Here is a 127012-nt window from a genome sequence, read left to right as displayed (position 1 = left end):
CTGGCAACATGTCCAGGAGCCCTGATTTACTGCATATCCCAGGATCTGTTTTGGGCATCAGATTGAGAGGCGAGGCCTCTCATGGAGCCGTTTTAAGCACCGGGACGATGTTAAACGGTTCTTTTTCAGACATGTTTTATCATCATCATTACTGTTGGCCCACTCTTTGTTTTGTATACATTGGTAATTATGATATTGTTCTCATCTCCTACTTCTTTGTAAACATCATCATTTTATGAAATACACTCTATGGATACAAACTGTTACATTTACAAACTGTATATAATTAATAATGGCAAACCACTGCATAATTATTACAAACATACAATACGGTTTGTACCAATAAGAAGCACAATTGGTTTGTTGTTGTACTATAGTGTGTATCTAATTTCTCTACATAGTTCTCAGTTTATTTTTAAAATATTCCCTAAGAAAAATGTGTGCAGGAGTTGTTCATTTGCTTGTCAATCTTTAGAATTATCTCCTTGGTTTTTAAATAATGATTAGAAATCTTCTTTTTAAAAGTTGATCATGTTGCTGAGCACTTTATCTGTCTATACATTCTGACATTACAGGAGTTCCAATAGCACTTTTGTGTGTGAAGCCTACTTAACCTACAGTCCAAATAATTAGCTTTGGGATACATTATACATACAACATGTATGATATGCCAGAATGTATATTTCAAACACTCAGATTGTGTAGAGGTTACAGTGTTGACGTTATGACCAAGGTGCTCATGTATTTAGTTGTGGAGATATCTCCTGAAATTAGCCTGCTAACTGACCTGTCTTTAATTCCACTTCTTCCTCGAGAGGCGATCCTTGTAGCACCAAGTAACCAAAATACCTTTCCAACGTTTGACTGCTCTCTTAGAGTGTTGTGCTTGGCCCTTCACAATAATAATATGAATACATTAGATACAAATTAAAGCAGGGAAAGGCAGTGAACCGGCCCACTTATCTTACTCCGTCATTCTAAGCCTTTAGCAGCATAACTAGGGCTGGTCCAAGGTCAGCTTGAGCCAGCCTTAAGTAAAACCTTTATCTGACACTTCAAAAGAAGACTCTAAAAACATTGGATAAAAAGTCAAATTCATGTCATCATAACTTAATATTTGTCATGGTCTGTGAAATGTTTGATGGTCAACCAAACATGCTGTCAGAATCTGGAGAGGTGGTTTTGACCTGTTAATAGGCTGTACTGTGCTAACAAACTTGAATCTGCGTATGTCCCTATGTGTGTGCCAATGTGTCTGTGATTATGAGCTTTAGTTGGATTTGTGTGCTGTGTTTCTTTTAGTCCGATCAACCAGCCAGGGAGTGCAGTTGAAAATTAGCTTGTATAGCTTTTTTACTTAAGAATTGATGGTGGCCTTCATAGGTCGCATAAACACACACCTCCCTCTCTAAGCCCATTAGGTCACTTTGTATTTGTCTCATACAGAGAGATGACATTCCCACCAGGCTCAAATGAACTTTGTGTTAGTGCTATTCAGTAATGGTCCTGTTCACATGTGAAGCTATGACGGATTAGCATTAGTTCAAACTACTGCTGTTTCTAAGTACACTAACATGAGCAAAGTGATACTCACTAATTGTAAACAGCTCTGTTGATACCATCATCACAACATCATAGTCATACATCAGGGTTATACATCAAGTTCTGACTTGAATTCAATCAAAACTAAATGTACTTTTGGAATGAGTAACAGCGTGTGGATGATAAGAGTGCTTAACACAGAAATGGAGCCTTTTTGTGGAAGGTCAACTCACCTGCCCAAGAAGAGGCCATCCCAAGCACCTTTACATGCCATCTTAAAGAGATGGCATTAATGTCTGTTATAACTAAAGTCAATATAATGTTTGCATTTCCACCATGAAATAATTATACTGCATGCAATAAATAAAGATCCTGTTTTGGGCTTTGATTTTCATTGAAAGTGATTCTGTCAATGTTCAAGTGTTTCAGGGAATCATCATTATTCACAATAATCACTAGTTACCAGGATGACCCAAAACAAATATTACACATGTGATAACGGTACAAGGTAGCGTGTGCAGCTGTGAGGGAAATAGCTCTAAATTAATTCCTCGACAGTCAGACAGGAAATGTTACATCCTGTTATAATCTGTTCCTATTGCTCTATCTGTTTGTATCCATCCATTGGCACAACATAGATTCAGAGTTTTTCCAGAGGGTCACATTACATGATGCCTTAAAGCTCTCTTTCATAAAAAGTCAGTATAGAGCAAATGTAGGTAAATTATACCGTTATCGTGATGTGTTCAACTGTTGGTGTATTGAAAACATACAGTTTGAAGCCCCAGACTGGTGCTGCGTCATGACATCACCGTTTACGTCCCTGTTTTTTCTCCCCAACGCCGCTCACATCAACAACACTGGGGGACGCGTCAGGTCTATGATCGTGTTGCTTTTAATCATACAAAGCCAGATTAGATTATTTATTAATGTGGTTCAGCGGATGCAGTGCTGCTCGTTCACCGGTTTTTAGTCTACCGTTAACTCGTGGCAGAGTTTATTCTCCCGTTGACTCACAGCAGCGGCTGCTGGAGACCCCTGCGAAACGTAACCATGGTATTCCATTGCCAACCATGGTAATACCATGGTTGACCACAAGATACCATGATGGTCACAGTACCATGGGGAAGAAACCATGGTCTACCATGGTCTACCATGGTCAGCCTGGTCACAATGTCAACTCCAGAAACCATGGTCAGCCATTTGAATATTTGAACCATGGTCTCAAGAAACCATGGTCTACAGAAACCATGGTCGACAATCATTCTAATGAGGCTCATGCAGGCACCGTCATCTGATGGATGTATATAAAATAGTCTTTACATTTTCACCAACTGTTTAATGAGCATTTAATGAGTGTGTGTGCAACTATAGAGTGACAGTGTACTGTAGATGAAATTAAGTGCAATTAACATGATCTATACAAATATTTTAAAATTAAATGCTTGAAACTATTGAAAAGCTTCTATTAATTTATATTATTTCCAGTCTGGTGGACCATGGTTTATGTCCATGGTACTGGTGGACCATGGTTTATGTCCATGGTTTATTGTGACCATGGTAGACCATGGTTTATATCAGTGCTCTACCATGGTTGACTATGGTGCCATATCCCAACCATGGTCTACCATGGTCAACCATGGTTATACCATGGTTAAATGAACCATGGTCTACCATGGTCTACAATGGTTCATTTCGCAGGCGCAGTATTCACTGTCTGACTGTCACACAAGCAGCTGATAAATATCCCCAGTTCCCCATAAGTGAATGTGTGTCAGTCTGAATTGACGCTGTTTGGCATCACAACGCTGCTATGAAAGTTTCTCTGGTATGAAATGGGTGATGTTAGCTTAGCAACCAAAGCTAATCTGACTATCTTGACTACTTGTTGCTATCCTATTGTGCATAAGCCGTTTTTTACAAGCATTTTCTACTGGCGTATTTTTCATTATGATTCTACTTGTGATAGTCTGATATGGCAACCTGTGCAGCCCATGTATTGATTCCACCTGATAGCTGCTATAATACATTATGGTCACTAAAAGTAAGGTAAAATTAAACAGCATCACACTTTGTCTGTTTAGTGTTACCTCACTTTATATTAGTGTGTTTTTTATTAGTATGTAGTTGCATTCTAGTCACTTTGCTCAGCGCTACTGTTTGTAGCTCAGGTTAATCTCGCCCCAGCCTCAGACATAAACCTTACATGCGAAGGTGCACCATAGAGAGCATCCTGACCTTCTACAGGTGCTCCATAGAGAGGATCCTGACCTTCTACAGGTGCTCCATAGAGAGCATCCTGACCTTCTACAGGTGCTCCATAGAGAGCATCCTGACCTTCTACAGGTGCTCCATAGAGAGGATCCTGACCTTCTACAGGTGCTCCATAGAGAGCATCCTGACCTTCTACAGGTGCACCATAGAGAGCATCCTGACCTTCTACAGGTGCACCATAGAGAGGATCCTGACCTTCTACAGGTGCTCCATAGAGAGGATCCTGACCTTCTACAGGTGCACCGTAGAGAGCATCCTGACCTTCTACAGGTGCTCCATAGAGAGGATCCTGACCTTCTACAGGTGCTCCATAGAGAGGATCCTGACCTTCTACAGGTGCTCCATAGAGAGCATCCTGACCCTCTACAGGTGCTCCATAGAGAGGATCCTGACCTTCTACAGGTGCTCCATAGAGCATCCTGACCTTCTACAGGTGCTCCATAGAGAGGATCCTGACCGTCTACAGGTGCTCCATAGAGAGGATCCTGACCTTCTACTGGTGCTCCATAGAGAGGATCCTGACCTTCTACAGGTGCTCCATAGAGAGGATCCTGACCTTCTACTGGTGCTCCATAGAGAGCATCCTGACCTTCTACAGGTGCTCCATAGAGAGCATCCTGACCTTCTACAGGTGCTCCATAGAGAGGATCCTGACCTTCTACAGGTGCTCCATAGCATCCTGACCTTCTACTGGTGCTCCATAGAGAGGATCCTGACCTTCTACATGTGCTCCATAGAGCATCCTGACCTTCTACAGGTGCTCCATAGAGAGGATCCTGACCTTCTACAGGTGCTCCATAGAGAGGATCCTGACCTTCTGCAGGTGCTCCATAGAGAGCATCCTGACCTTCTACAGGTGCTCCATAGAGAGCATCCTGACCTTCTACAGGTGCTCCATAGAGAGCATCCTGACCTTCTACAGGTGCACCATAGAGAGGATCCTGACCTTCTACAGGTGCTCCATAGAGAGGATCCTGACCTTCTACAGGTGCTCCATAGAGAGCATCCTGACCTTCTACAGGTGCTCCATAGAGAGGATCCTGACCTTCTACAGGTGCTCCATAGAGAGGATCCTGACTGATGTAATCAGAATACAAAAATCAAGTAACTGTATACAGCTCGCGTTACATTTGAAAAACGAGTAATCTGATTACAGTTACTTACTTTCGTAAACCTGAAGTGAATACATTTTGGATTACTTATTGGAATAATTGGAGGAAAGATTTCCTCACAACATTTAATATTCTTTACTAAAGGTACAGCCGAATCATCACAGCCCACAAAACCTATTACCGCCGCAGATGGACCAAAAAATATGGAAGCAAACAAGAGACGAAGTATTTGAATTGTATCAGACACCGAATTTCTAGCATTGAAAATAATTACTTTGAAAATCATGTATCTGAATTTTTTTGTGAACTAAACATTTTCAAATTCAGATCCCAAAAATTCAAGTGAAAAAAATTCGACGTCAAATATTTCACTGTTTAAAATTCTATGTCAAAAAATTCGGTGTATAAAATTCGATGTCAACAATTGTGATGCAGCATCATCCGGGCTACTCAGACAGAATAAGCAATCGAGCCCGAATGCAATCAAACCGACTTCTGGGGGACAGAGTGCGGTGAAGCCCAATGCTGCAAACTAGAGATGTCCCGATCCGATCACGTGATCGGGGATCGGAGCCCTTCACGTGATTTTTAAAAGATCGGAATCGGGAGAAAAATATCGGGGATCGGGAATCCTTAAAAAAATTATTTTATTTAATGTTACAAAACTAAAATGACCATGTTCACGTCTTAAAGTAATCCTGAGGCCTTAGTTTAGGTTTAAAATTACACAACATCATGTATGTGTTGCTTCTTTTGGGCTGGTGTTCATAGACCTGGGGGGTATACTGCGAAGCAGGATTTTCGCTTAGCCGGCTAAATTCAGGGAAAACTCCGGCTTTCCGGTCATCCGAAGCTGGTTCTCTTTTTAGCAGGCTAGATCTCCATGGTAATATATGCTAAGCAGCTAACCTGGTCGGGACCAGGTTAGGTTGCAGGCTAAGAGCTCAACTCAGTGAAAGCACCGCCTGCTGACCAATCAGAGCTCAGTGTGCAGAGTTTAAAGCGATCAAGTCATATTACAGGAGAAAGGAAATACAGAAAAACTGCCGTCGCAGGAAAGACGGCCGGCAAAAATCACCGACTGTGTGAACGTGAACATGAATAGAATATCACCTCCATCTTCAGAGCAATCTGAGTATTATAACATTAGCGTTAAGAAAGCTTACTTAAATATCGGCCACAACATAAGTAACTGGATCAAAGTACATTAAGTACAGTCCGCGGCATATCACTTCATAATGTATATCTCCTTATCTGAGTCAGCTGAGCCGTATCTGGCCGTGCAACACTCACAGTGTCACATACTGTATGCAGAAGTATTATTTTAAGCAACACATAAGTTGACGAAACACTCGAGACAAATGTAAGTCAGATCGTGTTTTAGACGGGGCAGTGATATCATAAACCTGTTAATGTACGCATTCAAACACTTTTTCTTTTTCCAGCTGTATTCACCTTGCAGGTGCAGCTATGTGGCTTTGATCCTGGATAAAGTGTTTAAGTCATGGATGTTTAAAGTTTAACTTCTTCATTTTTGACTAATATTATAGTTCAGTTTTCATTCAGGAAGTATGACGCGCGCTGTCAGTGCGCTTCTCCATGTTTGTGATTGGTCGAATGCTCCAAATACCACCCCTTTCATGTGAACGCGCACCTAACTAGATAGGACACGGCTGGCTTGAGCGATCCACTTGATAACCAGCGTCGTAGTACAGTTTAGCGAGAGCGCGTATGTTTTGGATTAGGCCAACCGGCTAACTTAAACATATCCAGGTTAGGTTGAACCAGGTTCGTAGTATAGGCCCCTGGTTGCTTATTTCTCTGAAATCTGGCAACAGAGTGGGCAGGGCGCAGTGTCTAATAGTAGCAGTAAGCTAACGAGAGGCTACGTTTAGCTGGTGACTCGGGACAGAGCAAATGTCAGCAGTTTGGAAGTATTATAAAATTGAAAGCGAAGGCAGTGTAACAGCCAGATGCAATGTTTGCAAGAAGGAGGTTCCGCGTGGTGGAAAGAACAGAGCTACGTTCAACACAACCAATCTAATACGAATGTTTGTTTTTTCATTTTTTTCCCAGTTCTTCCGTTTTTTTTTCAAATTGAATTTATTGAAATCTCCAATATCAACGTAAGAGCTGGTGCCTCTTTGGGGGGTGCTAACACTTAACCATAAACATTATCGTTTACTTTATCGGTCTTTATATGTAGATACTTTATTACTTTTCTCCCGTTAATCTCCGTCACGTTGTTTCCAAAGCAACAACAACTTCCTGTCAACAGCACTACCTCTCCTTCAAAATAAAAGCATGTCCACAAATAGGAAGCCAAGCCAAATTACACTTAAGACATATACAACTTCAACGAAAGTAACAAACACAATGCGATATCCTTTTCAATTTCAAAGAACACAAATTGGGTTACATTAACAAATAACTATAAAACAACAATACTGTAGAATAACAAAATGAATGCCGTGAATACACCGAAATACACGTGTTGAAGTGGTTCGCTGCTGATTACTATTGAATTGTGTTACTCCAGTAAGATGGAAATATAATGCTTTGTTTATTCATGTTATGTTAAGCTGCTGTTGTTCATTGCATTATTACTAGACTATGGCTCTTAAAGAGCCTGTGACACCATCCCAACAACTGTTGTGCAATGAAATATTGGGCTACTAGTAATCTCGAACCGTCAGTTTAAAAAAGAAAAAGCGATACCGTTTCGTTAAATATCAATAATTTCGAACATCGCGGGGAAATTCCTTGACTCATTTTGAAGTTTTGGGGAAGCCGGAAGTGACGTCAATGCGGGAACGCTTCGAGAGCCAAACACGGACAAAGTGTGTTGTGTCATGCGTAGAAATTGTGAATTACTGAGTTTAGGCACGTTAATAACGTTTTAATGAAGTTGACTACAGTATATTCATATGTGTCAGTGCTTTCATGTCAATCCGGCAACATAAACATAGATGATCGTGGTGAAGATGATGATTACATTAGGATTAAAATTGGGAGTGAGAGCTGCTGAATTTCCTCCCGTCGGATGTGATATAAAAACAAATCGATTATTTTGTGGTTATAAACTCAAGTGGATGAAACTACATTTACTAGTGCTTTCATGTCAATTCGGCGAACATATGATACATGAAATGATGAGTGAGGATGATGATTAAAAATCGTTTGTTTGACCCGGTCTGCATTTACTGATGAGAAAACAAACCGATGCTTTTTGTAGTTGTAGTACACCAACGTGGATTAAACGTGTGGTTTTTTTACCACAATGTTGGGGAAATTAATGGATAAAATGCACGGATTATTATTATTCCCACTCCAATCGGGACACTAGGTCCACCGTTTCCCCGCAGCGAGGCTCCCCCCGTTGACAGTTTACGTGGGCTGGGTGCAGTGGCGGACTGGCCATCGGGACGAATCCCGATGGGCCGGTACCGAAGTGGGCCGGTCGGATAAGTAACTAGCACATCCCCCATAGGCGGCGCGTGAGGCTCAGGTTTGAGAAGGCTAAATAACTTATTTTACCTGACGCTGCCCGTCTCCGGCGTCTATAGAACAGAGATCAACTCAGTGTGCGGAGTTTAAATCTCTCAAGTCATATTACAGGATAAAGAAAATACAGTTTAAACTGCCGTATGCAGAGAAGATGCCGACGTGTCGCACTTATCATTCATATTACATCATCAATCAGATCATCGATCATATAATATCATAATATATCATATATTTCCTTATCTGAGTCAGCTTCTCCAGCCTCATCTGGCCGTGCAACACTCACAGTGTCACAGACTGGATGCAGAAGTATTATTTAACACATTATGTTGACGAAACACTCGAGACAAATGTAATTAAAGTCAGATCCACTCGTGTCTTAGACGTGAACGCGCTCTCAGCTGGAGAGAGAAACCCTGGCTTGATTTACCGAGTTGATAACCAGCGTCGTAGGACCGCTTAGCGAGATCTCGTTTGTTAGTTTGTTGTTGTTAGTTTGTTTGTTACTCAAACATATCCAGGGTCTGTTGAACTGGCTTCGTAGTACAGGGCACAGGTGGCTAGCAGCGCTAATGTCAAAGACACAGACATTATACATTATATTTGTATTTTACATCCCCCGCTCCCCCCCGTTGACAATTTACTAGCGGTACCGAAGTGGGCCGGTCGAGAGTCCCGGGATGATTTTTAGTCCCATTCCACCACTGGCTACATGACCATATGATCGCCCATATTGACGCACCTCATTCCTAAACTTCTAACAGATACAACATAAACCGATCCTTCAGCCTCATATGAGCTCTCAGACACGTTCAACATTAACCTGTCATCGCTGTCTGAGCTTGCTGCTGTGTGCGCCGTCGTGCGTTTACATCTGACTGTATATATATAAAGGTTTACATGCAGATGCTGGGATCCTGGACGGTGCAGCTGGAGCGCTGTGCCCGCAATGACGTCACCCATCATTTGGCGGGACTTGAAGAATCCGCGAGAAGATCCAGAAAATTGTCAACATTGAAGGCAGATTAATGGTTATCAAAGTACAAATATCCAAAATCAGTTCAGTAACGGTTTTCAAGGGGACAATATGTACTCAAATTGATGGGTTTGGATGATGGGGGAAAACTGTGTCACAGGCTCTTTAAGGCTAGAATTCTGCACTAAGCCACATTTTTATTTTATTTTTATTTGTGACTGAATGTGAACTTGTGAAGCTAATATAATAATTCCTTACATTTATTATAGCGCTTTTTCCAGTGCTCAAAGCGCTTTACAAATACACATCACACACATATTTTACATACAATGGTCACTGTGGACAATACCCACAGGAGCAAGTTCGGGTGAAGAAATTCCCGTAGACCCTATGTTAAAATGTCTAACTTAACATCAGAAAATGAACATGTTTCTAGCCTGGATCCACAAAACATATTCTGTATATAGTTAGATTCCCCCTTCATGACAACAGGACTGCTCCTCCTACCTCCTCTCTGCTAGCTCCGTTAGCTCCATCGGCTCCATGATGCTACAGCGGCTCAGCTCATGAGGAGAACACTACTTGAACTCGGCCGTGTTTGTTGTGTTGGCTCCTGGTGGACTATTCGTCATGCAAATATAGGATTTATCTGCGGTTAAAACAGACCGTCCATGAATGCAGTTTCGTCCGTAAGTCAACCATGCGTACTTTATGTTATGTTACTGGTGTTTTTATTAAGCTAATGTTAATGCATGTTTAGAGTTGGGTTAGCATTTGAGCAATCGGTAACTCCATCTGTGCTAACGATGCTATGCGTAGCATCCAAGAGTGTAAAACATTAAGTGGGATGCTACTGTATACCAAAAGGCTTCTGTGCGAGGTTGCTAAAATAAGGTCATCCTTGTACGTTAGATAGTTAGTTTGCTAGTTAGGTTACTGTATGCATTGTTAAGGTTCGTTTAAATTCGCTATGCTCTACTATAGCATAAAATAGACTAGCTAACGTCAACGTATTGTTGAAGAGAGGCTTAGTGTATATGAATTCAACCTCACAATGAAATGTGTGTATCTTTAAAATATGAACGTCACATTTCAAGATGGTCCAGAAATAACGCTCCCTTAGATATTGTAATATGGTTTTTTGAACTGGAGTTATTTATTGCAGCTAACCGCCTATCCGACAAACGACCCACACATTGTTGTTTTTAATATTATTACCAATGCTTCTTTTAATTGTATTATCCTCACACTTGAGAAACAGCCTCATCGTGGCTGTAGAACGGAACATGTAACTTAATGCCTGCATTTAAGGACGATGAATAGCGTAGTCAATGCTTTAGTGACAAGGAAATTATTTGTTTAAATATTAGATATGACGTTATCTGTGACTTCAGAAGCTTACCCATTGCATTGCATTTGTTAAATAGGTTTGTGTCTTACCCTTACGTGTGTGATACATATGAATATGGCATATGAAAACAAATTAATTTGACTGACTCATGAAAAACTCATCCAAAGTAACAGTAAAATAAAAAGGACCTACACAATAATACTCAATCAAACTGATACAGTATAAGGACTGTCATATCCAGCAATTTCTTAAGTATAACAATAAGATTATGACCTGTTTTTAAAAGAAGATAAAAAGTTGTTTGCATGTAAAGAAGTCTGTAACCCATGCATGTAACTTTACAGCTGTTTGTTCAAAATGTCCTTGAGGTGATCCAGACAGGCTGGACCAGAGGAGGAGAGACGGATCTGGACTCCTAACAGCAGGTAACTTCAGCACGGATTCCAAGGTACACCTTTTTCATAATTTACAAAGAATGCATAAAGTTATTGGTTTTAAAAAATAAAGTAATGACTACCCTGCTGAAAAAACCAGCTTAGATCAGCTTAAGATGGTAGCTGGTTTTAGCTGGTTTTAGCTGGTGTTAGGCTGGTTTAGTTGGTTTACCAGGCTGGACAAGCTGGCCAGGCTGGTCTTGCTGGTTTGTTAGTATAGTTGGCCAGCTTGGTATGGCTGGTCAATCGGGCCAGGTAAGCTGGTGTTAGGCTGGTTTAGTTGGTTTACTAGGCTGGACAAGCTGGCCAGGCTGGTCTTGCTGGTTTGTTAGTATAGTTGGCCAGCTTGGTATGGCTGGTCAACCGGGCCAGGTAAGCTGGTCAAGCTGATTGTCCTGCAGGCTGGCTGGCTGGCTGGACTGACCAGCAAGCCCGTCTGGTAAGCTGGTCAAGGTGGTTAGGATGGTTTGATTTTTTACATTATGGATTTCTCACCACATACTATTAACTAAGTTAATTCAGTCACATTCAAACAGTGACTGGCAGATCTGTCTCACATATCAGATTTTTTGCTGGTGAAATGTTCCGCTCATAGCCACACTATCGTTCACGTCACGCACACAGCGTTAGCTGCAGCATATAGACAGTGTAGCCACACATAGTGATTCGACTACAACAATTGAGAATGTACCTCAATCACAGTATGCTGACTTTCATGTGCAGTCTGATCTCCCACTTGTGACACTTCATCTGAAGAGACCTCGTGTTCCTTTTGAAAAAAAATCGTTAGTATATTAGACTGGTCAGCTTACTTTCATAAAGTATAAACCGTGATAAGGCGGAAGTAATATATGGACACAGAGTTGACAGTGTTGTAGGGCTGCAACTATCATTTTCATTATCGAATAATCTGTTGATCATTGTCTTGATAAAGTGAATAGTTGTTTGGTCCATAAAATGTCAGAAAGTGTGAAAAATGTTGAGCACTGTTTCCGAAAATCCAAGATGACGTCCTCAAATGTCTTATCTTCTCCTGACTAAGAGACCTCATCCCAAATATATTGAGTTTACTGTCATAGAGTACTAAAGAAACCAGAAGATATTCACATTTGTGAAGCTGGAATCAGAGTATTTGGTTTTTGAATTTTTTACAGAAATTATTCAAAATTATAAATCAATTATCAAAATAGTTTTCTATGAATGTAATAGTTGGCAACTGGACAACTGCAGCCCTATTATTCTGTTTGTATACCATGTTTAATTTGCAAAAGTTATAAATAATATAATTCATATATTTGTATTAAATATTTTGGACTCTAGTAGCTAGTTAAATTGCAAGACTTTAAATTAAAGTGCAGACTGTCTGGGCAGTGCTCAACATGCTCAAACATGCTCAGTCTGAAATGTTGCATTAAGTCAATTAACTGCATTACATTTGCACCAAATATACATAATACACACCCTCCAGCCAACTAAAAAGTATTTTTCTAGTCAGAAAATACAGGTAATTCAACTATTATTTACTTCAGCTGCAGGCCACCTTCTCTCATGTCCACTTTCTTCTCTTGACTGTAATGAATCATCTGAGTCGGCATCATCCTTATCAAGAGATGAAATACACGTAAAGAAAAGCAATGTGTAACACATACAAGACAACTTCCACTAATTGCACTGAATAACCATGCAAAACCATGGTGGTAGTACTTTGAGAGTACTTCGATCCCAAGTTGCAGACTCTCATTTTCTGAAGAGACCTGATTCTTTTAGAGAAATTTGATATACGTTTAAAGTATTCAAGTTCAGATACACTTTAAGTACAGGAAAAATGTATTCAAAAATATTTACCTCAATCACATGCTGCCATCTCTCATTGTCACTTTCGTCACTATCATGCATCAAATGATCTGCTGGCGTCTCATCCTAGTTATAAGACATGACAAACCATGGCATCACATACTGTATATCACTCATTAAAGAGCATATATCTTACCAATATATTCATTGGTAAATATAACAACTCAAGAAAGACATTAGATGGAGGATCAGGATAAAATGAAAAACAATTATGCCATATGTACACTGAGGATACATACCTCAGTTATTGTCTTGTGTTGACAAATTCTTCTGAGTGTAGATCTTGGTATTTCTGAGCTACTGCAAGGCTCCAGGTAATCTTTGTATATTCGTGTTGACATCTAAAGTAAAATAATGTTGCATGAACATCATCTTCAAATCTTCAAAATCCTTCTACATTTCGCCTTCTAATCTAACATGTACGATATCATGTGTAAAGGAACATTCAAATTGTGGTGTCTCTTATCATCTGGATCATGAAGTGCTCACTGATTGGATGGCAGTGATAACACCATCTGATCTGATTGACAAAAATCCCACAAAATGATGTTTGAAGACAGAAATCAGGAAGCAACATGGTAAGATTACAGCACCAGTCAGGTATGTATTGTCAGTGCAGTAAATGTTATAACGTTAGGTTTGTATGTTTGCCTCTTAATATTGTTTATTTATTTAACCAATTGTACTCTCCATAAATCCATAACTTATAGACCTTTAAAAAAAACATCAACATTAATGCATTAACAGCAGTATGTCCACTATTCATATGTACACACCTTTGGGATGAAGCCCATATAAGTGTATTTAGCAACGTAACGATAACAAATCAAAGGCCGGGGTTCATTGGTCAAACAAAAGACCAATCAAAAAGCAGTTGGTTTTTCTTTTTTTTCTTTTCTGAGACAGCAGCGCGAAAACAAGATTAGACATTAGAGATGTTTGCGTATGTTAAATACACTGACGGCTACAAAGCAGTTGTCCCAATTTCTTTCATAAAACATTTTGATTTAAAAACCTACCAAAGATATTCTTTATCAAATTATTTGGGAAAACGAATACTTCAACGGTCAGGTTCTCCTAGTGAAAGGTAAGTGACATAATAACTATTTATTTTCTGAACAAGCTAACGTTGGCTTAATGAAATGACTAGCCAGTACTTGTATGCTAATAAGATTTTGGCGCGTTTATTCCGCTGCAGCGGGTAGCTCGCTTTAAGCGTGTCGAGCCGTGCGGGGCCCGTTTTTGGTTGCGTTTCCACTTCTTGGCCTAGTACCGGCTAGCGGGTTCTAATTCACAGTTTTTCTGGCCCCATAAAATCGTGATTCCAGGGCCAGGAACAACCAGGCTGAGCATGCTAAACTAGAGAGAGAATCGCTGGCAAGTGGGCTGCAAATACAACAAGATGAACATATTTGACCGTGATTTATTTGTAATACACGTTTCAAAATGATGCCGAAGTAACAACATACTGAAACCGGTTAGTAAAAACCATGAATTAATGCTTTGACAATTCTGCAGACAGACGGCAGAGAAAACCTTTTAACATGCGTGTTTTCTAAATGTAGCTTGGCTAAGCTAACGTTATATATGCTCCGACCGTCCACACTCACACCAACGGCCTATACAGACATAACTAAACCAGCGACTGTATTCTCCATGACACAGGCAGTCTGTGGTTTGTACTTGTTTAACTTTTGTCTAGTTTCTGAACAGATATGAGGAGCTGTGAGCTCTGAGTGCTAAGAGCTAACGGCTGTGTTGTTTTTTGGGGCGCTCATTGAAGATGACGTCACGGCTCTGCCTACACTGCGTTATTAAAGTAACTACCCCAGTTCCTAAACTGTAATGGAAGCGCAGTCAAATGGCCGAGCGAGGCCTGCAGTGGAAACGCGCCATAAGATAGCTATCAAGTTAACACAGACGCTTAACATTTACTACATTTTCACTCACCTTTTAACAGAAACCCGAGAAGAGATTGAGGAGTCAACTGTGAATCCTCAAAAAAGGATAAGAGTCCCCAAGATCCATCACGAAGAAGGCGTAATGGAGGAGAACAATGAAGGGACATCCGCCGAAAAAGATGGCTTAAAAAAGAAGACGGTATGTATGTGATGTGTCCGTCGCGAAGAAAAGAGCCGGCTCTTTTAAGTGAACGACGGGCGTTTTTTTTTGCGGAGGGATCTAGATCAGCTTGAAGGCACATTATGCAATGTGCACATTATCCCGCTTATTACATGGCCACATTCTCAACAAAGTAACGACATGACTCCCAATATTAATTGAAATGCTTTTATGGATTTAGAAAATGATTTTATTGATTTAAAACATAGTTGTATGTATTGATTTAAATTGACATGCATCCGCTAAGAAAAGTAGTCCGTTGTTACTGTTTGAACTAACGTTGTAACGGCAGGAACTGCTTCGATAGTGTTTTTGAGGAGCTTTTTGATTACAGATTTGAAAACGTCGTTGCTTGCTTTAAAAGTAGCACAATTCATTATGTCAAACCTTGGAAAGTATCTAGATACCCCTGCCCTAATGCCCTAATGCCAAAGTAACTGGCAACTGAATATTTGTCGCCGTTTGATGTCTAAGTTTGTTTTTAATTAGTTATTTAACGGGGTTTGATGTTATAAACCAAAGTAGTCAACCGAGGGGAAACACTGCTTTGAAAAATTATCATTAGCACTTTAAGCATTTACTTAATGTATTATTACGTATGTATTTAATGGTCTAAAAAGTGCAAAACCAATGCTATTTTTATTTGTACACAAAAGAAAGGGTCATATTTCTGACATTGACGTTAAAGTTGAATACATCAATGTTACTCAATGCTTTGTATCATTTTATCTTGTAATTTACCTTTTATTTTATTCCAGTATCAGTTTGGGCTCTCACTTGTTTCTTGTTTTTTTTTATAGAAAGCCATTAAGGCAGCAGAGGTAGGTGAGAAAAGGAAAAGCCTCATGCAAATCCTGAATGAGAAGAAATCCCTGAAAAACAAAAATCCACTCTACACCATCGAGAAAAAGAGAAAGAGGGAGGAGACACTGCCAGACAGCTTCTCTGACAGTGATAATGATGATGGAGGTGTTGTGCCCCAAAAGATTCATGATGAAATGAAAATGAAATACCACAAACTGCAAAGAAAGCATCAGGCTCTAACACAAGACCTGGACCAATGCAAGCAAAAGTAAGAAATTGTGAAAAAAGTACAAAAGAAAAGATGATTATATTTATAGCACTATTTATATTATTTATTCATAACACGTTTCACAGTCTTGCATCTGAGATAATATTGGTGGCATATTGGGTTTAATGACATACAATTATGTTCTTTTAATACAGTTCTTTAAAAGTTGTGAACATTTTTGTGAACATGTACCTATGTGTTTTTTAAATATCAGTTTTAGGGTAACACTAAACTTCAGATAGAATTGGTAGGATGCTAAAAGGTTATTACTGCTAATTTTCATTTTTTTTTCATTTTATAATAAAGATCCACAGAATTGGAGAATAGTAAGAGTGAGCTGGAACAGGAGGTGGTCACATACAGAGAGGCAAACCTGACTTTGCAAAACAATATTGATAAACTCCTGAAAGAGGTCTTTTCTCAAAGTGAGTACAATTGTTTTGACTAATTGCAGACAAATTATTTAAGCATAATGGTACTTTTTGTTCAATTTAGCTTTTCTAACTGTTTATTTTTATTAGAATACTCATCAGCTACTTCAAAAAAAGACACAAACAGACAAGATCTGCAGTCTACTGAAATGTGTTGCTGTAAACAATTAGCTCATCAGGATGGGCCCACATATAAACTCCCCCCCATAGAAATTCCCTTACTGTTAATTTCACTAAGGGAGGGGAGCAACACTCACTTATGGACTGTCTCTCCATTTGTCATTCATCCACTATTTTATTCTGGTGTGTAATAAGTGTTACAGTCTCACAGGGCTGCTATCATTGCAACACTTTTTACTTGTGTTAATCATACTGCATGTATCCAGTGTAATATTAATTAATACTATTTTTAAACCTTTTCTGCTACCCCGTCATTTTGTTACCATCAACATTCTGTGGAGAAGGATCTGTGACCTCTCGAACCCGTGAGCCAGCCATTCCACCACTGACACCACCAGGGCAAACACTTCAGAGAGGGAGCCCGATCAGCCGATCCATTGCCCAAGGCATATGGAAAAAAAGGATGGGAAGGTACACCTTTTTTTCCATAGGTTCTTGTTCTGCTCGATCCCAAATTGGTGTCTAAATCAGTAGTATGCATGTCAACACTTGTGTGTTAGTCCTTAGGCATGGCATACATTTGTGACCATTTTGGCAAGTTATTGGACTAACAGACAAGTTATAAACTGAGCTCTATGGGGGTCTTTAAAACTAACGTGTGTCGCGCAGCACGCTCACAGACATAGATTGCGCACCATGGAGGTGCAGTGCAGGCATATTGTCATTCAAGAGATGCATAGTTCTTTTGGAAAACATGTTTTTCTTTTAGCCTATTTACCTCGTTAACGTAAATAATACTCATTACATTGACACATGTATTATTTGTGATTAAAATAATGGTTGTTGGTAGGTCTAATTTATTAGCGACCCCCACAGATCTATGATTTCACTATGTCCTTATGGGAGCTCAGCTCCCATGGCTCCCACATAACTCGAACCCTGTCTGCACCAGGGGCGGACTGGCCATCGGGACGTTCGGGAAAATCCAGATGGGCGGTACTGAAGTGGGCCGGTGGTACCGAAATGGGCCGGTAGTCCCAGTCCGCCCCTGTCTACACCCCTATGCACTGCCATTTCCCCACGTAAACATAACAGTCTGCAATGAAACGGTTGTGTCCTGTGTGCTACACTTCCTACTTGGCGAACCGTTGACTTGATCGTGCACACGAGATACTTTTTGATGACCCGGCCTTTAGAGGCTTGTCATACAGCTAGTGTTAGTATTATTAGATCTCAGTGCTGCGTTTGACACTGTTGACCACAGCATATTACTAGACCGACTGGAAAACTGGGTGGGACTTTCGAAACAGTTCTAAATTGGTTTAAATCCTACTTAAAGGATAGAAACAACTTTGTTTCTATAGGTAAATACACATCTGAGTTGACAAATATGACATGTGGGGTTCCTCAAGGCTCCATCTTGGGGCCTCTTCTCTTTAACATCTACATGCTACCACTGGCTCAGATAATGAAGAACAACAAATAAGTTACCATAGCTATGCAGATGACACACACATTTACGTAACAATTTCACCAGGAGACTATGCTCCAATTCAAACACTGAGTAAGTGCATTGAACAAATCAATGACTGGATGTCAGAACTTTCTCCAATTAAACAAAGATAAAACTGAGGTAATGGTTTTTGGAGCCACGGCAGAACGTTTAAAAGTTAGCGCTGAGCTTCAGTCTGCAATGTTCAAACCAACAGATAAAGCCAGAAATCTAGGTGTAGTCATGGACTCTGACCTGAGTTTCAACAGTCACATTAAAACAGTTACTAAATCAGCCTACTATCACCTAAAGAACATATCTAGGATTAAACTAATGTCACAGCAGGATTTGGAAAAACTTGTCCATGCCTTTATCTTCAGTAGACTCGACTACTGCAATGGTGTCTTCACAGGTCTCACTAAAAAATCTATTAGAAAGCTGCAGCTGATTCAGAACGCCGCTGCTCGAGTCCTCACTAACACTAAGAAAGTGGATCACATCACTCCTGTTCTGAAGTCTTCACTGGCTTCCTGTGTGTCAAAGAATAGATTTCAAAATATTGCTGCTGGTTTATAACACTGAATGGTTTAGGCCCAAAATACATTCTGACCTCCTGCTAAACTATGAACCATCCAGATCTCTCAGGTCTTCAGGGACTGGTCAGCTTTCTGTCCCCAGAGTCAGAACTAAACATGGAGAAGCAGTGTTCAGTTATTATGCTCCAAATATCTGGAACAAACTCCCAGAAACCTGCAGGTCCGCTGCAACTCTTACTACTTTTAAATCCAGGCTGAAGACTTTTCTTTTTGTCGCTGCTTTTAATTGAACTATTCATATCTTAAACTGCACTGTAACTTTTATCCATGTACTTTTTCTTGTAATTTTTTTTTTTTGTAACTTTTTGTATTTTTTTATTGTTTATTTTATTAGCTTTTCTTTTTTAATGCTTAATGTCTTTCATTTTTTTTTTTTAAAGCACTTTGAATTGCCTTGCGTTGAAAAGTGCTATATAAATAAACTTGCCTTGCCTTGCTAGAGGCAATAACATAACATTGGCTTGACTGATGCAATTACTAAATAAGTTGCAAAATTGTTTGCAATATATAATGTGTAAATATATTGCTTTTTTCAGATCCACATTGGAACAGACATTTGGCTGCGAGAAGAGGTGTGGAGAAAAATTGATTCCACAACAAAGGACTCGCTCTTTGTGAAGGAGTTGGCTGTAGCCATCTGGGGTACAGCAGAGTTAATGGGAAGAAGTGTGTCTGGAAAGGAATGCCCGAGCAAAACGACCGAAGCAAAGCCTCCCTTAACCCCATGCAAGCTTGGGACCGTAAAAGGTATGTGGCACATCTCCGTACACTGAATGTCATCTTAAACTAACAAATTAAATACTACAAACATTCAAGACAGACAGGTGATGAAGACTTTTGCAATGGAATTGAACGCTCCGCTCGCCCGTTAGAGCCTGTCATCTTCCAAAAGTCAAGCAGCTTATTACAACCCACAGACACGTTTTAAAGTTTTCAAAAGTGGTCGAGTAAGTTATAACAATCTGCTGTCTCAGGCGATCATAAGCTATGGGATTAGTTTTGTTTCATAAAGATAAAGCAACACTTTCCTCCATTGATTTTCATATCAAATTAGCGTTTGTTAAAATAAAATAAGCTGTCATGGCTTATACTTGCATATCTAAACAGAATCATGAAAGCATGTTGGTAGAGTCAGGCACACGAGTCCATTTGAGTGTGTGTGCCGGTGTCTGAACTCTGAACGCTCACTCACTGCTAGCTATGTAGCTAACTGTCCCTGCTATGAGGCTACTAGCTTGCATTGTTTTGGATCTAAAGTTAGCAAAAGCTAACTTTCATAACACAGCTTTTCTTTACTTCTCACTTAACTAAAACAATAAAGAAACAGACCGTATAGTACAGCACAAACAACACAAATGATCAATACTTACATATATTTTCACTTGTAGTATTATAATAATTGAAATGCTGGTTCTTCTGGGGGTCTTCTGTCCACGCTCAGCTACCGCACCACAGCTGCCTGCATTGTACAATCACTGGAGGACTGGGCTGTTACTCAAAAACTGAGTAGCCAATGGGGACGCACCCCTGAAAGTTCCGCCTACTTGGGACGTTTTTGTGTCAGAATAGAGAGGCGAAGTCACGCCCATCTACTTCCGGTCCCTGGGACCTTATTTCGGAAAAAGTATGTATTGAAGTTAATGGAGAGAGAAAGATTATTTTTCGATCCCGTTTGAATTGTGCCACGAATTACACATATGATGTTTGTCAATCTTACAAAAATAATTTCCGTGTCAAAAAAGTCACAGTTTGTCGTAAAATATAAGACTGAAAAATACGCAACTCCAAAAATGCAACATATATAATAAAATACAAATGTGTGCAAAAAGTTTATATCCATGTAATATAATAGAATATGATATTTACAAGAACAGAATATGAAATTAAATAATGTAAATTAAGAAGAAGAAAAAATACGGTGTATTGTGTGGATAATAGACCCAATCACAGTGAATGTTCAAAACTAAATTTGATACATTTTTCTTTTTCATCTCAGAGTGCACATATTTAAGTAATCATAACACAAAGCTAAAAGTTTCCTTTCTCTTTTCAAGAGTGCTTCAGAGGATGGCTGATCAAGCAAAACGTGGAGAAGACCGAGAGGGAGAAGTTGGCCAGGTACTTCATTTCTCAAAAAATACAGGACCTCGTGAAAAAGGGGAAGAGTTGAAATAAAAATCTGAAGGAATGGGTGTTTGATGTTTTCCAATTTGTATTAATGTTCATGTTGTGTGTTATAAATGATGTTCCTGCTTCTAATCATTTGATGTATGAGTATTTATTTACAGACAATACATTCTATACATTCTGGTATACCTTTCTGGTAAGGTAGATGTTCATTGAGCTACTGCAATTGGGTGAGAGTGTTTCATCATCATATATGACCAGTTTAACCATCAAGTAATCACAGTTAAAGTTCTACTCAAGATCATACCAGTCTGACCAGCTAATGGTGACCAGCTAGACCACTGTGACCACCAGCTATCCCGACCAGCTAATGGTGACCAGCTAGACCACTGTGACCACCAGCTATCCCGACCAGCTAATGGTGACCAGCTAGACCACTGTGACCACCAGCTATCCCGACCAGCTAATGGTGACCAGCTAGACCACTGTGACCACCAGCTATCCCGACCAGCTAATGGTGACCAGCTAGACCACTGTGACCACCAGCTATCCCGACCAGCTAATGGTGACCAGCTAGACCACTGTGACCACCAGCTATCCCGACCAGCTACTAGACCACTGTGACCACCAGCTTTTACCAGCTAAACCAGCTATCTCGACCAGCTAATGGTAACCAGCTAAACCACTGTGACCAAACCAGCTAATGGTGACCAGCTACAGTGTGTCTTGCCTGGATTGCTGTGTAAGTAGGACGCATCCTTTCCCGGGCTTTTCGCGCAGCATTCATCGCCCTCACCGTGTAGACCACTGTGACCACCAGCTAAACCAGCTGTCCCGACCAGCTAATGGTGACCAGCTAGACCACTGTGACCAAACCAGCTATCCTGACCAGCTAAAGTGTCCAAAACCCCTCTAACCAGCTAACTAATCCAGCCTAATATTGTCTGGCTGGTCAGGCTGGTAAACCAGCCAGACCAGCCTTGTTGGTCTCAGCTGGTTTTTTCAGCAGGGGTGGTGCAGGAATTACTCCTATACCCTGAGATGAGTTAGCATCTTAGCACTTCCGTAGTACCTTGTCTCAAGTCAATAAATATGTTTAATTAGCTTTTGGCTAGATGCCTGAAATAAGGCCTATGGTTAACGCTTAAAAGATTTTCACGTTCAACTAATGTGAGTAAATACTCCACTGGTGAATGTCTGAATCTTTAACTTGTCCTAAAAAAGGGTTTTGCTCTTAGTGTTTAAATGAGAAAACTACGTCATCACTCCCAACATTAGCCGCCTTTAGCTTAACGGTGTACGTTTGTTTGTAGTCCAACGTTAGTTATTTTCTTCTGGCGATTACATTTACGCTTCAACTATTAAAAAGTGGTTTTAATATGTGGAAATTATCTTAACAAAACGTGTAAGTATCATTAAGTTAGTTTTCTGCACATTTCTAAAATCAAAAGAAAATCTGACTGCTTTTTGTATAGGGTCCCCTTATGATGCTAACTGTTGGGTTGGCCTAAAAAAATACATCATCACTGCTTGAGTCTATTTATTTGATATGTTTAAGTCTGGACAAAGTAATGGATCAAACAACAGAGTGTAATCGCCGTCTTAGAGTACACTTCAGATATTTACAAGTTTTCTATCTCCATTGTTGTTTGTGACTAGTGTAAATCTCAAAAATATTATTTGTTTCTATATTTCTTCTGCTTTGCAATTTACATGTGGAAATTTGGGCTTTGACTTGTTTTCCATTCTGTTTAATAATGACAACATTTAAACTTGCCGCACCCCTGATTCATTGAACTAATGCCTAAAGGTATAGACTGTAGGCCCTTTTAAGAGGAAGTTTAAGGCTGTCATTATGTTCACATAGAGGGCAATTGTGCCATTATTTAACAAGTCAAGAGCAAGTCAGCGGACTCTTGCCCTTTTGACCTAATTTTACATTTGTTTTGAAATGTCAATAGCAACAGAGCATACTATGTAGTAGCAGAATAGCAATACAAGTTTTTACATTATTGTTTGCGTAGATTATTTAATATTTATTACTAGTATTACTATTTACTTGGTAGGGGGTATATTCTTTTATATGAAAGCAACAACATTGTCTTCAACTGAATATTTAACAATAGATGGGCATGTAACCCTTTTAAAATAGAGAGAACAATTATCGAGCACTCTAGTTGACTCCGGGCAAACTAATTTTTTATTGTCATATAACCATTATTAAACATGTTTCCATACAATAAGGCTATACCAACAACACACTGTCATTCAAAATTGCTCTTCTTTTTAACATACTAAATAATATACAATCATTGTCAAATTCAATGCTAATTACCTTCAAATGGTCCTACAAAAGTAAACCAGTTCTACTTTACAGCTGCCCCCCACCAAGGTTCCTCTATTTTTTTCTTGGCTAATTTAAAGGACTTTCACACATTGGAGAAAGCAACAGAGAAAGTGAAATAGGTGAGCAGTAAATCCCTTCATCGAGTAACCATGCTGCCCTCTGGTGGTTACAGCAAAAAGATCACTTTACATTATGACATTACAAAGATATAGTTTTAGCATGTCTCAAAGCTGCTGTGCAGTGAATTGAAAGTTAAGCAACACAAAACATCCAGACTTGTGTTTTTCTTCCCTTTCCCGTTATAAAATACAAACAGTAAAAGGAGAGATGTTTGGCTACAGGCCGTCCAAAGCTAGGACTATCAATTGTTAAACAGGGAAAAACGTCATCACGGTTATATTATAATGATGCTAGACTAAGGGCAATCGTTGTGGTGTAAAATCCTCATTTCTCTCATCATCTGAGAGGTCAAAATCTTAATCTGGTACATAAAATGTCTGCTTCAGTTCCATCTCCTGCAATAATATTGAGTCATTAAGTCCATGAAGATAGTCCTGACGTCCACTAGAATGGACATTTATAAAAGAGCTGTTATTTGAAAACTTGAATTATTGAATTGCTTTCAGAAACTAATTATATAGTTCCTCACATGTTAATAAACAAGAACATATGATTTTTCATGGTAAAAATTACAATTATTCAACAATATTTGACTTCTCCTCCTGCTTCTATACAATTTTGTGTTTTTGTATGCCAGCCATTTTGGATGAAAAGAAAGAGAAACTTCCCAGCATGCAATTTTAACCAATGACATATCACTGGAAAGACCAGGATGTCCTCTGTACAGCACATTAGGTATTGATAGAGTAGCTGAAAAGAGTAAAAGGAGATGCATCATGCATGTTAACAAAATGTTCCACTACAGTGGACATTTTCAATGGGCGGGTCCCAGGAGGAATATGCCGATCATATATCTGCAATGACATTGTGTAAATGTCTGCCTGACTGACTGTCATATTTAAGCTCTATAGGGTGAATTGCCCTAATGTGGGACATTTTTTGCATTTCAGACTTCTGGAATATATTGCGATATGAAGCCAATAGAATAAATCAACACCCAGTACCATTCTGAAATCCCCAGGTGTCCTAATCACACCAAAAGGAGAAAATGCAGATATTACACTCCTAAAATAAATGGTAGACATATCAGTACTCTCTTAGTGCCAAGTTGTCTCAGACAATCTGCTTTTCCTAATGTGGGAGAGTTCTGTGCAAAATGACATTTTGAAAAGCCTCAGTCACCTTAATTCATGAATAAAACATCTCAGGTCAGTAACACTCAAAGCTAATTGTGCAATACGATGTTCAGCTATTTTTCTATTTATAATGTTATTGTTGTTACAACATTTAGGCTTATAGGTGTGGATGTTACATGGAGAATCAAACATCATCAAACAATAGATTCTAATAATTTTCAAAAATCATTGAATTGTATTTCACAGGGAACCATACAACTGCAGGTGTATTTGAAGGCACATATCAAACATTGAGGCAACACATAAAACCTAAACCTGCGTAAAACAATTGCTTATATAACATGCTGCTGTTAATTACAAGTTAAAATGTTATTCAAATCTAAAATCATTACAATTTATTTCACAGGGAACACATACACCTTTAACATATAATATTTTGAAGGCAACACAACACACACAAACATGAACCTGCCTAAAACAATTGCTTACAACATTACATGTCTGGAAACCAGCAGTCCTTGCATGTCAAGGAGCCATCATCGTCCATAACCCCATTATCCTCTGAACAGCTTTCATGGAACCACTGGACACAGACTGCACACGAAACGTGGGGTTCTTTCTGTCCCAATAGAATGCTGGCAGATTACATGCTTCTTGGATCACTTGTGCAGTTTTTTTCTCCTTAGTTTTTTGCTTTTCTCCTTTTCTTTCCCCCTTTCTCTTTGATGAAAGAAAAATGGCTGTCGCTAGTCAAACTATAGGAAGGAGGTTTGGCCCTCTGGCGGCTGGCGGTTGGGCGTTCTCTTACTGCAAGTGTAATCAGAGATTTGAAGGAGACCTCTGGCTGTGTCACTACTTCAACCTCCTCTGCCAGGTGGGGTTACAATGGGGGACAATGGTGGAGAGCACTGAGGAGGGGAGATTGCTGGCTGAACAGCATCATGCAGAGGGTGGCATGGGGTCTGCTCCAGAAGTTCCCACATGTGGATGGCAGGAATCATCATCATCATCATCATCATCATCATCATCATCATCATCATGTGGAGGATGACACAGGGTTGCTGGTGCAGGAAAGAGCATCTCATCTGGGGCCACTGGAGTCTCTCGAATGCATCTCTCAGATGTTTGAGATGACATGAACAGATTCTCATTGATCTTGGCAGGGTTGAATGGGTATATCCCTGGCCATTCAGTGGTGTAGCAGCTTTCATCCAGCCTTTGAAAACAGTGGCCCTGTCAAGCGTTTCCCTCCACTCTGCCTGTGTGTGTGTGTGTGTGTGTGTGTGTGTGTGTGTGTGTGTGTGTGTGTGTGTGTGTGTGTGGTGTGTGTGTGTGTGTGTGTGTGTGTGTGTGTTGTGTGTGTGTGTGTTGTGTGTGTGTGTGTGTGTGGGTGTGTGTGCGCACGCGCGTGTGTGTGTGTGCGTGCTTGAAGGAGGCTTCCTGAGTTGTCTAGTACTTAGCAAGCGTAAACAGCAGTTTGTCATCATCACACACTCACACAAAGACTTCACACAAACTTATTTCATCCCTGAATGTTAATTGATTTTTAATTGTTCTCATCAGATAATAAAGTACATACTTAATCTTTGCTGCCCTCTACTGAAGTGTAATTGTGTCTGCTCAGTGAATATTGATCATAGATCTCATGGGTATAGTGCCATGTGATTCAATTTGTAATGTTTCACTCAAAAATATATGAACTCACCAATTCAGTGTCAATGGGCCATTTCCCAAAAAATGAATGAATTCAGCGTTTGATATCAAATCTAGATCCTCATAGAGTTGTACCTGATATTTTCTTCATAACAGACAGCAAAATATTGTATTTTGTAAATAAAAGGGTTGAAGGATAGGCTACCTAAATACTTTACCTAACTAAAAGTAGCAACACTACAGTACAATATACATAGTGACTAGAAAAAGTCCTTAATTAAAAATACAAAAGTATATAAGTATCAAAATATACTTAAACTACTCATTATGTATGGGACATTTCAGAATCATATCTAATGATTGCATTATAACCATTGATGTATTCGTGTGTTAATCACGTCAATGTTCCTCTTAAGGTATGGTTTATTTTGTATAATCAAAATCTAAAAAGTAGCTTGTCCAAATTGCTAATACATTTAGAGGGGTTGAAGAGTACAACATTGACGACACAAACTGACTCTCCGTTTATGTGCGTTCGTCTAGTTTTCTTATTTCCGACATCACCCAAACGCACCACGACTGTAACCATTCATTACGACGGAGGGAGTGAATGTATCAGCTAACTAGCATTTTTGCTCTGAACGACAGCCAAGTTACATAACTTACACGCAGTGAGCAAGGTAATGTTTAAGATTTATGGTTTGACAATATTTCCGTCCATTTCGGGTCCTTCCTCGTGGTGAAAGCCGCGGCCTATCTCCAACATTAGTAGTTAATTAAGGTTAAAGCGACACCTGCTGTCGCAGTTAGCATAGCTGATGCTAATTCAGGCACTGCCAATAAATGTTACCGAACGTTACTCAACGGTTAGCTGCTAGCTATGATGTGATTTAAAAGGTATTCCGAGCTTGGTGAGAGATTATAACCGAAGTTAATGCGATGATAAAGATCTCCATGTCTCTTGTAATGCCTATACTACATTTATTTTTAGTGTAATATTGACTTGGTTAATAACTTACTATACTTTTTATATTCAGGATCAACTAACATATGACGTAATATGATGTAAGATTAGTTGCAACAAGTCAAAATGTGCTTCATTTTCTAAAGATGCATTTAAGAATATAAAAAAAAGTCCTGTTATTTTACTACTATTCTTTGTGTGCACTGAATTGTAAATATGGAACATACCTTGACAGAAACTTATTTGTATTGTCTCATGCTTGAATGGCAGCACTCATACTGTTAGATTTTATCTTTCTCAGAGACAGTTTCTTTAAGGAGCCATATGGATTCTCCTCGGCAACCGAAGAACCAGAATCGAGAGCCAAAGCGCACCCAGAATCACTCGAGCACTCCTCCACAGAAAGATGCCTACGCCAGGCTTCTCGGCCAGCACAGCAGCAGCAAGTTCAGCCAGTATCTAGAGCAATGTGCAAAGGACACAGTCTTTCAAAGGGAAGGAAATGGGCAGAGCACACAGTTCAAAGCCCAGAGTGACCGACAGAACATACCCCAGCGGAAAAGGGACCAAGTGCCCAACGATTTCTCCGATTCAAGTGACTTCTCCCCCTCTTCCATGAAAAGTAAAGGTGAAGAGAGTTCACTGTCTTTGTACATGGAAAAACTAAGCACCCGCAGTGCTCAGCAGGACTCTGAGAGGAAGCAGGGTGTGTCTGACAGACAGCGGTGGGGACAGAGAAGAGACACCGCCACCAGCCAAGATGGGGACGTTGAGTCTGGGGAGGAACTTGGTTCTTTACAACCCAATGACATGAAGAAAAACCAGAAGCAGCAGAAGAAAAACAAGGACTCTCACAGAGACGTCACCTCCAAAGAGACTGAGTCGTCTGTTGCATGTCCCCAGTCCCCAAATAAAGCCAGTACAGGTGAACTTGAGCTAGAGAAGACGAAGAAGGCAAAGAAAAAAACCAATACAAGGCACCCAGAAGAGGAGAAAAGCGCAGAGGGGGCATTAACGTCTGGGGTTGACAGTCAAGTGACCACGCCCAAGTCTCCTCATGGTAGAGACAAAAAAGTGCAGCAAGGTAAATTATAGGTTAGATTTTTCATCTCAATAATAGTGAATTTTGATACATTGGTTCATCATGGAATCAATTATTTTTCAGGGACAGGTGCCAATTCTCCTGCTGACAGGAGTAAGAACAGGGGAGGCAGAGGATCAAGGAAACAGGTCTTTGAATCCTACATGACATTTGAAGAGGTTTCCCATGGCCTTAAAAGAGAGGAACTCCTTCAGGTACAAACCCAGAGTTACAGTACTATTCCTAATACTTTGAAAACCTTCATTGAGTATGGATGACTTTTACTCAATGGTCAAACTACTCACAGTAATCTGGTGGATTTATTCCTAAATTCTCCATGTTTTCTCTGCAGGGGCCGATAAGAATCAACCCAAAGAAGTTCCACGAAGCTTTCATCCCATCTCCTGTAAGTTCATCCCAGATTGAATTCGACACATAATGTTTTGCTACCTCAACTAAAAGTACCTATACAAGCACTGTATAGTTTTACTACTGTCTAAATCACAAAATGGCAGGAGACGAGTAATCACCTTTTTTTTTTTTTTTGTGGCAGGATGAGAAACGGGATATATTCCTGGATGGGATCGTATCTCGCAACAGAGCTCTGAATGGAGACGTGGTGGTGGTGCAACTCCTTCCTCGGGAGCAGTGGAAGGTAGACTACACTTACCCGTCTATGGATACTTTTGGTGTGAAGGTGCCATGTCTTAAATATTGGCATTTTAAAAGTTTGATTATTATTTTAGGCTCTATGTTAACTCGGCAGGACATCAAAATAAATGTTTCCTTACAACTTTTCCTTGACCCCATTAGAAAACCTAACAATGTTAAAGCCCCTGTCACACTGTCCCGAAATTGACACCAGATGGACACACGATAAAGGAAATGTTCAAATTCGGCTCTGATCGTAACAACATCGGGCCATTCGTGAGGGCATCTTAAGCCATCGTATGACCGCCAGTGGAGTTTCTCAGGCTCCGGCAAAATCTTTGGCATGACAAGAAATTGCCGAAGGATCTTGCGAAGGTTCATTTTCGTGTTGAATTCGTATGTCCGTTTTGCCCTTCGTAAGGCACTCGTGAGGGCATCTTGTCAAATCGTGTCATCTTCGTCTTTACTTCGTGTGACCATCGGTGCCATCGGGCATTTTCCGCCTCACGAAGACAATATGAAGGAAACAAGAAGCTGCCCGATTGTCTTAGGAAGGCAACACGACTACGTGAAGCCCTCGCAATGCCGTCGTGTCGCCATCGTATTATAGTATGATGACATCGAGATTGCATTTATTGCACAACAAAATCACATATTATGTAAATAACCCAATTTGTGTTCTGTGAAACTGAAAAGGATATTACATTGTTTTTGTTACTTTCGTTGCAGTTGTACGTCTTAAATGTAATTTAGGTTAACTTCCTGTTTTATTTAGATGCTTTTATTTTGAAGGCGAGTTTACGCTGTTGACAGGAAGTTGTTGTTGCTATGGAAACAAAATTACGGAGATAAGTAATATCTTCTAATCGACATATAAAGACGGAGAAAGTAAAGAATAAAGTGTATGTTTAAATTAGGGTTGGGAACCGAAACTCGGTTCCAGGTGAGAACCGATAAGAAAATTCCGGGTACCGGGTACCCATACAAAATACACAATTTCAGTTCTGCTTAACGGTTCCTAAACACGGTAGACCCTGTATTCTACCGGGTCCGTCTGTGCTGCGGCGCCCCGGTGTAATACAGGGTAAGGGCGGTCTGGCCATCTGCGTGTTCTGGAGAATCACAAAACGGCCGGTTGACAGCGGGCTGTTGACAGCCGGCTCGGTTCGCTGACGGCCGGCACCGCCCTTAACATTTTTAAACGGCATCATGTAAGTTGCGCTGTCAGGCGACAGAGGTCCACAGTTTCCCCGCAGCAAGGCTCCCCCGCCCTCCAGTAGTAGTTTACGAGCTCAGTCACTTCATAACACCAAAGATGGATCGCGGTAAACTCTCTAAAGTGAGGCTCCACTACACTAAAAAAGAAAAAGACAAGGCACAGTGTAATGCCTGTTAATAGCTTGCCACAGGCATAGCTCAGATAAAATAAAGCACAGCTATGCAATACATTTGTATTGCATGTATATTTTTTATTTGTAAAAATGTCAGTTAAAGCTTAAAAGAATAAAGACATTTTTTTTATCTAAACGTTTGACCTCTTTCTTTTACAATTTTGGAATCGAAACAGGGAATCGATAAGAACCGGAATCGATAAGCAGAACCGGAATCGGAATCGATACATTTCAAACGATACCCATCCCTAGTTTAAATGTTAGCACCCCCCGAAGAGGCACAAGCCCTTACGTTGAGTCTGGATACATTCTAAATCATCAGTAAAGTCTACGACTACGACCATATTTTCGTGTGTGGTTCGGGTGCCATCGTGTGGTCTGTAGGCAATGGCATCGTACTTGCTTCGGCTGTTGCTTGGCTGTTGACCAAGTTCGGGGCCATCTTTGTGCGAAATTCACAATTCCATATTCGTGTGTCCATCTGGTGTCAATTTCGGGACAGTGTGACAGGGGCTTAACTAATGTGTGAAGGAGAATTTATAAGAATAGAATCCCACTGCTCTTTCACTATGCTACCAACATTGTTTTAAGCAACTTTATAACAAATTGAAAATATTACAGTGACATACTCAATGGGTTTAAATCCAAGTAGAGATACACACTAAAATTAAGATTTTTTCACATTATCCATGATAAACAATTAGACTGCGACAATATTTGTTATTTCTGTTAATACGTTGTGTTGCCCTCAATTCTGCTGCTGCAGAGAATTGTAGGACAGCATCCTCTCCTTTCCTTTGTCATAGGATGTTGTAATGTACCCTATGTCAAAGGAAATACTGTAGGGCTAACTTTCCATAGCATTTAGCACAACACCACCAGCTCTTTTCATGGCTGCCACCTAAATACTTCTGGGTCAATTTACTTCGTTAGAAACACTTTCTAAGTGAAAAATACTTTTCTACCGCAGCCCATCTTTGAGTGTCACCAAATGATTATGAATGTATGTATCTATCTAGGTTGTAAGGTCAGATACTGACTGTGATGGTGCCAGTGAGTCAGACACCCAGAAAGATAACGTGGTTCAAAGAGCACAGAAGAAGACGGAGCGTAAACCCAGGCCCAATGTGAATGTGGAAGACCGGTGTAGCGACCAGGATGAACTCATCCGCAAAGTGGAACCTCTGGAAGAACCCTCAACCCCACGGCCCAATGGGGAAATACTCCAAAAAACTGCTAAAGTGAGCATCCCGCCTTTCAGTTCAACACTTTCTCATACAAAATTAACCAACTCTTCTTTTTCCCAAAAAGAAGCAATAGCTTCTTCTTAAGTTCTAAAGTTCTGTTTGAGTGGATTGTACAATATGTGCTGGAAGATTAATATCTATTTAAACTCCACTGAAGGAAATGTCATTAACATATGAAAACTGAAAACATGAAAACAATCATTGAAGTGATAGTAACTATTTGACTAATTGCAGATGTATTACGTCCACACAGCAGCTTTTCGAAAATCTTGGAGCTGGGCGTGTCTGACAGCTTGGGGATTGTTTGCGAGCAATGCGACCAACAACCAATCACATGAATCTCCCGCCACCAACATACAAAGCAAAAAACCCCAGGGATTTTATGCGAGCAATATATATATATATATATATATATATATAAACTCCCCAAACACGCGAAAACCTACCAGTTTCACCCACTGTCTCTGCCACCTCCCTCCATTCCTGGTTCCTCCGGTTTGTATCCCGTTAATAGTTCTGGTCGTAAAGAACCGGGTGATTTGCTACCGTAATTTCTCATTTGGAATATGAGGAAATGAACTGCGGTCTGGTTCTCCCTGCTTACACGCGGTTTGATTGGCTAGCGCTTCTACTGTCAGATTTGCATAAACGTGTTTGATTGGCTGGCGCTTCCAGCTCAACTTCAAAATTTGATCATTGCTCAACTTTGGAATCCTGGAAATCCTGGACATCCTGGAAATCTTCGCTTCGCTCCCCCACAATGCAGTTCGGCGAAAAGCGAGGCAAAGTGACGTCATCACCATTCAAAGTCAATGGGCAGAGAAGCGTTGGAAGCGGTGGAAGTTTCTTCTGAAGCTGCTGTGTGGACGTACCGTTACTGTTGTAAACCAGCCAAGTTATGCTATAGTTAATCTTGCTATTTCAAAACAAAAGTTAGACCTTACTTTGAAAATAAACGTATTGTATCTGCGATACCTTAAGATCGTAACGTTTCTGCTTTTTGCGCTTGGCCTTCATGAACCAGTTACTCTTTTTCTCAGGATACAGTTTTTGTTTTTATAACATGTCTATATATTTGTATTTATTAATTATTATTATTATGTCATCTTTCTTTACTAAGTTATCCTTTGATTTATTATAGTTATCATTACCATTATTTGTATGTATTATTAGTATTAACTGTATTCACTTTAATTCGATTAATGTCTATTGATGTTTTTTGTATTTGGATATCCATCTCAGAATTGTTGTCATGGAATACTAATATAGTATTTTAAGAATAGTTAAAATAAAACACTGAAGCCTTAGATTTCTAACACTATGCCTCCCCTATCAATCGTCCTCCAGGTGGTTTACATTGTTGAGAAGAAACACTCGAGGGCGGTGACGGGCTTCCTGAAGTTCCTACCAGATAAGCCTTTTGCCATGTTCTCCCCCGTGGACCACCGGGTGCCACGGATAAACGTTCCCCTCGCTGAATGTCCCGAAAACTTTACTTCCCGCCCGGGCGACTACACAAACACCTTGTTCATATGCCGGATCATCGACTGGCCGGCAGACAGCAACTTTGCAGAAGGGTGAGTCATGAATTCCAAAAACGTTATGTGGGCAACGATTTTAACAGAATAGCCACTAGCCTGATGCTCCTAATGTGTCCTCCAGTCAACTTGCTAAGACCCTGGGTCAGGCAGGAGAAATCGAGCCGGAGACGGAGGGCATCCTGATCGAGTACGAGGTGGATTTTACTGAGTTCTCAACTGAGGTGTTGGACTGCCTGCCGAAGAACCTGCCCTGGACCATCCCACCAGAGGAGATGAGCAAGAGAAAAGACTTAAGGTAAGGACTGTTGATCATGTATTTTTTATTTTGACTGATTATGGGATAAGATTCACAATATTGGAGGAAATCCTCTACAGAATACCTTTTAGTATGCCGAGACTTCTCTGCCGCGACACAATATATATTTCAGCACTCAGATATTTTCACATATTTTGCAATTACCAAAAAGTGCCCTTACTGCAATTTTTTTAATATTGCACATTCCATATTGTGATTTCGATAAAACACCAATGAATTGTGCAGCCCTAGTGGGAACATGCCAGCCGAAGCACATCCAGCTTTGCACACAAGTAGCATTGTGTTTTCTAACACATGACACATGTTGTTGCTGATAACTGGGTTACTGTCTGAGAATTTCAACGACAGAAAACAAGTATTTTAAAGGCATAGACACTAAATACAGACAGGACAAATCTTGAGACAACAGAGCTGTTGCATTAATTTAAGTCTCCTGGATCTTGGTCTAAAAGTCATGTTAAAAACATCTCAAAGTATAGAGCCAACTAGCAAGCATATTCTGCGCTTGAATGAGAGGGAAAGGGTTTTTTTTAACAGCAGGCTTTGGTGGGCTGTATTGCCATTCATAAAGGAAAACCCGAAGACTGTAAATATAATGTCTTTGTTGTTAAAAAGATATAGTTGAAAGCAAGAAGTTCCTCTGTGTACTCCCTCTTGACTTAAGACGTTTTTTGGAATTCTGGAAGTCTGTTTTAGCTGAACATCCAATCAGAGGGAATATTTTCTTCTTGAGCGAAAAATGCATATGATGCAGAACTGCCTGCAAAAACTAGATCCTCATTGACCTCGCCAACATTGTCCGACGGCCGCTGATATGCTTAGTGTGTCTGGGCCTTAAGACGTAATTTATATGACTTTACTTATATGACTCACAAAGCCCTTTTTGATCATACAGGAAGGAGTGTATTTTCACCATCGACCCTGCTACCGCCAGAGACCTGGACGATGCTCTCTCCTGTAAACTACTCCCTGATGGTAAATCACCTTGATCAGGCAACATGTACAATTTCATTTTTTCGGGAAGTGGTGTCATAAACTGTATCTTTATCCAAGGTAACTTTGAGTTGGGAGTCCACATCGCTGACGTGAGTTACTTTGTGGGTGAGGACAACGCTCTGGATTCTATCGCCAGCCGAAGAGCAACTAGTGTGTACATGGTTCAAAAGGTGAGTGTTTCTTGGCTCTTCAATCAATCTCAGTCACTTTTTCTCAGTGGTAGTTTAATAAACAAACCCTTTAGACTTCATTCAATGAGTTTGGTCTCTCTCCAGGTGATCCCCATGTTGCCCAGGCTGCTGTGTGAGGAGCTGTGCAGTCTCAATCCTCTCATTGACAGGCTCACTTTCTCCGTCATTTGGAAAATCACACCGGAGGGGAAGGTAAGACTATTTATGACCAAACAATAGAAAGTTAATTTATTAGGTAAAGATGATTTTTAAAAAAAAAGAAAAAAGTCTCACCGATTTTGATTAGGCTAACGGCATTTACTCTGGGTGTTTTTCTGTTTAATGACATTGGTCCTCCACCCCTCCTCCAGATCCTGAGCGAGTGGTTTGGCCGCTCTGTCATCCGCTCCTGCGTGAAGCTAAGCTACGACCACGCTCAGAGCATGATCGACGCCCCCGACAAGATGTTCTCCGCGGAGGAGCTGCCACCCACAGACCCCGAGCACCCCGTCGACGAGATCCATCAGGCTGTGCTCCACCTGCACTCCATCGCCAAGAACCTCCGAGCTCAGCGCTTCTCAGGAGGAGCCCTCAGACTGGACCAGGTTAGTCCTCACTTTCTCAGGCTTTACTCTATGGTAGGGTTTAAACGAAAAGACAGGGCGTGGTTAAGTCTGTGTAGCTGCTGATCGTGCTTTCAGCCTTCCTAGTATTATATTCATATACATAATATTACTTTTTTTGCAGATTTAACAGAAATATTTGAGCTGGCTAATATGATGTTACCCAACAGTACTTTTATAAAAAGTCTACATAAGGAATGGATGGCAACTAAACCCATATTATTTAATTTGTCATGGCCCCGCCCCTTTTTGGGTGAAAATATCTGCTGTTATTGGACTGGGGGTAAATAAAAGTTCCGAAGTGTTTTCCAATCCGATCACTAATTTAAGGAAACCATGCATTTGTATTTGCTTGGAGCCCAAATATGTTGGTCAGTCAGCAAACAATTACACAATGTCCTTGGGTTGATATATGGTGAAATTAAAACAATAGGGGATCAATCCTTTAAATCCAACTGTGGATGACTGGCTAACACTGAAACTGGGATTTCTGCAACTTGTGTTTGATATTTTAATGCAACTTCTACAATTATTACCTTCACGTTTAAGTTTACAATCGTTTACTTGGACGATTGACTTTTTTTGCATCTTAATGTAGCTGTGATGAAGTGTTCTCCTCAGACGTACAGTATTGACTGACCTGGTCCCATTGCTTACACTGTTAGTCCTTAACACTAACCCTTCAGGCTCTGACATTAATTTCATGTGCATGGCTTGTTTTTTTGTTTCAGTTGAAACTGGCTTTTACCCTGGACAAAGAGACCATGATGCCTCAAGGCTGCTACGTTTACCAGTACAGAGACAGCAACAAGTGAGTATCAAACCCTCGTCAGATGAATCTGTTGCCCTTTTCACACCAACGCGGTTCCAGGGCCGGTTCGGAGCTAGAGCCTGATAAGCACCGGTTTTTCCTGTTCACACCGCAGCGGAGCCGACTCTTTTCCCCCGAAAACCGGTTCTTACCAAGCTCCAAAAAATTGTCGGTCTAGAAGCAAGAACCGCACACGTCACGCTTACGTCGGTGGCGTGGGCAGGGGCGTTATCAACCTGAGCAATAACAGTTTATGGCGAGTACGGCAAATAAAAGTTGTAACAAGCAGTAGCGCTGAGCAAAGTGACTAGAATGCAAACACACACTTATAAAAAAATAACACACTTTATAAAGTCAGGCAACACTAACCAGGCTTTGTGTGATTCTGTTTATTTGTACCTTACTTTGACCATCCGTTCGCTGTTATTGATCATTGTGGAGAGAGGCAGACGTTTTGTATTATAGCAGCTATCAGATGGAATCAATACATGGGATGCACAGGTTGTCATGTCTGACTATCACAAGTAGATTCATAATGAAAAATACGCCAGTAAAATGTGCCTGTAGAAAACGGCTTATGCCACAATAGGATAGCAACAAGTAGTCAAGATAGTCAGTTTAGCGTCGGTTGCTATGATAACATCACCCCTTTTATACCAGAGAAACTTTCATAACAGCGTTGTGATGCCAAACAGCGCCAGCACTGCAGCGGTCTGTAAATGCCGCTGAAACACATTAATAAACAATGAACCACGGCACTCTGGAGAAAAGTACAAGGGTTGAGAAGTAGTTATTTAATTTAATCTGGCTTCGTACGATTAAAAGCAACACGATCATCGGCCCGACACAGTTGGGGAGAAAATCAGCGACGTAAAGTCATGACGCAGCAGCGGCAGCACCAGTCGGGCTCTGGGCGGTGTGAACAAAACGGGGGCTGAAAAGAAAAACCGATTCCAAACCAGAAAAGCTCTAGCATGGAGCTAGAACGGGAATCGCGATGTGTGAAAGGGGCATGTGTCCTTCTCTCCCAAAAGGAGCTTTTACTTGATGTGACACATGTATAAACTTTAGTGAAATACCTTTCTGCATCAGTCTGGAATGCTTAAATATCAGTCCCTCTTTGTTTTGTTTGGTTTTTTCGACATTCTGGCGGCTCTTCAAGTTTTTTGACATCCTTCTTGATATTTGGATTTTCTATATTGTCATTTTGTTTAGTTTTTTTTATGTGTACACAACATGGATTGCACGTTTTCGTCTGTCCTGGCAGAGGAATCCCTCCTTTGTTGATCTCCATGAGTTTCCTCCTTTTGGGATTTATTTGGAACGTTTCTTCCTTGTACGATGCAAGGGTTTAAAGACAGTGTACACACTTTAACGTCCCCTGATGCAAATGTGTAATATGAATAGATGAATTGATTTAACCATCATGCATAACTTTGTTCTCCAGGTTGGTGGAGGAGTTCATGTTGCTGGCTAACATCGCCACAGCCCACCACATCCACTCCAAATTCCCTCAGCTGGCCCTGCTCAGGCGCCACCCCCCACCCAAGGCCAAAATGGCAGAGGAGCTGCAGGAGCTTTGTGACCAGCTGGGAATCGACATAGATCTGTCCTCTGCAGGAGCGCTGCATGTAAGTACTCGCAATACAACGGCCCAGTGTCTAATTTCTCAGAACAATATTTAAACTTCAATATCTCTGATCAACCTATTCTAACTGACATCACTATTTTTGCAAATCGTGATAGGGTTGCAAATGAAATCGTCAAGAACCAAACTACTGCATTGCCGAAACATGCTTGCCTATCTAGTTGTTGTTATATTAAGTCTTATGATCAGAAATCTAAAAAATAACGCCATACTTTGTATTAAATGTCCTAAATCAATCTTTCAAAAGTTCCTTTAGAGGTAAAATGTTATCTTGAAATCTCAAAATAATTGTAAAAATGAATGTCATTAAAACCCTAACATTTCCCTTGTCTTAAGCATTAAGATCACCTTCTTTTGGACTGTTGAGAGGAGTTCATTATTGAAGTAATGCCTATAAACATAGACGTACTATCATCTCAATATAAATCGCCTACCCGTATTTCCAGCAATACGTTTCTTTTCCATTTCATAATTTTACTCTGTCTTTTCCCCCCCATCATAAGGATCGGATGCTCAATACATGATTGACAAAGCGTTTGAGTCCTCACACCTTCTGTAAATGATGATTCAATTCTCTTTTCTGCCTTTCCAACCTGCAGAAGAGTCTCCACACCACTCTCGGAGATGATGAGTATACCGCTGCCAGAAAAGAAGTCCTCACCCACATGTGCTCCAGACCCATGCAGGTGAGAGCTCGGCCCCAACCATTGTATTTCTATTGTAGATGTGTTCAGTTTTTCTAAATTGTGTAATAGTTGTTGGCATCAAAGAAAACGGGTCATCTTAAAATATTACATAAATAATTTCAAGTAATATTTCTGTGAGTTTCTGTATTTATCGTTTGTCTTTTTCCCCAGATGGCGCTGTACTTCTGTTCAGGAACTCTTAAGATGGAGGACCTCTTTAAGCACTACGCCCTGAACGTTCCTCTCTACACTCACTTCACATCCCCCATCAGGCGCTACGCCGACATCATCGTCCACCGGCTGCTGGCCTACTCACTGAGTGCGTACTTCAACTAATTAATAATCATCTATTGAATTATTATTTATTTTATTAAACAAGGGCCATGTGTAAATATACATTAATCTCAAAAAGAGAAGAACTCTGTTATCTGTGGTAACACAAGCTGAAGTCAGTAAATACGTCAGGATATAAATGTCTAACAGCGACTGCCAACAAGTGCTTGTATGAGACTGCTGAATGGCATTAGCCAAACATTAGCAGCCTTTAGCTTAGCTACTGAGACATGCAAATGGGTGTAGTTATTGTACAGCCTGTTGAGGGAGCCCTTGCCTTGATGACTTTCAGGTTGGCCTACAAAACAAATAGGTCATCGCTGCACCACTCTATATCAGTGATGTTGTTTCTCTTCCATTCTCATCATGCTGGTGTCTGTCTGCTGAATGTTTGGATGCAGAGTGTGGACCCAGTTTGAGGCTCTCAACACAGGATGTGGAAAAGCAGGCGTCCCACTGCAACGAAAGGAAGACTCTGTCCAAGAGAGTCCAGGAGCTCAGCTCTGAGCTCTTCTTCGCAGTGTTTGTAAAGGTGGGTTGCCTAATGGAAAAACACACCCTTTTATTATTGTTCTCTTTGCTACAGTGGCTATAATTATTACTTTTTTGCTATGAATACTTCGTCGGTGTACTGAAGTATTTTCTTTGTCCGTGCCCCAGGATTGTGGCCCTCTGGACTCTGAGGCCATGGTGATGGGGGTCCTGGATCAGTCCTTTGATGTGCTGGTTCTCCGATACGGAGTACAGAAACGCGTCTACTGCAAGGTCAGCTCCAAAACACTCCAGTTACAGAGATCAGTTTCACTTTTAATGTTATTATTTTCAGCCTTCAATTAAGTCCTTTTGTACACATTTATTAACATTGTTGGTAAAGTGTTTCTAATTATTACTTTGTATCTTTTAAAACCTCTTTGGTCTTAATTGTTGGTGACATAGGTCTCATATTTAGAGATATTCTATTGACCGTTTATTTGACACTTCCACTGCATGGAACGGCTGTACATTCTACTCGACTCACTTTTTGGATCAATTACTTTCTTTATTTCCGTTTATAACTCCAGATGTTGCCCCCTCGGTGTAGGCAGGATTCTCAGCTTGTACCACGCCATGTGAAACCGCCTGGAATCTCTTTATCAAAAACCAGAGGAGCTTCTTTTTACATTTTCATTGTGGTTTTTATTTTGAGTAATCTAATATTCCGCTTGCTATTGACGATATCTTGGCTATACAATATCAGCGGGTTCGTGCAAGATGTCTTGTTCGCGCTAGTGAAGTTTCTCTCTGAAGTGGTCTCCAGCTTCTAGCTGTGGCTGACCTCCCTTGAAACATCGACAAAGGTGGTACTGAAAAAGTTACCAGGTAATATCCACAACGTTTCACAAACGGAAAAAAAAGAGCGAACCAAATTCAACAAAGCCGTACCATGCAGTGAAAATGCAGCATATTATTTAGTACTGTAAAAACCTACTCGGGAGTGGGAAATGAGTGTCAGTGTGGTACGAAAACAAAGTCATCATCACATGTCCGTTTAATCTGATACTATGAAACCGTTTGTTTCCCCACTCAGTCGATTACGGGCCTGAGCTCTTTCCGCCATCATAAGGTGGGGAAGAAATCCGAGCTGACGCTGCTCTGGATACCAGAGGACCTGAACAAACCTCCAGTCGAGCAGGTGAGCACCACACAAACACACACTGAACATGCTTTGGTCCTTTTGTTACCTGTCAATTGAAAAATAGAGGTATTGTTTAATACAAATAGAATGGGGGAGTTTGTGATTGTATTTTTGAAGTGGCTTCGACAGTAATGTGATAGTAATGCGAGACAGAGAAATACAAAACTTCTTTTTGCACATCATATCAGGTATTGTGGTTTTTATGCACATTTCCCAAACAAATGATTGATTTCATTGGAAATAACCAGGAGAAAACAAGACGACTCACTTGTTCCCTTAAGATTTGGACCAGCTAGCTTCCGTAAACATGTTTTTAAAAAAAGTGCCCTGAGCAAAAACCGAATTGTAAAAATCATAATTTCTTGTTTCCACTTCCAGGTAATTTCGATCTTCACGTTAGTGGAGGTGCAGCTGAAAGCGGACGGTGCGCCCATGAAATACAGTGCCGTGCTGAAGAGACCCGAGGAGAAGGAAGAGTAAACACCTAAATGTGCTGTAGAGCACACAAACACTTGGATGGAAATTTAGAATCGCAAATTCCAAAAAAGTTGTATTTTAGGAGCAGTATTAGCAGTAGGCTAGGTGGTTAGCAGGGAAATCACCGTCAATCAGATTTCAATTGAAGTTTCCCATCTTCTTAAGTCCCAATCCAGGTGTTTTTCATTTTTAATATTAGCCCACTTACTGCAAATAACCCACAGTTATGTTCTGGATGATTGCCAATTTTCCAAAGTATATTATTGTGTTCAATAGTTCTCATGTTGCTATCATAGTTACTTTTTTTGCGTAATACATGGAAGGCCACATTTAGAGACATGAAACAGGTTCCCATTCACAAGGCATTAAAGGCTTTCAGTCTTTAAAATGAACAGAAATCAAAGTAGAATACGTCTACCAAGGTATGCATTGGAAAAGTGCTGACTCTGTGACGTGTGATTTACAGTAATTGGTTTAAAACATGTGAACACTGATTTTTTAATTTTTTAATTTAAGCCTCAGTGATTCACTTTAGGGAAATATTTTTATGCAATTCAGTGGATGGGCTTCAATTTAAATTGTGACGCAAGTCTGACGGTGAAATAACCTATGCAGCAACTACTTTTTATGTTGCTGCGGATTTATTGACCTTTATGAGGACCGTTGTGATATAACTGTTGTACACAGTCTAATGCACGAAAGCTGATTTTCAGTTTAATATCAATGACTAGTTTGAGATTCTAGATTGAGTTAAGAGCCTTATTTGTGTTTGCAGAGCAAGAGTATACCACACTACTGACGTTTACTTATTTGTCTGTCTATGGTTGTTGTTATATAACTTGTTGTGAAGATACATACATAAAACAGAGAACCATGTAGCAGTAAAAGCAAGTTTATAATCGACATTATAACGACCGAACCAGTGGTATAACGCTTGCTTAGACAAAATAACAGCTTCTGCCATCCATGACTTTTTATATTGTTGTATGTATTTAAAGGTTTTATACTGAAGAGTTTTCAGATTCTTCTGGGGGCTTTAAGGTACAGATCATAGGAGTTTTGGTTTGATTTAAATTCTTAAAGCAGGATGTATCCAACACATTGTTTTAGAATTTCTTGAAATGCTACCAAAAAAGGTTGGTGGCCTTGAGATCTTGAATTCCAATTGTAATCTGTGGGGATTTCATTCTCAGAATTTATTTCTGTTGCACACATTCTAAATGAACCTCATTAATATCAACTGTGAATTTCAGCCTTAACTTAATCAAGAGAAGATAAAAGATCATTTTAGTGAAGCTGCACATTTTTTAAATATTGTGGGCCTTCGATTTTGCTTTAATTGAGTCAATGTGCCTCTCTTTTTTACTCCGTGCCATGTAGTATCGTAAAATCCGCTGCTATGTCTGCACAACTTTCTTTTATTTTTGGATTTCAAGCCTCTTTTGTTTTGATTTTTTGAAGAACATTAGCTCACTTTAATTTTTTACGTTTTGTTTTTCACAGACTTTAAAAGTATTTTAAACATGCAAGTTAAGTTATGGTGCAAAACAACTGTACTGACTCATTCGGATGGTCTGTGATTGGTTGAAAAAAAAAAAAATGTAATTGGAAACCTTACATACATCAAAAGTACGATTTCTGTGTATTTAGCAATGTTATATTGTAAGATGTTACTTTGAGTTATGTCAGTATTTGAAGTGCATTTGTACTGTGCTTAAACCATCATCCAGAGCAATATATACTGTAGTTGTGCTTGTCTATTGGGAAATAAAAGACCTACATGAATGACTAAAACTGTTTTTTTTTTTTCTGAACACAAGTTTAAACAGAAATGAGTAAGTGATCCGTGCTGACAGTGACACACTAATGACTCTAGTTTACTACAATGGGCACTGCCCTGCTGTTTATTTTATATTCCAAATAAACGGAGATCAATGAAACCACATTCTGATCCAGCGGGTAGAAGATGGTAAGTGAAGAGATATGTGTCATGGTTAATAATTTAGCCTGTTATAAAACTACAGGTAGCAAGATGGTATAATTCCACACCCCATGAATAATAATCGTAACAGGAAATATGTATGACTGGATTTATTTGTAATGTGCCACACTGTCATGAATTTACAGATCTGCAAAACAATTCTATAATCAATATTTTTAATTACCATTGGTTCACCTGACTTCTTGTCAACTTTAAGGGTCTGATATACCAGGTGAACACGAATGAATAGATTAAATGTCGTGACACACGAAATGCCGTGAGACTGGGTTGGATATACAGACAGTACACCTGAATTCCAGCTTTGTAGCATAGTTGTAATCATTATACCGGCCACTCAACAGTTTGTGTAAACTTACTGTTACTGCTGTCGTAGCATCTTTGTTTTGCCCTGCCTTTGCTATTAACACAACGTTAAACCTGCTGTTCACTACCTGTACAGAACGGCAGTAGCCTACTAGCTTACCCTAAATTAGTGACTAGCTAGTAAAAAAAAAAGGAGCATATTTAGCTTTTTAACAGGGCAGAGAAAAAAGTTCATATTTGGTAATTGGTAATTAACAGCTTTAAATATTTTTTAAATATGTTTTTTTTTGGGTAGTGGGTTATTTTTTAGACGGAGAAAGTTGCATAGCTCATCTCTTTGTAACCTTTGTTCATAGCAAACGCATTAGCCACACTACGATAATTTTTTATATATACAATGGACAATATTTTTTTGCTTTATTATCCTAAAAGTTTGCTAACATTAGCCACCATTTAAGTCAGTAGCAGTCAAACACTTAAATACATTGAGTCAAGCATAGTATTTTATTGGTTACTAAACCAATTTATATGTGTGTCTTTCTTATGCTGCTTAGTCACTTGGAGAAAAAAACCGACTGCTGTTATCGTCTTAAGACGTCATAACGCAGGTTACGTCATTACACAATTAGTGAAAGATAGCTGCTGGGGGAGTCAGAAAGATTATCTTTTTGTATCACAAACAGTCACGAATTGTGAAAATGTTATCGTCACCACTTTGCAATTGTTTGTTTAAATTTCAATCTTTCTGCTCCGACTTCCCTCACAGACATTTCCCTTATCGGAGATGATCACCCTCCTGACGCCAGTGAGTGCCTCCAATCTCAGGCGAGTGATCATTTTGACTTTAAACCCACATGACCTTATGACTTTACATGTTATAGTAGTGCAGATAACTTCCTTTCCCCATTCGAGGGAGGGAGTCAATGTCTAACATGACAGTAGATAACTGCAGGGAAATGTTCAGTTTATTGCCATTCATATGGACAGTGACTAATCAACAACCAGAGTCCCTACAGTATGTTAGGCAGAATATGAAACATATTAAAGCTGGTCCTCTGTCAATTTAAGATATAGTTTCAATCTCATATTTGAATCTTTATTGCAGGGCGAGTGCGTGAGACGACTACTCCGATCAACAGATAGATTCCAAAGGCTGCACATAAATGTGATGACACTGAATGTTTGACCATAGCCAATCTGCATCAAGGCCATTTACAGGAAAATTAGTTATTTAATATTGATATTATATTGTTATTGCTATAAAATAGCATTAGAATTTTATGTCATTTTATTTCCATTAATGGACAATAAGAGAAGGGACCGTATAGAAATAGATGAACTGTCAATTACACTTACTTAACAACCAGAACTTACAGTTACATGAGAAAAATTAATGATCAAGAGATATACACACAAATTCACAATTAACTATGCAAACCAAATTAAATAAAAATATATAATTATTGCTGATACCGTCAGAAAATAAACAATTAAATGGGGTAACGCTGGCCAGGTCATGACAAGACAGATATGATATATCCGTAAACAGTGATGTACCTGAACGCGTTCAATGAACGATCGTTCATGAACGCGTTCATATTTTGGGCGAACGTGAACTGAACGTACTGTATTTCCGCTCGTTGAACGTAATTGAGAACGCGTTCATTCTCAGCGCTGTATAACGGCGTTCAAAAGTGCGTTCATTCTCAGCACTGTATTATAACGGCGTTCAAAAGTGTGCCAGATTTCATATGCCTTTCAGCCGAAAACCCAGTTAAAACACACCGTAAACAGGCTTCAAAATAATGCAGAAAACCACCCAATCTGGCAACAGCAAGCTGCCTGTGACGCGTACGCGCCTGTCACCCCTGGCTGTCGCACTAAAATATAAATATACTAAATATATCAGACTCCTCACAACAAACAATGTGGAACCGCGGAACCGGCGAGCATTGAATGAATGAATGAATTAGTATGGACGAAGCCGAGAGCAGCTGCAGCAGCACTCGCTCAGAGTGAGACTCTACGGCAGGGGTGGGGAACCTCCGAGTCCGGCCTCCGGCCGTATACGGCCCGCGAGACAATTTGGTACGGCCCTCGAGGTAATTTATAAACACGCAAAAAATAAAAAAATGAAAGAAATCTAGACCGCAAAAAAATTAAACAAGCGAGTACCTGTTTTTCCTGGCCAAGGTCAGGGTCCTTGAACACAACACGAGCCTAACGTGTCATCACGTGGTATATGTCTCGACTGACAGGGGTGCAGTTCTGACGGAGAGCACCAGAACGCCACTCCAGCACTTCAGAAATTGCAGTACCGATAAGTCCATACACATGCCGCAGTTTCTGCGTGTCTGTGTCTTTAGTTGAAAGCCCAGTGGCGATCTGCTCATCTGTCATACTGATCAGACAGTCAATAACTGTGTTGTTATCATTAGCATCTGGTTAGCTAGCTATGCTAACGAATATAAGAAGCTTTGTCTACAACCAGTGAGGTAAAGGCACATCTTTATATGATCATTATAGTTATAAAAAAATAAGAGAATAAAGTAAACCGGTATAAAATACTATATGACAGTTATTAATAAAGAAGAATACAGTTTCAAAGGGGAGTGATTTGTCAAATATCCATACATTAAAAGAAAATCTGCTTACAGTTGTGTTTGGGTGTTGAGAGATGTGTCCATAGATCTCCTAATGTTGCTCTCAAAGTGCAACAAATCTTGCCAGGGGAGCATGCCCCCCGGACCCCTCTAGAGGAGGTTAGGTCCCCCCCACTTAAATCATGTTCACATCACATGGATAGGAAACTAAATACATGTCCACACATCTTGTGTCCATAAATTATCTTTCTGTTTTGGTGGTCACGCCACACCCTGCACGTGCATGCATACGCGAGTCATGGTGAGATATCTGGATTAAGAGGTTGCTTTTTCTTTGCACAGAATGAAATGAATGGGCTGTGATTTTAGTTTTTTTAAGCAGAGGTCAATAACTTGTACGTCCCTCTGAGGATATTGTAAAAATTGAAATGGCCCATTAACATCCAGGAGACAAATAATAGCTCGCAGCAACGTATTGAAAAAATAACTATGAACTATAAATTAGTTCATTTTTGAAACCATGAACTTTAGTTCAACATTTTGAATTATGAACTATGAACTGAACTAGTTCATTTTAAAATTTGTGAACTGTGAACTGAACTAGTTCATGTAGAAAGTGAACTTTCCCAACACTGTCCGTAAAATCAGTTTCTCTTCCCCTTCCTTTTTCAGCAACAGCTGGTTCAAAGTCAAAGTGCCATAAAAATCAGTTTGTCAGTCAAAGGAGGGCCGAGTCGCCTCCTACATACTGAGACAGATTCAGCAGGGCGTCGGGACAAACAGCAACTCCACGGCACACTGAAAGAGTGGAAATTAATGAAGATCGCTCCTTAAAGGACTGTTAGGTAGACCTCTTCATATTTTTCAGCCACACTGATTTTTTATTATTACTATTCTGCTGCCTATGTGCATATTAACCGATGAATTGAGAACAACAGGGGATTTGTAATAAATAGTTTTTAAACCCTACCTTGGGTTTTTTGTAATGCATGACGACCTACGGATATCCAAACTAAATTCAAAGGAGACACTTTTCTTTGAAACTGAAACTCATCATATGGATTTTTTGTGTCTAGGGAGTAGGAACGCTGAAAATCTGTGATGCTGAGAAAGGTAGGACTGAGAAATTCAGAATAAGTTTTATTGCTATGAATGCTACTTACTAGAAATCATACTTGTTCCTTTATGTAGTGTAAACATTTCCTGCTGTCATTCCTTCAAGGAAATAATGTAATCTTAAACTTCACTGTAACTTTTATCCATGTATTTTTTCTTTTAATGTTTATTTTATTATCTTTTCTTTTTAATGACTGATTTTAAATGCCATTTTCTTAATGTCTTCCGTTTTTTGTAAAGCACTTTGAATTGCCTTGTGTTGAAAGGTGCTATATAAATAAACTCGCCTTGCCTTGCCTAAGCTTATAAAGACGGTCCCATCATAAATGTGGTATTCTTAAGAACATTAAAGGAATGCTTCACCCTTACAGTGATTCTTTGATTATCAATTATTCACCCTGGTACCTTGAATTCTCGATGTGTTTTCTCTAATGCCTCCACAGAGATCAAAGAATAAAAAACATTACGCTTTTATCCAAAGCGACTTACAATAAGTACATTCGACCAGGAAGACACAACCTTGAAGAAAACAGAATCATATAAGAACATCAGGTTTCAAAGAGCCAATCGTTTCAAGTGCTACTCAACTGGCTTTAGATAAGCCAGTCCTTTATTAGTATATAAGTGCTTTGTTAGTAGTTCTTTGTTAGTCATTCTATCGCTCGAAGTGCGAAACAGAGCAAAGTATTAATGAATTAAAATAAATTAGGGCACGGGTTTAACATCATCGAAACTATAACCCAAGTCTCATTCATCCAGTTGAATGCTCAATACTTCCCAAACACAAAAACCCAGATTCTACTTCATCTCACCAAGAAATGTCTCAGGTTGAATTATTTGTTTACCATGGAGGTAAGCCAATTAAAAAATGATCATATTGTGGGTGAAGTGTTCCTTTAAACAGAAAATCTGCTGGTGAATATTATCATTGTATGTATCGTGCTGTGTATTTTCAGGGGGAGTGGGTGTGGGTGGACTCCGACATCGGGGTACCCATCGGAGCTAGGGTCACAGTAACACCATCTGGTCAGCGGTTACTAGTCGACGATGAAGGAAAGGTAAATATCCCCTTGTTTAAATAAAAAGCTAAATCAATACTGTATGTATTGCTTACATAAAGCATCATAAAAAACATGTACAGCCTGGGGTTTGACCTTATTTCTTTCTTTGACCTCTCGCAGCAGCGGAGTCTGGCCCAGGAGCAGGAGGCCTCGCTCAGGATCATGCACCCCACCTCCGTGGAGGGTGTGGATGACATGATCAAGCTGGGAGACATGACGGAGGCCGGCCTCCTCCGGAACCTGCTGATGCGACACAAACGAGGCCTTATCTATGTAAGGCAAAGTGCTATGCAGCTCAAAGGTTTTCAAACAATAAGAAAGAAGAATTCCACACATTTTAATGAGAGTAAATAAACAATAAACTACAAAATAGAAAAGGAAATCAAATAGTGTCAATAATGAATAAAAAATATGAACATTTACAGTAATTCCTGATCATTTGACATTTTTCAATGCTTTGTTTATCTCGAATTAAATTGAATGTACCTTCTTTGTATGATTAAATATCACTATAGTGTCATGTATACATAATATGCCCAACCCTTACGGCACTACAAATCAGCAAATATTTAGAAGAATACCAAAAACCAGAGTAGGAACGCACAAATAATATTAAACAATAAGACAATCATGTTTGTTTTCATCATGCTTTAGGAACAATGGTAGCAAATGTATGAGAATAAAATTGAATCAACCATACAGTTCTGCCATCATAAATGCACTTGAATATTTCTGGATTTTTTTCCCTCTATCCTAAACATCTCACACAGCACCATTTGTCTTTTACAGACCTACACAGGCTCTGTGCTGGTGGCAGTGAACCCATACAAGGATTTCCCTTTTTATTCAGGTGACCAGGTGAGGCTGGTTTTAAAATTCATCACAGACGTACTACAGTTGCAAATCATGTCCCCTTCATCATCTAACCCCGTTATCTTTCAGGTGGGGTTGTACCACGGTCGAAAGCTGGGGGAACTCCCTCCGCACATCTTCGCCATCGCTGAGTCATGCTACGGTAACATGATGCGGCATCTCAGGAACCAGTGCTGCATCATCAGGTCACCATGAATCGTTTGACATTCTTCAATAGCATACATCTTGTTAGGGTTTGCTTTTTGGTTTACACTTCTTCTTCCCTTCTATATGTTCCTCAGTGGGGAATCAGGTGCGGGGAAGACAGAGAGCACAAAGTTGATCCTGCGGTATTTGGCGGCGCTCAGCGGTGAGCTTTCTGAGCAGCAGATCGAGCAGCAGATCCTCGAGTCCAACCCCATCCTCGAAGGTACTACGTCAACAGACTGTCAAAACAATTGCCCATTCAAAATCGATTCTTGTCTTAGTACATAGGTGACTAATTTCAGGGTTAACAGCTGTGACCTGTGAGTTAATGAATGCGGCTTAGCAACATATTACACGAAAGCAGAGTAAAGTGTGTATAGGCAGGGGTGCACATAACTTTTTTGCCCTGGTTCTCAAAGGAGCACCTGGAGATGTTGCTTGGTGCTCATCCTTACAATTAAATAAACCGTAACTTTTGAGGGGTCTTGACTTTATTTGCCAGACACACGGCACTGAACACACAGAGGTGAACACAGGACACACACACACACACACACACACACACACACACACACACACACACACACACACACACACACACACACACACACACACACACACACACACACACACACACACACACACACACACACACACACACACACACACACACACACACACACACACACACACACACACAGAGGTGAACACAGGACACACATAGGTGAACACAGGACACACAGAGGTGAACACAGGACACACACACACACACACACACACACACACACACACACACACACACACACACACACACACACACACACACACACACACACACAGAGGTGAACACAGGACACACACACAGAGAGGTGAACACTGCACACACACACAGAGAGGTGAACACTGAACACACAGAGGTGAACACAGGACACACACACACACACACACACAGAGGTGAACACTGAACACACAGAGGTGAACACAGGACACACACACAGAGAGGTGAACACTGCACACACACACAGAGAGGTGAACACTGAACACACAGAGGTGAACACAGGACACACACACACAGAGGTGAACACAGGACACACACACAGAGGTGAACACAGGACACACAGAGGTGAACACAGGACACACACACAGAGGTGAACACAGGACACACACACAGAAGTGAACACAGGACACACACACAGAGGTGAACACAGGACACACATAGGTGAACACTGAACACACATAGGTGAACACAGGACACACACACAGAGGTGAACACAGGACACACACACAGAGGTGAACACAGGACACACAGAGGTGAACACAGGACACACACACAGAGGTGAACACAGGACACACATAGGTGAACACAGGACACAGAGGTGAACACAGGACACACACACACAGAGGTGAACACAGGACACACACACATAGGTGAACACAGGACACACACACAGAGGTGAACACAGAACACACATAGGTGAACACTGAACACACAGAGGTGAACACAGGACACACAGAGGTGAACACAGGACACACACACACACACACACACACACACACACACACACACACACACACACACACACACACACACACACACACACACACACACACACACACACACACACACACAGAGAGGTGAACACAGGACACACACACAGAGAGGTGAACACTGAACACACAGAGGTGAACACAGGACACACACACAGAGGTGAACACAGGACACACACACATAGAGGTGAACACTGAACACACAGAGGTGAACACAGGACACACACACACACACACACACACACACACACACACACACACACACACACACACACACACACACACACACACACACACACACACACACACACACACACACACACACACACACACACACACACACAGAGGTGAACACTGAACACACAGAAGTGAACACTGAACACACACACAGAGGTGAACACTGAACACACAGAGGTGAACACAGAACACACACACAGAGGTGAACACAGAACACACACACAGAGGTGAACACAGAACACACATGCAGAGGTGAACACAGAACACACATGCAGAGGTGAACACAGAACACACACACAGAGGTGAACACAGAACACACATGCAGAGGTGAACACAGAACACACATGCAGAGGTGAACACAGAACACACATGCAGAGGTGAACACAGAACACACACACAGAGGTGAACACAGAACACACATGCAGAGGTGAACACAGAACACACATGCAGAGGTGAACACAGAACACACATGCAGAAGTGAACACAGGACACACACACAGAGGTGAACACAGGACACACATAGGTGAACACTGAACACACATAGGTGAACACAGGACACACACACAGAGGTGAACACAGGACACACACACAGAGGTGAACACAGGACACACAGAGGTGAACACAGGACACACACACAGAGGTGAACACAGGACACACATAGGTGAACACAGGACACAGAGGTGAACACAGGACACACACACACAGAGGTGAACACAGGACACACACACAGAGGTGAACACTGAACACACAGAGGTGAACACAGGACACACACACAGAGGTGAACACAGAACACACATAGGTGAACACAGGACACACACACAGAGGTGAACACAGAACACACATAGGTGAACACTGAACACACAGAGGTGAACACAGGACACACAGAGGTGAACACAGGACACACACACACACACACACACACACACACACACACACACACACACACACACACACACACACACACACACACACACACACAGAGAGGTGAACACAGGACACACACACAGAGAGGTGAACACTGAACACACAGAGGTGAACACAGGACACACACACAGAGGTGAACACAGGACACACACACATAGAGGTGAACACTGAACACACAGAGGTGAACACAGGACACACACACACACACACACACACACACACACACACACACACACACACACACACACACACACACACACACACACACACACACACACACACAGAGGTGAACACTGAACACACAGAAGTGAACACTGAACACACACACAGAGGTGAACACTGAACACACAGAGGTGAACACAGAACACACACACAGAGGTGAACACAGAACACACACACAGAGGTGAACACAGAACACACACACAGAGGTGAACACAGAACACACATGCAGAGGTGAACACAGAACACACATGCAGAGGTGAACACAGAACACACACACAGAGGTGAACACAGAACACACATGCAGAGGTGAACACAGAACACACACACAGAGGTGAACACAGAACACACATGCAGAGGTGAACACAGAACACACACACAGAGGTGAACACAGAACACACATGCAGAGGTGAACACAGAACACACATGCAGAGGTGAACACAAGACAACATTAGCACGACCAGTAATCCTACAAGCTGTCATCACTACCCTCCTGACTGTTCTCCTCACTGTCTTCCTCGCTGTCAGACATGAGGCGCATTCACACCGCAGTACTTTTCCCACAAAGGTTCATGAGAACTTAGTTCATGAGAACTCTTTTGTCGCGTTCACACCAAAAAGAGCCGGTACTAAAATTAGTTCATGCAAACCTTTTTACCCCCTCGAAAGTTCCTGCTAGAGAGCAGGGACTTTCGAGCGGCTCTTTTGTGAGAAAAGAGCTATATTCCTGATTGGCTGGGCGGATTGCAAACCATGCCCCGTAAAACTCCCAAAAAGTTTTGTGAAGCCGCCATTTTATTATCCTCGCATTAGCATTTTTAGCATTAGCGCAGCGCAGAAACGCAGAGAGACTAACTTATGGCAACATAAAATAAAACATGGGAGCGGTGGAGATGAGGAGGTGTCGGCGTTCTGACGATTTACTCGGAAGGCTTCAGTAGAAGCTGCTGGGAGTCCCTGTGTATAAGGTTATATTTGAACAAGTTATATCGAATGATAGCAATAATGCTAACACATAAAGACAAACCTTCAACAAATATTACATTTATGATTATCATACACAAATGCAAACTTTTTACAACAACTTTTTAGTGACATCCAGAGTAAAAAGTAATGGTGCACGATAATTATCGGACCGATAATCGGTTGCTAATTGCTATTTGTATTAACAAATGCAATGCAGAAGTTCCACGAGGAGGGAAAAAGGCAACGAGCTATAATACTTCCAACCTGATCAGTCACCTGAAACATCGCCATCGCTACAATGGTGTGTTAACAGCGTACGAAGACGCCTACGCTGCTAAACTAGCGGCAAGGCAAGTTTATTTATATAGCACTTTTCAACACAAGGCAATTCAAAGTGCTTTACAAAAAATGAAAGACATTAAGAAAATGGCATTTAAAATCAGTCATTAAAAAGAAAAGCTAATAAAATAAACATTAAAACAAAAATACATGGATAAAAGTTGACTGCAAAGGTATGAATAGTTCAATTAAACATTAAAAGAAAAAATACATGAATAAAAGCCAGCTGCAAAGGCACCGGGGCTTTTACCTATCGACGAGGCTTTTGAAAAAGGCAAGAAGTTTGCCAGATTTGTTTGGGAAAATAAATATGGTCACTTTGAAGAGTCAAAACTGTTCTTGGCTTTGTTTTGTTCATAGTAGTAATGCTCATGTCATTTGCTCACTACTAGTCTTTTTTTTACCACCAGGTGTGCAAAAACTACAGGTACATTTAATATATATATATATTATATTATTATCGGTTATCGGTATCGGTCTTGAGAAGCAGGAAGTTATCGGTATCGGTTTCAAAAAACCAATATCGTGCATCCCTAGTAAAAAGTGAAATGTATCCCAAACTAATTTATATGCTGCCTGCTACATTAAAATACTGGTTTTAGTTGGCTTCTGAAAACTCTGAAACATCCATCCATCCATCTTCTCCCGCTTATCCGTGGTCGGGTCGCGGGGGTAGCAGTTCCAGCAGAGAGCCCCAAACTTTCTTTTCCCTGGCGACATCAACCAGCTCTGACTGGGGGATCCCAAGGCGTTCCCAGGCCAGCGAAGAGATATAATCCCTCCACCTGGTCCTAGGTCTACCCCTTGGTCTCTTCCCAGCTGGACGTGCCTGGAACACCTCCCTAGGGAGGCGCCCAGGTGGCATCCTAACTAGGTGCCCGAACCACCTCAACTGGCTTCTTTCGACGCGAAGGAGGAGCGGCTCAACTCCGAGTCCCTCCCTGATGACCGAACTTCTCACCTTATCCCTAAGGGAGACACCAGCCACCCGGCGGAGGAAACCCATCTCGGCCGCTTGTATCCGCGATCTCGTTCTTTCGGTCATGACCCATCCTTCATGACCATAGATGAGGGTAGGAACGAAAATGGCCCGGTAGACAGAGAGCTTTGCCTTCTGGCTCAGCTCCCTTTTCATCACAACGGTGCGGTAAAGCGACTGCAGTACCGCTCCCGCTGCTCCGATTCTCCGGCCCATCTCATGCTCCATTGTTCCCTCACTCGAGAACAAGACCCCGAGATACTTGAACTCCTTCACTTGGGGTGAACTCTGAAACATGTTCAATTAAAATATAAATTGCACACCAAAAAAAACCTTTAAAAACCCTTTCAAGCTTTTATTTTGTGGGATTTTCTCAACTTGTACAATTCGTGACACAGCTTTGTCATGTGTACAGTACATCAGTAGCAATATCTTACACCTTTTGAGGAAAACACGTTAACAGGTCTTAGGAGATAAGAATCTCCACAAACAACTTCCTGTTGAGACGAGGCGCGGGAAGGTATTTTGAGTGGGGGTGCTGAGTTGCTGGACTCCAGTGAACACTATTACGGGCACTATGGAGCACGCACAAAGGCAATCCCCACACACAAACACACAGTACAACCGCGACTGTTACAATGAAGGCTCGATAATTATGGGGGTTATTCCCTATCTTTATTCAAGAGCGTGGTATTTAAATTTGAGAGCATACTTTATGTATTTATTTCCCTCAAACCCTGTCCTCGCACTCAAATAGTGCCTGCTTGCACTTAGATTTGCTCTGCTTCTGCTCAAACTGTACGCTTTCACTCAAACTGTACGCTTTCACTCAGATATATTGCTGTTTACAGATTTTTTCTGCTCTCAGATTTAGTCTGTGCGCGCTCGAAACGTTTGTGCAACAATCCTGTCAAAATCCCTCAACCAATAGGAGGCCAGGTGTCCTTGCGGGTGCGTTCGCTTTACTTATTACACCGTCCCGTAAGGGCGGTTACTCTTTGGTTTATAAACTCCCGCCCTCCACGGATTTATAACATAGCATGTACCGCACTTGTTTGATTTACAACTTTTTTTGGGGGGGGGGTTAAGCACAGTTAGTATATGTTTATAAAACGGACAAGTCAAATCAAGCAATCTGATGTTTCTTAGCCGTGATATAATGAGCGTATATCCAGGGAATAGTTGTTGTTACTTTTCACAAATCAGTATCCCTCCGCGTCTGAGAACCGTTACAACTGTTACATTACGTCCGTCACGAAACTAACTAACTAACAAAGCTTAAGATGGAAACATTTAAGGTTAACTTCGACCTCCGGGGATGGCCTTACTATGGAGAAGTGGATTGAGAAGTGCCTATCTCCAGAAAAAAAAAGCACCTAAACGACGACATTCGCTATCTGTTATTGTTGTTGCATAGCAACCACCTCGCACTATGTGCAGAAGGCAACGGAGGGACGGTTTTATTTTATTCCCGGGCTGATTTTTAGTCCCAGTCCGCCACTGAACGTAGCTATTATGTAAGGTAGTTGTAAATCAAACAAGTGCAGTACATGCTATGTTATAAAGCCGTGGAGGGCGGGAGTTTATAAACCAAAGAGTAACCGCCCTTACGGGACGCTGTAATAAGTAAAGCGAACGCACCCGCAAGGACACCTGGCCTCCTATTGGTTGAGGGATTTTGACAGGATTGTTGCACAAAAGTTTCGAGCGCGCACAGAATAAATCTGAGAGCAGAACAAATCTGTAAACAGCAATATATCTGAGTGCAAGCGTACAGTTTGAGCAGAAGCAGAGCAAATCTAAGTGCAAGCAGGCACTATTTGAGTGCGAGGACAGGGTTTGAGGGAAAGAAATCAATAAAGTATTCTCTCAAATTTAAATACCACGCTCTTGAATAAAGATAGGGAATAACCCCCATAGATAATCAGCTCACGGCATATAGGCAGGGGTAAAGTGCTATTTTTTACGAGTGGGGAGCGGACCTCACCTCCTCTAGGGGGGTCCGGGGGATGCTCCCCCGGGAAGATTTTTTTTAAATATTGAAGTTAAAAGCATCAATCTGGTGCACTTTGAGAGCAACATTAAGAGATCTATGGATACCTCTCTCAACACCCAGATGAAACACAACTGTAAGCAGATGTTCTTTTTCTTTATGGATATTTTACAAATCACTCCCCTTTCAAACTGTATTCTTGTTTTACTGCCATATAGTATTTCATAACTGTTTTTGCTTTATTCTCTTATTTGTTTTATAACTATAATGATCATATGAAGGTGTGCCGCGGAAATAATCTTTTGAATAATTTGTGACCAAACCGTTTGAGGACCCACTGAGATAACTTAGACTAAAGTTAACTATCTAAACACTCAGAGAGTCCTTTAGCTCACCTGAGCCTCTCAGTCTGAGAGGAGAGCTCTCCTCCAGCTTGTTGTGGAACCAACAGCAACAGCTCTGTATGTCCGTTAGTGCAGCTAGCTAACCAGATCCTAACAACACGGTCCCTGCTGCTGGCACCGGTCTCCCTCTCTCCCTCTCTCACACACACTAAATGCGCTATGTCCGCGCACACACACACACGCACACACACATACAACACACACACACACACACACACACACACACACACACACACACACACACACACACACACACCACACACACACACACACACACACACACACACACACACACACACACACACACACACACACACACACACACACACACACACACACACACAGAGGTGAACACAGGACACACATAGGTGAACACAGGACACACAGAGGTGAACACAGGACACACAGAGGTGAACACAGGACACACACACACACACACACACACACACACACACACACACACACACACACACACACACACACACACACACACACACACACACACACACAGACAGAGGTGAACACAGGACACACACACAGAGAGGTGAACACTGCACACACACACAGAGAGGTGAACACTGAACACACAGAGGTGAACACAGGACACACACACACACACACACAGAGGTGAACACTGAACACACAGAGGTGAACACAGGACACACACACAGAGAGGTGAACACTGCACACACACACAGAGAGGTGAACACTGAACACACAGAGGTGAACACAGGACACACACACACAGAGGTGAACACAGGACACACACACAGAGGTGAACACAGGACACACAGAGGTGAACACAGGACACACACACAGAGGTGAACACAGGACACACACACAGAAGTGAACACAGGACACACACACAGAGGTGAACACAGGACACACATAGGTGAACACTGAACACACATAGGTGAACACAGGACACACACACAGAGGTGAACACAGGACACACACACAGAGGTGAACACAGGACACACAGAGGTGAACACAGGACACACACACAGAGGTGAACACAGGACACACATAGGTGAACACAGGACACAGAGGTGAACACAGGACACACACACACAGAGGTGAACACAGGACACACACACAGAGGTGAACACTGAACACACAGAGGTGAACACAGGACACACACACAGAGGTGAACACAGAACACACATAGGTGAACACAGGACACACACACAGAGGTGAACACAGAACACACATAGGTGAACACTGAACACACAGAGGTGAACACAGGACACACAGAGGTGAACACAGGACACACACACACACACACAACACACACACACACACACACACACACACACACACACACACACACACACACACACACACACACACAGAGAGGTGAACACAGGACACACACACAGAGAGGTGAACACTGAACACACAGAGGTGAACACAGGACACACACACAGAGGTGAACACAGGACACACACACATAGAGGTGAACACTGAACACACAGAGGTGAACACAGGACACACACACACACACACACACACACACACACACACACACACACACACACACACACACACACACACACACACACACACACACACACACACAGAGGTGAACACTGAACACACAGAAGTGAACACTGAACACACACACAGAGGTGAACACTGAACACACAGAGGTGAACACAGAACACACACACAGAGGTGAACACAGAACACACACACAGAGGTGAACACAGAACACACACACAGAGGTGAACACAGAACACACATGCAGAGGTGAACACAGAACACACATGCAGAGGTGAACACAGAACACACACACAGAGGTGAACACAGAACACACATGCAGAGGTGAACACAGAACACACACACAGAGGTGAACACAGAACACACACGCAGAGGTGAACACAGAACACACACACAGAGGTGAACACAGAACACACATGCAGAGGTGAACACAGAACACACATGCAGAGGTGAACACAAGACAACATTAGCACGACCAGTAATCCTACAAGCTGTCATCACTACCCTCCTGACTGTTCTCCTCACTGTCTTCCTCGCTGTCAGACATGAGGCGCATTCACACCGCAGTACTTTTCCCACAAAGGTTCATGAGAACTTAGTTCATGAGAACTCTTTTGTCGCGTTCACACCAAAAAGAGCCGGTACTAAAATTAGTTCATGCAAACCTTTTTACCCCCTCGAAAGTTCCTGCTAGAGAGCAGGGACTTTCGAGCGGCTCTTTTGTGAGAAAAGAGCTATATTCCTGATTGGCTGGGCGGATTGCAAACCATGCCCCGTAAAACTCCCAAAAAGTTTTGTGAAGCCGCCATTTTATTATCCTCGCATTAGCATTTTTAGCATTAGCGCAGCGCAGAAACGCAGAGAGACTAACTTATGGCAACATAAAATAAAACATGGGAGCGGTGGAGATGAGGAGGTGTCGGCGTTCTGACGATTTACTCGGAAGGCTTCAGTAGAAGCTGCTGGGAGTCCCTGTGTATAAGGTTATATTTGAACAAGTTATATCGAATGATAGCAATAATGCTAACACATAAAGACAAACCTTCAACAAATATTACATTTATGATTATCATACACAAATGCAAACTTTTTACAACAACTTTTTAGTGACATCCAGAGTAAAAAGTAATGGTGCACGATAATTATCGGACCGATAATCGGTTGCTAATTGCTATTTGTATTAACAAATGCAATGCAGAAGTTCCACGAGGAGGGAAAAAGGCAACGAGCTATAATACTTCCAACCTGATCAGTCACCTGAAACATCGCCATCGCTACAATGGTGTGTTAACAGCGTACGAAGACGCCTACGCTGCTAAACTAGCGGCAAGGCAAGTTTATTTATATAGCACTTTTCAACACAAGGCAATTCAAAGTGCTTTACAAAAAATGAAAGACATTAAGAAAATGGCATTTAAAATCAGTCATTAAAAAGAAAAGCTAATAAAATAAACATTAAAACAAAAATACATGGATAAAAGTTGACTGCAAAGGTATGAATAGTTCAATTAAACATTAAAAGAAAAAATACATGAATAAAAGCCAGCTGCAAAGGCACCGGGGCTTTTACCTATCGACGAGGCTTTTGAAAAAGGCAAGAAGTTTGCCAGATTTGTTTGGGAAAATAAATATGGTCACTTTGAAGAGTCAAAACTGTTCTTGGCTTTGTTTTGTTCATAGTAGTAATGCTCATGTCATTTGCTCACTACTAGTCTTTTTTTTACCACCAGGTGTGCAAAAACTACAGGTACATTTAATATATATATATATTATATTATTATCGGTTATCGGTATCGGTCTTGAGAAGCAGGAAGTTATCGGTATCGGTTTCAAAAAACCAATATCGTGCATCCCTAGTAAAAAGTGAAATGTATCCCAAACTAATTTATATGCTGCCTGCTACATTAAAATACTGGTTTTAGTTGGCTTCTGAAAACTCTGAAACATCCATCCATCCATCTTCTCCCGCTTATCCGTGGTCGGGTCGCGGGGGTAGCAGTTCCAGCAGAGAGCCCCAAACTTTCTTTTCCCTGGCGACATCAACCAGCTCTGACTGGGGGATCCCAAGGCGTTCCCAGGCCAGCGAAGAGATATAATCCCTCCACCTGGTCCTAGGTCTACCCCTTGGTCTCTTCCCAGCTGGACGTGCCTGGAACACCTCCCTAGGGAGGCGCCCAGGTGGCATCCTAACTAGGTGCCTGAACCACCTCAACTGGCTTCTTTCGACGCGAAGGAGGAGCGGCTCAACTCCGAGTCCCTCCCTGATGACCGAACTTCTCACCTTATCCCTAAGGGAGACACCAGCCACCCGGCGGAGGAAACCCATCTCGGCCGCTTGTATCCGCGATCTCGTTCTTTCGGTCATGACCCATCCTTCATGACCATAGATGAGGGTAGGAACGAAAATGGCCCGGTAGACAGAGAGCTTTGCCTTCTGGCTCAGCTCCCTTTTCATCACAACGGTGCGGTAAAGCGACTGCAGTACCGCTCCCGCTGCTCCGATTCTCCGGCCCATCTCATGCTCCATTGTTCCCTCACTCGAGAACAAGACCCCGAGATACTTGAACTCCTTCACTTGGGGTGAACTCTGAAACATGTTCAATTAAAATATAAATTGCACACCAAAAAAAACCTTTAAAAACCCTTTCAAGCTTTTATTTTGTGGGATTTTCTCAACTTGTACAATTCGTGACACAGCTTTGTCATGTGTACAGTACATCAGTAGCAATATCTTACACCTTTTGAGGAAAACACGTTAACAGGTCTTAGGAGATAAGAATCTCCACAAACAACTTCCTGTTGAGACGAGGCGCGGGAAGGTATTTTGAGTGGGGGTGCTGAGTTGCTGGACTCCAGTGAACACTATTACGGGCACTATGGAGCACGCACAAAGGCAATCCCCACACACAAACACACAGTACAACCGCGACTGTTACAATGAAGGCTCGATAATTATGGGGGTTATTCCCTATCTTTATTCAAGAGCGTGGTATTTAAATTTGAGAGCATACTTTATGTATTTATTTCCCTCAAACCCTGTCCTCGCACTCAAATAGTGCCTGCTTGCACTTAGATTTGCTCTGCTTCTGCTCAAACTGTACGCTTTCACTCAAACTGTACGCTTTCACTCAGATATATTGCTGTTTACAGATTTTTTCTGCTCTCAGATTTAGTCTGTGCGCGCTCGAAACGTTTGTGCAACAATCCTGTCAAAATCCCTCAACCAATAGGAGGCCAGGTGTCCTTGCGGGTGCGTTCGCTTTACTTATTACACCGTCCCGTAAGGGCGGTTACTCTTTGGTTTATAAACTCCCGCCCTCCACGGATTTATAACATAGCATGTACCGCACTTGTTTGATTTACAACTTTTTTTGGGGGGGGGTTAAGCACAGTTAGTATATGTTTATAAAACGGACAAGTCAAATCAAGCAATCTGATGTTTCTTAGCCGTGATATAATGAGCGTATATCCAGGGAATAGTTGTTGTTACTTTTCACAAATCAGTATCCCTCCGCGTCTGAGAACCGTTACAACTGTTACATTACGTCCGTCACGAAACTAACTAACTAACAAAGCTTAAGATGGAAACATTTAAGGTTAACTTCGACCTCCGGGGATGGCCTTACTATGGAGAAGTGGATTGAGAAGTGCCTATCTCCAGAAAAAAAAAGCACCTAAACGACGACATTCGCTATCTGTTATTGTTGTTGCATAGCAACCACCTCGCACTATGTGCAGAAGGCAACGGAGGGACGGTTTTATTTTATTCCCGGGCTGATTTTTAGTCCCAGTCCGCCACTGAACGTAGCTATTATGTAAGGTAGTTGTAAATCAAACAAGTGCAGTACATGCTATGTTATAAAGCCGTGGAGGGCGGGAGTTTATAAACCAAAGAGTAACCGCCCTTACGGGACGCTGTAATAAGTAAAGCGAACGCACCCGCAAGGACACCTGGCCTCCTATTGGTTGAGGGATTTTGACAGGATTGTTGCACAAAAGTTTCGAGCGCGCACAGAATAAATCTGAGAGCAGAACAAATCTGTAAACAGCAATATATCTGAGTGCAAGCGTACAGTTTGAGCAGAAGCAGAGCAAATCTAAGTGCAAGCAGGCACTATTTGAGTGCGAGGACAGGGTTTGAGGGAAAGAAATCAATAAAGTATTCTCTCAAATTTAAATACCACGCTCTTGAATAAAGATAGGGAATAACCCCCATAGATAATCAGCTCACGGCATATAGGCAGGGGTAAAGTGCTATTTTTTACGAGTGGGGAGCGGACCTCACCTCCTCTAGGGGGGTCCGGGGGATGCTCCCCCGGGAAGATTTTTTTTAAATATTGAAGTTAAAAGCATCAATCTGGTGCACTTTGAGAGCAACATTAAGAGATCTATGGATACCTCTCTCAACACCCAGATGAAACACAACTGTAAGCAGATGTTCTTTTTCTTTATGGATATTTTACAAATCACTCCCCTTTCAAACTGTATTCTTGTTTTACTGCCATATAGTATTTCATAACTGTTTTTGCTTTATTCTCTTATTTGTTTTATAACTATAATGATCATATGAAGGTGTGCCGCGGAAATAATCTTTTGAATAATTTGTGACCAAACCGTTTGAGACCCACTGAGATAACTTAGACTAAAGTTAACTATCTAAACACTCAGAGAGTCCTTTAGCTCACCTGAGCCTCTCAGTCTGAGAGGAGAGCTCTCCTCCAGCTTGTTGTGGAACCAACAGCAACAGCTCTGTATGTCCGTTAGTGCAGCTAGCTAACCAGATCCTAACAACACGGTCCCTGCTGCTGGCACCGGTCTCCCTCTCTCCCTCTCTCACACACACTAAATGCGCTATGTCCGCGCACACACACACACGCACACACACACACACACACACACACACACACACACACACACACACACACACACACACACACACACACACACACACACACACACACACACACACACACACACAAACAGAGCCGAGTTTGAATGACACAAGCACACTTTTATTTCCATGCAACTCTCTGATTGGTCTGGTGTCTTGCCTCTGTTGCATTCACTGAACACGAGAAATTACATTCCTGCCGTCCTCTTGAGTGTCATGATGAGGTTCACGTAAAACACGGTTAATGTATTATATTATTGAGGTAGAATTGTCCGGTGCTACAGAAAAAACATTCGGGGCAGGCCAAAATATTATTTTACCAACAATGTGGAATTTATTGGCTACATATTACACAGATTATGCACAGCGGGAGCAGCAATAACCGTCAAATAATAATTCAGACAGGGGAGCTCCGCACCCCCTGCCTGCTGCTAGGAGGTGCTGCAGCGCCCTCAGCACCCCCCTTCCCGCGCCCATCATACACAGAAAAAGTACAAAAATAATAATAATAAAGCGTTCTTGTTCTGTCCCATGCAGCGTTTGGAAATGCAAAAACGATCCGCAATGACAACTCCAGTCGCTTTGGGAAATATTTGGAGATCTTCTTCAGTAAGAACGGAGTGATTGAAGGAGCTCGAGTGGAGCAGTATCTCCTGGAGAAGTCCCGTGTCTGCCATCAGGTGAGTTGTCTCAGTCCAAACACCTGCTCCTTCTTATCATATCCCCAATGGGAGAGGGGGGGCAATAAAAACAGGGCTGGTTAGATAAACACGGTGTTATCATGGACAGTGAACCCTTAGAGAATTTCCCGTTGAAGTCATGGAAAATATTAGCAGGTCATTCACAGCCACAATGAGTGTCCTTTTAAACACCTTTTCTTTTACTGGTACACGTCCTATAATTATAAAGCATTAAAAGCACACTTATTGAGCAATTCCTCTCTTCTTATTTATTTTTCGCTTTTTCTATTATGTTTTCCTGATTTGTGGATTGTTATGTAGTATTTAATGTAATTAACAGTACATTTTGTTATTCATGCCATTCATTCTCAAAAGGCTTATGGCTCGGTTAAACTCTATTTATAAGAATTCCTAATGCTATTTAATAACATTCAGAGTATAATAATTCGAATAATCGTAATACAGTATATATTGCTTTTTTTTATGCATTATAAACACAGTTATAATGCTTTATAATTTGATATAAAGTTACTTTAAGTGCTTAATGTGAAGTAGTTATATACCTGAGGTATATGGAGATAAAATAAATTAAAAGGTGGTTATAAGTCACTTTAAACTGGCTTTATTTACGTTAAGTGAAAAATACATAATTTAATCCAATCAAATCAATGAATAACTAGCAAAAATGTGGTGTTATGACACTTGACCTTAAATGTAATTTAAAGGGGCCCTATATTGCTCATTTTCTGGTTCATATTTGTATTTTGTCTGGCTCCGTTGTGATTGGTCAACTGCTTTAGAGATATCCCCCGTTGCATTTTACGTACAATATGTTGCAGCGCCAGCCAATAGAAACACGAGTGTTACATAGTGATGTCACTATGTTTTGGAAGTAAACAAAGGACAACAAAAGAGGTGTATCAGACAAGGGAGTGGGGGGGAGTGTGTGGGAGAGAAACCCCCTTGGAGCCAACTTTGAGATTTTAGCCTTTGCAAACCATTTACATGCACACAAACCGTTATAATACACTACAGGAAAAGGAAAACTCCAAAAAGCATAATAAATGATAATTGTTATATTTTAAAGCATTATAAATAGTACATAGAACTAGTTATACTTCGAAGTAATCAGACTATAATGCATCATAAGCATGTTTATAATGCATTTTAGACATGGAAAGGGTTACTGTTTATCTTCTTGTAACAATAATGGTTTATTTTTGCTCCACATACCTTTAGGCCCTGGAGGAGAGAAACTACCACGTGTTTTACTGTATGCTGGCAGGAGCCACGGCAGAGGAAAAGAAAACGTTGAACCTCGGTGATGCTAAGGAGTACAAATTCCTTTCCAAGGTATAACATTGGCTGCCACCCCGAACATCTGACATCTTGTCGATTTACTGTAAACAATGTGAACCTTCCTTCTCATGTGCTACAGGGCGGCTGTATCCAGTGTGACAGCAGGGATGATGCTAAAGACTACCAGCGTATTCTCTCCGCCATGAAGATCCTCACCTTCTCAGAACTTCAGTGTCAGGAAATCCTCAAGTTGCTGGCAGCCATGTTACACCTGGGAAACGTCTGCTTCCAGGGTGAGTCAACACATGTGACATATTATAGTTTTTTTCTATAGATTGCTGGTTATATTTAATGTCAGGAACAATAAAAAGGTCAATAAAACAGATTTACTATAATCCTAGCAGTAATGGTTGCTACACCGAAAGCATTTAAACAACTGTAGTAATACCAAAATGTTACAACACTCCACTACAAGATAAAGTCAGATTATTACTTGTGGTGGCAATCGATAAAAAAAACGTAATCGCGTTTAATCACAACATTCATTTCTAAAATGTGAAACTTAAGTTTAAAATATTTAGAAATCAGAGCTTTTATTTCATTTAATTATAATATATTTGATGATTTCTGATTTATTTTTCATGAAGTCCAACATTTTTACAAATGTTTTTGTTTATATTGTTTTTTTGTTACACATTTAAGTTTACAGCGCGTTAAAATTGACAGTGCTTATATAATGCATTTTAAGCACATTTATAATGCAATGCAATTGTAGACATGGGCATTATAGAAAATGTGATTACCCAAAAGGGGTACTTTTTTTGTGGTGTTCTTGTTGTGGTGTTGTTACATTTGATTTCATGTTCCCACCAGCCAACACACAAAATAACATGGAAACCAGTGACGTTAGCAAGTCCCAACACTTCAGCATGGCAGCATCACTCCTGGAGGTGAGCGCAGAGATCGAGTGATGGTAAACCATTAACTTATTATCTGTATCAGCACGAAATGATTGAAAAAGTTATGTATTTTCCCTTCAGGTGAAGAGGTCTGCCCTGGCAAAGAGTTTGACCGAACACTCCTTTATCACCAACAGAGAGAGTGTGATCAAACCCCTCAGCGCCGATCAGGCGTCTGACTGTAGGGATGCCTTCGTGAAGGTAATAAATCTGACCCAATGACTGGCAATCAAAAGGCTGCCGACTTCCTTATTGGATCCTTTCATATAGAAAAAATGTTGCGTACTGCAATTGATAAAGATAACAGCATGACGTCATTTTAACCTTTGATTGCAGAGGGATTCATTGAAAACTCAAACTTCAACACAATTTAAAAGAGGAGGGTGCAGGCAGGGGTTTTCAGACACAGCAGTTGTCATGAGAGGGGGGGATGCAGGGATTATTACAAACAACCATCCAGTCACTGAAGAACTAAACTCTATCAAGGCAGCGATAGACTTCCTTGTTCTGCGAGATAAAATTACTGTTTTTGTCAATGGAGTGGATATGGCGAGAGCTTATATAACAGCTTCAGTTCCTTACGCATTGTATAATTGTCTGACGGGAAAGTTAAGCATCAAAAATATTCTAAGTATAGCGTACACTTAAATCGATGTTGACCCTTTGTGTGGGTCTTTATTTTATGTGGTTAAACTGAATTTGCTACTCCTGTTCACTGCAGTACGTTTCTTGACAAACTATTACTTTAATATTCCTTCGTGAGTTGGACTGATTCCTCTTGATAAGAAGAACAAATGACATTTTAACACATTTTGTATCGATCGCTCAGGCAATCTACAACAAGCTGTTCATATGGATCGTTGAGAAAATCAACAATGTCATCTATAAGAAGTTGACCAAAAGCCCCAAATCCGCCTTCCTGTCCATCGGCCTGCTCGATATCTTTGGTTTTGAGAACTTCAAAACAAACAGGTAAGGACTTGTTTTTTGTTCTCATGTTGAGCACAGCACTGTTTTACACTTAGTTACAGCTGTTCAAATGTAACCCTGTTGTCCTACAGCTTCGAGCAGCTGTGCATAAACTTCGCCAACGAGAAGCTGCAGCAGTTCTTCGTGTGCCACATCTTCAAGCTGGAGCAGAAGGAGTACCTGAAGGAGGACATTGTTTGGAATAGCATCGAATTCAGTGACAATCAGAGCATCCTGGACGTTCTGGCTGTGAAACCCTGTAACCTTCTGGCTCTGATCGATGAAGAAAGCCACTTTCCAAAGGTTGGTTGCGCTATACAAGGGTTGCTTTTAAGACAAATCACACAGCAAGTATTGTTAAAGTCTTTACTTTGGAATCTGCCAGTTCATATGTTCTGCTGGTTTTAAAGTCAAAGTATTGTTTGGTGTGCCACAGGGCTCTGACGCCACTATGCTGAACAAGATGAACCAACAACATCGGAGGAACAAGAACTACCTCTCTTCCAGAAGTGAATACGACACAGACTTTGGCGTTCGCCACTATGCTGGCATCGTATACTACGACTCCAAAGGTACAAAAACAACATTTACAAAAAGTCCAACTGAAGACTAATGATCTGTTGCATGGTGATAGTATTGTTCTTTTTCCCCCCTGAAGGCTTCCTGGAAAAGAACAGAGATGCGGTCAGTTCTGACATGATCAGCATGGTGAAAAAGACCAAGTATATGCTGCTTCAACAGATATTTCAGGAAGAGCTTTCAACCAATAATGTAAAGATCAGTAACAACAAGAAGATCGTCATAACGCCCAACAACTCTCTACGGGTATGGAAATGTACTCCCATATGCATGTCATTTACTTTTACCATGCAACATACTTTCTGCAGGTCTCCCTTGAAAAAGAGATCATTGATCTCAATGGGATTTTACCTGGATAAATAAAGGTTTTGAATTGAATTGAAACATAAATCTTCTACTTATTTGGTTGGATAATGGTGCTAAAAGGTTGACCATTTTTGTTTGGGAACAACCCAAAGTAAAATCCTGGTTCCCTTGACAAAAGTCCCATTGGATTTTGTATTATTGCTAAAAAATGTGCTCTGTGGTTAACAAGAGCTTCACAACTAAACACCCTGATAGGATTTTTGAATCATAACTGCAACTAGCTAACATTAGCTAAAAAGCTAAGTAGCTACACCACTGTCACATGACTTCAACATCATCACAGCTCAGCTTAATGGGGACTTGTTTGTCACTGTGATTTTGAATGTATAAAGGAAACTGGATACAGCTTTCTAGGTGGGCTTCCATGACGGACCAGGAAGTCGTAATTCAACGATATAGCCACAACCAAAATTAGCTTCAAGTGCTGTTCCTCATTCCTTGGGCGTGAGGACGTTAAGTAGTCTCATTTTGCCACTTGATAGCATCCGCCTTTGTTGAGACCAGTAAAATCATAGTTTATAATGTAAAACAAAGTTTAAAATATTGATATTTTAGACTATAAGTAAAACCCATTACTTTGAGACGAGGGACCAGAAGTTGCAAACATGCTAACTCATGTCCATGTTTTAGGACTCATTCCTGCAGCACTCTATTGATAACATGACTTTAGTATTTTTCTTACATCCATGCAGGCCCATACTGACAACCGTAAGCAAGTGGCGACGCTGAGCGCTCAGTTCCGTCAGTCTCTGGACTCCCTGATGAAGGCTCTGTCCGCCTGCCAGCCTTCCTTCATCCGCTGCTTCAAACCCAACAACGAAAAGCAGTCTGAGGCGAGTCACACATGAGCAACTACTGTATATTGTGGTCAAAATAACATGCAACGAGTGCTATGTTTAGCATTTTGAAACATGATTGTAAGCAGTTATGTATTATAAGCACATTAGATGAAGGTTGAGAGAAGTGTCAGTGATGTTTGTCATAGGAAATGTCACTAAATAAATCCTGTATCCTGGGAGTCTACCTTTATTGAAGAGGATAAGATTAATTTTCCAATCTACCTTTCAGCTGCCCTACCATCTGCCCTTTCACTGGATAAACAATTGCCACTTCCTGCTTGGTGCCATAAAGCAATTTAGAACATTTTGATAACCTGCTATTGTAACTGGGAAGCTTTCCCAATCCCTTTTAAATTAATATCATCTGTCTTCCCTCCCTGTTATTTTTCCGGCCATGTTAGGGCAAGCTATAGAAGAGCAGGTCCACAACCTTCGTCCTGAATGTATTATATCAACAACTACTGGACGGATTGACATGACATTTTGTACAGAGATTCATGATCCCCAGAGGATGATCTCCCTACTACTTTGGCCATCCCCTGAGTTTTCTTTTTGTGCTACAAAGTTTGAATTTATCCTGTAAAATATCTTAACATCCACATGATAGAGAACACAACGTTTTGTACAGATATTCCTGGTTCCCAGATGATGAATCCTAATGACTTTGGCCAACCTCTGACTTTTTCTTCTAACGCCACCACGCCATTTTGAGTGAAATAGCACAACAACTATTGGATAGATTGCCATGCAATATGTAGGTCTGGTTGTTTCGGTCCTGGCCATTTACTTTTTTGTCAAATAGTTATTTTTTAATAACATTTTCATGTTCATGTTTAAAGTGGTGCTTTGGCATGATTCTCTCTGGAGAAATTGATTGGTCATCAAAATCATGAGTGTTACTGGAACTTCTTCAGTTGAGGACAGTCATACAAATGTGGTACTCACATTAATGTTCCCCCAAGATGAATTGTATTAACTTTGATGAGCCATTTTGGTCTTAATCTGGTCATTTTTTATAATTTTGCAGTTAGCGGTTTATTACTTATAACGTAAAAATGAAGAAAGAAATGATAGTATTCTCACACTAAGATGGTGAACATGGTAACCATTATCCCTGCTTAACACCAGCATGTTAGAATGGACAAGTAATGTTTCTGTTGCTGTGATGGTAAAGGCAAGAATAAATGCAACTCAGACCCACATAGAAATAATATTCACATAAGCTTTAATGTGCTCTCCCTTTAGACGTTTGACAGAGAGCTGTGTATGCGTCAGCTGAGATACTCCGGCATGTTGGACACCATCCGCATCCGGAAGCTGGGATTCCCAATTCGCCACACCTTCGAGGACTTCCTGAAGCGCTACAGGGTGCTGCTGAAGACGACCGTCTGTGACCCAAAAACTGTACGTTGTGATGTAGTGTTGTTGACATGATATGTTACAAAGTTGATTTCATAAATTGTCATAAGTCTTATTCGTTGAATCTGCTAACATGTCCTTACGAGATGGTTGTCTTCTCCCCCCCAGAGAGATTTGGGCTGTTTTTAGCCTCTTTTCAGCATTTTTCTTTCTCACCAGGAGACAGCGGCTGCCTGTTGTGAAGCCATCTGCAAGACGGAGATTCAAGGAGAGGGCGAGTGGAAAATAGGAAGGACCAAGATCTTCCTGAGGGTGAACACAACGTTTAATTCAAACCATGTTGTTCCACAGCTTTCTAAATCGTTTCAGCACAGTAGAACATCACTGCAGATTAACAGTTAACTGGTGAAGTAGTATCAGTGTTATGAACTAGCATGTATAGTCATTTCTATGGGAAGTACTGTACTGTGTGCTGGAGATGACTATAATTTAGTTTCTTTAAAAAAAAATGGAATATCTTGGAACCTTATCGCATTTGATTGCAATTTATCCACTTCATTTTAGGATGCCCATGACGCCATCCTGGAACGCCTCAGGGAAGAGAAACTCAGCAAAATAGCTCTGGTGATCCAGAGGGTCATGATGGGACACAAAGACAGGTGCAGCTTCTAAGAAAAGTACAACGAGGAAATCCCCTAAAAGATGTGTCCTATAATGCAGCTACAGATAATGTTTATGTAGTGTTGATATACATGCTGCCATATAAGATAAGATTAACCTTTTTACGTATATACAGGAGTCAAAGCAGTAACATCAATGATAAAGAAACACAGGATAGGACAAATAAAAGCACATCTCCTAAGGATACAAATAATTATGAATTCAATAAACTAAAGTTTAAGTAAGAATGAAATAAAACACTGAGTAAATGGCCTTAGATATCCGGATTTAGAAGCAAACTGAATCTACTTAATATAAATATGTACAGTAAGGGTGTATTTACAAACTAATATGAATTCATATATTTATGAATATGAAAGTTTACAGGGTACGTTTTAAAGCTTTTTCAGTTATAAGGTTGGGATCAAGCCTTAGTTGTTAAGCCTGAGGGCATTAATAATCAGTAAAATATCAAATAGGGTGTCACAAAAAAGTAATTAAGAGACAGTGGGTGATTGAGGAGTGTGTTTCTTCTTATTGTTACAGAAAGTCTTTCCTGAGGAAGCGGAGGGCAGCTGTGGTGTTGCAGAAGAACTGGAGAGCTTACAGACAGGAGAAATTGCGAAGACAGGTCCGATGCTTCATAAGCTTTTATACAACTCAGAGTTTACAGCTGTAATAATGCTCTCTTTCTCTTTGGCGTTAGCTTTAACTTATTTCCAGTCCACTGACCTTCTCCTTTGTTTCCACTCTTGCTCCGAACAGCTCCAGCACGGCTTTGATCGTCTAAAGTCGAAGATCCGCAGTCGGAAGATGCATCAACAGTTCCAAAGACAGCGCGAAGCAGCACTCACCATACAGAACCAGGCATGTACTGTGGAAACTGTAGATTAGCTTTATTTAGTTTCCCAGGTTGAAAGATGAAGTATCTTTACACCAAGAAAGAAAGATACCGTATTTTATTTACAGAGGAATGTGAATGTATTGTCTAAAAACCCTCAACATGTGTAATTGTCTAGATGACATATTACAGAAAATAATTAAAGTAATGTAAAATACACATTTTGTATTTTTCCATCAATTATTTTAAACATAACACAAAACTAATATAGTTTAGTACTTGACAAAGTAAACACTGATCTGGCATAGAAAAAGGGTCAGTCATCATAAGACACACACACACACACACACACACACACACACACACACACACACACACACACACACACACACACACACACACACACACACACACACACACACACACACACACACACACACACACACACACACATTCTTATATTTACTTAAATATGCTGTATAAACTGTATATTATTTATATAGAAACGTTATTTAAGAATATTATACTTATTCAGATTTATATACTTTTACATATTTTTGTTCATTTTAAAGTGTATAAATGAAACATATTTAAAATATATTGCAGTGCATCAGGATTGCACTGAGATTGAGATTATTATTTTTGAAGTCTAAATTTAAAAATAGTATTTGGGAATTTATTAAAATGCATTCCACATGATTTTCAAATGAGCTTCAGTGTTTATACAAATCTTTAGCTTTTTGGGGGGAAATGAAAATCAATTTAACTTACCTAGTATTTTATCAGTAAGTATATACATTAATGCATTGATTATTCTGAAAGGTTATTAATTATTTCTAATGACCTCTAGGTTCGAGGCTACCGGGCTAAGAAGGTCTATAAGCAGAAGAGAGAGGCCATCATTCTGCTGCAGGCTTACACGAGAGGAACCATGGCCAGAAGAGAAACTTCAAAGCTGAGGGACAATGTGAGACCTTAAAATACAAATAACATAATAAATGTCAAGATGTGGTGTGTTGTATTCTAAAACCTTCCACCCCTACCTTTCTCTCCTCTCTCTAACCCACTCGTCCTACAGGCCTCCATTTTACGTCAGCAGAAGGAGGCCCAACAGCGAATTGCTGTGGAGCTTCAGCAGCGACTGAACATTATCGCCAAGTCGCAGCCAGCCGTTCGGGAGCCTGAACCAATCGTAGAGCAGGATTCAGAGGAGGAACCTATTGACCTCATGCCCCTGCCTCCTGTGGAAAAGGTATCAGAGGTAAAGAAAGCAGCAGATGAAATTGAGGTGAGTTGACGTAATCTGATAATATAACATTTGTATCACATATAATCAAATGACTGACTTAACCAATGGTTTTAATTCTATTTTGACCAATAAGAAGAAGGAGAGGAGGGCTGTGCTAGAGTCTTTGGAGGAACCCTCTATAATCATCACTCCATCCTCCATCTCAACAACCCCCACCCCGTCTCTTGAAGAGGAAGAAGATGATGATTTTGATGACGCCAGTGAGGAGTTTTCCTTCTACAAGTTTAGCATCCTTAACTTCCTGAGCAACCACAGTCACACACACCTCAACCAGAGACTCAAGCAGCCTCTTCTGCCCCACGACGACGAGGCCGATGTGCTGGTGAGGGGCACATCTCCTGATTAATGTCAGTGTTGTCTGTCTCTACTTCCTGTCTTTGTGTTTCCCCTCCTGTGAGATGGTCTGCCCAAACTCAGGTCTAAAACCACCAGACTCAGGGACACTTCTATTCCAAAGGCCATAAGACTATTAAGCACCTGCACTTTTAAAAGAACATCCATAAACATTCATCTGTTTGCATCTTGCCAATTATGTATCTAATATATAATTCAATTATATAGATTCTTCTTGCACTCTTTCTATTTTATTTGTATTTACTTGCACATCTCAAAACATTCTCTTGCACTATTTTATCTGTTTTATTTGTTTTATGTCCTATATATATTTGTTGCACTGTTGGAGGAGCCTAAGTGTGTCATTGCCATATCTACTGTACACTGTAGCTAATGTGCAAATGAAAATAAAGCCTTGAAACTTGAAACACCCTGATTCTGTCACCTGGGACCCTTGTGTTGTGCCTGCCCTCTTCCTCTATGTGATTAGTTCTGCCTTAAATCATTTTCTTCTGTGAGTCTTTGTCAGATCCTTGTTGGTTCTCCTTTCTGACAGTCTGTTTGGTTTAGTCTTGTCTTTCCCCGCCCCGTAAGTCTTCTTGAGTCCAGATTTCTGTTTTTTGCCCAAGTTTACTCCTAAATCCTCATCTCATTCTTTTCCTCCAGGCTTGTCTGACTGTATGGTGGATTATACTGCGTTACATGGAGGACATACCTGAACCAAAGTCTGCGGACGCTTTTTCTCAAACGTCCAGCACCATCAGCTCACGTGTGCTGCCTCACAAGAGGAGCAGGAGGCTGAGCAGCCTGGTTGGACTGGACCAGGTAAAACATATCAAACATGTTCTTTTTCTGTTATTAAGAGCTCCAATTGTTGGACCTTTCGGCCTCTTAGATATGGGGGTTTCCTTATTTTCTCTGTTTAATATCATATATAAGTAGATATCACCTTGGGATTTTTTTCAATATTTTCTTAGGTTTTATTAAAACGACTGATCGGGCGCCGAATAGCTCTGTTTAAAACTGGCAGCCCATATAGAGTGACCGCTGCCTAGTAAGCCGGTTCGAATCCCGAGCAGCATGAACATTACAGGCAATTTCCTCCCCTCTGTCTCCCCCTTTCATTCTATTTCTCAAATAAAGGCACTCTCTGGCCCAAAAAACATCGTAAAAAAAAAAGAAGATTGATCAATTGAAGTTGAAGCACTGCAGTCTAATCTTCTTCATGTGTTTTTTCATAGATAATACTGAGGAAGAACAAGAAAAAGCTTGGCAGTGGAAACAGAAAAGCTTCTGTTATTATTGAGGAGGTCGGCACTTTCACCATCACTTCATCATGACTTCTGCTCGTTGTGTGCATTGTTTGCTAAATGTGTGTTTTTGTTGTCATCCTTATCAGCCAGAAGACTTGACTGAGGACGAGGACATTTTGATCGGAGAGGGTCCGACACTGGACCGGCCACTAACATCCATGGAAAAACTCAACATTATCATCGGATACGCTCTATCGAGAAGAGACATCAGGTAAAGATTGGATATTTGGATATATTTATCTGATAAGGAAAAAACAACGATAAATATGCAAATATAACATCTTTAAATAATGTAGATACATTGTGCAGCCTTACAATATAATCATATACCATCCTCGTTTTTTAAGCGATTCAGTTCTTTTTCTGTAGCCGTCTTGTTTGTTGCTTCATGTATCTTTATGAAAACTCATCTCTTTCGACTCCACTTCGAGCGATAGAATGACTAACAAAGAACTGCTAACAGAGCACGTATATACTAATAAAGGACTGGCTTATCTAAAGCCAGTTGAGCAGCACTTGAAACGATTGGCTCTTTGAAACCTGATGTTCTTATATGATTCTGTTTTCCTCAAGGTTGTGTCTTCCTGGTCGAATGTACTTATTGTAAGTCGCTTTGGATAAAAGCGTCAGCTAAATGCAATGTAATGTAATGTAATGTAATCTTTACATCTTTACGTAGAATCTTTACGTAACTATGTGCAACAATAATTACATTTTACTACTGTTATATATCACACTTCATGCTACGCGTGTTTTATTTCATAAATACTGCTACTTACCTATCTACCTGAATTTGTACTTCTTTTAAATTCTATGAATGTGTATCTTAAATGTCTTTTTATATAATATTGTTCTATCTTCTTCGTGTCTAGCTGTACTTTGCTGTAACAACGTAATGTCTCCTCTGTGGGACACATACAGGAGTTCTGATTGTGATTCTGATTGGGATGTTGCTCTGTCTGAGTAGGGATGAGATTTACTGCCAGATCTGTAAGCAGCTGGTGAACAACAGGAACAGGAAGAGCCGTATGCATGGCTGGACCCTTCTTTCCATCTGCCTTGGTATCTTCCCCCCATCAGAGCTCTTCATAAAGGTCAGTCATTATCGCAGCTTCCTGTTTATTATGTGTGTTGTCATGCCTCTTGTTTTAAAGCATATTCCTCCTCTCTGCTTTTATCACCAATATGTGTTAAGGGATGAAAAACAATAACAGATACAGTTCTTAGAAATGCAGGCCCGCCCCGCTATGTTGATACGGGCAAAGCATTGAGATAAGATCAAAGCACTTGATTAACATTGTAAAACACAGATAGAGTTCATTACTGAAAGTTACTGAGTTAAATATGGTGAACACCTTTACTCATGGTTTATCCTTGTTGTCTTCTACAACCTGAACACATTTAACACAATGGTCAAATGTCCTTGGTTACGGTCAAGGTTGAATATTTTATTTCCATTTCTACCATCTAAATAAATGTTATTATATCCGATATAATAAGTAAACGTTTCTGTTTAATCAAGTTTCCTTTTAAAAGTTGACATCATTACTGTGATCATTACAGGGTTTTTCTTTCTACTCCTAGTTACGTTTTACAGCATTTCCAATATCCCAAGAAACCTCATGTTATTACATTTTTAACATTGATATAAATCTGTTCTCTTCTTCTCTGTTCCACAGTATTTGGAGAGTTTCATCCTCAGAGGGCCAAATGACTACAAAGAATACTGTGCTAAGCGCCTGCAGCGTATCATAGCCCACGGAGAAAGAAAAGAGTTGCCCTGTGTGATAGAGCAACAGGTAGAAACACTGAATCACCTTTGTGTCTTGTTGTTAGACCTTTTGAGCAGCACACCTCATATCAGTTGCAGTACTGAATTATGTGATTGTTTTCTTGAACCTATATCTATTATCATGATTCTTCTCCTTACTGACAGTCTGCGAAGTCCAAGGAGCCCATTGAGGTGTCTGTGACTCTGCTGGACGACAGCACCGTCAGTCTTCAGCTGGACTCCATCTCCACCTCTGCAGAGGTCTGTCAAGCTGTGGCCAACAAGATTGATCTCCGTGACACATACGGATTCTCCCTGTACATCACTCTCTTTGAAAAGGTGGGCTTTACTTTGTTGTCTCTTGTATCGTCATATCCACTCTGACCTTCCTGGGCCTGTCGTGGTGGTAAATGATTTTGGTGTAGCATATATTGTCCCAGACATAATTCCACATGGACCTTTTATGCCGTTAATGTATTGATAAAATAAGAGCATAATATTGCACCCCCTTCAAAGAGCAATTGAACTTGTATTTGTATGAATATATAAACATTGGGATTGGAATGTGAAAGAAATCCTCTTAACTAATAAAAGTAATTAAAAAAAACAGAGGAGTAAATCAAAATGGACTCTCTGGCTTTGTTTACAAATATGAGCAATGTCCGTACAATGCCATAGACTTACAGTATAATAGTAGGGCATACCATAATGTTCATTTTGGCATCATGTTGCCTATAATGTTTGTGACATGTAAACAAACATGCATGTCAACACAACTGGTCATTTTCTTAGGTCACTAAAAACGATTGAGCTCATGTCCATATGTTAACTCCCCAATGCAAAACTGGCTAAGGTCATATTTTCGACATAAACTCAATAGCGTAAAAGGGAACAAGGTCATGTCTGTATTTACTACGAGAAGTTGATATCGGTAAAATGAGCACCGTCATGTTCGCATTTACCCCGATAATTGGCTAGCTTAAAAAAAACAAGGTCATGTCTATATTATAAAATATGTAAATGACAATGACAATATATCACACAATAAATCAATACCGTAAAAAGTATTGGTATCATGTCCATATTATCTACGTTAAGTTAGTAACATAGAATTGTTCATGTCGGTATTGTCTGGTATTTGGATGACATGAAAATAATCGAGGTTATATTGTAGGATAAGTCGATAAGGTGAAAATCGTCGCTGTCATGTCCATGATCATACAACGATTTAAACCATTTTTAAATGATCGAGGACATGTCCATATGGTGTGCGATAAGTTGAAAACCTTTTTGATATTCTTCGTCTCCAGATGTGGTCTCTGGGCAGCTGTGGGAATCACGTGTTTGATGCAGTTTCCCAGTGCGAGCAGGAGATGAGGAGGCAGGGCAAGCCGGAGAAGGACGCCCTCTGGATGCTGTCCGTCCGGAAGGAGCTGTTCACACCCTGGCATGACTGCTCAGAAGACCCGGTCAGCTCGGAACTGATCTACAGACAAGTTATCAAGGGCATCAAGATAGGAGATTACATGAGTGATAAGGTGAGGCTCGGGACTAGGGGTGGGCAATATTGAAAAATATATTATCACGATATTTTTCAAGCAGTATCACGATAGACGATATATATCACGATATTTTTTCATGTCGGTTATTATGGTTATTTTTCAAGTTACTTAACAGTACAAGCACCTACAAGGTAACAGAAACTAAAACAAAAAGGAGTAACAGACCAAAATAGCATTTCAAGCTGGTTTTATTTCTGAAATGAATCCCTGAATGAACAAGTGAGCAGTGAACATCAATAAACATGAAAAGGAGGGTAAAACATAACTAAGTAAAACATAAAACATCAATGAGGAAAAGTCAGTGCCAAACAATTAAAATGTAAACTTTAGACTTGAAGTGCAATAAAAGACTTTAGCATAACTGAAGGGAAAAGTTAATTTTTTTATAGTTTCTTTTTCAATTATTATTATTTATTTTTTATCACGATAGATACGATATCTCTGAAAAAGCATATCGTGGAGACCTAATATCGTCACAACGATATATATCGTCATATCGCCCACCCCTACTCGGGACCCAGAGGACTTTACTTTAAGATTCTGATCATAACTTGACTCCTGATGTGACGCTTAAAGAAGCTCAAATATTTCTGTGGATTTTGTCTTTCATAGATGGCAATTTAATATTTAGGAAAGCACAAAACAAGTAGTCCTCTCTAATCCAAATGGTCACCCGACGCTGCAGTTCCCCTCAGTTCTTCAGAGCCTTTTTAGAGCGTCTTTTAGCTAATGTTACAGTTTTGATTTACTCTCACTGACTGTTCTAATCTTTGTTGTGTCCAGCAGTAACAGGTAGCCAACTGAGAGCTACCTGCTAAGCACCCAACACCATCAATTAGCCACTAGCTGGTGAACATAATGGAGTATTTAGAAACTAAAAAGCCAAATATTTCCCTTAGGAGTGGCTGGAGACCAAAACAAAGCTCAAAGGAGAAGGAATACATTTGTGCTGGTGCCCTGAAACACGACTCAAAAAGAATGCTAATGTTGCTACCTGTCTGTTGAATATGTAAATAAGCAACAGTTTGCTAACATGGTGTTGACAACATTTTGAATAAAAATAACTAATACAAATGTGTGTGCATCTTTCAGGACGATGAATACATCCAGATGGCCGCACAGCACTATTACATCAAGTTTGGCTCTGCATACAGCAGAGAAAATGTCCAAGAGGTGGTTGGGGAATGCATCACAACCACACTCATTGAGAGAAAATCTATGTCAAAGTGGATCCAACTCATCAGCGCAGTCATCCTGCAGGTAACGTGCACACAGTCACACAAATGGAGTTATATAATTAACAGCCTGATACATCTGCATGTGCACTTTTCTAAATGATAGCTTTTTTGTATTATCTATGAGACGATCCAGGTAACTGTTCATTCTTATTCCTACTGATCACACAGGGTCCTTATGCCAAGGGGAAGCTGAAAACAGACATCGTAAAAGGAGATCTGGTCAAGAACGCCCAACGTGCATGGCCCCTGCACTTCTCCAAGTTCTTTGAAGTTATAATGATGTCAGGTCAGTCAACATACAGACCGTCAATGAAGTTCTGTAGATAAAAAAATCCCATAAACAATTAATCATCTCAGGAGTTAAAACATTCACTATATCATACATTTAAAAAACGGACATATTGAAATAAATGATAAGTTGCGACCCTACTTGACTGTATTTTTATATACTTTTAACATTATTGATATAATTCCAAACCATCTTAATGCTTTGGATTTGTTTTTTTAAAACAAGAATGAAGGTAAAAATGTAATTGAATGTGCCTGATTAGTGAAATCATCTCGCCTATATCCCAGTAAATGACTCATTGTGCATGCCCACCATTTGTATTCCCCCATCCGTCCACAGGGCCTCCTTTGCCTAAAAGCAGGTTTGTTGTGGCTGTAAACTGGAGCGGCATCTTCTTCATGGACGGAAGAGACAAAAGGCTCCTTGAGCTTCCTTACCTCGAGGTAAAGGAAGTGCGCGTTATCAGGTATGGACAACTTTTTGGTTCTGCATACATCATTTGCTTTTATGTACTCCCTTGCACACCAATTTAATTGAAACATTGAAAAAGTATCAAAGTAATTGAACTTGTTGTATCATTTCAGTGAAAGCCATTTAAATACTCGGTCAATGAGTTTGGCCACAATCAGAGGAGAGTTCGTTCTGAAGTCTGGGGAATGCGCAGAAATGGCCGCACTCATCGAGAAACACCTGGTGGGGCTGAAGCAGCGCTCTGTGTATGCCCTGGTTAGGCAGGATGTTAACAAACCAGGTAAGAGTCTAGGCATGTGTCTTATACGATAGTAAGATCAAACACAAATTGACATATGTAGTCTATTTTATCCAACACAGAAACATTACATGCCTCTCTTTTATCGCATGTTCTACAGGTGACCCCATGTTCCTGGCTTGTAAACGAGGAGACCTGCTGCTGGCAGAGGAAGACGAAAAAGATTCACCCGAAAGGAACTGGTTCAAAGCGACCAACCAGCGGACGGACGCCAGCGGAGCAGTCTACAGGGACAGAGTGATGTTCCTGCCCACTCTAGACAAGCCCACTGACGAAATGCTGGTAGAGTTCCCTTCACCTTTTTATACTTTTTAGTTATTTTTCTATTGCATGGCTAATACATTTCAGCAGAACCCTAAACAGAATGTCTATTCAAAAGGGACATCAAAAGAGAGTGAAAGTAAACAGGGTGAAATCAGAATAAAGAAATATGTTAGGTAGTTCATATGTTCATGTGACTGTTATATTAATATAGCCTATAAATACAACATGGAGACTGTGGTTGGTTGGCTCAAAGCTATCTTCTGATCTTTTGAAGCTTACAGAAACAAAAAAGTGAACATCAAAATATTATTATTATATGCTATGTTAAAAATGTCACACATTTTTTAGGTAAGGGAAACATTTGAGTAAATCGTATTGCAAGCAACACATTTCTATGGAGTATGCGTATTATAAAAGTGTTGGAGATATTCAGATGTAAACAATGTGAAAACGGCTACATGTTTAAATAAGATGTGAAAGTCTGTGAGCAGCGATAGAAGCTGGCTAACATCCTTTTAACATGTTGATATCATTTATTAAATATTTAAAACATTTCCATTGCTAGTAGGTTCATACTGCTATCATGGATAGCCATTAGTACAATTAACTACTAGTGATTAATCACTCAAAAGTGTTGCAGTTTTGAAAATGGGCAGACTTTTTTTTATTCGTGCCTCTGGTTCTTAAATTCACCTTGTATGCCAAGTAGCCCCAGTCTCCACTAACATTTGTATTAGTATTTATGCAATAACACTATTTGCAGTCTGCATCAGCAGTCATTAGGTTAAATATATTGAATAGTCAGTTTTCAGCCAAATGGATGCAGTCCCTCCCAGATCAGCTGAGATCTGCCCCTTCCACCGAAGTCTTCAAAACCGGCCTTAAGACCCTCTTCTTTCGGCAGGCCTTCCAATAAACTTTGAGCATGGTATACCTGGAGTATTGCCATTTTTATCGCTATCTCCGACTTTTATCTTTTTTTTTTTTATTATTATTATTAGTTTAATCTCTCAAATTGTATCAGTGTCCTTTGTTGTGAAGCGCTTCGAGATTTGTCTTGGCAGATGAGAAGCGCTATATAAATTACATTTATTATTATTAGTAGTATATCCCTGACGGTTCACATGAGCCCCCTTTTGTGGTGTAACTGATGAACTGCGTCTGGCCCCTCAGGAACTTCTCACTCCAGGCCAGAATAAGACGGCAGCAAAAAACGCCCCCGAGAGGGAAGTGACCGTGGCTCCTGTTTCCTTAAAAGAGTTTGCGATTGACAACTTCAGGTATCGACATTAGTCTCTTTATATATCATCATCACAACTTAAAAAACAGGATTTCCCCCCCCCTGATGTGCTCACACTGTGTCCTCCCTGTCGCAGGCCTGCGGTGCGGCTGGGTGCGTCTAAAGGGGCCGTCAGGGAGAAGCTGTGGGCTTGTTCCAGGGAGCCCCTCAAACAGCCGCTGATGAAGCACCTGGTGGGGGACTCTGACCTCAGCAGCCTGGCCTGCAACGCCTACACTGATATCCTTTAAGTGATGGACATGAGGGCAAGTAACGTGTGTGACAGTAGAGAAGGTTTAAATGCTTTACTGCGTGAAACCTGGTTCAGGAGATGTTCCAAAATGTAACTATTTTTCTAATGCATTATAGATATGGGCGTCAACAAAAAGTGTTACCATTATTTGTATTGTTCGTTTCACACAATTAACTGTGGATAATCTGTAACTTTAAAAAATATATATATATTATAATAATATACTTTATTTAGATAGCAGCTTTTAAACTAAATTACAAAGTGTTTTTTTTATAAAAAATAAAATAAAATAAACCTAAAAACACCAGCTTAACATATTGTAAAACAGAGACAGCAAAACTGATGGAAAGTAATAAAACAAATGATAAAAAAGCCATTCTTGAAAAAACAGGTTTTTGAAAGTCCCCTCTGTTTAGAACACAAGGATTGTTTGGTGATACAGACCCTAGTTTAGTTTAGTTTCTTCATCGTCCATGTGAATCCTTAACATATGCCGGCACCTATCCTGAAGTACATGGGCGACTACCCCATCAAACATGCCCGCAGCCCCATGGAGCTGACGGACCAGATCTTCGGTCCAGCCACGCAGTACGAGGCTCTGCAGGACGAGATCTACTGCCAGATCATGAGACAGATGACCAACAACAACAACAGGTGCTGCCTCAGTGTGTTCTTCTGTGTGATAAAGCATTCACGATCCAGAGCCAACATATCCAATCCGTTTTCCTTTTTCTCACTCTCAGGCTGAGTATGGAGCGTGGGTGGCAGCTCATGTGGCTGTGTTCAGGCCTGTTCGTGCCCAATAGTAAATTATTGGGATACGCTCGGCGCTTCCTGGAGTCGCGGTGCAAAGAACAGCTGGCTCCGGACTGCCTGCAGAGGCTGAACGGGATGTGCAGGTCAGACAGACGGATGGAGATGTGCTGTATAAAGTGCTTGCTACTGGTAGTTTATTAATTTACTGTGCTGCGGAAATAGGCATTTGGGCCACCGTATAGAAGCACAGCTGCTTGCCCGTGTGCTGGGGTGCAGCTGTAAAGGACTGGGGTTCGAATCCCACCTGGGACCATTTACTCCTTTTTACCCCTTTCAACTCTGTCTCTACAATAAAGATGCAATAAAAGAAGGCACTTATTGCACAGCAAAAAAAGATGCAAAATAACAAACTGAATGTTATATTCTACAAATTCAAATTTTACAGAAAATTATTTATTTGTAAGCAAGTTTTTCAATATTAACAGTCATTTTGTTACGTGTCTTTTTCCCTTAGTGAATTTCAATGACATGTATTTTGTATTAAATAAGTAACGCTGTTGCATGAAATGAAAAGAAAATGACACGAAACGAGAGAGAGAGACTTCCTATACAAAGTTGATCAATTTACTTAACTACAGAAACATGCCAAGGGACATCATTTCTGCACGGCAACAATATACAAAGCAACAGAATAACTGTCATATGTCTAAGCTAGTTACTACTCAAGCAGGTTCTGTAACAGAACAATGGTTTTATAATAAATGCAATATAATTATGCTATGTTTCATTCTTGCTATGTATATTTGTGAGTGAACAACATAACCCTAACCTAATGACTTCTGCTCTTAGTAAGGAGCCCAGGAACCTTCCTCCCCATCATATAGAAGTGGAAGCCATCCAACAGAACAGCACCCAGATCTTCCATAAAATCCACTTCCCAAATGAAACCAATGATGTAAGATACATGTTCATGATATAAATCAGCTTAATGAAGGAAAGCTTAAACTTTCCTTTATTTCTGTCAGTTTGTGGATTCTGACCCTTGTTCGTGTCGAAATTAGGTTTAAAAATGACTTCCAGATACATTTAAATATACACGACACAGCCCATTTTGGTTATCAGCTAACGTTTCTAAACTCACTTTCATAATGTTTGCAGATCTTTGAGGTGCAGTCGACGACAACAATTGAAGACCTGTGCCGTAGCATCACCTATCAGCTCAAACTGACCTCAGCCGACGGATACGGCCTGAGCCTGAAGACTACAAACAAGGTGAGGTTGGGTCGTACTAGTTTGTTTAAGATTCATGATTTTTAAGTAGGGCTGTTTCAAAAGGTTATATAGTAATATTATTAGCATAGCCCAATTTGTAGAGTAACTTTTCAGTGTTGGCCACGTAGGGTTGTTTTAGTTTTCATGCAATCATTTTCTAAAAATAACAACATGTCCTGCTTCAGTTCATAGTTGTTGGCAGTGAGGCTTTCAAAAACAACCTTTTCATTACTGTTGTAAACAATTTGCTACTCCACTTTCCACAATCATGGCACATTGCCGATTTATATTCATTAAAGACATTTGATTTAATACTTTTTTTAAATGTAATCACTTCAAATTCAGGATTTAGTTGGATGTATTTTTATTTCTTAATGATGACATGATGTCATTTGTTACAAACCGCCAGTTTTAAGATGACGTAAAAGCTTCAAAATGAACAATTGACTAACGTAACGTGAGCATCTCTTAAGCTTTTTGTAAAAAAAAAAACCTTATTTCAGGCAAAAAAACATGTAAAAAAAACATGAACTAAAAGGGAACAGGAAGTTGTTAAATGCTAACTAATTGCTGTGTTTTAGGACTGTTTGGTCTGCATTCATAGTATAATAAATGTTGATGTTCAAATGTTGTGATAATGACGTAATACATTTTAATCTCTTCGTTGAATGCAAAATCCTCTTCTCAAATACTGACGTTGGTTCTTCCCAATCCAACATACTTATCCTATTCTGTTTTGAAATCTTAGATGGTCAACCTGCAGAACCAGAAATACTTATTTGACAGCTTAAGGCAGACTGCAGAGCCTTCTAAGAAAGGAAAAAGAGTGAAAGAAGGTAACACTTCATACCGACACCTTCACGTTTTACAGTCAGTCATTCTCCTTATTTATAATTGGGGTTTTGTGTTCCAGTAAACCAAGCCAACATGCCCTACCTGGTGATCTTCAAGAGGAAGCTGTGGTTCAACGTGAGCCCGGGGAAAGACCTGGTGGCAGACCTCATGTTCCATTACCCACAGGTATCCAACCAAAATACTCATTACATTACAATACATTACATATCATTACATTACAGATCATTTAGCTCACTCTTTTATCCAAAGTGTCTTACAATAAGCACATTCAACCATGAAGATAGATACTCAAATAGCAGAAATTCTGTTATTAGCTCTCAAAGTCCTCAACAGTAATATTTCTGCCATCCTGATATCAATATGTGGCTCTTCTTGTGCTGACTTTTCCTCTCACAGTTGCCAGGTCACGTTACCTTTTTATTACCCCCCATATAGGAGCTGCCGAGGTACCTGCGTGGATACCACAACTGCACCAAAGAGGACATGACTAACATCGGCGGCCTGCTCTTCAGAGCCGAAGTGGATTCAGACCGGTCGCAGTTTGTCATGATCCCCAGAATGCTGAGGGAGCTGGTTCCTGCGGACCAGATCGATCTCATGTCTCCTGAGGAATGGAAGAAGGTAAACCAAAGAATGAACAGAGGCAGGGCGGACACTTAAGACGCATTAATACCTCATCTAAAAAAGATGTTTTGGAAATGTACCATGAGAGAAGTGGATTTTACATGACTGTGAGGGATATCCATTGAGTTTTTGCTCTTTATTATTTGCACATTCATTATTTTCACTGTTTACCAATAAATGTAGTGTCCAGAATTCAGATTCTAGCTCAGTGGTGTCCAAACCTTTTTCACCGAGGGCCACATGCAGAAAAATATACGAAGGACTGGGCCACTTGCTAGAAGTGAGATATATTGCCTCATAAGTTACGTTATAAGTTAGCAAAATCAATCAATTGTAGGTAAATGATGCTTGAAACTTGAATATGCTTTTAGAAAAAACAGCTCTCCAGAGGGTTTCATTTATTGTGTTCCTTAAAACAGGAGCCTCAGATTGATTATAATAAGAGGAAATAGGAAGGGTTTATTTCAAGCGTGTTATGCAAATAAGTTATTAGGCTTTTTTTTATCAACTAAGATTTGTTAGAGAATGTTTTCTACTTTAGAATTTATTTGGAAAGTGGGTTTATTAACACATGAATACTAGGTAATATATTTTTACATATATATTTAAGAAGTACATTTGTGGGCCGTATTTCATTGTACTTTTTTTAATTAGCTGAGGGCCTGCGGGCCGCATTTGGCCCCCGGGCCGTAGTTTGGACACCCCTGTTCTAGCTTATCCTTGTATTTGTGACGAGGACACTATATTTAACCAGGGCATGGGCCATATAAAGAAAAGAAAATATCCCGATCTTTCAGATATGTATGAATACCTCAATATCCACGTTGCAAGGATATGTTAGGGGTTTTCAAAGTGACATTTGATAAATAATCCCTTGTTATGTGGATTTAACAGCTAAGTAGTGAACAACCTCGAAAAGTTCACAAAACAATATCTATAAAATGTAATACTGCCGTTAAAACCAGGAACATACACTTTTGCAATATTACATATCAGGAAATCTTAAAAGATCTCTAGTCTCATATCACAATATAGACTTAATATAGATTTGGTGCCAGCCTGACATGTATCGTCCCCCCTAGAACTGGTGTCCGTCATGTTGTCACATCAAGTTAACATTACATTCCAGACATTACAACCCCATCCATCTGAGGGAACACTGTTGAAATGGGGAGCTGTTTTAAATGGCAAGGAATAAATAAATATCAATACTTCACTTTTCATGGAAACCAGATCACGTTTCTTAGGAAGAAAAGCTATGCAGAGATTACACCTTATCAGTAAAAAAAAATGTCAACAGAGAAACTGTCAGGAGTGGTACACTTCGAGAGTAACATAATAGTGAAACAAAATATGCTCCTTTGTGACAGGCATGCAATGGAAACCAAAAGGAAAGCTCTTGATATAACAAGAAAATTGTACCCACAATTTGGATCGCTCCGCTCAGGGAAGTCGCTATAGACTGCCACCAAAAATTATCTTCTTCTAAGTGCAGTTAGATAAACACATAATACTAAGCTGAATTTGACTAATTCCTTTTGTCTTTTTGTGTAATTCCTGTTCATTGTGTTGGAGCTAAAGAAATGTTTTCACATCATATATAATAAATATTCTATCCTAACCTAATGTAACCTGTATTTGCAGCACATAATCCAGGCCTACAGCAAGCAGAGCGGCATCACGGTGCAGGAGGCTAAGATCGAGTTTCTGAAAGCCATTTGCAGCTGGCCAACATTCGGCTGTGCCTTCTTCGAAGTGAAAGTGAGTCACCAGGATAGATTGTCATGAAATCAGCATTCAGCAATTTGTGGAACACTGTTTTGACATATTATGATTTCCTTTGACTTCGCAGCAAACATGTGAATCAAGCTACCCAAATATAGTTTTGATCGCCATCAGCAAGCTTGGTATCAGCTTAATAGACCCACAAACGAAGGTAAGCCTAATGATGGTTATTAATACACATGTGTTTCCTTTCCTTTTTATGTTTGATTGCACTGACACTTTTTATGTGAGTTTTGACATTTCTAGCTAACTGTTTGGTCTTTATTGGTCACAAACGTGATGTAGAAGAAGTACCGAGATCTTTTTCTTAAGTAAAAGTAATAATACCACAGTGTGGAATACTTAAATACAAGTAAGTCTGGCATTTAAAATGTTACTTAAGTAAAAGTACGAAAGTATAGTAGCATCAAAACATCCTCAAAGTACCAACAATAAAAGTACTTATTACGTAGAGTGGCCATTTTTTGAATAATATATATTGTATGACTGGTTTAATTATACATTTATGGAAACTATTTTAATTTTGAAAATGGTAGAGATGCTTTGAATTACTTGTTATACTCCCAGGTATCTTAATTCATAATAGCATGTCATAATTCATTAGCGATTTACATTTATGTAACAGAAATATCAACCTGCAAAATAACTAAAATGGTAACAATTTTTTTTAAAAGGGCCGCCGTATAGATGAGTGGTTAGAGCTCATATGCAGTGTCCGCTGCCAAGTAAGCGGGTTCGACTCTCGAGCCCACCGAACAATGTCATCCCCTCTATCTCCCCCTTTCAACTCTGCATCTCAAATAAAGGCACTCTCTGCCCCAAAACATATCTTTTGATCAATATTTTGAAGTTGAATGTCAGTATAAAGTAGCATCAAATGGAAATACTAGCCAAATGTTTCTCGAAGATGTACTTAAACTATCTCATTTTAATGTCAATCCCCTTCAGGAGGTGCTGGTCATGCATCCGTTCAGCCGCATCAAAGACTACCAAAGCGAGGGAACTACTTCGAGATGTCCATCGGCACGCTGTTGAGGGCCGTCGTCTTCGTCTGTGAAACCACACAGGTGAGCAACTGCCTTTTTAATGTCATTTTACAATGTCTATATACGGCAATCATCACATTATTATATTATCATGAGAAACCATTTTTCAATCAAAGTATTCTGACCTTTTCCTTTTTTTTTAGGCCAACACAATGGAGGACCTTTTCAGATCGTACGTCACCATGTATGAGACGCAGAGGACGGCCTTACGACCCAAACACAACATTTTCTCTTGAGGGCAAAAGAAAAGCCTCATGTGCATTCTTGATCAATACAATTAAATACAACCAGAAATAGGGTTCATTTTTAATATACTGGTATTGACCTGTGATGCCTACATTTAGTCATTTATCCTAAGTCATTGCACAGTGATTTATCAATAAAGTTTGAAGTTACAGAGAAGCAAATACTTTTTCGTGCTCCTCCAGTTTGCCAGTAGATTAAGCCCTTGTTTTGCCATAATTTGATATGTAATGGTACTGAATTACCTCTGATTTCACTAATACTGGTTTGTAATAAAGTTTCATCACTTTCATGATAATATTTTTTTTTCATGGCATAGGATAATAAATATACAAAAAAAGAGAGGAATTTTTCTGTAACTAATCCCACCGTGCATTTTCCCTCTAGCTTGGTGAACTTGTAATAAATACTTTACACTCAATTCAAACTATGTTAGCTATTTAAGTTAAATGATGTTATTGTTAGGATGGCATGGTAGTTTTGTGTTTAGCACTTTCTCCTCACAATGTTGTCCTACTCTTTCTTAGAAAAAAAGGTGCAGGTTTTACTTAGATTGAAAGGGGCACCGCTGCATGTGCCTTAAAATAAACGATGCAACATATACATCTATTTAAAATTGAAAGTTGTTGTCTTGACTTATTGTTTTCAGGTGCTTCCTGGGCATTAACCCTGAGAAGGCCTCGAAAGCCAAGAAGAAGCGTGGCGTTATAAACCCCCATGTCAGCACATTCTTTAGAAAACTCCTTGACTTCGAGTGGATGTCTATGTAGACATGTCCAGGACTAATGTAAGACACTCAGTCAGTAGAACGTTTCATGTGAAATGTGCTTTGCACTTGACTGGAGGAATAAAAAGTTGAAATGGGTATTTTCTTTGTTTTTCTTTGTTGATTGAGCAGATTCAATTGTTCAATATATTATAGTATTATTTACATTTTTATATTTATAGTAAATTACTGGCTACTGTGTTGCATTACTTTTACAGTAAAAGTGTGAAAATACAGATAATTACTGTAATTGTAATTGTAATTCTCCTCTTGACTGTGTGTTTTTAACTGTTATTATTATTTAGCATTATTGTTAGACATCTGTCTCATACAAATTCTGTGAACAGTTTCCAAAATGTCAGTCAACATTCCCAGTTTTCCCTCAGACATTGTATGCTCCTGGAATGTCTCCACTGCTATACAACACTGTTTTCCTCATAACACAACTCACAAAAAGTACGTGTTTTTGTGTGTACAAGTAGTAGTGTAAGACAGTAGACTGCTTATACAACCCTCCTCATTACCTGTCAAGACTATTGCTCTGTTACCATAGAAACCATGTGACCAAAAAATCAGGTTACCATGGGCAGGTGCATAAGGTGCAGTAGTATGGTTTGTGCCTCAGACTCTATCCTGATGAAATCTCACTGCAATTGGAGCAGAAGTTTGACATATGCAAAAACCCTCGAAAGTGTACTTTCTGTCTTTTTTAATATCTCACATGAATCCAGGAAATGTACTTTGAATTTTCTTTTCAATTGTAAGGGGTTAAATATTTGTTTCTGTATCAGGAAAGACTTGCATTGTCTGACTTGCACTAGGAGTTACAGTTATTTCATTTTCGTGCAAAAAGTGATGTAAGAATAAGATATAGGCCAAGAGTGTTACAGGTTTAAAAATATGTGTGTATATTTGTGTGTGTTGTGCATGCTACCATACAAGAGGGCATTTTGATGCACTGCACCAAATTTGGAACAAAAGACCTTATAGCCCAGACCACATCACTAACCCCCCCCCCCCCCGAACCCCCAAAAGCAACTTGTAATTCAACACTAAAATACAGCATATCAAGACCAGCCCTACTTATACATCTACTTAATTACACACACAACATCTTTGCAATTGTTTGGGTACACAAAAACACCAAGATATAGATACATATCATACAATATATTGCCTATAACGTGTACGTGCATTTGTGTGAGAAAAGTCTATAGCTATTGCCTATTATACATATAGCATTATATACAGTACATGTAATGTAATATAACCTGTGTGTGTGTGTGTGTGTGTGTGTGTGTGTGTGTGTGTGTGTGTGTGTGTGTGTGTGTGTGTGTGTGTGTGTGTGTGTGTGTGTGTGTGTGTGTGTGTGTGTGTGTGTGTGTGAGAGTGATTTTTCCCTATTTGCTGTCGTTCTCCACAAGCAGACAAAAACTTTCGGCCATTTTTTCGGGGTGTTTGTTGTTTTCTCCCAAACAGCAGGCTGTTCTCAGGTCGACGCTGAGAGCAGTCTACCAGTCACCCTATGGCCAGTGTGCAGGAGGGTGAAATGATCCCAGATCAGTGTCTGTTCCGGTGTCATTCCATCCCCCCATCGCGGTACTAGGTGCGCGCCAGCCTCGCGATAGCCTCGCCTACTAGAATCAAAGCTCCGCTCGCGAACTGGATGCTGACAGGCGCGCGGTGCGGTCATCATGCAAAGGTTATACTGGATCCGTTTCAGCGAGTCTCTAAAGAAGCCGCTTCTCCGCAGCACAATGCGAGTCGGGTAGGAACACAAACTCACGCTCGGACTCACGTTTACTGGCCTGTTTTGGCCACAGCAGGTGTCTAACGATGGACGCAAGTTTGGGATTCCCGCAAACGGCAGTGTGTACGCTGGCTCCTCTCGGCGGTAAAGTGGCTTCATGAGTGTCCAAAGTAACAGTGGAAGTGGTGGTGGAAGTTTGGAGGCGACGCCATCTTGGTCGCAGCTCTCCTCGTCCCCAACGATTTCTCAACAACCTATAACTGCGACGGCAAAGAGCAAGGAAGGTATATTAGCTCTCCAAGTGCTCGTCTAACTCGTATTCTCCTTAAAGTGTTTGCTTTGTGGGAGAAGTGGAGTGTTTTGACTGTGTGGAGCTAACGTTTGTTGAAGTAAAAATGGATGTCAAGTTCACTGATGCCGTGAATGGGAAGCCAAACGTCAGCTGTCAGTTCAGTTGATGGCCAGTTTAAGTAGCAGCAAGCTATCATGTTTACACAAAGGAAGTGCTAGCTTGTTTGTTTTTGTCAGCGTACATTATTTCTTGTTACTCGTAGATGTTGAGGCGATCACAGTGTTGTTGTGGCAGTTTGTAACATTCGCCCCCTATCAACAGCATCTAGTTGATATTAAACAACATAGCTGTGCATGCATCCATTAATGCATTAAAATGCATGCTCCTGCTGCTGTAAACTTGAGCACAGGCCCTGCTTTTCACCTTTTTCCTGTATCTGTTTTCCTCATTGTTTTCGACATGTTCCTGAGACTTTATTTACTCGATACTGCCAAGTTGCTGGATGTAATGTGACAAAACAGTGTCACAAGTGGCAAAAATAAGTTATAACCTTACAGCTAAGTATTTTAGTTACAGCACATGCTTTTAAAAACGACAAAGAAGGTGTGTAAGATCTGCTGCATAATTATTACTTTACTATTACTACTGTGGTTATGTTTTTATGATTATTTCCAACCAGGGACATATTCCTAAAGATATAAAATATTGCTGTAATATGAAACTCCTGGCTCTATAGAACAATTAAGCCTAATCACTCATCCCTGTCCTTAAATGACCTCGCACAGGCCTTGTTGTGTGCTCTCTGTTTAACTTGTTCAGGGGTTTCATAATGTCCATTATGCCTTTTTAGGGCTTGCCCCTCTGCGAGAAGCTATGTAAAGATGACAGCCAGGAAATATCCAATAAGGAAACAAACACTTGCAGCAGTATTCAGCAGGGAGCAGAGGGCCTGTGTGTCTCTTCCTGGAAACCAGTTGTCCAAGAACAAGGCCCATTGCAGGGCTGCATACACTGTAACCTTTAGCTTGTATAAAACTCATTTGATCATGACACTGGTTTAGATTTACAGCGGTGTAGGAGACTGTTAAGACGATCCGTACCATACAAAGATGTTTTCTTAAGCCAGTAGATCTGTGAATAAACACTATTTAATTCAGAATGGTATGTTAACACATATTTAGCATTTAAAAAAGACTGTCCTTCCTGCGATTTGAATACTGCCCTAGTCCATATTGCGATTAACGTGAAGCATTTGGATTAGCGGCATAAAGCCCAGATATACATTGCCCGTGCGGCTCTGAAAGCGATGTGAATTTGGAAAAAGAATCCCAGTCTTCCTTATCTCAGCTGCTCTATCTGCAGGGCTTATGAGGTTTTGGGATCCCTAAATATCACAGACTAGTTTAGCACAGTGCAATGAGGCCATTGTGACGGCCTGAGATAATAGAGGGGCTGGTTGAAGGTTTTTTTTCTGACAAACTAATAGCATCGCTCTGCTCGGCCTCGACTTTTCTCCCTCCTCACTTCCCTGTGGCAGAATGACCTTCCCCGCTTAAGTTAGAACTGCACTGTCACTCATCCGCAGTATCTTCCAGCCTAGCATGAACCCTTTACCTCTACTGCCAAGTCGATTAAATCCATATTTCTATTTTTATCCTCTAATCACTCACAATTGTTCTCTAATCCTCCCCTAAAATACTGTCCTCTGTTCCTTCTCTTTGTGCCCATTTTAATGTATTTCTAGTCCCAGAAAAATGTCTGAATTACTCCAATTGGTTGTGCTTCGACTGTTCTTGTCACCACTTTGTAATGATGGTAATATGACCCCACTCTGTTGTTTCCCTTACGTCAAGCCCCAATGGAGGAGCTGCACAGCCTGGACCCCAGGAGGCAGGAGCTGCTGGAGGCCAGGTTCACAGGAGCCGTCAGTGGCAACACCGGAGGCAGCACCGGGAGCACCAGCGGGGGTGCTAAGGTAACCGCAGCATACACACACTAAAGCCTTAGGGTCTACGTCCACATATCTACGCCTTCTTTGTCAGAAAGGTGCCACCTGGGGGCTGAGGAGTCTCCTCCAAAAAAGCTGTTGCTTCTACGACAATGTTACTTCAACAAAGTATCATGGTTGTTGTATAACTGGCTAGCATCACCCCCTTGGAACGTATTATCTGTTTGCGTTGTCATACATTTTGAGATGAACTATTACAACCAACCGAAAGATGCTTGCTCTAAAGCTTTGTATAAATGAGCTTCTCTGCTAAATCTGAGGAGAATATTCTGCGTACGGTACAAGAAAGTCATCGACTGCAACATCCAGTGTCAGCCTGTCCGATCCACTGTTAGGATAGTTTTCCTTCTGAAAGTCACGTTAAAAAACAAGCTCCTCCCATTTCTACAGATCCGTCGCCAGTCACTTTTCTGAGAAAGGTGATATATTTCTCGTAGCGGGCGAACAAAAAGCCTCATGAGCTAAAGTTTGTTTTGTGCATTCCTGTTTCCTCTCTGATAAAGCTCTAAGAAACACCTTTTTCAGACAACTCTATGATTGATCTGCATTGTTTGAATGCTTGCTAGAAAGAAGGCAGACAGTCTTCAGCCTTGTGTTCAGTGACTAACTCCACCACGACAGTTTGAAACACTACATTTGCAACAGAGATTTGTTGAAGTTAGGAAATAAACAGAAAGAAAAAGGTCTGGGTGTGTGCATGCGTTGGAGAAACCAAGAGACACACCTCATAGCAGAAGATCTAGATTCCTGTCGGAGAAGAGGCCTGCCCTCTTGCTGGGTCCTGCTTTGTTTACATCAGGTTTCAGAAATGGCACCTGTGGAGACTATTTTCATACTGAATGTGATCACTTATTTGTTTGAATTGTCACTGTGTGCAGGGCCTGGCCAATGAGTCCTCCAACCACAGCTATGGCAGCCTGGGCTCCTCCAGTGACAAGGAGTCGGAGGTAAAACACACTGACATTTGTGTTTGTTTAGACGGAGCAAAAGGAATAGAAATTCAAACAGATGCCAATAATGACGCCAGACACAATTCTACGAACAGCCTTGCTTTGCCCACTCCACTTTTTACTGTCTCTCCTACTACCTCCACCTCTCCTTGTCTTCTCTTCCTAGAGCTCTGATTTGAAAAGAGGGAGCTCCCCTGCCTACTCAGTATGTTCTCTTTCTTCCTACTCTGCTCCTTCTTGCTGAACACCACCTCTCGAATCCAGCTCTGTTGGGTCAAACTCGAGAGATTTATGCCTTTTCCTCTCATTTCATATCGATTCACAGACCCCGGAGAAGAAGCACTCGGAATCGTCCAGGGGGAGGAAAAGGAAAGCGGACACCTTTTCAGAGAGTAGTCAAGGTACGAGTGAAACTTGCAAGAAATGGCTATAATGTAGGCGTCACTGACGAATGCATTCAAAGTTTCTGTTGGTTTTATTGCAGGGAAGACGTCCACACGTGGGCCCAAGATCAGCGACTACTTTGATGTGAGTATTACAAAGACTCTTGTTAACAGTGAAAATGCTACCAATTTCTATACAGATGAATTCCAAACTGTAGCTTGAGCTCAGGAAGAACGCATTGTGTTTCTGAGAGGATCCAAAGCAAGGAGTGGAGACGACCTTTACTTGTGTTGCTTTCATGATGTTGAGATAACCCGGAAAAGATGTTGCCAACTGGGAATTCATGTGAAAGCCCTCAAGCATTGTAAAAACAACTACTTGAGAAACAGATACTAACATGCTGTTTAACATGACTGTCCCATGAGCACTTGAATGCACCATTTTCCTTGTTGAAGGTCTGCTCTCCCATCGTTTCCTTTTTAAGGCCAGAGAGTGTCTTTGTTGAAAGGGAGGCCACAAAGTGGTCCACAATGCTTGAAGGGTCTGTGAGCCGGACTCGCCATTTCTAAAGCCCATTTCTAAGTTTGCTCTTTTTCTTTGCAAAGTTTCAGGGTGGAAATGGTTCCAGTCCTGTCAGAGGCCTCCCGTCCGCCCGCCGCTCTCCACAGAACTCACACTCTGCCCCGGGCTCACTCGTGAGTACTTGACAAGCAGTAGAACGCCTCGAACAAAGGTCCTCGCTCGGTCATGTGGACACGAGGTGCTGGATTCAGTCTCTGTGTCTCTTTGTCTTTAGGTCCGGCAGAATAGCTCTTCTCCTACAAGTCTGTGTTTTGTGGAACAGAATAAAGCTTCCTCCACCAAGTGTGTCCAGGTAATACACGGCACACATGCGACACTCACATGACACATGTGTTAGACGTTTTGACCACGCCTTTGACTAACTCCTTGTGTTATAGACGGACTTAACGGGCCTGAAACTCGCTGCTCTGGAGAGCAACAAGAGTCTGGACCTGGAAAAGAAAGAGGGGCGGATAGATGACCTTCTCAGGGTGAGTTCAGCCTCCATGAACTCGGTTGTAATCGAGGAGCTGTATACTGTACTAACAGCTTATGGGAGGTTTGCATCACGTGTTTACTAACCACACCATAAAGACTTGATGCAGTCCTCGCTGTCTTTCCTCAACAGGCTAACTGTGACCTGCGGAGACAGATAGACGAACAGCAAAAACTCCTGGAGAAATACAAGGAGAGGCTCAACAAGTGCATCACCATGAGCAAGAAACTGCTGATAGAGAAGGTACCTGTCTCTGCGCGCACGCACTGTGTCTTCGCTGTAGAGGTTAGAAAGAAAAATGGCTGTTATTTATATGTTTTTGTTCCTTCTTTGGGAAGGAAGGAAGAGCCCATCGGATAAAAGCCTAGAGGGAAGTGCGCGTGGCGCATTTAGGCCACCTCGTTTCTATTGTTTTTCAAGTGCAGAAAAACATGCTCAAATGCCCAGAGTTGAAAGTAGATCAACTTTTGGCGCTCAGCAGCGTGCCCCTTGTCACGTGACGAGAAACAACCAATTACAGCCAAGGGATAACTTTAGTTCGGTAAATATCAGCATACCGCAAATATATAGAAGTACTTTGTTTAGTGCTATTCTATTGATCACCCTGACGTAAACATCTGTGCTGTGTTTCACCTATATTCCTTTTTAAGAGCACTAAAACTTCTCAAGGTTGCTAATATCCTAAATGTGTGTGTCTCGGTTGCCGGACAAACACTCACACAGGAAGCTGCTGTCCCATGGACAATATTTAAAGTCACACCTAAAAAAAAAGGTGAAGAAGTTCAGAAGGTATCGTTAGCTGGTTATGGTGTCTTTGCAACATAAAGACAACTTGTCTTAGCGACATCAACACAAGACCAGGGAACCAAATGTGCATCTGATGTGTTTTTGATCTGGTTAAAAAGGCTGGATGTGGGACAGAGACTCTTACACCTAATGTGTTTAGTGAAGATTTACAATGTATCGTTGGCGAGAACATTTAGTAGATAACAGAAATGAAGCAACAGCTTTTCTGAGAACGAGTCCAATATTCTTTGTTGTTTAAGCTCTGCTTTGGTCCAACTCCTGGGGGGGAGATCCTGTCTGTGGGTGAGGATCTCTTGACCCTCCACCTCTTTCCCTCGGACCCACCATTCTGGGCTGGGTCTCATAAAGCTGCAGGGGGTTGCTGTGGGATGTAATGACCTGGGTGGAGGAATGACCACATGAGTTAGCCTAATGTTCTCCCTGTTCCTGTGATCAGAGCACCCAGGAGAAGCATTCGTGTCGTGAGAAGAGCATGCAGGACCGCCTCCGTCTCGGCCACTTCACCACCGTCAGACACGGAGCGTCCTACACGGAGCAGTGGACGGACGGATACGCATTCCAGAACCTGATCAAGTAAGACACGCATGCATAGATTTTCATCGAATGACATGATGTTCTTCTTTTAGATGTTGCATTCTACATGTTGCTGAAGGGTCAGGAATACTGTGATTCTTTTTTTTGTGCAAGGTTTATTTTCTGCTATGTTTCCCAATTGAGCCGTTCCCTTCACCCCCCTGTCCTCCCCCCTCTGCAGGCAGCAGGAGGGCATCAACCAGCAGCGGGAGGACATCGAGCGCCAGAGGAAGCTGCTGGCCAAGAGGAAGCCTCCAAACCCCGCCTCCCCCTCGCTCTCCGTGGCCTCCACCTCTGAACCCAAGCAGCGCAAAACTAAGGTGGTCAACGGCAACGACTCCGACCCCTTCCTCAAGCCCTCCTTGCCCCAGCTGTGAGTACACTGAAGCAGCCACTTCCTGTAGGATGTTGGACCTTAAAGAATGAGGGTTGCCATACCTCATAAGCCTTCTTTAGACACACTTTTTCACAGTTGCTCTTCGATGAAGGCGTAACAATTATCCCAATATGATTTGGAGTTAAATAATAAAAATGATTCTCAAAGTTCTCCTGTTTCCTGTTCTGAGATTTTTACCTTTCCTTTTTTCTTTTGTCAGACTGACCCTCGCTGAGTACCACGAGCAGGAAGAGATCTTCAAGCTTCGCCTTGGACATCTAAAGAAGGTCAGTAGCAAAGATAACATACAATTGATTGGAAACTAGCGCAACCGTAAGGAATGTTTACCTAGTGAAAGTTGCCAAAGATATACAAAATAAAAAGAGATGCAAATACAGTCGGCTTCAGTTGCTACTAGAGTCGTTAAAGCTGCACAAATGTTGAAATGGGAAAAGAATGTCCCGGTGTATTTACACAGGAGGAGGCTGAGATCCAGGCGGAGCTGGAGCGCCTGGAGCGGGTGAGGAACCTCCACATCAGAGAGCTGAAGAGGATCAACAACGAGGACAGCTCGGCGTAAGTCCGCTCGACATGCAGCACCGTCACAGGAAGTAGCCCAACTGTTGAGACCAGGACTCAAATCGTGTTTTGACTTTCAACACAAACATGCACATTAATAATCCCATATGTTCTAGTTGCATTCAGCACAATAAGTGTTGCAGGGACGAGTGCTAAAACCCAGAGTTAGCAAGTCAATGCTTTTTTTTAAATAATGATTGGTGAGATACCTGAAATAAGATCTGTGGTTAACACAATATATTTTCCTTGAGAGATTTACAGTAAATGCGTCGGTTAATATCCCACACGTGAATGTCCTAATTAAAATGTTCATTGTGTCTGTTAACACCGTTAGCTAAAATAAGACTTAATCACCCAGATCTTTAGCCGCCTTTAGCTTCGCGGTGGTTTAGTGAAATCCTGTGACTGATGTTGTTTTCTTAAATGTTGACTATTTACTTTTGGAGATATTATTAACTCTTAAAACCAGTAGAGAGGTGTTAATATGTGGACAGCATGTTTGAGTATCGTACACGTCTTCGCCACAGATCTCTTTTTCTCCAACACATACATCAAATAAAGAAATTCCATTTGCTTTTTATCGAAGGAACCCGTGCGTTGCTTCCAGGTCAGGCTTAAGTTATAGCTACAAGCAGTAAGTCTTTTGCCTTCTCCTCTCAGGTTTAAAGACCATCCCACCCTGAACGAGAGGTACCTGCTGCTGCACTTGCTGGGCAGGGGCGGCTTCAGTGAGGTCTACAAGGTAATGTGTGTGTGTGTGTGGTTGGACACGTTTTGTTTCCTATTCCTTCTCTCTGTAAAGTATGCTAAAAGTAAGATGTGTGTGTCTTTGTCCCACACAGGCTTTTGACCTGTTTGAGCAGCGCTACGCAGCTGTTAAAATCCACCAGCTCAACAAGAACTGGAGGGAGGAGAAGAAGGAGAACTACCACAAGTAGGTCTCTCTCACACACACACACACACACACACACACACACACACACACACACACACACACACACACACACACACACACACACACACACACACACACACACACACACACACACACACACACACACACACACACACACACACACACACACACACACACAGTGTCCGATACACAAAGACAACGTGTTTCAGAAAACTCACCACACTACATCTATTTCCTTCCCAGGCATGCATGCAGGGAGTACCGGATACACAAGCAGCTGGACCATCCTAGAATAGTCAAACTCTACGACTATTTCTCCCTGGATACTGACACGTGAGTGACCTCTGACCTCTGCCTGCTGGGCGACACATCCTGATGGTGCTCATCCTACTGGGTTTAAAAGAACGATCACTGTAAAGGGATATTTGGGATGTTTTGAAGTCGAATGAGGTACTTCTCCATAGTCGCTTTATAAGCTAAGCTAAATGAGATAAGTTGTACTTTATTGATCCCAAATTGAGAATCTTATTGCAAAACAAGGCATTGCATACAATTCGAAATTAAAAGAGTAGATATAAACAATTCTCAAATGTAAACATTTCAAAATAGAAATAAAACAGCATTAAAAAGTAGAAAATATACAAGTTAAATGAAATATAAAATGTACAGTGTTTGGAGAAACAGACGGGAACATCAGAGTGGATGCAAAACATATTTGAGCTACCTAAAATAAGGTGTAAAGAAATCTAAATGGCTTTAAATGTTCCCTACATTGAAGATATTTGTGGAACCTTTCCTTTACATTCTCTCACCAAAGCCACCGGACTCTTTTGACATAACGGTAGTTTTACTTTGCAGAACATGCAAGTTGCTAGACTAGCTTAGCCTCAATGTGTTAGTGGGCTTTCTGTTATCGTGTGACTTTGGTTGATCCAGTTTCACCAAAGTCACACGATAAAGAGATCGAGGAAGCGCTGGACTAAAGCTGGTTTCTGCGGAGTTAGTTTTGTCTGGTGGCATCACATTCAAATGACTTTCATTAGTGAGGTAGACATTAGGAGAGCTTTGGAGAGAGCACAGATAGATATGACAGCTGCTCATCAAAAGGGTTGTTCTGACGTCAAGAGAAAGCAGCTGAAGTATTCTAAATGCAACACACGGGACACGTGAAGTCCTCTGTGGGCCTTTTCTTTAAGGTGGTCCAAAGACAGGCCCGGTACATCGGTTAGACTCCATGTGTTTCATACAACCCCACTGTTCCTTTAAAACCATATCAGTGACTCTGAAACCTTTTGGAAAAGCCCTGCCCAGGAATTGAGGGCTGCTCCACGTAAGAGCAAACACGGAAGGGCGTCATCAGATTAGGAACGTGTAAATAGTCAAAGCAATTAAAAGCATAATTCAGCCCCAACATGCCCGGACAACGCTAAGGTTTAATTGTAAGCCAAGTCATGTGTAAAGGGAGTTCAAACAACTGGTAGTTAGGAGACCAACTATGTGTCAGATAGCTAAGCCTTGCTGTGTTGAGTACAAAGGTTCAGCGTGGCCCCTGCTCATGTTGTGCAATGTGTAACAGGACTGGGCAGATAATGCGCAGCAATCACGACGGAGGCCGTGTTCAAATCCAAAAAAAGGCTTTATTGCTATCAAACTCAAAAAGACCTTCCATTAAACAAAGGCTAACGTAGCCGCGCCGCTAACCGACTTACAGCTTACCAAAACGTTCCCTCACACTGGGCCTCCTGCTGTGAGTGATTAGCAGCAGGTGCGAGGGTCTCCACACCTGCTCCCAATACTGCTAATGGGAAGAGGGTGGAGCCACCTGTTGGGAATGTAGGTGCCTCCCACTACCCTGCCTCTCAGCCCCTTACACATTTACAGCTGGTAACTTAAGAAAGGCTCCTGGCTCTGACCTCTGACCTTTGCGTGGAGGAGGGGAAGTGAAAGCCTAAAGTCTTCTCAGCTTTTAAAATAAACTGCTTTGGTAGAAAGAAATCCAATCTCCTGAGGATAGTATTATATCATTTTGTGCCAATAAGTTCAGTTTAAGTGCCTCGATGTGTTCACATTCAGCTGTTGATCCTCTTCTCCTGTGTGTATCCGTGTGTGTAACCGTGTGTGTGTCTCTGCGTCCCTCCCGCAGGTTCTGTACGGTTCTGGAGTTCTGTGAAGGCAACGACCTGGACTTCTACCTGAAGCAGAACAAGCTGATGTCGGAGAAGGAGGCCCGCTCCATCGTCATGCAGATCGTGAGCGCCCTGCGCTACCTCAACGAAATCAAACCCCCCATCATCCACTACGACCTCAAACCTGGTGAGTCCCATAAATAACAAAGTTATTCAATGAATCGTAGGAGCCATTAAAAGGGGCCTACTCTGTATGTCATCAAGGTTGTAGCAAAGTAGGCCATACAAAGGTCATAAAGAAAGTCACAAAAAAACAAGCTTTAAAAGGTGTATGTCATAAAAAAAGGATTTAAAAAGTAAAAAAAAAGAAAAATATCATTCAAAGTTTGTATTATATTTATTGCCGTTTTCTTTGCGTAATTGTGACAAACTACACCAAGTAGTTTTTGTGATATTTTCGACATATACTATATATTTTTTGTAATAAGATTATTAAAAAAAATCTAAAAAAATCTATATATATATATAATACATTAGTGAGTAAAGTATGTTTTGGTATAAAAGGTAAGTGATGACATCGTCTGCTTTGAGTGTTAAACACATACAAGTCTCTTGTTCTGAAACCTGATAGTTGTTGTTCAAAAGTGTTCCAACTGGTCACACACCATGTTGTGTCCTCCACACTTTGAGCCTGAGTCTCTCTGCAGGCAACATCTTATTGGTGGATGGCACTGCGTGTGGAGAAATCAAAATCACAGACTTTGGCCTGTCTAAGATCATGGACGATGATAACTACGGCGTGGACGGGATGGACCTCACATCACAGGGAGCAGGCACCTACTGGTAACACACACACACACACACACACACACACACACACACACACACACACACACACACACACACACACACACACACACACACACACACACACACACACACACACACACACACACTGTCACAGACGGACACATGAAACATGATCTGTCTTGTGTTATCGACCATACTCGTCGTGATACATAACTATTGAAATAATCAACGTAATATCTAGGGGCCCTTCTCACTTCTCTTATTTTTCATTTCCTCGCTCCTCGGTCTCGGTCTCACCGGAAGTTGATTTGTCTGCGCCATCTTGAGTAGCGTCCCAATGGCCTTATTTCTGCCGAGGAGCGATAATGGAGGAGCTATAACCGATGAAATCCTCAGCCACTCGCCCCGCCCCCTTACTGTGTATCGCTCACTGATTGGACGAGGCAGTGCATGCACTGATCTGATGCTTCTTGACATGAGAGCAGTTTCCCAGCGGAGTGAAGAAAACACATGAACCTCACGGGAGACCCTACTCAGTTAATACCGTGTTTTGTTTCAATTCATGTTTCATTTAGTTACAAATATGTGATATATCTGAACAACAACGTGGTCAAAAATCATTTTATTCATTTATTGGAAACATTTTCATGATCGCTTTTTTCGTTTATACATTTTAAGAATGGCGTTTATCTTTTTTGAGAATGAGTTCTTATTTAATGTATTGGGGTCTACAACAGATGATACAAATGTTTGTGTCAGTAAATGTGTACTAACAGAGGCGGGGGTGTGTGTGGAAATAACGGGGACAGAGCTGCTGTCAAACGATCAGCTGTGCGGCCTCATCACAAACGGACGTCGCTTCACGCGACGCTCCGGAGGAAAGGACGTCCCATTGCTCTTAAAACTCATTTCCCTGCTTCTCGTGGTTTCCTTGCGTCTCTCCGCTTCCCTGGTGGGAGGGACTAGTCGCAGGGAAACGACGCAAGGAATCCATTTAACCGACCTGAGACGCAGCCCTGGGAGTCCTGGTTTGAGAAAAACATGAATGAGCTCTCTGTGAGTGATATTATATGCTGTGTGTGTGTCAGGTATCTTCCTCCAGAGTGTTTTGTGGTGGGGAAGGAGCCCCCTAAAATCTCCAACAAGGTGGACGTATGGTCTGTGGGAGTGATCTTCTTCCAGTGCCTCTACGGACGCAAGGTACAACACCACCTGCTACAGAGATGTAGCCCAATCGGGTCCATTCTCATGCTTTAAATGTTGTTTTCCGTATCACTGATGATCTCCTTGCTTTGTTTCCCCAGCCGTTTGGTCACAACCAGTCCCAGCAGGACATCCTCCAGGAGAACACCATCCTCAAAGCCACCGAGGTCCAGTTCCCCGCTAAACCCCAGGCTACCACAGAGGCCAAGGTAACGCAGGAAATGCCATTAAATATACAAACAGTTTTTAAAAATTCATAGTCGAGCATAAGTTTCAATTTCACTATTTGATGTATTGATGTCCACCAAGTGCTTTCATACATAAGGCTGTTTACACATGCTGTAACATATGAATAATGTCCAATGTGCAGCTATAAATAGGTACAATATCTCCTCTTATGATTATGAAGTGTACACACACACACACACACACACACACGTTTACTAATAATTGTCCCCTGCAGGCGTTTATTCGCCGCTGTCTGGCCTACCGTAAGGAGGACCGCTTCGACGTCCACCAGCTGTGCTCAGACTCCTACCTCCTCCCACACATGAGACGCACCACCTCCTCCGGCACCCTGCAGCCCTCCTCATCCCTCGCCACCTACTGACTGTCACATGACTAACTCTGGCCTATCACAGGGCAGGAATCTATCTTTTTTGTTCGTTTACCTGAGCTGTTTCCAAATGGATGAATAAATAAGCAACAGAAATGGACAAAAGTAAGAGAGAAGGATGCTCCGTTTGCATATGTCCTTGAACTCAACGTGTGAGGTAAGAAGAGGGGCTCGGCTTTGTTTGGAGCCATGGATTCTTTATGGACTTTAATAAATAACCCCGTAAGAGACATTTCAGAACCTATTGATGCCCTTTCCGTGCCGCTGGTCCAGATGTTCTCTCGTCACTGATTGGACGTTGGTTTGAGCAGCGGGTAGCAGAAGAAAGGGCTGAAGAGGTGCACGTTTCCATCAAGCTCAGATGAACACTGCAATCCATCTTTCCGAGGCACAAAATGACTCATAATCGTCAATTACTTCTACCCTTATAGTCCCTCTGCACTTAAAAGTGATGTTACCTTGATGGGACTTGAGAAAAAAGTTCCAGATTAAACTTCTGGTGTTTATTTGCACTTCCGATTCAGATCACGGTGATCTGGTGTCAACACATTTGGCATGAAGTACTTCAGCGTGGGCTCCATCAGTTCTACGTTTTTTTGTCGCGAAGCAATTCAGATCTACCGCCAAGTTTACAGGAAGTGGATCTGAGCATCTGTCTTAATCCATTTTTGTTGTTCAGATGAGATGTTTTTGAAACCGCTGACCCGAGGGACTGGATCAGCCGTTACTGCTGAACACTCGGTGTGCATTTCATGTGCTGGAGACATTACTCGTTAGCAAATACATAAAACTGACGCTTCTCCGTTGCTTCCCTGCGTCTCACTGCGTTTATTTCCCAAAAGCTGTTCTCAGTTTGCTGCTATTAATGTTGCCTTTTTTTGTTTTGAATTGTGTGAATGCCTCGCATATGTGCATACTTGAACTGAACACTGCAGACACCCTGCTGTGCTATTTTGTTGGGGGGGGTGCAACACATTTGCAACCAACATGTCCACATTTGTTTTTGGAGCAGGATGCTGCATAGCGAGGGACGGTCACACCTTCTCATGCCAGAAGAAAAAGCTCTGGGCTGTTGCAGCGTGTTTTACTCAGAATAGAGAGAATATATCCAAATGTTGTCGTCCTGTAAATAAAACACTTCCCTGTTTGTGTTGTGACATCATAAAACCCCTTTTTAAAACGTAGGCAGCCTGCCTTAAAGCGGGCCTGTGGTGAGAAATCTGATAAGGACGCAGGTTAGAATCTGACCTGTGGACACTTTACGCATGTTTACCCCCTTCAAATCTATCATTCTAAAAAGGTCTTAACAGGCCCAAAAGTCATCTTTAAAACAACCTGTCAGATAAAAGACAAGTGGCAAGTCTTAATTGATTTTATTTGTACTAGAGCTGCCTGTTAGATGAACAGAGAAGCCAAAGAGAGATGTCCAGGAAGTACCTGCTCACGGTTTGCTGCTCACAAATAAATAAAAAGTGACGAACGTTTTTTTTCCTCAGAATTCTGACTTTAGTTTCAGAACTCAACAAAAAAAATCACTTTTGGTCAAAAATAATTGGCACATATGGCCCTGTCATCTTCCGTAGACACGGGCTAGGTGTCGAGTTTGATCAATTGTAATTCTATCCAGTTCCTCTCCACTACTGTCTTAATTTCTCCCTTTTCTCATCTACTTGACAATGAAAATGGGTACCGGTATTAAACCAAATGATTGACATTCATAAAGAGATTAATGTAAGTGCAGACATTTGTAAGCTACGTGTGGGATCATATTTGTGGCGGGGTCAACGCAAGGCCATGTTCATATGCAATAAAGATTGCCTTACAAGTCTTAATTCCTCCAGTGTGACCGTATTTTACTGTCCAGGGTTAGTCACTAGAAGAAGACGGAGCACAGGGAGTGACACAGTTGAATCATGGATGTATAATAAGAGTTGAATGAGGAAGCGCATTGTTCATTCTTAATACAGATTCACGATATTTGAAGGCATTTTCAAGGTGGATTTTCTCAAGAATTATACTTTAAGCTGAAAAATTCACGTTAAAATATATTCAGTGTGCACAAAGATGCTATTTTATTTCCTTTTTATCTCAATATTCAATAATTACGACGAACCATTTTGTGTTTTTGGTTTGTTTATTTGTTACAGAGTATGCAAAAGAAACCCTGAATGTATAAAGACACAGGAAGCATCATGTAAAATTAATTTGGCTTTATTGCTGCGCTGTACAGTGTGGATGTTTTCAGTAAGCTGTTACAGTGACACCTGGTGGTCGTACTGCATCACTGCACCTGCCTATCAGTTCAGCCATGCCAGGAGGAGACGTACAGTACTGCAAAATAAACACCTCCTCACCCCATGTCCCACCCTCCCTACTGATCACACACAAAATGCAGCATGCTTTATAAGTGTACACCCTCGCCCCGCCCCTCCTTTAAGCTGTTACCTCCCGGTGTGGTCAAAACGGAACCTATAGAGTTCTAGTTATACATACAAAGGGACAGACTAATAATTTCAGAACACAAAGGTGGTGCAAAATAATACACATTCATTCATTGGGTGGAGACACTCATACAGCAATTTCCAACAGAAATGTATACATGTCAATCAAATCGATCTATTGGTCAGGGGTCCTATGACTCCTATTAACTAATAAAAGGTTACATGTCGGGGCTGGATGATGAGATCAAAAAAGTAATGGTTTCCCTGTTTTCATACAGCAGTGCGTTTCTCCTGTAGACCCACTTTAGTCCAGTTTCATTTAGGTGTGGCAGGTTAATTTATAATGTAGATACAGTAAATCTATCACCCAGCCCCGTTAACATACACTGTTTATATATAAAAAAAACAAGAGTGAAACAGAGCGGCTTGCCAGATCAGAAAGGGGGAAGTCCTTGTTGTGTGTGTGAGTGTTGTTAGAGTCCTCCTCTGGGGCGTGGACGAGCTCCGTGACGTGCTGGTCATAAAGACATGTTGGTCCACAGCCGTCCTCCATTCTTCATATCCACTCATCCTCCATCGCTTCCTCACCCAAACCTGGAGGGTGCCCACCTGTGCGAGTCCCTCTTGGCCAAATAAATAGAAAAATACAGAGACAGACGGAGGGAGAGAAACCGGGTGTGTGTTTTGGTTTGATGGCAAGCGGGATGTCTCTCCCAGGTTATGAGGTTAGCGTTGTTTCCGTCGGAGGCGCTGATTCCGTGGTGTTCGAGGAGGCTGTTTCCGTGGGGACGGCGGCAGGCTCGGGGGCGGGCGCTGCCGTGACTGTGACGGAGGCTGTGGGATGGGGGGGCAGGAGGGGGAGCATCGCCTGGGGGAGGAGGGGTAAGGGGGCCAGGCCGGGGAAGTTGAAGGAAGGGAGCGAAGCCAGAGAGGGGACTGATGGAGAAAGAAGAGAAAACAAGAGAGAAGGTGAGCGCATCGCTGCTAGGTTTTATATGTATAATGTTCACATTAAGCATCAGTGAGGGTGACCAGTAATACACACTACATAAAACAACATGGTATTTATATACTACATCTTTTGGGCAAATATTGATGCCCGTTTTGTTTTGTGGTATAGCGATGCTGTATTTACCGGTTCCTACTGGTAAGGTGCCTGCTAGGGTCATGGCACTGAGGTCTGGCAGTGTCAGGTTGAGGTTGGGCAGGTGAGGGAGCGGAGGTAAGCCAGCTGGGAGGGGCATCAGACCTACACACACACACACACACACACAATGCTGTTATACATTCATTCATTTTGAATGATATTTACACTACAGTTAGTCGACTCTAGTATTGTAATGAAGCCACAATGGAAAATAAATTAGAGAAGTTTTAATATTCCACTAGAGTGAATGTGATTTAACCCGATTTGGACAATCTCTTATTAAAAAAAATGGATGGTGGGAATTCCGACAGCTGACAGCTGTTCATGGTACCAAAATCAATAACTGGAATCAAAACAGAAATATTGCAAGGCACCCGATAGGAACTCACACAAAGGCTATGTTTAGACATTTGAAGCGGTTGAGACCTAGTACTGTCTAATACAGTTGAGGCAGACATTTCTATGTTTTCTGGAAAGGCATGTACTGTACACACTCATGTAAGAGAGAGAGAGTGAGAGAGAGAGGGCGAGCTGTTATGTGTCTGCCTCTGCTTTCCCAAATGTTTGCTATGCAAGGTTTGCTGACTCAGCAGACTGATGGCGTGTGTTTGGAATGAAAACGTCTGGGAAATCACCCACCTGGTAGCGTGGAGGCGGGGTTGAAGCCGGAGGCGGGGTTGAAGCCGATGGCGGCGGGATTCAGTGGAGTGAGTGGGCTGAGGGTGGGGAGCAGAGGCACTGTAGGCAACCCTGAGGGGGGGTACAAATAACACATTAGATTTAAATATGTGGAGTAAATACACCGTCATATAACCGATTTCTTGGGTGAAAAAAGAGAATACCTGTCTGCAGCTCCCGGGGCATGTGGGAGGGGCCGTGCTGATTGACAGGCCAGACAGTGAATCTCCAAGGCCTGTGGGGGCAGAAGGGGCTGCAGGAGGGGGGGTCACTGCTGAGAGCTGCACCTGAAGGAGGCAGTGGAGGGAAAAGGTCACACTCATCCCAATGTACCACCATAGCTCTCCTTCCGGCTCTGCTGCTACATACTGAGGGAACCTGCATCTTCACAGTGTGAGCAGAGTCTAAAGAAACACACAACTTCACATCTAATACAAATTTAAAAAAGGACTTCATGTTTAATACTTTTTTTTTTAAAGACCACATTTTTCAGAAAATCACTAAATTCTTCCAAAAACACCAAATTCCTTTAAATTACTTAATAGAAAAAGTCCCCTTATTTCCCATAAATAATAATTACATTTATAAAATGGCTTCAGTTATCTGCAAATCAAATGTTTAAATGACTAGATGATGTTCATGTCATAGACGTAGGTACATTCAAATGGTGAATACATGAGGCATTAATACTTCTTTGCTTTGAGCATGTTTCCTATCCAAACTGAGGGTTTGAGTTCCATTGTTGAGTTCAACCCTGATTATGTATCGCGTGTGTGTTCGTGTGTTCTGACCTCAGTGAATCCGTCCTTCAGTGGACTGAGGGGCTCACTGGGGGGGTTTCCAGGAAAGCTGATCTTCTTCCCCTCCTCAAAAGGCCTTGTAGGAATTCTGTGCAGGTAACCGTAGCCGATCCCACATCCAAGGCTGGAAAATGGAGGAACAAAAGTTAAGAATTGATCTAACAACCCTAAAATATATTTTTAAAAACACTTTAGATTAGCCTGGTTCCAGACCACTGAATATAGCTCTGAATTGTTCTGAGATTGAAATAGGATTGCTCCATCTTCTCCATCTTCATGCTCTTGTATCCGACAAGCCAGTATCCTGACAAATCAGAGATGTTTAGGTACCTGCAGCTATTGGGGGGGGGGGTTAAGGTGTGTGTGAAGAGACACAGAGATATCCACTCAGGGCCAATTTGGGGCCCCAAGCGACATTGTGAGATGAGATGTTGTAATATAGTCAAGACATGCTTATGACATGCTCAAAAACTGATATTTCTTAAATCTGTATTTAAGCGTAGTTCCCTCTGTCAGCAATGTGTCAACAACCACGCACACATTGCTCTCAGTATTTCTGTGTTGTGGTTGACATGATGATGACTGTTAGGAGTTAAGGGGAGAGGCTGAGCATCACCATGAAATGTGCAAATTGACATAAAATGAATAAAAGGGGGAAAAAATGCTCCATGTTTTTTAGGCTGTAAACTTTACTGTTATGTAAGCCAATAGACAGACAGTGTATCTCTCTTCCTCCTGTACATTAGCAGATAAAAGGCATCACATACTTGAATGAATGTTAAATAAAGAATATGGAAATAACTGCATCTCCATTAGCCTATATGCTATGCAGAGACTGCCTTCTTCATGTCGTGAATTGCAGCTGATGTTTTAATATGGCAATTGGCAATTTGACTTATACAACATTCGCAAGTTGTTACATTTGACTCATACAATAACCCACCTTCGGGTGATGCTCGAGTTTCTTCATGTTTTGTTTTTTTCCCCTCTTGCTTGTGCCGGACTGAAACTGTCTTTTCACCGACATCTCTTCACCTGCACTAGTGGCCGTATCAAAAGCCGTGATTGGTCAGATGTGGATTCATTGCAACGGTGTCGGGTTACAGACGTGCTCCCCCTTCTCACCTCTCACTCTCGTGGAGAACTGAGCGGGAGAACTGTGCAGAGCAGCTGAGGCCCTCTGGGCGGGGCCCCCTGCGCGAGGCGGGGGCCCCATGCAGCCTGAGTGATTGGCCTGTAGGGAGGGGCGGCCCATCCACTTTTCGACTGGCTTCTGCAAGACTTTCATTGGCAGGGTGGTGCATCCAATCAGCTGCCCAGTATTATTTATTTTTTTAAAGTGGCTTCAGTTTCCAGAACCCCTTCCAATGGCAGCTTCTTCTCAGATGGTTCGTGTAAACAAACTGTCAGGTTACAATTCCCCCTGAGTGTGTTGTGAAATCAGAACTATGTGGGTGGGGTTCAAATGGGGTGGCCATGTGTCTGTGCCAAACCACAGACTGTTTATAAAGACTCCAGAAATAATTACATCCAGAGAATTGGCCAGATAAACTGAATCCCCAACCTGCAATAACAATCTTTATGACCACTTGGGGGCAGTGTAAACAATACTGTCATATCATCACTTTTTAAAAATATGCTGTGTATATCCCTGTGCTCCATCAAATGGGTTGCCATGCATTTACTTCCTTACAAAATGTTGTAAAAGTCGTTTCTTTGTATTATTAAAAATACAAAATCAGGGTTTACTAGCATACTTCTTCTTCTTCTGTATCTTAGCATGTTACTGCTGAATGAAATAGCGCAGTAATGTTAAAACAATTGGCAGAAATGTGTATCCTGTAACCCTTATTGAGTGTTTGTGTACTACGCATGATAAACAAACTCAAAGGAAATAGCTCCAAAGCGCTACTAGGGTACAAAACGACTCAAGGAAACCGTTAAGTCAATGTGGGTGAATCTTAAAAGCAACATTATAATTAACTTTGAGCAATATTGACTCTGTTTTTGGTCTCTACAAACTGCTTGAGGGAAATATCTGTCTCTTTAGCTGCTAAATGCTCCATTATGCTCCCCAGCTAGTCTCTTCTTATATCCATTTACTGTTTGACGCTGAGCAGGTGGCTTATAGTAGATCTGGTAGCATCTACCCATAAGCAATGACAATAAAGTGAAATAAAATGTAATCATTATAGAGCTTTTTCCATTGAAAACCAGCCTCGACCGAAAACAACAAGTGAAAGTTGGAAACCAGTGGAAGTGAAGTTGCGAACCAGAGAGCTAAACAATGAACCATTAGAAACCTATAACTTCATTTTAAACCTGTAGGTCCAACAAGGATTGGTAAAGTGTGTAACGTCTGTTACCTGCCCTCTCCTCCCCAGGCACTGTTCGGTGTTGTGATGATGACCTCTCTGCAGTTATCGGTGTCCGTGTTGTACACGTAGAGCTTCAGGCCTTTCCCCTCGTGGCTTTCTATCAGCGAGAACAAGTCCTCTGACTGCAGATAGAGTCACAGAGGAGGTGGATAACGTTAGGAGACACACATTCACCATCATTATCAGGTGGAGAATGTGCAGTCGTGACAGTTGCCTGATAAAATACCTCGTTCATAACAGTGTCGGCTCCAATGATGTAGTCAGTGTGCGGCCGCAAGCCGGCGAGGGCCGCCGGGGAGTTAGGCTCTACATCCTGTTGGACAGGTGGAGAATAAGTTAACAACTAGCATTCTACCAAAGAACTACAATTTATAGAGTGGTGTAGGATGAGCCTTAAACCGGGTTTAATGACTTCCGGGTTCGCTGGTCTCAAAGTCAATGTTTATTGACCGAGGTATGTGGTAAACAACAAGCTTAAGAGATGTTTTGTTTCCACAACATAAAATACGTGGGTAGATATTACACTCATAATATACATAAATGTCTAAAGTTTATAACATGTCTTAAAATGGCGATTGCTAACAAGTGACTAAATAAGACTACTATGTTATCACGTCCGAAATGAGCTGCCTTTAGCTTAGCGGTGGTTTTTTGCATTACGTTACATATTTACATCTGTCGATTGTAATTATACTTTTATAAAAATGGTGTTAATATTTAGAGATTATCCTGCTGAACAAAACATCTAAGTGTCCTAAAGTGAGCCTGCTCTAGATCTTATTTTTTGCAATATTCCAAAAAACAATTCAAAGAAAGCCGGTTGCTTTTGTTGAGGTAGCCTTGTGATGCTAATTTCCAGGTCATCCTAAGAAAAAGACGTTATCATGGCACCACTCTATAGACTTTGAGGTTGCTTACCAGCACATGCCAAACGTTTTCATGGCTCCCTCAAAGCTGCAGAATATAATGGAGACACCAAGCAAGCCCTGGCCCCCCCACAGGTTGCTGGGGGTGACTGTAGACTCCGCAGCTCCAGAGTCTTCGAAGAGTAACTAGCATCTTAACTGGTTTTCTCCACCACTGGCTTTCAGAAGGTCTTTCAAGGTATCATTGTTCCTTGTTCTGTAGACAGAGGGGTTGAGGAAGAGCACAGGGGCATGGCACATGCAGTTCACTATCATAACACTTGTATTTGCTCCTGTTAAGAAGATACAGTTTGCAGGTTTTCCCTACCAGTCTGGTGTCGTTGATGGAGTACGATGAAGTCAAAGAAAGGCTCCAGTCCGGCGCGGGTGTCCAGGCGAGTTCTCTTGAACCTGAATAAAAGTGAAAGAAAATTAGCTGCTGCTTTACAGTCACTTTCTGCATTTCATTTCTTGAACATGAAGAGTATTCAATAACTCTGTACATACAAAATAAACATGTACAACCTGAGCTGGAAAACAAATATATCAGGGTTTGGTTTGAAACTCATGATTATCATTGGCTCAATGTACATTACAGTATATAGCAGCTAAAACGGTTATATTTGATCTCGGCTCCTTTCAGGATGGGACCAATTCCGCTATGACTATGTGCATCTAGCTACTAATGTTACCATTCAAATTAGCTGATTGTTACTGGAATAAGACAACTAACATGTAGCTGTCCATTGTTAGCTAGCTTCACGATTCTTCGTAGTTTACATTTTTGCAAACAAGAGACAAATCACTGTACACAGGGTGGGACATGTCCGATATTGAATGCACCAACAAAACCAGCTTGCCAGCTGTCATTCAGTGCTGATACGTAGCTTTGGCTAGCCCCCCTCCATCAGTTAGCTTCTGTTAAGCAATTTAACTAGCGAACAAGCAGCTATTCATACAAACACAACTATAACAAATATATTACTCCGACACAACTCTAACGAAGAGTGCATTGTTTATAACACTGTGTTTGTGTTTCACGACGGAGGCCCCTGCAGTCATCCTCGGACTCTCGTCAACACACAGATCAGGGAGTCCTCCGCCTCTGAGCCGAGGCTAAGCTAACAGCTAACTGTTAACTGCTAACAGCAGTGTGTAGAAGCTAAAAAACTCACCCTGAGGACGTGGTATCCCTCCGAGCCTCCTCCCGGTATCTCCACACTCTGCGCCGCCTCCCAATGGTATGCTCTGTTAAGGCTTTTTATGTTCAAATGGCTGTTTGTTACCTAGCAGAGGTGATAAGCCTGAATACTTGTACACACGGGTACACGTCGTCAAATGGTTAGCTGAGCGATGCGCATGCGCCGTTACGTGGCAGGAAATAACGCCTTTTTCGGCAGTTACGATTCAATTGCTGTTGAATTCAATTGTTGATGGACATAGAAGATGTAAAATGTTATGTTCTATGGAATGTTGTATGCACTTTATTTTTCACGTTTTTAAATCTTTCTCTCAAATCTCTTGGTTCACTTGTCATACTTATTGAAGCAACATTTATAAATTACAAACTGTGGTAGAAATGTATATGACCTGCTGAATGTCTGTTTGCCCACAATTTTTTCAACAAAATAAGAAAAAAAAGAATTTCAATGAAAATGTCCAAATGTTCTCAAAGGTTTATTGTAATTCCAAAGAGTATTGAGTCGATACACAAGCGTAGAAAAAAGCTACTACTTACAAAACACCGAACTTTTTTATTTTATATTTATCTCAAGTTTAAATATTTTTATAATATAGTAATCATCTTGGCATAATTTTTGAGATCACCATTCACTACTTAAACCACTATAATTTATATAAATGTTGGCCTATACTACAATTAAATTATAAACAAATATTATGCCACATGACAATGAAAGACAAAGCTACAAACTCACTTGATTTTATAAAACAACAGTCTCTAACTTTATTATTCAATGCAAAGCTATTGTGAAAGTTTGCCTATTCTTTTAAGATATCTGCCCTCATTGACCATTTACAAGTCTAATTTAAATATACAATAGCCTTTTAAAGTGCATTGTATCAATTATCCAGCTCTGTTGTCTCAGTTACATTACATTACATTGCATTTTCTTGAAGTTGTTGCCTGTTACAAATACCTTGGTATCTGGCTTGATGATTGTCTTACTTTTAAACTTCAGGTCACTAATCTGCTTAAAAAGCTGAGGGTTAGGCTAGGTTTCTTCTACAGGAAAAAGTTCTGTTTCTCATTTGAAGCCAGGAAAAGGCTAGTCACTGTGACCTTTTTACCTGTGCTGGACTATGGTGATTGATATACGAATGCACCTGCCATTGCCTGGAAAAGTTGGATGCTGCGTATCACAGTGCTCTGAGATGTGTTACTAACTGTAAAGCACTTACTCATCACTGTACCCTGTATGCCAAGCAGGTCTGCCTTCACTAACTGTACGGAGGCTCAGTCATTGGTACATGTTCATTTATAAAGCCATGTTGGGTAAACTACCTTTTTATATCTGCTCTCTGGTCTCTCGACAAATTGAAAGTACGTATTGCCTGAGATCTCATGATGTTGTTTTATTAAATGTGCCAAGGCTAGGACTGTCTTAGGGAAGAAAGCTTGTAGATGTGCAGCTCCACTAAATTGGAACAGTCTGCAAACCTGTTTAAAACTGAGCACTTTGGTTCCCCTGCATCATTTTAAAAACTCGGCTGGGTGACATGCTGTTTGATACTCATGGTACCTGTCACTGTAAATAGAGTTTTGTAGAACTGTACCCTGTACATTATGTTGTATGTCAGTCCTTTTTGTTGTTCTGTTGTTTTTATGTTACATGTGTAACTAATGTCCTGCAGGTCACCCTTGAAAAAGAGATCTTTTGATCTCAAGGGGCTTCACCTGGTTAAATAAAGGCTACAAACAATTTAGCTGACGCTTTTATCCAAAGCGACTTACAATAAGTACATTCGACCAGGAAGACATAGCCTTGAAGAAAACAGAATCATATAAGTACATCAGGTTTCAAAGAGCCAAGCATTTCAAGTGCTACTCAACTGGCTATAGATAAGCCAGTCCTTTATTAGTATATAAGTGCTCTGTTAGCAGTTCTTTGTTAGTCATTCTATCGCTCGAAGTGGAGTCGAAAGAGATGAGTTTTCAGTCTGCGCCGGAAGGTGTGTAAGCTTTCTGCTGTCCTGATTTCAATGGGGAGCTCATTCCACCATTTAGGAGCCAGGATAGCAAACCCACGTGTTTCTGCTGATGGGAACTTGAGTCCCCCTCGCAGTGCGGGTGCAGCGAGCTGTTTGGCTGATGCAGAGCGTAGAGCATGCGCCGGGGTGTACGGTTTAACCATGTCCTGGATGTAGGAATGGCCAGATCCATTCGCAGCATGGTATGCAAGTACTAGTGTCTTGAAGTGGATTCTAGCAGTTACCGGAAGCCAATGAAGGGAGCGAGGAGCGGAGTGGTGTGGGAAAATTTAGGAATGTTGAAGACCAGACGAGCCGCTGCATTCTGGGATGCGCTGCAGAGGTCGGATGGCACATGCAGGTAGACCAGCCAGGAGGGAGTTGCAGTAGTCTAGGTGTGAGCTGACGAAAGCCTGGACCAGAAACCTGCGTGGCTTTCTGGGTCAGCTGGGGACGCATCCTCCTGATGTTGTAAAGCGTGTATCTGCAGCAGCGGGTTGTAGCAGCGAGTTTGCAGTGAAGGACAGGTTGTTATCTAGGGTTCACACCCAGATTCCTTGCAGTCTGAGTCGGGGGAACAACAGAGGTGCCGATGTTGATAGTCAGGTCAAGAGTGGGACAATCTTTTCCTGGAAGGAAAAGCAGTTCAGTCTTGTCAAGGTTGAGCTTGAGGTGATGAGCAGACATCCACTGAGAGATGTCAGCTAGACAAGCAGAGATGCGTGCGACGACCTGGGTCTCTGAGCGGGGAAAGGACAGAATTAATTGGATGTCGTCAGCGTAGCAGTGGTATGAAAAACGATGCAGGCTAATGACTGATCCGAGCGAGTTTGTGTACAGGGAGAAGAGGAGGGGACCAAGAACAGAGCCCTGGGGGACCCTGTAGTTAATTGACAAGGGTCGGACTCGGACCCTCTCCAAGTTACCCTGTAGGTAGGGTCTTTGAGGTATGAGGTGAGGAGGGAAAGTGCAGAGCCTGAAACTCCAAGTTCTTGGAGAGTGCGAAGGAGGATCTGATGGTTCACCGTGTCGAATGCAGCAGACAGGTCCAAAAGGATGATGACCTACTGTCTCTAAGAAAGGCTAATTCAACTGTAAATGCACATGAAACAAATGGCCTAATCAATGTTTTAATGCCAACCATAAAACTTGTGCCCTGCCTTTTACTTTGAAACTCATTCAATTCAAGATGGAAAGAACTAGGACTCCATTTACAGTACTTACATGCATTTTATGCATTAACATTTTCTTACATTCACACGATATTCATGCAGCTCATGCCTGCATAGGTGCATACATTTATACAAATTACCCCTGCAGCTACATTTTCTTGTTAAGGTCTAAAATGTAAGCTTTCATTTCTCGGTCTTTATGGAGCAAAGATTTAAGTTTTAGAAAATTCCACCTGTACTTTGCCGAAAGCTTTTGTGTCACAATTTCAACATGCTGTTATCATGTTACGACAGTGTCTAGAATCACATATTTGACTTGATTTGACATATATTTAGGATCAGTTATTACAGCTTTCAGCCCTACTTTGTTGTGAGAGCTGCAATGGTCTTTCTATTTTCAAATGCTAGCAGTTCTTGGCTGAACGCCAAATTCATCTTGCTGGACTCTTAAAACCTTGTGCATCCCTTTAGCTTTGCTGTTGTAGCCTACTTAGAGGACAACAATGTACGAGTCACGAAGAGTTAGATCTTAAAACAAACTTTGGGCCTTACAGTATTACAATAACCAAGTATTTGTATACCGTTTTAGATAAGGGTCTCCCCTTATGTCCAAAAATACATTTTAAAATCAGGTCCCCCCTTATCTGGAGGTCGACTTTTTAGATAAAAGTGGTCTTCCTTTATGTCCGGAAACTAACTTTTTAGATAAGATTCCCCCCTGGTGTCCAAAAATAACTGTTTAGATAAGATTCCACCCTGGTGTCCGAAAATAACTTTTTTAGGATTTGTAGGGCGCGCTATAGAGCCATTTGTATCGATTATGAGACCCCAAAGATAACCCATTTTTTCATCATCCTTCCAGTGCGCAACACATATCCAGGATTTAAGCATGCTATAGGCCATCAGGCAGCATCGAGCAATTTCAATAGGTTCTTCGCTCCAACTCTGTCGGTAGCCTAATAAAAGAACATCAAAAATATATATCTGTTACAATGATTATTGTGGTTTTATTATAAGCTATAAAACCCCTTGTGGCACATTGAGAGCACGATGGTTTGAGAAAGAGTGGCCACCAGAGGGCGATGGCAGCACATCACATCCTCATTGAACCTCACAGCACCACCACCCTTCTCTTCAAATCATTAAGCCTGCATGTTAAGGTAACCAGTGTCTTTGATTCTCCTTAAATCATGGCTTAGTGAGGCTGCATCACATATTTCTGGTAGGTGAATAAAGGCAAGACGAGATGGGAGGAAATTCAAAAAGGTAAAGGAGGAAAAGTGAGGAACGAGACGGAGAGGAAAGGGAAGAATAAAGGAGAGAGAAGGAACTGATAAGAGATACACGCTGGAGAACAGCCAATCCGACACTCAGCAGGGGGCCAACAAAAGCCTCCTCGAGGATGATTAGGCAGAGCAATAATGTGTGTGGTTGTGTGTGTGTGTGTGTGTGGTGTGTGTGTGTGTGTGTGTGTGTGTGTGTGTGCGGTGTGTGTGTGTTTGGGCTACTGGCTGTTCAGAGGGAAAGTGGGAGAACATTAGTATACACAAAAAAGGAATGTGTGTAAAAAGAGCTCAGCGTGTGGAGCCCTACAGAATAAAATGGTTGTGTGTGTGGGTGTGTGTGTGTGTGTGTGTGTGTGTGTGTGTGTGTGTGTGTGGTGTGTGTGTGTGTGTGTGTGAGTGAGAGAGTGTTTCAATAAGTCTGACTCATGTTTCTCTTTAATGGACTTAAGTTAAAGATATTTTGAAGATGGTATGATTCTGTTACAAGTGCCCCCTGGAATCGTTCCCTTACAGCTGGCTTCATCAGAAAACCAGATTGGTCACAAACAGGAGTCATTGGCCACATACAGCACAAACACATTACTGTAAATATGATTTATGCAAGTGTTGCCATTCACATAAAATGGTCCCTAGATACCATAAATACTTTGTTAACATAAACTCTATATAATACTGCCATTAATACACATCCATTTACAATGGAAGAAAGAAAGGTGAACATGTGCAAAGACAAACAGGAACTTCTTAAACCAGATATTCCATCGAGTTCCCATTACACTGAGAATATGTTTTACAATGAATATATACTATATTACAGAAAAATGCATTAGGATTAGACAACAATACTTTCTTCCCAGTCTCCAGAGGAGAGTACATTCTCACAGGCCTTGTGCTATTCTCTAAAATAAAAGACCGGACAGGGAAATATATATATGTATATATATAGACTTCATTCTTAATCTCATCAGAAGGCCAGTCATCTCAAGACATTCAAAAAGAGTCACAATCACAGAAAAACACACACTATAGAAATTGCATCGCAGTGGAGGGTCAATAATACTGTAGGTAACGTTTTACAAACACCTATAATCTATATAAGAAGGACGATGGATTGCTCTGTTCCCGATTCACTTTCTTTGGCGGACAATATCAATATAAAAAACTTTACTCAAGTTTCCCGTGTTTACATTTACAAATGTATAACTGCGTAATACACATAAAGATACATTACAATAAAATACCTGAATCTGAAAAACAGTGGGAATGCAATAAAGATGAGTTCTTATATAATGGAAAATTTGTAACAGTGTTATATAAACACATATCACGTGATTGCATGAAACAAGAGACAACGAGCCAGCGTTTTACGAGTTAAAGTGGGTCACAGACTTTTAAGGGTAGCTTTTTAAATCTAAATGAATATATTAATATTTGCAGCTGGTACTTATGGTGTGCACATTATGTTATAATAAGCTTATTTTTAACACAGCTTCAAATACATGACAGGGTGTCAACGCGCGCGCACACGCACACACGCACACACACACACACACACACACACACACACACACCACACACACACACACACACACACACACACACTCATTCACATGTCTTTAGGTTGGAGATGGCATATATGTACAGCTGAATGCGCCCATGAATCTAGCAAATGTATGATAGAGCAGAATAAATGTATGATAGGTTATTATATTTTCATCTGTGCTTTTCTCCCTTTCATTGTTAAAACACACACACACACTCAGACACACGAGACGACAACAAACAAGAAACACAATACTTTATCCACGGCACACACACATACATTAGATGTTAGCATGTACCCGGAGCCTTCACAATATACTTATATAGGAGGAGGAACTATGCTCTAGAGAGCCGGTCAGAGTGCTTCAGACAGAGACAGCCTGGATAGAAAGAACCTAAAACATGTGCTCTCATTATTCTGTCCACAGCACGGTGAGCGTCTCGCTCTACAGGTCCACTCCCATCCGCTCGATCTCGTCGATGAGGAAGTCGATGTCGGACTGTGTGACCGCCAGATTGGACACCACCATACGGAAGAAGTTGACTTTGTTGCCCTGAGGCTGGTAGCCCACCATGGTGGTCCCTGACTCCATCATCATGGCCTTGATCTTCGGCGCCACCTGGTGGAGTAAAGAAAAGGCCGTTCTGAGTCAGTTCTAGGAGGCCCTATGATGCATCTTGGCCATTTCCTTTCCTGGAGTGTGTTATATAGGTGTTTGTGCAATGGTCTGCAAAGGCTTCAATCCCAAAGTTCCTTCCGGAGGGAGATTTAATCAGGTCTTTGGCGATATTAACCATAACTTTGATATTTAAAAAGGGAACTATTGAAACCATGTTAATAATACCCATATGATAATATCATCTAAATAATCAAGCTCCTCTTAAACTATTTCTGTTCCCTTTTTTTCTATGTTTTGAGTGTAATTCATTTGCCAAAAAAGCCCAACAAGGAAAACTGCAAGAATATTGTTATCATGAATTCTTGTATGAATAACTGTGTAGTGAAAATGTGATAGTGGGAGAACCTTTTGTTCATAGAACATAATTCAATGGTTGAATAAATAAAAATGAAGGGTAAATCTGTGTCTGATACAACGAAATCAATGCTTTAAAATAATGTTTTTATTCAACAGGGATTTTACATGATACATGTGTTGCAGCTTAAAGCCATTGTCCCTCTGTCGTCCAGTGTAGTAGGGCGATGAAAGAAACGATAAGTTAAAGGTCTTACCTTATGGAGTTTCTCTCTCCGCTCCTCTCCCTCAGGCATGCCTCTCAGGCTCGGTGGGATGTACCAGAAGCAGACATTGGTGTGCTGGGGCTACAAACACAAATATACACAGTCAACACACTCATAAAGATGAAGGAAGAGTACATGACATAACGTCAATTACAGTTTGTAAAAATGTATATTGACGTTAGATCATGCCAGTTTATCTCATTAAACATTATTGTGATACATATCATGAAATAACTGAACACTGAAGACACTCACCTCTCCATCAAACACCATCTGATAACCCTCCCTGTTCTTGATCTTGTTGTACAGGTACTGAGAGAGATCTAAGCACTTGTCGATGTGCTGCTCAAACCCGATTGTGCCCTGCAGGTCAGAACAAGTATGTCAGGTGCTTATAACAACAACAACAACAACAACAACAACAACAACAACATCGCAGAAAACCGGGACGATTACTATTTTATTGACCTTGGCCTTCCACATGAGCCAGAACTTAAAGATGTCGACGTGTCGGCCACACTGGATGGCTTTGTCCCCCGTGTCATAGGTGACGTCGTACTGTTTGTCGGGTTGGAACAGGTAGCCGGCGCACATGGAGTTACATCCTGCCAGGATCCCCTACACACACACACACACACACACACACACACACACACACACACACACACACACACACACACACACACACACACACACACACACACACACACACACACACACACACACACACACACACACACACACACACAACACACACACACACACACACACACACACACATTTAAAACTGTTAATGTCTTTATTCACAGTTCCAAACCTCCATGATGTTTCAATAGAGTGTGTGTTTTCTGTACCTTCTCTCTGACCAGGATGGCAGAGCACTGCAGAGGCACGCCCATCATCTTGTGAGGGTTCCATGTGACAGAGTTGGCCCTGCAGAGTGTCATAAAAGTCTTAATAAACTGAGACTCACTGAAAATGATCCTTTGCATTACCATAAAGGCAGAAGAAACCGTCTGTTCCCATGTACTTACCGCTCCACTCCACTGAGCTTATGGCGATGCTTCCTGGACATCAGAAGTCCACCACCCCACGCTCCCTAAAGGAGAGAGTTGTTTTATTGACGGTATGCAGGCGAGGACAAAAGTTCAAATTGCAAACTTCTGTATGTATATCTGTATTTATGTCAGTCTCGGGATGCCATTGGGCCCAAAAATATGTTTTCCCATTGACTTACATTCAAAGAGCTGTCTGTTAATCAGCGTATCATTTTGTGGGACGAAATCAACTACCCAGTAGGAACACCGGAACAGCCCTTTCGGTCCTAAAAGTTCCAAAATATGCTAAAAGCTGTAACGTCTAAGCCCCGCATTTAGATTAATGACGGGCATTGAAGAACCAGCACCTTACCGTGGTAGAGAGGTTTGTGTGCCCTGATGAACCTGGGGGCTGTGTTGTCTGGAACCTTGTGTTCCTGGTAGGGTCTCCCATGGCAAATTGGTCTCAGGCAAGGGGCCAGACTAAGATTGGTTCAAAAGACCTCATGAAAGGAAAAACAAGAAGTGAGGATACCCGGCCCGGAGGAAGCCCGGGGTCCCCTTCTGGAGCCAGGCCCAGAAGGAGGACTCGTTGGCGAGCGTCTGGTGGCCGGGCTTGCCACGGAGCCCGGCCGGGCCCAGCCCGAAAAGGCAACGTGGGCAACACCTCCGCTTCTCTGTCCCGCGGGCCCACCACCTACGGGAAACATCGATGGGGTCGGGTGCGCTGCCAGACGGGTGGCAGTGAAAGCGGAGGGTCTCGACGGACCAGACCCGGGCGGCAGAAGCTGGCTTTGGGGACGTGGAACGTCACCTCTCTGGGGGGGAAGGAGCCGGAGCTTGTGCGGGAGGTGGAGCGGTACCAGTTGGATCTGGTTGGGCTCACCTCTACGCACAGCGTCGTCTCTGGAACCTTACTTCTGGATAGGGGTTGGACTCTATTCTTCTCCGGAGTTGCTCAAGGTGTGAGGCGCCGGGCGGGTGTGGGGATACTCACAAGTCCCCGGTTAGGTGCTTCGTTGTTGGAGTTTACCCCAGTGGACGAGAGGGTCGCCTCCCTACGCCTGCGGGTTATGGGGGGGAAAACTCTGACTGTTGTGTGTGCTTATGCACCCAACAGCAGTTCAGAGTATTCGGCCTTCTTGGAGACCCTGGAAAGAGTCCTGTATGGGGCTCCTGAAGGGGACTCCTTAGTCTTGCTGGGAGACTTCAACGCACATGTGGGCAATGATGGAGACACTTGGAGGGGCGTGATTGGGAGGAACAGCCCCCCTGATCTGAACCGGAGTGGTGGTTTGTTACTGGACTTCTGTGCTAGTCATGGATTGGCCATAACAAACACCATGTTCGAACATAAGGATGCTCATAAGTGTACGTGGTACCAGAGCACCCTAGGCAGAAGGTCCATGATCGATTTCGTTATCGTATCATCGGACCTGAGGCCGTATGTTTTGGACACTCGGGTAAAGAGAGGGGCGGAGTTGTCAACTGATCACCATCTGGTGGTGAGTTGGGTCGAGTGGCGGGGGAAGCCTCTGGATAGACCTGGTAAGCCCAAACGTGTAGTTCGGGTGAACTGGGAACGTCTGGAGGAGGCCCAAGTTCAGGAGGCCTTCAACTCACACCTCCGGCGGAGCTTTTCGGGCATTCCTGTGGAGGTTGGGGACATTGAACCAGAGTGGTCGGTGTTCAAAGCCTCTATTGCCGAAGCCGCGGTGGGGAGCTGTGGTCTCAAGGTCTTAGGTGCCTCAAGGGGCGGTAACCCTCGAACCTCGGTTCGTGGACACCGGTGGTCAGGGAAGCCGTCCGACTGAAGAAGGAGGCCTTCAGGGATTTGTTATCCCGGGGGACTCCCGAAGCAGTTGCAAGGTACCGACAGGCCCGAAGGGCAGCAGCCTCATCCGTGGCCGAGGCAAAGCAGCGGGTGTGGGAGAAGTTCGGAGAAGACATGGAGAAGGACTTTCGGGCGGCACCAAAGTTGTTCTGGAAAACTGTCCGACACCTCAGGAGGGGGAAGCAGGGAACCATCCAAGCTGTGTACAGTAAGGATGGGACGTTGTTGACCTCAACTGATGGAGTGTTGGGACGTTGGAAGGAACACTTTGAGGAACTCCTGAACCCGACAACTCCGCCCTCTATGTTAGAGGCAGAGCTGGAGTATGACGGGGGATCAACGCCAATCTCCCGGGGGGAGGTCACTGAGGTCGTCAAACAACTCCACAGTGGCAAAGCCCCGGGGGTGGATGAGATCCGCCCGGAAATGCTGAAGGCTCTGGGTGTTGAGGGACTGTCATGGTTGACACGTCTCATCAACGTTGCGTGGAAGTCGGAAACGGTACCGAAGGAGTGGCAGACCGGGGTGGTGGTCCCCCTTTTCAAAAAGGGGGATCAGAGGGTGTGTGCCAATTACAGAGGCATCACACTACTCAGCCTCCCCGGGAAAGTTTACTCCAAGGTACTCGAAAGGAGGGTCAGGCCGATTGTCGAACCTCAGATTGAGGAGGAACAATGCGGATTCCGTCCTGGTCGTGGAACGACGGATCAGCTTTTTACTCTCGCAAGGATCCTGGAGGGGGCCTGGGAGTACGCTTATCCGGTCTATATGTGTTCTGTAGACTTGGAGAAGGCGTGTGACCGAGTTCCCAGGGAGTTACTGTGGGAGGTGCTGCGGGAGTATGGGGTGAGGGGGTCTCTACTCAGGGCCATCCAATCTCTGTACTCCCAAAGCGAGAGCTGTGTCCGGGTCCTCGGCAGTAAGTCGGACCCATTTCCGGTGAGGGTTGGCCTCCGCCAGGGCTGCGCTTTGTCAACAATCCTGTTTGTAATATACATGGATCGGATTTCGAGGCGTAGTCGTGGGGGGGGGGGTCTGCAGTTCGGTGGACTAAGGATTGCACCACTGCTTTTTGCAGATGATGTGGTTCTGATGGCTTCATCGGTCTGCGACCTTCAGCACTCACTGGATCGGTTCGCAACCGAGTGTGAAGCGGCTGGGATGAGGATCAGCACCTCCAAATCTGAGGCCATGGTTCTCAGCAGGAAACCGATGGACTGTCCACTCCAAGTAGGGAATGAGTCCTTACCCCAAGTGAAGGAGTTCAAGTATCTCGGGGTCTTGTTCTCGAGTGAGGGATCAATGGAGCGTGAGATGGGCCGGAGAATCGGAGCAGCGGGAGCGGTATTGCAGTCGCTTTACCGCACCGTTGTGACGAAAAGGGAGCTGAGCCGGAAGGCAAAGCTCTCTGTCTACCGGGCCATTTTCGTTCCTACCCTCACCTATGGTCATGAAGGATCATGACCGAAAGAACGAGATCGCGGATACAAGCGGCCGAGATGGGTTTCCGCCGCCGGGTGGCTGGTGTCTCCCTTAGAGATAAGGTGAGAAGTTCGGTCATCAGGGAGGGACTCGGAGTTGAGCCGCTCCTCCTTCGCGTCGAAAGAAGCCAGTTGAGGTGGTTCGGGCACCTAGTTAGGATGCCACCTGGGCGCCTCCCTAGGGAGGTGTTCCAGGCACGTCCAGCTGGGAAGAGACCAAGGGGTAGACCTAGGACCAGGTGGAGGGATTATATCGCTTCGCTGGCCTGGGAGCGCCTTGGGATCCCCCAGTCAGAGCTGGTTGATGTCGCCAGGGAAAAGAAAGTTTGGGGCTCTCTGCTGGAACTGCTACCCCCGCGACCCGACCACGGATAAGCGGGAGAAGATGGATGGATGGATGGACGGGCATATTTATCGACTGAACATGCTCATTTTCTACAGTAATGTGTCTGACCCTCCACTGATGCTGTATACTAAGTTTGGCGTTGAAAAAGAAAACATGGAAATTTAAGGTAATATTTCACTGTTTTTAACATTATGGTAATTTAAAAAAAATGAAGTAGGTGGAGCTTTGGGGTTCCAGGACATAATATGTAGAGTAGGTCCACCCGAATAAGTGGGCAAAATGTCAGGTCATTCGGAGTTACGGTGCCACTTTGTAAAGGTTTCCAAAAATGGAAATGTAGTTACAAGTTTTTCGCCACCAGCCCTGATCGTAGATGCTTCGGTAAACACAGCAATACACAAATAACATTTAGAAATGTCGATTTTTTTTTCCCCCACTATTTCAGTAACATACCATTGTGCTGGTGTTGAAAAGAAGCCACCACTAGTTGTATTGGGTTGAATGAGCTGTTATTATTTGGTGGCGTGAACGATCTTTGTTAGCTAGTCACTTCAGGTGGGGGCGGAGCGGCTGTGTGTGATTTGAGAAAACACTACAAGGTCGAAATCCAAGTGTATGACATGTAGCATAGGAGAGCATCCCCATTGAGACACGGCAACAGTATTACTACTGTCATCCAAATACTATGGCACTACTACTCACGTCAACGTGGAGCCACAGGTTGTACTTCTCACAGATGTCAGCGATCTCGTTGATGGGGTCAAACGCGCCGTACACTGTGGAACCAGCGGTGGCATTCACAAACAGTGGCACGTAACCCTGCAGAATGAATAGAGGGGAAGAGTGATTGTTAAGAATTGAAAACAAAGAAATGAACTAAGTAAAAGGAATAAAAAGAAACAATGACACTGACCTTCTGTTTAGCCTCAAGGATCTTGGCCTCCAGATCTGCAGGAATGACTCTGCCCCTGTACAAAGGGTTGAACATTATATTATCATCACATGAAACTTGTTGTATGAGAATCATGGAGTCGCCTCCTCTCTTTCCCCGTACAGATTTGACACATTTACTGTAATAATTGTGGATTGAAATGGACACCTCTCGTCTGTGCTCAGCAGGATCACGTTCTCAGAGCCAAACCCCAGAGCAGCTCCAGCCTTCTTTATGGAGTAATGGCTCTGTAGGGACAAACAATAGAACGCATCCTCCATCGTAATAATGGAGAGGAACAGTGTGCCGTTTCTCTTCTACAGACGCAGGATACTTGATTTACCCGGGAGGAATTGAGTTGTGTGACCGTTGCTCCATTTTAGAATAAAATAAAATATGAATACAAACATTTGAAAGATATATTAATGTAAACATGAGAAGTGAAGTAACAATGTAAATTAATAGGATCGAATAAGTGAATGTATATAAACATAAAAAGTTATAGCTAATAAAATCAAATACATTTCTACAAATAGAAAAACAATGTTTAAAGAACTTAAAGTAAAATCGGAAATAAAAGAACCATTAAATAATACTTTTATAAAAACATAAAATAGAATCTGTAAATATGATATAAAAATAAATAAAAAATGTAAGTAAGTTTAAGTAAAAATATGCATTCACTAGAATATATATCATTGATATTACAATATAAACAGTGGTAACATAGTATTAATAAGGTAAATAATGCTGAATCGCACAGTTTGAAATGGTTTGGCTGCTGACCGTGAAGGTTTGCATTGTGTGGCATTGCATTCATAATGCTTGGCCACTATTTGGTAG

General features: G+C 41.5%; 5 protein-coding genes, 1 long non-coding RNA gene and 1 pseudogene across 9 annotated transcripts in view; 4 read left to right on the top strand and 3 right to left on the bottom strand.

Moving 5' to 3' along the window:
* Nucleotides 1–11884: 11884 nt before the first annotated feature.
* LOC117461993 (uncharacterized) lies at nucleotides 11885–13366 on the bottom strand. Its single transcript, XR_004553779.2, has 4 exons — nucleotides 13287–13366; nucleotides 13039–13113; nucleotides 12718–12792; nucleotides 11885–11962 (listed from the first exon to the last, which is right to left on the bottom strand). It is a non-coding gene; the product is annotated as an uncharacterized lncRNA (long non-coding RNA).
* A 3840-nt stretch (nucleotides 13367–17206) lies between these two features.
* On the top strand, nucleotides 17207–21067 carry LOC117462678 (BEN domain-containing protein 5-like). Its single transcript, XM_034104943.2, has 3 exons — nucleotides 17207–17262; nucleotides 19416–19626; nucleotides 20934–21067. The coding sequence occupies exons 1-3, from the start codon at nucleotides 17242–17244 to the stop codon at nucleotides 21047–21049; spliced, it is 348 nt and encodes a 115-aa protein (XP_033960834.1). The 5' UTR covers nucleotides 17207–17241; the 3' UTR covers nucleotides 21050–21067.
* A 5768-nt stretch (nucleotides 21068–26835) lies between these two features.
* dis3l2 (DIS3 like 3'-5' exoribonuclease 2) lies at nucleotides 26836–42666 on the top strand. The gene is made up of 20 exons (XM_034104314.1): nucleotides 26836–26942; nucleotides 27528–28310; nucleotides 28392–28522; nucleotides 28660–28713; nucleotides 28861–28962; nucleotides 31369–31590; nucleotides 32944–33173; nucleotides 33259–33432; nucleotides 34349–34428; nucleotides 34507–34619; nucleotides 34725–34832; nucleotides 34991–35224; nucleotides 35974–36053; nucleotides 37501–37684; nucleotides 38301–38387; nucleotides 38559–38706; nucleotides 39122–39252; nucleotides 39381–39485; nucleotides 40288–40392; nucleotides 40774–42666. Exons 2-20 carry the CDS (start codon nucleotides 27551–27553, stop codon nucleotides 40873–40875), a joined length of 3150 nt encoding a protein of 1049 aa, XP_033960205.1. The 5' UTR covers nucleotides 26836–26942; nucleotides 27528–27550; the 3' UTR covers nucleotides 40876–42666.
* A 2985-nt stretch (nucleotides 42667–45651) lies between these two features.
* LOC117462561 (unconventional myosin-VIIb-like) lies at nucleotides 45652–89367 on the top strand. The gene is made up of 51 exons (XM_071206212.1): nucleotides 45652–45672; nucleotides 46453–46625; nucleotides 46857–46893; nucleotides 47853–47954; nucleotides 48078–48230; nucleotides 48747–48815; nucleotides 48900–49015; nucleotides 49112–49239; nucleotides 63554–63696; nucleotides 64936–65049; nucleotides 65135–65288; nucleotides 65869–65945; nucleotides 66036–66155; nucleotides 66784–66926; nucleotides 67016–67226; nucleotides 67360–67495; nucleotides 67582–67748; nucleotides 68561–68701; nucleotides 69953–70111; nucleotides 70286–70378; nucleotides 70631–70725; nucleotides 71273–71357; nucleotides 71492–71593; nucleotides 72418–72534; nucleotides 72646–72855; nucleotides 72950–73198; nucleotides 73876–74034; nucleotides 74451–74519; nucleotides 74609–74733; nucleotides 75490–75616; nucleotides 76202–76321; nucleotides 76459–76632; nucleotides 77604–77831; nucleotides 78948–79115; nucleotides 79262–79379; nucleotides 79722–79848; nucleotides 79967–80133; nucleotides 80252–80433; nucleotides 81589–81695; nucleotides 81792–81934; nucleotides 82448–82601; nucleotides 82691–82846; nucleotides 83553–83658; nucleotides 83862–83975; nucleotides 84724–84811; nucleotides 84889–84995; nucleotides 85266–85451; nucleotides 87099–87215; nucleotides 87307–87390; nucleotides 88188–88306; nucleotides 88429–89367. Exons 3-50 carry the CDS (start codon nucleotides 46882–46884, stop codon nucleotides 88272–88274), a joined length of 6309 nt encoding a protein of 2102 aa, XP_071062313.1. The 5' UTR covers nucleotides 45652–45672; nucleotides 46453–46625; nucleotides 46857–46881; the 3' UTR covers nucleotides 88275–88306; nucleotides 88429–89367.
* A 1506-nt stretch (nucleotides 89368–90873) lies between these two features.
* Nucleotides 90874–105573, top strand: LOC117462802 (serine/threonine-protein kinase tousled-like 1-B). Of its 3 annotated transcripts, none has more exons than XM_034105129.2 (22): nucleotides 90874–91328; nucleotides 93190–93311; nucleotides 94223–94291; nucleotides 94461–94499; nucleotides 94620–94695; nucleotides 94779–94822; nucleotides 95290–95373; nucleotides 95475–95552; nucleotides 95638–95730; nucleotides 95868–95978; nucleotides 96979–97115; nucleotides 97297–97488; nucleotides 97712–97778; nucleotides 97970–98067; nucleotides 98731–98812; nucleotides 98913–99004; nucleotides 99230–99319; nucleotides 101130–101299; nucleotides 101820–101955; nucleotides 103011–103122; nucleotides 103227–103334; nucleotides 103589–105573. In XM_034105129.2, the coding sequence occupies exons 1-22, from the start codon at nucleotides 91202–91204 to the stop codon at nucleotides 103733–103735; spliced, it is 2274 nt and encodes a 757-aa protein (XP_033961020.1). In that variant the 5' UTR covers nucleotides 90874–91201; the 3' UTR covers nucleotides 103736–105573. The 3 variants fall into 3 exon arrangements, with proteins under 3 accessions (XP_033961020.1, XP_033961019.1, XP_033961021.1); XM_034105128.2 differs by having other exon boundaries at nucleotides 95284–95373; XM_034105130.2 differs by lacking the exon at nucleotides 94461–94499 and having other exon boundaries at nucleotides 90875–91328; nucleotides 95284–95373.
* A 363-nt stretch (nucleotides 105574–105936) lies between these two features.
* On the bottom strand, nucleotides 105937–113319 carry LOC117462560 (Golgi reassembly-stacking protein 2-like; annotated as a pseudogene).
* A 6159-nt stretch (nucleotides 113320–119478) lies between these two features.
* The window catches only part of LOC117462406 (glutamate decarboxylase 1-like), a 19952-nt gene continuing 12418 nt past the window's right edge, over nucleotides 119479–127012 (bottom strand). For both annotated transcript variants that reach the window (XM_034104628.2, XM_034104629.2), the window contains 9 exons: nucleotides 126338–126417; nucleotides 126152–126206; nucleotides 125941–126057; nucleotides 121575–121639; nucleotides 121395–121473; nucleotides 121009–121158; nucleotides 120796–120903; nucleotides 120532–120621; nucleotides 119479–119920 (listed from right to left, as the gene is read on the bottom strand). In XM_034104628.2, coding sequence (XP_033960519.1) covers nucleotides 119747–119920; nucleotides 120532–120621; nucleotides 120796–120903; nucleotides 121009–121158; nucleotides 121395–121473; nucleotides 121575–121639; nucleotides 125941–126057; nucleotides 126152–126206; nucleotides 126338–126417 — 918 coding nt within the window. In that variant the 3' untranslated portion in view covers nucleotides 119479–119746. The remainder of the gene's footprint in view (nucleotides 119921–120531; nucleotides 120622–120795; nucleotides 120904–121008; nucleotides 121159–121394; nucleotides 121474–121574; nucleotides 121640–125940; nucleotides 126058–126151; nucleotides 126207–126337; nucleotides 126418–127012) is intronic.

The sequence above is a fragment of the Pseudochaenichthys georgianus genome, chromosome 17, assembly GCF_902827115.2.
Source record: "Pseudochaenichthys georgianus chromosome 17, fPseGeo1.2, whole genome shotgun sequence".
NCBI lineage: Eukaryota > Metazoa > Chordata > Actinopteri > Perciformes > Channichthyidae > Pseudochaenichthys > Pseudochaenichthys georgianus.
Note: the sequence above shows the minus strand (reverse complement) of the source record. Positions and strands in the feature narration are given on the sequence as shown.

What these genes read in the sequence shown, in the direction of transcription:
- LOC117462678 (XM_034104943.2), top strand. Translation starts at nt 17,242, where the DNA reads ATGGAAAAAAAGGATGGGAAG. An exon ending in TGGAAAAAAAGGATGGGAAG is followed by an intron (nt 17,263 to 19,415) that starts GTACACCTTTTT and finishes TGCTTTTTTCAG; the next exon opens with ATCCACATTGGAACAGACAT. An exon ending in CAAGCTTGGGACCGTAAAAG is followed by an intron (nt 19,627 to 20,933) that starts GTATGTGGCACA and finishes TCTCTTTTCAAG; the next exon opens with AGTGCTTCAGAGGATGGCTG.
- dis3l2 (XM_034104314.1), top strand. Translation starts at nt 27,551, where the DNA reads ATGGATTCTCCTCGGCAACCGAAGAACCAGAATCGAGAGCCAAAGCGC. An exon ending in GACAGCAACTTTGCAGAAGG is followed by an intron (nt 33,174 to 33,258) that starts GTGAGTCATGAA and finishes TGTGTCCTCCAG; the next exon opens with TCAACTTGCTAAGACCCTGG. An exon ending in CTGTAAACTACTCCCTGATG is followed by an intron (nt 34,429 to 34,506) that starts GTAAATCACCTT and finishes TCTTTATCCAAG; the next exon opens with GTAACTTTGAGTTGGGAGTC.
- LOC117462561 (XM_071206212.1), top strand. An exon ending in CTTTTTATTCAGGTGACCAG is followed by an intron (nt 48,816 to 48,899) that starts GTGAGGCTGGTT and finishes GTTATCTTTCAG; the next exon opens with GTGGGGTTGTACCACGGTCG. An exon ending in AAGAAAGCCACTTTCCAAAG is followed by an intron (nt 67,227 to 67,359) that starts GTTGGTTGCGCT and finishes GGTGTGCCACAG; the next exon opens with GGCTCTGACGCCACTATGCT.
- LOC117462802 (XM_034105128.2), top strand. Translation starts at nt 91,202, where the DNA reads ATGAGTGTCCAAAGTAACAGTGGAAGTGGTGGTGGAAGTTTGGAGGCG. An exon ending in CCTCCACCAAGTGTGTCCAG is followed by an intron (nt 95,553 to 95,637) that starts GTAATACACGGC and finishes CTTGTGTTATAG; the next exon opens with ACGGACTTAACGGGCCTGAA. An exon ending in GCTTCAGTGAGGTCTACAAG is followed by an intron (nt 98,813 to 98,912) that starts GTAATGTGTGTG and finishes TGTCCCACACAG; the next exon opens with GCTTTTGACCTGTTTGAGCA.